The sequence below is a fragment of the Phyllobates terribilis genome, unplaced genomic scaffold, assembly GCF_046119375.1.
Source record: "Phyllobates terribilis strain yellow unplaced genomic scaffold, ASM4611937v1 Scaffold_2__4_contigs__length_985480577, whole genome shotgun sequence".
Classification (NCBI taxonomy): domain Eukaryota; kingdom Metazoa; phylum Chordata; class Amphibia; order Anura; family Dendrobatidae; genus Phyllobates; species Phyllobates terribilis.
In genome coordinates this window covers 777,178,975-777,323,153 of record NW_027362762.1, presented here as the reverse complement: position 1 = coordinate 777,323,153, position 144,179 = coordinate 777,178,975, and positions in this window count along the sequence as shown.

Here is a 144,179-nt window from a genome sequence, read left to right as displayed (position 1 = left end):
TGAAATCATTAAATGCAATAATTATTAAAGTGTTAATGTGATACACAGGACAGAAATTAAATGTACATACCCCTAAAGTTATGCTTATCTATTCCCAGGCTGAGATCTATAGGGTTCACAGCCCAGTTCCGAGATCCATAGTGTTTTTCGTGACCAACACAAGAAGTGAGTTCTGTAAAGAGATTTCAGTTTTTTTCCTGGGGTGACTCTTAAGTCCCAGGGCACAGACGCGTATTAGTACGTCAGATGTTGTTAAGGGGTTAAAGACTTTCTAGGTAATTCTAAAAAGGCCATTTGCAACCTCTGCAAGGCCAGCATCAGCAGAGGCACCAAAACTACCAGCCTTACCACTACCAGCATGCTCAGGCACATGACAGCAAAGCACCAGACTAGTTGGGCCAAATGCCAGGGTCCAGAAACAGTGCCTACGGGTGACATGACAGCCTGTGCCGCTGTTGTGCGTGCACGCCAATCCTCTGTCCATGGCACAGGCGAAGATGCCTCCCGCCCTTCACCTATCATTGCACACTTGCAACCATCACTGTCACCATCCACGTTCTTGTCCCAGCACAGCGTTCAGTTGTCCCTACCCCTGTCCTATGAACGCAAGTGCAAATACGCAGCTAACGCCCCACAGGCCACAATATTAAACTCACATATTTCTCAAATGCTTACACTTGAAATGTTGCTTTTTAGGCTCGTGGAGACAGAAGCTTTCTGCAACCTGATGCCGGTGGCCGTTCCTTGGTACTTGGTCCTCAGCTGTTTCTCAAAACTTACTCGGATCTGCCAGAGCTGCTTGTCAATGTACAACGCGTATGTGCATATTTTCGGAAGTCACCTACAGCTTCTGCCGCCCTCGCCGTGCTTCAGCAGTGTTTGCAGCTTCCAACTCACCGACTGGTGTGCGATGTCACCACGCGTTGGAACTCAACCTTGCAGATGTTGTGAAGGATTTGTGAGCAGCAGAGGGCAGTTGTTCAGTACTAGCTTCAACACACCCGTTGTTATTCAGGTCAGCCTCCGCACATATGAGCTCATGAGTGGGCATGGATGTTAGACATCTGTGCCGTCCTCCAAAACTTTGAGGTCTCCACCAAGATGGTGAGCGGCGATGATGCCATAATTAGCATCACCATTCCACTTCTCTTTTTACTGAAATGCTCGCTGCTCACAATTAAAGAGGAGGCATTGCTGGTGGATCACGATGAGATGGAGCAAGGAATCATACAGGGAGATGCCACACTGCCCTGCCTCATCTCATCCCAACACGGATTGGGTGATAATGAGGAACAGGAAGACGAGGAGGTGGACAAACAGGAACTGGCTTCCTGCGCTACAGATGTTATTACCCACACAACTGTCATACCGTCTGTTCAGCGTGGATGGCCTGAGGAGAAGGAGAATGAAGAGGATGAGGTGGAGAGCATGGACAGTCATCCTCTAGGGAAGACTTGGCTGTTGGCAGTCTGGCACACATGGCTGACTTTATGTTCCTTTGCCTTTCCCGTGACCCTCGCAATGTACACATTTTGGTCGACAGTAATTACTGGTTTGCCACACCTCTAGACCAAGGTTACAGGGAGAACTTTCTATCTCTCCTTCGGTGGTGGAGATGTCTAGTAAAATGTTTCAGTACCAGAAGGCACTTGTTGAGGAATTGTTAAGAAAATTTCCATCTGAAAATGCTGGTTGCAGAGGTCACAGTTCCTTAGACAAACAAGGCGTACAGGTGAGGGAGACACAAATACAATGCAGCAGAGGCAGGGGAACACTGTTAAAGGTGTAGGGCAGTTTCCTCAGACCCTCCCAGCGCCCAGGCCCTGATGTGCGGTGTACTCTGACAAGGAGGGAAAAGTTTTGGAAGATGCTGAAGAAGTATTTTGCCAACCGTATCAACATTCTCCATGATTCCTCTGTGCCTTATAACTATTGGGTATCCAAGCTGGACACATGGCATGAACTGGCTTTCTACGCCTTAGAGGTCCTGGCCTGCCCTGCAGCTAGTGTTTTGTCAGAGCAGGTTTTTGGTGCCACTGGGGGCATTATAATTGATAGGCGCATCCGCCTGTCAACTGAAAATGCTGCCAGGGTGACTCATCAAAATGAACAAGGACTGGATTGGGCCAGACTTCTCAACACCACCGGATGATAGCAGCGGAACATAAAGTCAAATCCAGTGGTTTTTTTGGGGGGGTCTATTTCCATGAACCTCTTCACACCCAGACATGGGTATACACTTCTTGATTTTGTCTATTTTCTGTTGTCCTCCTCCTTCTCCTCATCCTCCACCACCATATCACCAGGGTGACCGTGGTGCAACACCCACATAATATTCTTTAAAAGTGTTTATGATGCCCATAGGAAATTTTTTTAGAGGTCTACCTCTAACATTCTGTAAGTTATACAGTATGTTCATGTATATCCCCCAGGAAAAAATGTTTTTCAGCCCATGCACTTAGTGCATGGGCATTACCAGTATAGGAGACCCACTTTTTTTGTGAGGTCCTCCTCTATATCTTTTGAAAGGGGTATTGGGGTGCGTCCAAATTTTTGGAAGCCTTTGCAGTCACTGCATACGCAATAACAGTATAGGAGATCCACTCCTTAATAATGGGAACAACAAAGCATAGCCGGCTGATGGTCCTCTAACAATAGTGAGGGCCAACTGCTTGCCCTTTAACAATAGTAAGGGCCACCTGATGGCCCTGTAAAAATAGGCTTTATGACTTTCAAAGTCTCTCCTTCATAAATGAAACAGGATGTGTCTGATCATGTCTCACACACCACATGGGCAGACATGGTAGTAAAATGTTAAAATGACATTTACCGGTGAATGTATTTTTCACTGTTGAAAGCAATGCAAAAGTGCAAAAACGCTACGTGTGAACATAGCCCAAGGTGTGGAGGAGTATTTTTTTTGTGTGTGTTAAGAATGTCCCTTAACGTTTTTTCCAGGAAAATCCATTTTGGCTTCGTTTTTGTATGTTTTATTGTGAGTCCGTAAAAGTGGCTTAATACTCTGACAATATTGTTCCCAGCAGTGACCTGGGAGTCAGAGAAGCTTCCAGGGGTGTTCCCCATGCTGTTTCTCGGGCGCGTTGATGTACCTGGTCCCTTTAATGCTAAACAAGTGTAAGTAACACTATTCTCACCTCCTTAGTTGTGCTAAGAGACAAAGCAGCTTAACTGAGGTTTACACTGAATTATCTATAATAAAGGAAAATAACATCTTTGGCTAGGTTCATATCACATTTTCTTTACACATCAGTGGCTACATCGGGGCTTCCAACTGAAGCACTGAAAAACAGGATTCAGGTGGAATCAGAGATGGAGCCATTGATTTTAATGAGCAGATGAATTCACTTTTTTATGGCCTCCATTTCAGCAGTGTCTGCCTTCCTTAAGATGGGTAGTAAAGCACAGTTGACTACATTTCTGTGCCTGCTTCAGGAAGGAAAACATTGTCAAATAGTATGTTTTTCCCGTGTTTGCGTGGGTTTCCTCCCGGTCCTCCGGTTTCTTCCCACACTCCAAAGACATACTGATAGGGAATTTACATTGTGAGCCCCGATGGGGACAGTGCCAATATTGTCTGTGAAGTGCTGTGGAATTAATGGCGCTATATAATTGAGTAAAATAAATAAATAAATAAACTAGAGACCAAAGTGCAAAGTAACTTTGTCAGCCTCATTAAAGTTATTGGCTTTGTTGAGGACTCTGCCCGAATCCCTTTTCAGGCCTTCAGATGGAAGTCCCAGTGGAGCCACTCATGCGAGGCAAAACGCAATGTGAAAAAACATAAGCTCAGGGGCAGGCAATTAATTTTCCCAAGGGGCCACATGAGAGATCATGACTGTAGTGAAGGGCTAAACTTATTTTTTTGTTAATTTTTATTTAATATGATGTCCCACCTAGCTCCCCACATATTATGATTTCCTTCTACCCCAAAAATGATGTCTCCCACACAGTATGATGCTTTCACTCAGTTGCTTAAACAGTATTATGTATACCATATAGTATGATGTCACCATAGTTTCCCAAAAGTACTGACCATTTAAAAAAATAAAACTAGTCACCTATCCCCATGACTTCGCTGCTCTGGTCTGCACTGTGTACTGTGGCTCTGCACAGCAGTCACTACATCATGTATGCAGCGTTCTCAGATGTACGGTATGGTTTTCTGTTTCATCATTGTATTCACAAGTATCTGCATCCTGAGAGTGCAAATACCATTGAAACTGAGTTACTGGGTGGAAGATGTGGCATCGTGGTGCAGGCTGAATACACAGGGACAGCTACAGGGCTGCATGTGGCCCAAGAGCCACAATTCACCCAGATCTATCTTAGCGACTTTTCTTTTTTAACTTGGTTATTATTATCTGTCTTGCTTGTATGCTAGGCCAGGTAAGTATCCGCTTGCTGTTAAATTTGGCAAACTTCTACAAATTACTGTCAGATGCTTAAAAAGAAATACATCAACAGTCTCTTGCATTTATTATTTTTATCTAGTTTAATAGAACACGGAAACTATAAAATAACTGACCCAGAGTATGCAGTGATATGTATCTTAATTTACTAACAAATGTACAAACATGAAAAAATATATATTTCTGTTTTTGAATTCATTAGCTGCATTCTAAAAATGTTTATACTATATGTACTGTGTATGTATGTACATACAGTATATGGCAGAAATAAGTACAAGCCCTCCAAGGGCTACTGGCTTTGTGTCCTAACAAAATATAATAATGAAAAATGAAGCAACACTTTTTTTCTGCTAAAAAGGTAGAATCTTTATTCACAAGAAAATATATAAAAAATTGAAAGTTTATTAACGCATCCAAAAAATAATGAAGTGCATAGAAATTGTAACACGAAGATGGAAAAACGTGGAATTATGGAAATCACAGGACTGCTAGACATGTTAAAGATATGTAAATGATGTAAAAATGGAAACTCTTGATCTAGACAGTATTGAGTCTAATCTCCACGATTTTCTGAGGAATGTTCTGCCACACTGATTGTACTTGGGTATGCAACGATCATTATCCGCTGCTGGCAGTTCCCTTTGCAATTGCCAACCTATGACATCCCAGATGTGCTCAATGGGAGACAAATCTGAAGATGCTGCAGGCCATGATAGCACATTTAGGTCATACAGTCTGCTCACAGTAGCACAAATAAGATGCCGCCTGGCATCATGTTGAAAAAACGACTCCTAAGACCATTTGGAAAAATAGCTGCACCACCGGTTCTACCTCCAAACATCAAGTTGTATTTTAGATTGTGAGCCCTCACAGGCAGAGTCCTCTCTTCTCCTGTACCAGTCAGTGACTTCTATTGTCTAAGATTATTGTACTTGTTTTTATTATGTATACCCCTTTCCACATGTAAAGCGCCATGGAATAAATGGCATTATAATAATGAATAGTAATAATAATTGTAACTAAATTAAAGACTATAGGGGTTCATCTACTGTACATTATGCACCATAATCTTAGGAGTAGGGCCAGTGTGATGTGTATATTACTGTTTAAAAGGGATATTTCTTTACATTTGTGTATAGTATGTAGTATAATAATAAGAGTAATGTATGTAAATAATTGAGATGTAGACCTTGTACTGTACATACTGAGTAATAATTATTGGTGTTGGTAATGCAGTAAAGTATACTTGTTAATTCACCTAGGTCATAATAAAAGCATTGTCTTGCTGCCCTCATCTCCCACAAGTTAAAGAATTAGTCTCAACATATTGTGTGTCTTCAGGAGCGCACTGTTTTCAAGCAACATGACTTCCTTGTTACTGGGGCTCAGGCACTTTAGTAACCTTTCTGATTACGCGACAACATCCTGCTGCTGTTCTAGTCATCTTCCTCTCTGAAGAGACAATTTTCAAAGGAGCATTGTGTCTTAAAAGTCTCCTCACCTTGGCATGTCAGGCTTGACATGTCACTCTCCGCAAGGAGAAATGTTACCCTTTGGATCCCTGTTCTAAAGTTTACACTGTTATCTGTACATTTACATAATGAAATAACAATGATTTAGAAGAAACACACAAATCAGCAGTGATTAACTGCACAAGAAGCCAATGGTGCATCCGCAGGCTTGTGATTTTTAAGGACTCACAGCAGCTTTGGGTTAGTAGCTGACAGCGAGGGGGAGGTAAGCAGCTGTCAAACTGCCCTGTAGAAAAAAGTGGCCTAGAGAGAATTAACTGGGATCTCAGGGGTGAAATATCAGATCCCAACTTTGAATTTAGCTACTGAAGAGGTTCAGCCATCTTAGGTCACATTGCAAAGGAAGAATGGGGCTTTTAGGTCAAATCAGATCTGAGATTTGAAATCATTAAATGCAATAATTATTAAAGTGTTAATGTGATACACAGGACAGAAATTAAATGTACATACCCCTAAAGTTATGCTTATCTATTCCCAGGCTGAGATCTATAGGGTTCACAGCCCAGTTCCGAGATCCATAGTGTTTTTCGTGACCAACACAAGAACTGAGTTCTGTAAAGAGATTTCAGTTTTTTTCCTGGGGTGTCACTTTTAATTTATTACATAAATTAAAGAGTGCTCGGATATTTTCTACTCCATAAGTAAATGGAGAGAACCACACTGGCATTGCCACCTATCCATTCACTGAAGTGCAAGAAATGGTCTCGTTCTCGTGGTGGGTGCAGCTCCAACTCGGGGTCCTTGCATCTATCAGACATCTACAACATAGCTTGTGCATATTCCACAGTTGTCTGTGATGGAAATGCTTCTTTAATGTAGTTGTGATATGCTTTATTCGTACTCAATTTTGTCTAATAATCTAGAATATAATTTAGTATATTATTAAATTATATGTAAAGTTATGGGTTTATGAAATATTTACTGCACTAAAGAAAAGAGTGATGTGGCTCATTCCATCCCTATAAGCTGTGAAATTACGGAAGTGCAAACTTCATCAAAATTACAATGGTAATTGTTTATAGCAGCCAAGATAAATGTGATGAAGCAGCGATTTATACAAGCTTCATGCTGTTACAAGTTACTGAGAAGCTATCAAAGCATTTACAGATGAGTTTATAATGAGTGATGATAATGATATGCTGACTACATTAATTGTGGCATAATATACTAACAGACATTTATAATTTGGGTCCATCTGAAAGCTTTTCACCATTATTATAGTGTTCTCAATCTTAATGGTTGGAGATGTGTAGGTTTTCTTATGCTCAAAAGTTGCTTGAAAATTGTTATTCATGACAATATATTTCCTGTAAGAGCTAAAATCCATTTTATTTTACTGTGTTTAACTATCTGGAAATTTCCTAGAAATGTAATTGCACCATTTGCATCAATGTTATGGGTTTAACTGCATAGCAAAGGCTGTTCTAACATAAAGAAATTTCCTATATTTGCAGATGGTTCCACTCTGCATAGGGTTATTCAGTTTAAAATGGGATTTTGTGATCCAAAATGTTGGAAAAAAAATTGAAAATATGAAAGTATGTTAAATATTAAATGGAGTCTGCCACCACAAAAATGCCAATTAAACATTTATATAAGGGATGCAGCCTCTACAAAAATCAATTTACAGTGGAAAGAGGTGTTCTAAGGGGTAATATTTCTTGGAGAGTGACATGTCAAGCCTGGCATGTCAGAGTGAGTAGACTTAAAAGCCTTGGATGCTCCTCTGGGAAATTAAATATATCAAGTTGTTTCTTCAAATAGGAAGAGGACTTGAACTCTTGTGCCTCCTATTGGAATCAACAATGCTAAAAGTCAATATAGATCCTTTAACGAGGCAAACCAGAATCTCAATTTGCAGACACTGTGTTTCTGGGATTGCCCCTCTTCAGTGTAAAGTATGAGATCTGATTTGGCTAGGTGAGAGGCTCTGGACTGAGGTCTAAGGGGTAATGTTTCTTCTTGTGGCAGTGACATGTCAGGCCTGGCATGTCATAATAATTAGACTTAAAAGCCATGCATCTCCTCTGGGAAATTAAATATGCAAATTGTGAGGAAGAGGACTTGAAGGGATGGTCTGAATTACAAATTAATTTTCATCTTAAATCCCTATCTATTTAGTGCCATAATCTAATCTATTTTCTAATACATTTTAGTTAAAAATTCCCTATCCTTCCCTCACCACACTATCTTTTTCTTCCTCTTTCTTTTTGATGACATTTTGTTTGGGAATCCCACTGCATGCTGGGATACTCTAATAATGTGTCATTTGGGGGAAGAGGCTGCAGTCACTGACCCACAGCCCCTGCCACATCCCTGAAACAAAGAGTCAACAGTGACCTTTATCTGTCCAATATCAATTTGCTTGCTTTTGTTAACAATTTAGCATGCATTCAGAAGTTTATTGTGGGTCTGACATTGCAATGCAAATACCCAATGCTTACCCTAACATTCTGTTATCAAGCTACAGGGTAACTGTGGGTCATACTCTATATTTGTGTTTTTTGCTTGTAGTTGGCTTATTAGTGACTGACTACACGTGATAAAATGACTCAGTTCACAAAGTATTTTTTTTTACTCAAAAAGGCTGTTTAATAAATGGAAAATATGCCAGGAGAGGAAAAAGAAAAACCCAATTCTTGTTGTTATACCAGCTGCTTTACAGTATGGAGGGTGGTATAATGTCTTTGGAAACATTTTGCAGCAGACAGACTTTTTTTTCCAAAGTAACTTGGCGACTTTGGATAATTTTAATGGAAATTGATGATGTGCTGGATGAATAGAGAAATGACAATGGACTGCTTGTAAACCAGGCTACTCAAGGCCAAGAGGAAATACATTAAGGAAGAACCAGGTCTCTGAAAAAATGTACAGTATACTGTGATCCTCAGTAAAGTAGTATACCACTTCATATACCACTGAGACCCATGATTGGCGGAACTGCTCACATGGGAACACGAGGACATCATTGCTGCAGCAAAGAAAATAAGAACCAGCAGAAAACATAGAAGCAGTGGTGCTGGAGCATCGCCACTGGAGCAGAGAGGGTGTATTGCTTAAAAAATATATCATTTTCTTAATATATGGCATATTCCTCCTTTAGCCAACTTTTTCCAACCAAAGAGTAACTCTTAGAAATCCAAATAAAATATTAAAGCATCACTAGAATTTAATGTATTTTTATCTTAGGGCAAAGTATGAAGTTCCCGCAAGAGCCCCACTGCCCAACATGCCCAAAGAGTGCACGGCATGTTGGACAGTTACTGAGAAACTATAAACTGTTCAAAACCTATCCTACACAGTGCCTATTCAGCTGTATGGTGTCCATGCTTTTTCCTTTACATATCCAATTAGTTATAATAGGAGCCAAGCAAGAGAGATCTCCTGCATCATACAGGACCAACTGCATGCTGTCTTCATCTCCAACCATTACTGTAATCTTTGGGAAAAAGATTCAGAGAACATGAAATTTTAGTGATCTTGTAAGCTGAACATCCACATAAACTCCAGTAGCATTGTGCAAACTATAAAAATGTGGATTACCAAGGTCTATTTTTGCATTAGGTTTTGACAATGCATTTATTTTGAATTTGCCATATACATATCTCGGTTTTCTGTTATAGTTTAATCCTTGAAATTACTGGTGATGTCAGCAAGCCAATACAGTTTAAAAAAAATACGAAATGTCATTTAAAATAATAAAATGTAAAATCAATTAAAAACAAAACCATTCAAACCTATCTTTGTACAGCTGTAATATTAGAGAACACCCGGACCCTAAAATTGTTTTGGGCTGTGAGCTTTCGAAATACATTGATTTTAATTGCATAATTACAAAATTTCCTATGAGAGTTGTTTAGAGAGATTAGAACAGAAGAAAAGTGAACAAATGCTAGAACACTGGAAATGAACTATAGGTAAAAAATTATCTAAAAACAGTGTAATAAAACATTGCAAATGTGAGCAAACCTTTCAGTGGTTCAATTCACAAAGAAAGATTTGGATTATAATTACTTTTCTATTATGTTTGCACTCTTAATAATTTAGTACCCTTTTAGTACATTGTTAATTGGGACTAATGAAAGGGATAAATAGATGAAGAGGGGTCATAACTAGTGTTGAGCGATACCTTCCGATATCAGGAAATATCGTATCGGATTGGATCGGGCCGATACCCAAAAAGTATCGGATATCGCCGATTCCGATACCGGAAACCAATGCAAGTCAATGGGACACAAATATCGGAATGAAAATAAACCCTTTCTTTCCTTGTAGGTTAATTCTACATGAAGTAAAACAACTAAGAATAATGTAGAATGACATGAAAAGCCGGCAATTCATCAGCGGCATTCACCGGTACCCGACAATTTACAACAGAAAGAATAGAGCTTCACACATAGATTAGGTAGATAGAACCATGTCAGTTACATATATATGAAGTACAGTGACAGTGTTGCTTACTGTACTTGTCATTTAGTGTAAAGGATTTATTTAAAAAAATATTAGTGTTTTCGTGCACCGTCTCTTTAAGAAAGCCGGCCGGCAATTCAGCTTCTGTACCCGACAATTCAGAATAGAAAGAATAGAGAATCACACATAGATTAGATAGATAGAAACATGTCAGTCACATATATATGAAGTACAGTGACAGTGTTGATTACTGTACTTGTCATTTAGTGTTAAAATAAAGGATTTATTTAAAAAAAAATTGGCGTGGGGTTCCCCTTATTTTAGGCTCTAGCGGATGTTAAGCAGACAGCTGGGGCAGATGTTTGAAGCCTGGGAAGGGGGTAATACCCACGGAGCTTCCCAGGCAACTAATATCAGCCCCCAGCTGAATACCTAGCCTTTACTAGCTATTAAAATGGGGGAACCCCCCAAAAAGAATAACGTGGGGTCCCCCCTAATTTAATAGCTAGCAAAGGCTAGGCAGACAGCTGGGGGCTGATTTTAATAGCCCAGGAAGGGTGCCATGAATATTGGCCCCCTCCCAGGCTAGAAACACCAGCCGTCAGCCGCCCCAGAAATGGCGCATCCATAGGATGCGCCAATTCTGGCACTTAGCCTCGCTCTTCCCACTGCCCTGTAGCGGTGGCAGTGAGGTAATAGGGCTGGGGTTGATGTCAGCTTATAATGCCAGCTGACATCAAGCCCAGGTTAGTAATGGAGAGGCGTCTATAAGACACCCCCATTACTAACCTCATAGTCAAAGTTAAAGAAAAACACAAACACCCAGAATAAAGTCCTTTAATTGAAATAAACACACAATTCTTTATTGTTCTAAATTAAACCATACTTACCATCACGCCCATTCCAGCTGAAGCCAACGATCTCCTGCAATAAAAGAAAAATAATAAAGCAACATCATCCTTACCTTTCGATGGTTCCCAGGACAGCTCCAGCTCTGCTACATCGAGAAGACAGGTTGGACCGCAGCAGAACGCTGCCATCCAGCCTGTCATCCCGCAGACACTGAGAAGCGAGCTGAGTTCATTGGACATGACCTCACCTCATGTATGTCACTGACAGCGTGGGAGAAGTCTCACGCTGAAGCGCTGAGTGCAGGAGAATTTTCCCACGCTGTCAGTGACGTGCATTAGGTGAGCTTCAATGAACGCGCCATTTTCCGGGGCGGCTGCGGACTGCAATTTTCAGCGGGGGGGGGGCCCAGAAAGCTTGGGCCTCCCTGCGCTGCGGATTCCAGCCCCCAGCTGCCTAGTTGTACCTGGCTGGACACAAAAATAGGGCGAAGCCCCAAGTATTTTTTTTTTTAATTATTTCATGAAATTCATGGAATAATTAAGAAAAAAAGGGCTTCCCTATATTGTTGTTTCCGGCTAGGTACAAATAGGCAGCTGGTGGTTGGGGGCAGCCCGTTCCTGCCTGCTGTACCTGACTGGACACAAACATAGGGCGAAGCCCCACATAATTTTTTTTTAATTATTTCATGAATTTCCTGAAATAATTTAAAAAAAATTGACGTGGGGCTTTGCACTATATTTGTGTCCAGCCAGGTACAGCAGGCAGGAACGGGCTGCCCCCAACCACCAGCTGCCTATTTGTACCTGGTTGGACACAACAATATAGGGAAGCCCTTTTTTTCTTAATTATTCCATGAATTTCATGAAATAATTAAAAAAAAAAAAACGTGGAGCTTCTCCCTATTTTTGTGTCCAGCCAGGTACAACTAGGCAGCTGGGGGCTGGAATCCGCAGCGCAGGGAGGCCCAAGCTTTCTGCCCCCCCCCCCGCTGAAAATTGCAGTCCGCAGCCACCCCGGAAAATGGCGCGTTCATAGAAGCTGGATGCTGTACCTGGCTGGCATACAAAAATATGGCGAAGCCCACGTCAAAAGTTTTGGGAAAAATTAATTAAAAAATAAATAATAATTTAGGGACTGCATCTTTATTAACTCCTCAAATGTCATTTAGTGTTAAAATAAAGGATTTATTTAAAAAAAAAATGGCGTGTGATCCCCCATAATTTTAGTCTCTAGCGGAGGTTAAGCAGACGGCTGGGGCAGATGTTTGAAGCCTGGGAAGGGGTAAAACCCACGGAGCTTCCCAGGCTACTAATATCAGCCCCCAGCTGAATACCTAGCCTTTACTAGCTATTAAAATGGGGGACCCCCCCAAAAAAATGACGTGGGGTCTCCCCTATTTTAATAGCTAGCAAAGGCTAGGCAGACAGCTGGGGGCTGATATTAATAGCCCAGGAAGGGTGCCATGAATAATGGCCCCCTCCCAGGCTAGAAACACCAGCCGTCAGCCGCCCCAGAAATGGCGCATCCATAGGATGCGCCAATTCTGGCACTTAGCCTCGCTCTTCCACGCTGCCCTGGTGCGGTGGCAGGGGGTAATAGTGGTGGGGTTCATGTCAGCGCCAGCTGCCATGAAGCCCAGGTTAGTAATGATGGGCGTCTATAAGACACCCCCATTACTAACCTACAAAGTGTTAAAAAGAAAAAACACACTACACCCAGAAAAAAATAATTTATTTGAAATAAAACACACCATTTTATTTAATTCTTAGTTTACTAAAAATAATAGTTACCTGTTCACGTTCCTGCGCTGATCTCCCATGCACAGCTGTCACATCTGGAGATGGTGACAGCTGTCATTGCTGCTGTAAGCTCACGCTGCCGGGAACACGTCCGCTCCCGGCAGCGGGAGCCACTGACTGAGGTCACCGGAGTGTATTCAGGCAGCGCAGCTCCGGAGACCTCCTTTACCGCACTGCTGTACCGTGGGAATTTCTCACGATACAGCAGGGCCGTAAAGGAGCTAACCGGAGCAGCGCTGCCTGAACTCCGGCGAACCCGCTTATGCAATGATGGGGCTGCTTTACGGCCCCGTCATTCTAGCGGCGGCAGCGGTTCAGAGCGGTCACATTCTATGTGGCTGCTCTGAACTGGAGATCTTCGTGGGACACTCGTGGACTACTACGGAGGGGTAAGGATAAGGTTGTGGTTTATTATTTTAGATTTTATTACAGGAGATCGATGGCTTCGGGGAATTAGGTGTCTAGGTGAGTATAGGTGTAGTTTTTTATTTATTACTTTATTTTAGGTGGCGATCGGCGGGGACAGGTAATGTATGAACTAATTTCTTTTAGGTAACCACTGGCCACCAATGACATGTATCTAACATTTATTGGGGACACAGTAGGGCAATTTAAATAGCAGGATCAGGCTGATGGGAACTACTGCTCCCATCGAGCTGATCCTGCTGGCACGAGTGGACGGGGGACAGACATAGGCCGATGGGAGTAGTAGTGTCACATCGGCCTATGTCTGCCTGCACGCACAGACACCGCGCACACCCGCACAAACATCGCACACACACCCCGCACACACACCCCGCACACACACCGCACATACACCCCGCACACACACCCCGCACACACACCCCGCACGCACACCCCGCACGCACACCCCGCACGCACACACACCCCGCACACACACCCGCACAAACATCGCACACACACACCCCGCACGCACACACACCCGCACACACCCTTCACACACACCCCGCACACACACCCCGCACACACACTAATCATGACGGGTCTGGGAGGTGAGGCTGACCTGTGCGGCCGTGGGAAAGTTCATGTGAGTTCATGCAATGCAGTCAAGCATGAACTCACATGAACCCTCTGAGGGCACCGCGGCGACTTCAAATGAACAACTGATCGGCATCAGCTGATACCTCAGCTGTTCATTTGAAATAACCGGCGGGAAAGCGCAGCACAGAACGGGAAAGCCGGCGGTGAAGTCTTTTCACTGCCGGCTTCCCCGCCCGGGTCCTTCGCTCCCCGCTCCTTTGTGCTGCACTCCCCGCCCGGTCCTAACTTACGATCGGGATTGGAGGTGGCGAGGGGAGCGGAGGATCGGGGTGGGAGGCTGCGGGGAAGCAGTATGGGGCTGTGTGATTGTTTAAAAGCCGGCGGCTTTTTACCGCGCGCCGGCTTTTAAACAATCAGGAGAATTCTCCCCCGCTGGGATGGCATTCTGATGACAGGCTGGATCGCGCTGCCATCCAACTTGTCATCCTTCACAGACACTGCAGAGCGCAGGCATTATGGGAACTTCCGATTCCGGTATTCGATATTGTAAAAGTATCGGAATTAAGTATCGGAATTCCGATACCGCGAATATCGGCCGATACCCGATATTACAGTATCGGAATGCTCAACACTAGTCATAACTAGTGATGAGTGAGCACTAAAATGCTCGGGTACTTGTTGCTCGGGTCGAGCAAATTGGAATACTCTGGTGCTCGACCCGAGCAACGAGCCCAATGTAAGTCTATGGGAAACTCAAACATTTTTCAGGCGGCTCCCTCCGGCGGTTTGCAGGGGGCCTAAAAATTGCCCAAATCGATGGGAACAGTGCTCAAATGACATGGGAACAGCATGGAGAACACCCCTGGAAGCATCTCTGACTCCCAGATCACTGCTGTCAGCAATATGGTCAGAGTATTATGCAACTTTTACGGACTCACAATAAAACATACAAAAATGAAACCAAAATGGATTTTCCTGGAAATATGTTAAGGAACATCCTTTCCAGGGTAATGACTTATATATAAGGCAAAATAAACAACCAAAAACAAAAATACTCCTCCACAACTTGGGCAATTGTCTCGCCCCAGGGGGATATGGGGGTTACTCAGTACCCGGGCCTTTACCTTCTGTGGGATGTCACGGCAGTCGACTCCTGGGCCCGTCCTCTGGGTCACTCTTTTAAAAGGGGGTTTTAGTGTTGACAGTTTGTCTCGTGACGCCACCTGTGGTTCCCGGTAATAAGTACCGGCGCTGCTGCAGACCTCCGGGGGTGATGGGATGGCAGCTGGGATGTTTCTGCTCCCCACAGGCGGAGCGGGCCCCCAGGGCAGTGTAGGTGCAGATGGTGATGCTAGGCGTTGTAGTGCAGGCGCGGTGGGGTGATGGAAATAACCGACAGAGACAGTGGAGTGCAGTCATCCGAGTTTACTCACAGTTCTTTTTTAGGTTCCTCGGGTACACTGTCCAGGTGTCAGACTCCTGCGTCACGCTGCGTTTGCCAGGAAGGGGTTCAGCACTCCTTCAGGTATATTAGAAGCACTTAACGGGGCCCCCTGTCTTTATGTTCCTTCCGTGGCCGACTTCCCGCGCTGGGCCTTCTCCCTCCTGCCCTGCGCTTCCCCACACAAGTCCCGATAGGGTGCTCTGAAGTCCCTCTGGGCAACCTGGAGTTCCCGGACCTACTTGCTGCCCTCCTCGGCGACTAGGGTGAGGCTGTGGCAACTGCACCATGGAAGTGCAGAAGCCTTCAGTTTTTCCAGCCGAGACCTGGAGTAACACGGCTGGTCCAGGGACCGGTCCCCTTCTTGCGGCCTGATTCCTCTGACGCCTGGCAGATTCGGGCGTACGGGTGCCATCCTGCACTCACCGTACCCCCTTTGATCCCTTCTGTTATCGGAGCCTTCCTCCCTGACTCCCCTCGCACTCCTGGGCCTCCATCTTACTAGGCCCTTTCTGGAGCAGAGCTCCTGAAGAGACTCTGCTCCCCTCCTCTCTACTCACTTCACTGCACAGTACTGCACTGCCACCCTAAGATGGCTTCCCTTTATATATACCTCCTATAAAAGTGCTCTCCTGTTCTGCATCCTCCACCCACACCCACTACTGGTTCCCCTTCTCTTTGGTTCCCCCCACTCCAGCCAGTGACAGGGCTCAGCAGAACACAGTGCATCTTGCCCTTCCTGCTGGCCTGGAGTAGTGTAGTGTTGGATGCAGGTGTTGGGGTCCCGGGCTGTACTCCATCCTTACCTGAATGAAGGAGATGCCACACCTCTGATTGAGGTGCAGTACCTCTGTGGCGACTGAACCCTAAGGGGCGCCACATTCCCCCCCGGCAAAACATAGCACGTCCGCGGGCTGCAACAGAGTAAAACACGGTATATTACTGACATGCAAAAATTTTAGAATGCATTCGCATCTAAGATCATAGACAAACTTTTTCTTCCCTTTATGGGAGTCACTTTTCTTGAACATTACTGGTTACATTTTTCAGAAACATTATAAAACTTTTTAAATAACATTTTCCTTTACACTTATAAAGCATTTTCTTAAAGTTACGATGAGTCCCAATACCGGGTTTCCATTTCACTGGTAAAGGCGCAACTTGAGCAGCATGAGGGACCCGTCTGAAAACCCTCACTGGAAAACCCTGGGCGTGGCTACAGGGCATAAGTGATCCAGGTGTTGGACCACGTCTTTGGCCACACCAAACGGGTTTTTGTTCAGTGGTCTTTCTAGTATAAAACCAATAGAGGACACTTTAATAAGTGCAACTATATACAATGGAAAGTTTTTGGCTGCTCACTGTCCTCAGCCTGCAGTCCTTATACCCTTACGGGTAACTTAATGCACACATAATTATTTTTAGTTCACACAAAAACAAATTTTCTTTACTGCACCCTTACGAGTAACTATGGTATTAGGTTCAGTTCCACTTTAGTGATAGTGTCCCCACCGGGGGTAGGCCTGGTTCTTGCCGACTGACCCGGCTGGGTCATCAGCCTCAGGCTGCAGGGGCATGTCCTCCTCCTCCTCGACCACTCTATGCACTTGGAGGGCATACCACCCGCGTTCCCCGTGGTGCCTGGTGTAGGTGATACGATCACCAGGGTACAAGTTCGGTCGGGATGGCCCTGTTCCAGGTGGGGCTCGACATCCCGCCGATTTACAAAAATGTCCTTGTCGAACTGGGGGTCGCGGATAAAGCCCCATCCGGCCTCCAGATAAAATTTAACAATCTGTCCCTCCGCACGAGGACTAGGCCGGATGGACTCTGTCTGGCGAACTTGGGCTTCGGCGGCCTTGTTTCTAGCCTCCATTTGTTCTCAGCGCACGTGCCGAGTGCTCGGTTCCCTTGCCAGCTGCAGGAGCTCCTGTCTGCAGAATTCCTCCCTCTGCAGAGCCTGGGCTTGGGTCTCCTGCTGAAGCTTCACCTCCCAATATCCCGGAGCAGCCCCGATGGGTAATGTGTGTGGGTAGCGCAATAGTCCTCCAGCCCAATGAGACTACTGCCCACCCAGAATCCTCACAGGGTGACTACGCTTTCTGGAATACTTCTCCCAACCTCAAGAGGCAGTCCAGACGTGCTAGACGTAGAGGCAAGCCGTCACGCCAGGGTCTGTCCTCCCTGAGACCTTCTGACCCCAACCTTGAAGTCCCTACTGAAGCTTCATCTCCCTGTATCCCGGAGAAGCCCCAACGGGTAATGTGCGTGGGTAGTGCACCAGTTCTCCTGCCCGAAGAGACTTTTGCCCATCCAGACTCCACACAGGAGAACTTCCTGCACCCGGCATCAGATGCTTCACCCACTTTAACCGGTGTGCATGTCCAAGGATGCTCCAAAGCTGTGGTTACCTCTGAGTCTGTGCACCTCTACTACCTGGCGGAGGACCCCCTGTTGCCTCCTGAATCCTCCGGGATATCACTTGATGACAAATGGAGAGAGACTTCTCTACACTCGGTACTCGATACTTTGTCCGCTTCGTCCTGTGAGCCTGACAATGGGTACCCCAAAGTGGTAGTTACCCCCAAGTCTCTACACCCCTCCGACCAGGCGGAGGACCTCCAGTTGTCTCCAGAACCCTTCGGGGTGCTACCTGGTAGCGAAAGGACAGAGACTCTCCTATACTCTGTACCTGATACCTCGCTCGCTTCGTCCAGTGAGTCCAACCTAGTGTACTCCGAAGCAGAGGTTACTCCCGAGTCTCTACACCCCTCCGACCAGGCGGAGGACCTCCAGTCGTCTCCAGAACCCTACGGGGTGCTACCTGGTAGCGAAAGGACAGAGACTCTCCTATACTCTGTACCTGATACCTCGCTCGCTTCGTCCAGTGAGTCCAACCTAGTGTACTCCGAAGCAGAGGTCACTCCCGAGTCTCTACACCCCTCCGACCAGGCAGGTGACCTCCAGTTGTCTCCAGAACCCTTCGGGGTGCCACCTGGTGGTGAATGGACAGAGACTTTCCTATATCCTGGATCTGATACCTCGCTTGCTTCGTCCAGTGAGTCCGACCTAGTGTACTCTGAAGCAGATGTTTTCCCCGAGCCTCTGCACTCTTCTGACCCGGCAGAGGACCTCCAGTTGTTTCCTGACTCCTCCGGGGTACCGCCAGATAACAAAGAGACAGTGACTTTTTCTCACCCTGTACCTGATAACCCGTCTATTTATTCCTGTGAATTTGACAAGATGTACCTCGAAGCAGAGGTTATCCCCGAGTCTCTACACCCCTCCGTCCAGGCGGAGGACCTCCAGTTGTCTCCTGAACCCTTCGGGGTGCTACCTGATAACGAATGGACAGGTACTCTTCTATATTCGGTACCTGATACCTCGCCCGCTTCATCCAGCGAGTCCGACCTAGTGTACTCCGAAGCAGAGGTTACCCCCGAGTCTCTGCACTACTCCGACCCGGCGGAGGACCCCCAGTTGTTTTCTGAATCCTCCTGGGTACCACCAGATAACAAGGTAACAGGGACTTTTCTACATCTTGTACCTGATACCTCGCCCATTTCATCCTGTGAGTTTGACAAGATGTACCCCGAAGCAGAGGTTACCCCCGAGTCTCTGCACTCCTTCAACCCGGCGGAGGACTTCCAGTTGTCTCCTGAACCCTCTGGGGTGCTACCTGATAATAAGTGGAGAGAGACTTCCTTGTGTGCTGTTCCTGGTACTCCACCTGTTTCGTCTGTTGCTGAGGATGGCTGGATAGGAGGTAGCATCCTAGCTACCCAGATGAGACCAGTTTCTCCAGTGGACAGTGGAAGTGATCTCCTTGAAGTAAAGGATTGGCCCTCGAGTTCCCTGCGGAACATTCTGGCAGGCCTGAAGAAGAGGGGGCGTAAGGGGGGGGTACTGTAACATACCTGGCGGCGTCCTTGCATAGTGGTCCATCTTCCACTGTGCAAGAGCGCGTACTTGATCTCCAGTCCAGGGTGTCTCTCTGGCTTCCCTCCATGCTGTCTGTTTGTGTCTGTTTCTGCTGCTTAAGGGCGGCGCCCGATCACTTCCTGCTTTTTGTACCTGCTGCAGGCACACCCCTTGTGCGTCCTCAGCCTATTGCTGTCTATCACCTGGTATTTAAATCAGCTGCCCCAATTAACTGATGCCTGAGCATCTTGCCCTGTCAGTTGGCTTTTGTCTCTGACATGCCAGGTCCTGTCTATGTTACCTGTCTTGCAGTATCTGTTCCCATGTCTGTACTGTGTCCTATCTGTGTACCTTAACCTGTAGTCTGTACTCGTTCCTTGCCTGTTCGTTCCGCCCTCCTGGAGGCTGTATTTCCAGGCCAGTCTGAACACGCTCCTTGCCTGTTCGTCCTGCCTCTCTGGGGGCCGTATTCCCAGACCCGCTCCTGTATCCCGCTGCAGTGTCGGTCTCCTCCGTACACTCAGTTCCAGTCTGAACTCTCTCCTATCTTTTACCTGTTTTTTCTCTATGTCCGTTCCATTCCTTTTTCTGCAGAGTCTGAACTCGTACCTAACTCCTGCTCGTTGTCACTGTACTTCCGTTTGTGAGTTTGTGGTCCACTCGCTACTTCTCTGCAAGTACCCTGTGGGTATCTGGTTCTGCCTTTCCCTTCTAGTCTGTTCCGTGTGAACAGAGCCCTGTTCCTCGCGTCTGCGGTTTTCGCTTTGCTCTGCTCTGTCCGCCGCGTCTGCGGTTTTCGCTTTGCTCAGCTCTGTCCGCCGCGTCTGCGGTTTTCGCTTTGCTCAGCTCTGTCCGCCGCGTCTGCGGTTTTCGCTTTGCTCAGCTCTGTCCGCCGCGTCTGCGGTTTTCGCTTTGCTCTGCTCTGTCCGCCGCGTCTGCGGTTTCCGCTTTGCTCTGCTCTGTCTGCCCCGTCTGCGGTTTTCGCTTTGCTCTGCTCTGTCCGCCCCGTCTGCGGTTTTCGCTTTGCTCTGCTCTGTCCGCCCCGTCTGCGGTTTTCGCTTTGCTCTGCTCTGTCCGCCCCGTCTGCGGTTTTCACTTTGCTCAGCTCTGTCCGCCGCGTCTGCGGTTTTCGCTTTGCTCAGCTCTGTCCGCCGCGTCTGCGGTTTTCGCTTTGCTCAGCTCTATCCGCCGCGTCTGCGGTTTTCGCTTTGCTCAGCTCTGTCCGCCGCGTCTGCGGTTTTCGCTTTGCTGAGCTCTGTCCGCCGCGTCTGCGGTTTTCGCTTTGCTCTGCTCTGTCTGCCCCGTCTGCGGTTTTCGCTTTGCTCTGCTCTGTCTGCCCCGTCTGCGGTTTTCGCTTTGCTCTGCTCTGTCCGCCGCGTCTGCGGTTTTCGCTTTGCTCTGCTCTGTCTGCCGCGTCTGCGGTTTTCGCTTTGCTCTGCTCTGTCCGCCGCGTCTGCGGTTTTCGCTTTGCTCAGCTCTGTCCGCCGCGTCTGCGGTTTTCGCTTTGCTCAGCTCTGTCCGCCGCGTCTGCGGTTTTCGCTTTGCTCAGCTCTGTCCATCGCGTCTGCGGTTTTCGCTTTGCTCAGCTCTGTCTACCGCGTCTGCGGTTTTCGCTTTGCTCTGCTCTGTGCGCCGCGTCTGCGGTTTTCGCTTTGCTCAGCTCTGTCCGCCGCGTCTGCGGTTTTCGCTTTGCTCAGCTCTGTCCATCGCGTCTGCGGTTTTCGCTTTGCTCTGCTCTGTCTGCCGCGTCTGCGGTTTTCGCTTTGCTCTGCTCTGTCTGCCGCGTCTGCGGTTTTCGCTTTGCTCTGCTCTGTCCGCCGCGTCTGCGGTTTTCGCTTTGCTCAGCTCTGTCCGCCGCGTCTGCGGTTTTCGCTTTGCTCAGCTCTGTCCGCCGCGTCTGCGGTTTTCGCTTTGCTCAGCTCTGTCCATCGCGTCTGCGGTTTTCGCTTTGCTCAGCTCTGTCTACCGCGTCTGCGGTTTTCGCTTTGCTCTGCTCTGTCCGCCGCGTCTGCGGTTTTCGCTTTGCTCAGCTCTGTCCGCCGCGTCTGCGGTTTTCGCTTTGCTCAGCTCTGTCCGCCGCGTCTGCGGTTTTCGCTTTGCTCAGCTCTGTCCGTCGCGTCTGCGGTTTTCGCTTTGCTCAGCTCTGTCTACCGCGTTTGCGGTTTCGAATTTGTCTCCCAGTCTGTACTGGACCCTACCCAGCCTGTGCTCTAGTCTGCCTGTTCCTGTATTCCCCGGTGTGGGTCAACAGCCGTGTCCGGAGTCTGACCTGGAGTAGACCCTGGTTCCTCTGCTCGGTTCCTCCCTGGTGCACTGGCGTCGTATGCCGTCGTGCGACCTTGGTCGGATCGGGCAGATACTTAGTTACGCCCCTCCAGGCACTCTCCGGTTCATGGCACAGTGGAATCACTACATAAACACGCACACGCCAGTCAGTCCGGGCGTGTGCATAACAGGCACACAGGTGGCGTACTTTGACAAGCAGATCTGACAGATCCGGGTAGGTTTTGAGAAACTGCTGAACCACGAGGCTAAGCACATGGGTCAGGCATGGTACGGGTTTGAGCTTGCCTTGCCTCAGAACCGCCACCAGGTTCCAGCCATTGTCACACACGACAATGCCTGGCTGTAGGTTCAGTCGTGTCAGCCACAGATCTGCCTCCTCTTTCAGAGCTGTCCACAACTCTTCAGCGTTGTGAGGTTTGTCACCTAAGCATATTAGATTCAGCACAGCCTGTTGCTGCTTGGCCGAGGCAGTGCTGCAGTGCTTCTGACTGATGTGGTCATTTTGGAGATGGAGGGGCAACCCTGATTGACCCAGGCCACGCAATCTTCCATGTCGGGAGGACGTGTTCTGTCCCAAGGTCCGACTGGGTTCTGGCTTCTTTTATATTAACCCAGTGTGCTGTCACCGAGATGTACTGTCCCTGCCCACAAGCACTTGTCCACATGTCTGTGGTTAGGTGGACTTTCCCAGTAACTTCATTGTTGAGGGAATGTCTAATGTTGTGGGACACGTGCTTGTGTAATGCGGGGACGGCACACCGGGAGAAATAGTGGCAGCTGGGGACCGAGTACCGAGGGATGGCTGCCGCCATTGGGTTGCGGAAAGCTTCCATCTCCACGAGCCTAAAAGGTAACATTTCGAGCGCAAACATTTGCGAAATGTGTGAATTTAGTAGTGAGGCCAGTGGATTTTGGCTGCACATTTGCACTTGCGTTCCAACGACTGGGGTAGGGACAACTGAATGCTGCGCTGGGACAAGTAAGTGAACGTGCTTGCTGATGGTGCTAGTTGAGAGTGTGCAACGACAGGTGCAGGGTGGGAGTCATCTTGGCATGTACCATGGACAGGGGTTTGGCGTGCACGCACAACAACGAAACAAGCAGTGGTGTCACCCACAGACACTGTTGCTGGACCCTGAGGTTCGGCCCACTTAGTCAGATGCTTTGCTGCCATGTGCCTGATCATGCTGCTGGTGGTCAGGCTGCTAGTTTTGCTACCCCTGCTGATGCTGGCCTGGCAGGTAGTGCAAATGGCCTTTTTGGGGTTAGCTGCAGAGTCTTTAAAAAATAACCAGACTCGGGAAGACCTAACAGTTGTACTGGCAACTTGCCTTGTGTTGGCGCTACGAGGAACGCTTTCCTGCCTTGTGTCTGTGGCCACCACACTGCTTCTTTCTGCCTGTTGTGGTGCTATACCTCCCTCACCCTGTGTGCTGCTGTCCTCGCTCTGTATGTCCTCCTTCCAGGTTGGGTCAGTTACTATATCATCCACCACCTCACTTTCCACTTCAGCACCCTGGTACTCCTTCTGACTTCTGTCAATTGTGTCTCATCATCATTATCATCATCCACCTCTTGCAACAGTAATTGCACTTTCCCACCGTCGCCTTTGTTTGACCGTGGCTGCTCCAATATTTGGGCATCGCTACACAGGTTCTACTCTTTACTCGCTTGAAGCTGGCCGGGCGAGAGGCCTGAATCTACAAATGAAAATATGAACAGCTCTTTTGAGTGTCCAAGTGTGGGATCAGTTGTCTCCGGGCACTCGGCATGGTGGGAGGAAGGAGGATCAGGGTGAGGAATATGCTGTCCAGACCCACGGCTGCTCACACTTGATCGTGTGTAAGACAGTGTGGTGGTTGTGTTGGCTAAGTGACGGGAAAAATTTTCTGCTATCCAATCAATAACCTTTTGACACTGCTCTGTGCTCAATAGTGGTGTTCTGCGGTCCACTAGTAAATGGGACGGGAATGTCGAGCGACAAGATATTGTTTTTTTTTGTGGCAACAATTTCAGCTTGCCCACGGCCAAGTCTTCAGCCTCGGCCTTTGCATGCACCATCACCATCACGTCCACTTCCCCATCCCTTGCCACGCACCTTGCCCATTTTTAATGGAGGACAATGTTTTCCATGTTCACGAGAAATGGCTGATTTTGGAATGCAGTTATATCTGATATGTTTGACAGAGAACCACAATTTTAAATAGCAGGCCTGTAATTTGCTAACACTATCCTTCACAGACAACTAGTGTGAATAGCTTACCGACACACTGCAACGGAATGAAAATGGAAGAAATGTCTGATTTTGGAACACTCTGTTTGTGTTATGTCTGACAGAGATCCACGGTTTTAAATAGCACGCCTGTATTTGCTAACTCTATCCTTCACAGACACCTAGTGTGAATAGCTTGACCGACACACTACAACAGAAAGGAAAAGGAAGCCAATATTTTCCATGTTCAGTTTAAATTTCTGGATTTTCATCGCTGAAATATGGAACAGATCTGGCTTTCTTCTGCAGTGAGAACAAGCAAATGGAGCAGAAAAATGGTGTACTCTGGATTTCTTTTTAAGCAAATAAACCAGGATTAGAATCAAATTTTTTTTCCCTGGCCCCTAATATCTGGAGCTATGTCTACAAATATCTGTATGAACAGCAGCAGCAGGGACGTTCAATGGACCCTCTTGCACTATATGCACTGCAGTCTGCCACAAACACTGCCTGCCTGCCTAATTCCTGCTATCACCACTGAATATATGCAGCTGGATTAGTCCTCAGAAGGACTGTTAGTTCAGATGGAGATATACAGTTATATGAAAAAGTTTGGGCACCCCTATTAATCTTAAGCTTATTGTTTTATAAAAATTGGTGTTTTTGCAACAGCTATTTCAGTTTGATATATGTAATAACTGTTGGATACAGTAATGTTTCTGCCTTGAAATGAGGTTTATTGTACTAACAGAAAATGTGCAATCTGCATTCAAACAAAATTTGACAGGTGCATAAGTATGGGCACCTCACCAGAAAAGTGACAATAATATTTAGTAGATCCTCCTTTTGCAAAAATAACAGCCTCTAGTCGCTTCCTGTAGCTTTTAATGAGTTCCTGGATCCTGGATGAAGGTATTTTTGACCATTCCTCTTTACAAAACAATTCCAGTTCAGTTAAGTTTGATGGTCGCCGAGCGTGGAGAGCCCTCTTCAAATGATCCCACCGATGTTGAATGATATTCAGGTCTGGGGACAGGGATGGCCATTCCAGAACATTGTAATTGTTCCTCTGCATGAATGCCTGAGTAGATTTGGAGCGGTGTTTTGGATCATTGTTTTGCTGAAAGATCCATCCCCTGCGTAACTTCAACTTTATCACTGATTCTTGAACATTATTGTCAAGAATCTGCTGATACTGAGTGGAATCCATGCGTCCCTCAACTTTAACAAGATTCCCGGTGCCGGCATTGGCCACACAGCCCCAAAGCATGATGGAACCTCCACCAAATTTTACTGTGGGTAGCAAGTGTTTTTCTTGGAATGCTGTGTTTTTTTACCGCCATGCAGAACGCCTTTTTGTATGACCAAACAACTCAATCTTGGTTTCATCAGTCCACAGGACCTTCTTCCAAAAAGAAATTGGCTTCTCCAAATGTGCTTTTGCATACCTCAGCCGACTCTGTTTGTGGCGTGCTTGCAGAAACGGCTTCTTTCGCATCACTCTCCCATACAACTTCTCCTTGTGCAAAGTGTATTGTATAGTTGACCGATGCACAGTGACACCATCTGCAGCAAATTGATGCTGCAGCTCTCTGGAGGTGGTCTGAGGATTGTCCTTGACTGATTTCACCATTCTTCTTCTCTGCCTTTCTGATGTTTTTCTTGGCCTGCCACTTCTGGCCTTAACAAGAACTGTCCCTGTGTTCTTCCATTTCCTTACTATGTTCCTCACAGTGGAAACTGAGAGGTTAAATCTCTGAGACAGCTTTTTGCATCCTTCCCCTGAACAACTATGTTGAATAATCTTTGTTTTCAGATCATTTGACAGTTGTTTTGAGGAGCCCATGATGCCACTCTTCAGAGGAGATTCAAACAGGAGAACAACTTGGAAGTGGCCACTTTAAGTAGCTTTTCTCATGATTGCATACACCCGGCTATGAAGTTCAAAGCTCAGTGAGGTTACAAAACCAAAAAAAGTGCTTTAGTAAGTCAGTAAAAAGTAGGTAGGGGTATTTAAAACAAGAAAATGATAAGGGTGCCCATACTTATGCACCTGTCAAATTTTGTTTGAATGCAGATTGCACATATTCTGTTAGTACAATAAACCTCATTTCAAGGCAGAAATATTACTGTATCCAATAGTTATTACATATATCAAACTGAAATAACTGTTGCAAAAACACCAATTTTTATAAAACAATAAGCTTAAGATTAATAGGGGTGCCCAAACTTTTTCATATAACTGTATATATATATTGTGGAATACCTATACTAACTATGAAGAAGCACATCTCTGCCTGACACAGCAGAAGCTCTCCCTACTCTACCTGGTTCCGTAGTAGACTGTGACAAGCATGGCGGCGCCCGCTCTTATATACACCTGATGATGCTGTGCGGCTAGCCAATCACTGTAATGCCCACAACCAACATGGCTACGGCATTACATTGCATGGCAGGCAATCCCTGCATGTTCATTGGCTCTCTAAAGAGTGGCAAATATGAAGGGAGGGGGCCCAAGTTCCCGCCCAAGCAACCCTGAAATACTCGCCGAATGCAGAGTTTGTTGAGCTCAGTGATGCTCGGGGGAGTACCGAGCAGTGGCGAGCAAGTTCGCTCATCACAATTGAGAACCAAATCAAAGTTCTGATGAGGTGATGTCATAAAACAGGAAAGGTAGCATAGCTGGCAAAATATGTTCTGGTGGAAGATCTTTTTTTTCCCCATGGTTAGCTTGGGTATAGGTAATGTCATAACTGATAATGGTGTAAGAGGTTCAACAGTGCCAGAAATTTTTGGTGGTGGCAAGTTCTATGTGCAGGCATCTCTGATATGAAAATTATTTTCCTTCCACATTTCTAGAGGACCAATCTATTGCAGCATGCAATCTCTTCAGTTGGAAAATAAATCATGCACATGTTGGCAGACATCGACTACTAACTACATATTTCTTTCAGCACATGAAACAGCATCACATGTGGAAAGTAAACTAAACAGACCAGAAAAATAAGCAATACTCAGGCTATCTCCACACAATGCATTTTTGATGCGTTTTCGCAGCTGTTTTTCCGCCACGGAAATGCTGCAAAAATGCTTGTCAATAGGTCTGCCACCTATAGCAATGCTAATCCTGATGTGCTGTGCACATGATGTGGAAATTTCCGCTCAGGATTAGCATTGCGGAAAAAACACAGCATGACCATTTTGCCTGCGTTTCTCGAGCATTTCCTGCCAATTGACTTTAATTGAAATGCAGCAAATCTGCACTTATAATATTTATACCTGCGGATTTTCTGCGTTTGAATTAAAGCCAATGAGCGGGAAACGCTCCAGAAACGCGGTGCGGGTGGTACCCGGGTCGGGAGAGGAGGACTACAGCTTCTCTCATCCGACCGCCACTCCCGCTGATAACAGTGAGAGCGGCACTGCTGAGGGGGGCAGTAGTTCTCCTCAGCAGAGTCGGGAACTACCGTCAGTGAAAAAAGAAAAAAAAAGCAAGAAAATAAAAAAAAAATCCTTTTACTCACCTGTCCGGTGCCCCCCCCGATGTCCTCCTGGTCCCTGGCGATGTCTCCCCGGTGGCCGGCAGTATGCTGCAAGGAGCGCACTCGCTCCCCGCAGTATACTGTGCTTCCAGGACCTGCAGTCACGTGAGCAATCAGCTGATCACTCATGTGACCTCACCCTGGGAACATTCTGAAGAACGTTCCCAGGGTGATGTTAGTGAGAGCTCACCAGGGCTGATAAGCTTATCTTCAGCTGATGAACCCCAGTGACCTCCTGCACAGCAATGTATACTGACAGGGGTGATTTTACACCCCTGTCAGTATACAGTGCTGTCTTCTATAGCAGTGACATCAGTGATTGCTGTGGTCACTGCTGTAGAAGTGACCCAGATCGTCGTGGGACACTCGTTGGCGGTGATCGTGGACTGTGTCATTGATGGCGGACAGGTGAGGGAAATGGTTGTTTGTTATATTACTTTTTTTTCAGGAGATCAAGGGATTCGGGGACTGAGAGGGTAATAAAAAAAATTGTAGGACTGTGTGTTTTTTATTTCATTAAAATACTTTATTCTGACCGGGTTTTTTATTGAAAAAGCGGCGACCATTTTACTATGCAGATAGTTATGGGGGCGTCTTAGAGACGCCCTCCATTACTAACTTGGGCTTCACGTCAGCTGCCAATACAGATCTGACGTGAACACCAACCCCATTACCCCACTCACCACCGCTACAGGAAGAGCGAGTCTAAGTCTTTTGGATGCGCTATTTCTGGGACTGCTGAGGGGTGATATTAATAGCCGCGGAGGGGGCTAGTATTCAGGACCCCTTCCCTGGCTATTAATATCAGCCCGCAGCTGTCTGTTCAGTCTTTGCTGGTTAGATTTTATAGGGGGACCCCACGTCAATTTTTTTCTGGCGTCCCCCAGTAATCTAGCCAGTAAAGGCTAAACAAACAGCTGTGGGCTGATATTACTAGCCAGGGAACATTGTTGGCTAATGGCCCTTCCCCGACTACTAATAACAGCCCTCAGCGGTCGACTATCCCTCTGCTGGTTATAAAATTGACACGGGAGCCCACGCCATTTTTTTTTTAATTTTAGGCTCTGCGCCCACAATCCTGACTTAGCAGCTTTGGACGCATATTTTTTGCTGCATCCAAAATGCTGCATTCTATTGAACGCAGGTAAATCCACATGTGTTCATGGAACCATGTGTATTTACTGCATTCAATACTTTCTAGTGGTCAAATTTCTGTTGCACAGAGAAGCAACTCCACAAGAGAATTTGACATGCTGCGGTCCTGAAAGACGCGCCACATGTCAGTGTCCACCGGTGATCCGCCGCCACTGATGCACGCATAGTGGATATGGGATTTCTAGAGATCCCATCCACTATGTGTAACATCTGGACCCTGGGTTTTACGCTGTATAAGCACGCAGCATTAAATCTGCAGCGGCTCCTGACCGTGGCCACGTAACCAAACTCACACGCAGCATGTAAATTTCTGTAGCGGACAGGCCAGTCTCCGCTGCAGATTTTGGCCGATTGACGTGTCATTATATGCGGTAGAGTCACATTTACCGACAACAAAAGTGCGGCATTAGAACACCGCGTTTTGGACACAACAAAAATATGCTGCATCCAAAGCGCTGCTTGTTGCTGTTCGTGGGGACGTAGTGGCTAACGAACCAGCTGTGAGTTGTTAATAATAGCCAGGGACCATGTTTGCAAATGGAACCTTCCTAGGCTAAAAATAGCTGCTCACAGCAACCACATAAATTACATGAATAGAAATGCTAATGAAGTGTATGGGATCAGCTGACATCTAGCTCTTTTGTTTTGTTATGACAAGGTGTCAATCAGTCCTTTTCATGATCAAACCAAATTAATTAAAGTAAAGTAAAGAGTTCAATAAACACACAGACAAGAGCAAATTCTTTATTTGAAACACAACCGACACATTCTTTAATCATTTAAATTAACCAATATACTCATCCCAGTTCTGACGGTAATCCCAGGGTTTAAGTAATGTCCCACCAAGTAACTTTATTTTGCTCCAAAAAGCATTAATTGATGTACAAAAATGCTTAAAAATGCATCAAAAAATCGCGTCAAAAATGTGTGGAATTTCTGCAGCGTTTTTCCTGCCAAGGAGATGCAGAAATTCTCAGGAAATCTCTTGTTCAAATCTTGATCGTGCACACATAACCTTAAGCTGTCTTCCTTCTCTTCGTGATTATCTACAAGCAGTGACACTTCCTGGTCATTGTCATCATCCTCATCTTCATCCTTATCTATTGCTTTCCGTCCACTTCATGCCTACTTCTGTCATGTCGTCAGTTAGCCTTTTGGGTGTCCAAGAGATATGCATTCGGTCATCCATTTGTATGGAAACTGTACTCCCTCGTGTTCAAGTTTACCACAATTGATGGGGAACTAACTGAATTGTATTTCATAAAATCACATGCTTTCAACCTCAATGAAAGATACCTAGCCACCATTATTTGTTAAATAAAGCCATCTTATCCTTACACTTTCAAATGGCAGAGACTGTGGTCCACGTTTTGGAGTTGATCTTGTTCTGCACTCCAACATTGACAGCATCCATTACAGCCAGTGACTTTTTATTATTATTATTATTATTATTATTATTTATTATTATATCGTCATTTATTCCATGGCGCTTTACATGTGAAAGGTGTATACATAGCAAAAACAGTTTACAATAATTTGAACAGTACAAATCAGAGTCTGGTACAGGAGGAGAGAAGACCCTGTCCACGAGGGCTCACAATCTACAAGGGATGGGTCAGGATACAGCAGGTGAGTGTAGAGCTAGCCGTGCAGCGATATGCTGGAGCAAGGGTTACTGCAGGTTGTAGGCTTGACGGAAGAGGTGGGTCTTCAGGTTCCTTTTGAAGGTTTCCATGGTAGGCGAGAGTCTGATATGTTCAGGTACAGAGTTCCAGAATAGGGGGGGATGCACGGGAGAAATCTTGTATGCGATTGTGGGAAGAGGAGATAAGAGGGGAGAAGAGAAGGAGATCTTATGAGGATCAGAGGTTGCGTACAGGTGAATACCGGGAAACTAGGTCACAGATGTACATAGGACAGAGGTTGTGAATGGCTTTGTATGCCATGGTTAAGGTTTTGAACTGGAGTCACTGAGCAATGGGGAGCCAGTGAAGGAATTGACAGAGAGGAGAGGCCAGGGAATAGCAGGGGGACAGGTGGATTAGTCGGGCAGCAGAGTTTAGGATAGATTGGAGTGGGTGAAAGTGTTGGAAGGGAGGCCACAGAGCAGGAGGTTGCAGTAGTCGAGGCGGGAGATGATGAGGGCGTGCACTAGTGTTTTTGTAGATTCATGCTTGAGGAACTTGTGGATTCAGGAGATATTTTTGTGTTGGAGTTGGCAGGAAGTGGAAAGGGCTTGGATATGTGGTTTGAAGGAGAGATCAGAGTCCAAGGTTACCCCAAGGCAGTGAGCTTGAGGGACTGGGGAGAGTGGGCAGCTATTGACTATGAAGGATGGGTCAGTTGGGGGGGTTGAGTGAGTTGGTGGAAAAATGATGAATTCAGTTTTATCCATGTTAAGTTTTAGAAATCTGTGAAAGAAGATGGATGAAATAGCGGACAGACATTGTGAGATTCTGTTAAGTAGGGAGGTGATATCAGGTCCAGAGAGGTAGATCTGTGTGTCATCAGCATAGAGATGATACTGAAAGCCGTGAGACTATGAGCTATTCAAGGCCAAAGGTGTAGATGGAGAAGAGTAGGGACCCTAGGACTGAAGCTTGGGGGACACCGACAGATAGGGGGTGAGATGAGTAGGTGATGTGTGAGTGGGAGACAGTGAATGTCCGGTCTATTAGGTATAAAGAGATCCAAGATAGGGCCAAGTCTGAGATGCCGAGAGATGAGAGAGTCTATAGTAAGAGGGAATGGTCCACTTTGTCAAAGGCGGATTACAGTTCGAGGAGGAGGACAGAGTAGTGTCGCTTGGATATGGCAGTTAATAGGTCGTTGGTGACTTTAGTCAGGGCAGTTTCAGTGGAGTGATGCGGTCGAAAGCCAGATTGCAAGTGGTCAAAGAGGGAGCAGGAGGAGAGGTGGGGGAACAATTCAGAATGGACATGCTGTTCCAGTAGTTTTGAGGCATAGGGGAGAAGTGATATGGGGCTATAGCTAGTCAGAGAAGTTGGGTCAAGGGAGGGCTTTTTGGGGATGGGTGTGATCGAGGCATGTTTGAAGCATGAGGGGAAGACACCGGTTGTTAGTGACAGGTTGAAGAGGTGGGCTAGGGTTTGGATGAAGACTGTGGTGAGGTTAGGGATGAGGTGGGATGGTATTGGGTCAAGTTCACAGGTGGTGAGGTGTGATTTGGAGAGTAAAGAGGAAACTTGATCTATAATGGTGGAGAAGCTGGTTTTGGAGGAGGATGGTTGAGTAGATATGAGGAGGTGCTATGAGGACTTCAGGCAAAAGCTTTGTCTGATGGTGTCAATCTTCTGCTTGAAGAATAAGGCAAAGTCTTCGGCTGAGATGAGAGGAGAGGGAGGAGGCGCTGGGGGACGAAGGACAGAATTGAAAGTTTTGAATAGCTGTTTAGGGTTGAGACAGGGAGGATATTATAGATAAGAAGTAGGTTTGTTTTGCTGCAGTAAGTGTGGATTGCGATGAAGTGCTCGTTGGAGTGGGACCTTTTCAATTTCTGTTCAGCAACCCTGGAGGCCCTTCGCAGTTCTTTAGTCAGGTTGGTGCGCCAGGGTTGACTGTTGATTTTGCGAGCTTTGGTATTTGTGAGGGGGTGACTGAATTGAGAGCTGCAGCTGCTGTGGTGTTATATAAAGCGGCAGCAGCATCTTTATCGTGTAAGCAATTTATGCCTGTGAGAGGAAGAAGGTATTCAGAGAGTGAGTATAGGTCAAGGTGTTTGAGATTTCTGCAAGGATGTGCAAGTTTGTGGAGTGGGGATTGAGCACCTGGAGGGGAGAGGGAAGAGAATGTAAGTATGTTGTGATCAGACAGGGGGAGAGGAGAGTTAGAGAGGTTAGATAGGGAACAGAAGTGGGTGAAGATGAGGTCCAGTGTGTGACCATCTTTGAGAGTGGGGGCAGAAAACCATTGAGCAAGGCTGAAGGAGGAAGTGAGGAATAGAAGCTTAGAGACAGATGAGTGGGAAGTGTCAATGGGGATGTTGAAGTCACCCATGATGATAATGGGGATGTCAGTGGAAAGGAAGTGAAGCATCCAGGTGGTGAAGTGGTTGAAGAAAATGGTGGCTGCCCCAGGAAGGCGGTAAATGATGTCCAGTTGAAGGTTGCAGGGGGAATAGATGCGCTCAGAATGTACCTCAAAAGAGGGGAAAGCAACAGAGGCTGGTAGTGGGATATGGTTGAAGGAGCAGTCATCGGACAGGAGAAAACCTACTCCTCCACCATGCTTGCCATTGGAGCAGGGGGTGTGAGAAAGATGGAATCCACCATACGAGAGTGCAGCTGGAGAGGCAGTGTCAGAGGGGGTGAGCCAAGTTTCCGTGATGACGAGGAATGAAAGTTTGTTAGTAATGAAAAGATCATGGAAGTAGGAAAGTTTGTTTCAGATGGAGCGAGCATTCCATAAAGCTCCTGTTCGTGGGATTGGGGAAGCAGGGGCTGGGCGGATGGGTATAAGATTTGAAAGGTTACAAGAGTTTGTGGCAGATCGTGGATAGGAGACAGAAGTGACTGTGGGGATGTGTTGAGGATGGCCAGGATTTGGAGAGATATCACCAGCAGTCAGAAGGAGCAGGAAAAGTGTTAGCAGGTGGGAGCAGGAGAGGGCATGAGGTGGCTGTCTGTGTTTGGAGACACAGTATTGAATGCTGAGGAATAGTTCTGAGGAAGAGGTGAGATGAATGGGGAGGATGGAAGGAGAGATAAAGAGTTCATTACTAGGTGCAGGGATTAGGGGGTTAGTAGAAAGAGGAGGATTATAGGGAGGATTATAGGGGAAAGTGTGACTTTACATGTATTGTTGAGTCAATGTTTTGCATGACAGTGATGCATGCCACAATTGGGCTCATTGTTTATTAATGATATCTTAACATGTTATTCATTTCCTCCACATTGTGCTTAATGGGAGTAACCCCATCTCTACCAGACATAGGGCATAATGTGTGAAATATCACACTGAATGACTCCTGGTCAATTTAAATCGTGCAACTTAATAATTGATAATCCAATAACACACGAAAAGGACAATGGCCACAGATCATGAAACAAAATATAAAATATGTATACTTTACTTAATACCAAGAGTTTAAAACCATGTGTCACACAGTTCAAAATGGTGTAAAAAATAGCAGAAGGGAACATGACACTTAATAAAAATTGCAGAGAGCAATATGTTTATCAATGGAGAATAGACACTGCAACAATGAGAATATATGCAATACAATCAATACAAGGAGTGCCTAAAAACATACAGATAACGATATAAACTGACTGTTAAATAGATATAGCTGGCCCCAAGTATTAATCTAACACACAATTTCAAAAAGGATAAACAATAAAAGCAAATCAGACCCTGAAAGAAATCAACCAATAATAACATATTGAATTTTCATTGTGGTAATAAAGGAAGATGTATACCTATAACTTTTCTCCTGCCGAGATGACATCCAGTCCGAAATGTGTTTCTACAATCCGCCTTCATCTGGCGTAGATTTCAAAAACACTTGCAGGGGTAGTTGTCATATCAAGGCATCATGTAACGTAGTTGAAATTTGACCAACCGGCTGTTTTTCGCTAGTAACATTGTGATACTAACTTTTTCAGCCTTCTGTTAACCCTGTTCCAACTTTATTTTAAATGTGTTGCTGCCATCAATTTCTAAATTAATCAATTTTTTAAATGAAATGAAAAATGTCTAACTTTCAACTTCTGATTAGTGATAAGCGAATTTGTTCGAAGTTCGAACTTACAACTTAAATTCGTCACGAATATGGCACATTTGGATTCGTGATCAGAAATGCGAGCAAAAATTCTTACATTTGGGAAAAATCGGCAAAGTTCAGCGAATAAATGCGGGAACGTGATTGCGGGGCAACTACAGCTTTTTTTTAACAGTTTTTCTAGCATAGTGCTTGTGTATGATGAGCGGGGGGCTATGGTAGATAAGTGGGGGGGCTGGTGATAGCTCAGAACAGGTCAGATCAGCAGCGCGCTTGTATTTTTATTTTTTTCTTCCTGCAAGCGGTAACTTTAAGCCAGGAAAGCGTGGCTAGTCAATCAAAGTGCAGTTGGCTTCTGAAATCACATGTCTTCTCTACATAAAAAGTGGCCATGTTCCCTCAGCGCCATTTCATGCATGTCACTGCTGGAGACAGATGCTGCTCAGTGTGCGCCCGTGTACTGAGAGATATTAGCTAGATAGATGGGCGCTTGTTTGGAAGTCAGATAGAGTAGATAAGTCGTGTGCTGTGTACCTGTTCAATTTATCTTGCAGCACTTTTTTTTTCTTGTGCAATTACTGAGATTCTGACAGAAAGAGCAGGGCCCATGCCATAGAACAGTGTTTTGCACCGGTTGTATTGTGCTCCATGCAGGAGTATACCTTCAATCTATTTTTGCACTTGCTAATGTGATAAAGCAAGCAAACCCTTGTAAGCCACTTTTTGATTTTGTGGGGTTGAAATTCAGCTATCTGCAGAGCTTGTCAGTGCAGAGCTTCTGAGTGCAGAGCACAAAACCCTTTTTTTTTTCATTTGCTAAAGTGATTGTGCAAGCTGTGTTAACCCAGTTTGTCATTTTTTTGGTGTGTGAACTTCAGCTGCATGCACAGTAAAACAAATATATGCTTTCTGTTGGCAGAGTCCACTAAAGTTTTTTTTGTGTCGCAAACATGATACACTCTGCTATACATCAGCTACTACGTTAGTGGTGGTGATCTTCAGCTGTTTTCAGAGTAAAAAAATAGATTTCTGTTGCTAGCCACAGTCCACCAAAGATTTTTTTGTATGGCAAACGTGATACACTCTGCTAAAAGCCACCTACTATCTTAGTGGCAGTGAAACTCAGCTGTATGCAGATCTCATGCTGAGTAAAAAAATCTATTTTTTACCGTGACTAACATGATACAGCAGGCTAGATCTGAGTTTGAAATAACTTGGAGCATATATTCTATGTTATACAGGCCTCATCCACAATCAAAAATACTTTCTTCGATTCCTAACGTTATACAGCAGGAGATATCTGATTTTGAATTAGTTTGGAGAATATCTCGTATGTTATACAGGCCTCATCCACAATACAAAAATACTTTCTTCTGTTACTAATGTGATACAGTAGGGGAGATCTCAGAGTGCCAAGGGAGAGTGGTTCACTGCGATCGAGGGGGGTTGGCGATACCAGAAAAAATGTTAGTGAAGGTGTTAGTGAATGCAAGGAACAAATGGAAGAGAAAGAGCTGATGGTCGAGCAACAGTCAGAAAATGAAGAGAATAATCATCCCCTCTCTGTTCATGTTTGGCGGGAGGGGACAGAGGAAAAAAGCATCAGAATTACCCAGCCACCAACACAGCATGGGCTTGAACCTCATGAAAGAGCCCAACATATGAGTGTGTTCTTGCTGCACTATCTGCAACATGATCCCCATATAGTTATGATTTGAAATCATGCTGATTACTGGCTTGCCACTCTGTTAGATCCACGTTATAAGAGTAAATTTTGCCAGTTGTTTCCCGCCCTGGAAAGGGACCCACGAATGCTAGAGTATCGAAACACGCTTTTACACAACCTTAAGATAGGTTTTCCCCAAGACAGCAGTGAGGCACACAGAGTTCATTGCAGCTCTACACTTCTAACCTTCCAATTTGTCCATGCCAATATATTAGCTGCAGCTGTAGAGTAAGTGGCAGAAGCAATTTCTGTGAGTCCTTTCACACATTTTTAGACCAGCTCATGCACCTGCACAACAGAGTACAAGTCTGACAGATGGTGAATGACTGGAGACTATGGTGCACACCTGATTGAGTCTCCATATGCTGAGTTGGCTGTAGTGGAAGTGGTTTTGGTTCCTAATTGTACAATTTCTACTGAAGAGAAATTGATGCCACTATGCTAGTGTCTGCCACTAATTTTTGTAAATGTGGAGAATCCTGATTGGGTCTCCATCTATTGTATTGGCTGTAGTGTAAGAGTTTTCTCTATCCATTAAACTACTTCTACTCTGGTGAAATTGATACCACTTTAGTGGTGTTAGACTCTAATTTAGGGAAATGTAAACACTTCTGATTGAGTCTCCATCTACTGGGTTGGCTGTACTGGAAGAGGTTTTGGTCCTAATTACACTATTTCTACTGTAGTGAAATTGATGCCATTTTGCTGGTGTCTGCCACTAATTTTTGTAAATGTGGAGAATCCTGATTGGGTCTCCATCTATTGGGTTTGGCTGTAGTGGAAGAGGTTTCTGTGTCCATTAAACTACTTCTACTCTGGTGAAATTGATGCCACTTTGCTGTTGTCTGCCACTAATTTTTGGAAGTGTTGAGAATCGTGATTGGGTCTCCATCGATTGGGTTTTGCTGTAGAAGTGTTATCGGTCACCATTATACTAGTTCTACTCTAGTGAAATTAATTCTTTGGTGCAGATATTTTTGTCACAGGGGTACACAAGATATAATCAAAATTGGTTTTCTTAGTACCGTAGAATATAATGCAGGCTATATTTCATCTTTTAATTTTTCGGTGCAGATATTGTTCTTCATACAGGGTTACACATTAGTAATGAGAGAGCACTAAATGTGCTCAACTTAATGGTTCATTGGTTTCTAAAAACCTATTCAGATCTGTCAGACCTGCTTGTGAAAGTACAACGTGTGTGTGCCCATTTCAGAAAGTCAGATACAGCTTCCGCCACCCTGGCAGTGCTTCAGCAGCGTTTGCAGCTTGCAGCTCACCGACTGTTGTGCGAGGTTGCGTACAGGTGAGTACCGGGAAACTAGGTCACAGATGTACATAGGACAGAGGTTGTGAATGGCTTTGTATGCCATGGTTAGGGTTTTGAACTGGAGTCACTGAGCAATGGGGAGCCAGTGAAGGAATTGACAGAGAGGAGAGGCCAGGGAATAGCAGGGGGACAGGTGGATTAGTCGGGCAGCAGAGTTTAGGATAGATTGGAGTGGGTGAAAGTGTTGGAAGGGAGGCCACAGAGCAGGAGGTATAAGTAGTCGAGGCGGGAGATGATGAGGGCGTGCACTAGTGTTTTTGTAGATTCATGCTTGAGGAACTTGTGGATTCAGGAGATATTTTTGTGTTGGAGTTGGCAGGAAGTGGAAAGGGCTTGGATATGTGGTTTGAAGGAGAGATCAGAGTCCAAGGTTACCCCAACAGTGAGCTTGAGGGACTGGGGAGAGTGGGCAGCTATTGACTATGAAGGATGGGTCAGATGTGGGGGTTGAGTGAGTTGGTGGAAAAATGATGAATTCAGTTTTATCCATGTTAAGTTTTAGAAATCTGTGAAAGAAGATGGATGAAATAGCGGACAGACATTGTGAGATTCTGCTAAGTAGGGAGGTGATATCAGGTCCTGAGAGGTAGATCTTTGTGTCATCAGCATAGAGATGATACTGAAAGCCGTGAAACTATGAGCTATTCAAGGCCAAAGGTGTAGATGGAGAAGAGTAGGGACCCTAGGACTGAAGCTTGGGGGACACCGACAGATAGGGGGTGAGATGAGTAGGTGATGTGTGAGTGGGAGACAATGAATGTCCGGTCTGTTAGGTATAAAGAGATCCAAGATAGGGCCAAGTCTGAGATGCCGAGAGATGAGAGAGTCTATAGTAAGAGGGAATGGTATACTTTGTCAAAGGCGGATTACAGGTCGAGGAGGAGGACCGAGTAGTGTCGCTTGGATATGGCAGTTAATAGGTCGTTGGTGACTTTAGTCAGTGCAGTTTCAGTGGAGTGATGCGGTCGAAAGCCAGATTACAAGTGGTCAAAGAGGGAGCAGGAGGAGAGGTGGGGGAACAATTCAGAATGGACATGCTGTTCCAGTAGTTTTGAGGCATAGGGGAGAAGTGATATGGGGCTATAGCTAGTCAGAGAAGTTGGGTCAAGGGAGGGCTTTTTGGGGATGGGTGTGATCGAGGCATGTTTGAAGCATGAGGGGAAGACACCGGTTGTTAGTGACAGGTTGAAGAGGTGGGCTAGGGTTTGGATGAAGACTGTGGTGAGGTTAGGGATGAGGTGGGAAGGTATTGGGTCAAGTTCACAGGTGGTGAGGTGTGATTTGGAGAGTAAAGAGGAAACTTGATCTATAATGGTGGAGAAGCTGGTTTTGGAGGAGGATGGTTGAGTAGATATGAGGAGGTGCTATGGGGACTTCAGGCAAAAGCTTTGTCTGATAGTGTCAATCTTCTGCTTGAAGAATAAGGCAAAGTCTTCGGCTGAGATGAGAGGAGAGGGAGGAGGCGCTGGGGGACGAAGGACAGAATTGAAAGTTTTGAATAGCTGTTTAGGGTTGAGACAGGGAGGATATTATAGATAAGAAGTAGGTTTGTTTTGCTGCAGTAAGTGTGGATTGCGATGAAGTGCTCGTTGGAGTGGGACCTTTTCCATTTCTGTTCAGCAACCCTGGAGGCCCTTCGCAGTTCTTTAGTCAGGTTGGTGCACCAGGGTTGACTGTTGATTTTGCGAGCTTTGGTATTTGTGAGAGGGTGACTGAATTGAGAGCTGCAGCTGCTGTGGTGTTATATAAAGCGGCAGCAGCATCTTTATCGTGTAAGCAATTTATGCCTGTGAGAGGAAGAAGGTATTCAGAGAGTGAGTGTAGGGCCCATACCATAGAACAGTGTTTTGCACCGGTTGTATTGTGCTCCATGCAGGAGTATACCTTCAATCTATTTTTGCGCTTGCTAATGTGATAAAGCAAGCAAACCCTTGTAAGCCACTTTTTGATTTTGTGGGGTTGAAATTCAGCTATCTGCAGAGCTTGTCAGTGCAGAGCTTCTGAGTGCAGAGCACAAAACCCTTTTTTTTTTCATTTGCTAAAGTGATTGTGCAAGCTGTGTTAACCCAGTTTGTCATTTTTTTGGTGGGTGAACTTCAGCTGCATGCACAGTAAAACAAATATATGTTTTCTGTTGGCAGAGTCCACTAAAGTTTTTTTTGTGTCGCAAACATGATGCACTCTGCTATACATCAGCTACTACGTTAGTGGTGGTGAACTTCAGCTGGTTTCAGAGTAAAAAAATAGATTTTTTCTGTTGCTAGCTACAGTCCACCAAAGATTTTTTTTGTGTGGCAAACGTGATACACTCTGCTAAAAGCCACCTACTATCTTAGTGGCAGTGAAACTCAGCTGTATGCAGATCTCATGCTGAGTAAAAAAATCAATTTTTTACCGTGACTAACATGATACAGCAGGCTAGATCTGAGTTTGAAATAACTTGGAGCATATATTCTATGTTATACAGGCCTCATCCACAGTCAAAAATACTTTCTTCGATTCCTAACGTTATACAGCAGGAGATATCTGATTTTGAATTAGTTTGGAGAATATCTCATATGTTATACAGGCCTCATCCACAATACAAAAATACTTTCTTCTGTTACTAATGTGATACAGTAGGGGAGATCTCAGAGTGCCAAGGGAGAGTGGTTCACTGCGATTGAGGGGGGTTGGCGATACCAGAAAAAATGTTAGTGAAGTTGTTAGTGAATGCAAGGAACAAATGGAAGAGGAAGAGGTGATGGTCGAGCAACAGTCAGAAAATGAAGAGGATAATCATCCCCTCTCTGTTCATGTTTGGCGGGTGGGGACAGAGGAAAAAAGCATCAGAATTACCCAGCCACCAACACAGCATGGGCTTGAACCTCATGAAAGAGCCCAACATATGAGTGTGTTCTTGCTGCACTATCTGCAACATGATCCCCATATAGTTATGATTTGAAATCATGCTGATTACTGGCTTGCCACTCTGTTAGATCCACGTTATAAGAGTAAATTTTGCCAGTTGTTTCCCGCCCTGGAAAGGGACCCACGAATGCTGGAGTATCGAAACACGATTTTACACAACCTTAAGATAGGTTTTCCCCAAGCCAGCAGTGAGGCACACAGAGTTCATTGCAGCTCTACACTTCTAACCTTCCAATTTGTCCATGCCAATATATTAGCTACAGCTGTAGAGTAAGTGGCAGAAGCAATTTCTGTGAGTTCTTTCACACATTTTTAGACCAGCTCATGCACCTGCACAACAGAGTACAAGTCTGACAGATGGTGAATGACTGGAGACTATGGTGCACACCTGATTGAGTCTCCATATGCTGAGTTGGCTGTAGTGGAAGTGGTTTTGGTTCCTAATTGTACAATTTCTACTGAAGAGAAATTGATGCCACTATGCTAGTGTCTGCCACTAATTTTTGTAAATGTGGAGAATCCTGATTGGGTCTCCATCTATTGTATTGGCTGTAGTGTAAGAGTTTTCTGTATCCATTAAACTACTTCTACTCTGGTGAAATTGATACCACTTTGGTGGTGTTAGACTCTAATTTAGGGAAATGTAAACACTTCTGATTGAGTCTCCATCTACTGGATTGGCTGTACTGGAAGAGGTTTTGGTCCTAATTACACTATTTCTACTGTAGTGAAATTGATGCCATTTTGCTGGTGTCTGCCACTAATCTTTGTAAATGTGGAGAATCCTGATTGGGTCTCCATCTATTGGGTTTGGCTGTAGTGGAAGAGGTTTCTGTGTCCATTAAACTACTTCTACTCTGGTGAAATTGATGCCACTTTGCTGTTGTCTGCCACTAATTTTTGGAAGTGTTGAGAATCGTGATTGGGTCTCCATCGATTGGGTTTTGCTGTAGAAGTGTTATCGGTCACCATTATACTAGTTCTACTCTAGTGAAATTAATTCTTTGGTGCAGATATTTTTGTCACAGGGGTACACAAGATATAATCAAAATTGGATTTCTTAATACCGTAGTATATAATGCAGGCTATATTTCATCTTTTAATTTTTCGGTGCAGATATTGTTCTTCATACAGGGTTACACATTATTAATGAGAAAGCACTAAATGTGCTCAACTTAATGGTTCAGTGGTTTCTAAAAACCTACTCAGATCTGTCAGACCTGCTTGTGAAAGTACAACGTGTGTGTGCCCATTTCAGAAAGTCAGATACAGCTTCCGCCACCCTGGCAGTGCTTCAGCAGCGTTTGCAGCTTGCAGCTCACCGACTGTTGTGCGATATCACCACATGTTGGTAATCAACGTTGCAGATGTTGGGAAGGATTTGTGAGAAGCATAGGGCAGTTGTTGAGTATCAGCTTCAACATACCCACCGGCATTCAGGTCAGCCTCCGCACATAAGACCTGATGAGTGGGCACGGATGTCTGACATCTGTGCCGTGCTCCAAAACTTTGAGGACTCCATCAAGATGATGAGTAGCGATAACACCATAATTAGCGTCTACTGAAATGCTCGGTGCTCACAGTTAAAGAGGAGGCATTTCAGGAACTATGAAGCCCAGCCTCTTCTCATCTCAATGCAGATTGGGTGATAATGAGGAGGAGAAGGAGGAGGAGAACATGGACAGTCGTCCTCTTAGGGAGGACAGGGAACACTTGGCTGTCTTGGAAGACTTGATACCCCTCTCTCAGTCTGTGAGAAAGCTGTATGAGTTTCGCTTAATGATGACCTTCAGTGGCCTAAACAGTGGCTTTGCTTATGCAAGTTATTTCTCAAAACGCATTGCAGATCAGGCCATTGCCCATCTCTGTAGTTATGAAATTCGAGGCGTAAAGAAAGATCTTTGTGACTAAGCACCACCGAGAAGTGTGAGCTGATGTTGGACGGGCTGCCATTGCTTATGCAACACGCTGCATTAGAGGACTTTCTGGGAGAAATGACAGCAGGAGTAGATATGGTTTCCCTCTATGCCAGTCCTTTCACCAAGCTAAAGAATATGGCTGTGGTGAAATACAAATCACACCGAGAAGCAGTGTCAGACTGAAGAACATTTGGCCCACCAGAGGATTTGATTCTGAGGGACCGCCTTTCTCCCCCACTAAAGAGCCCCATAACAGCTGCAAGGTTTGCGCTATGAACTCTCCTGAAGGAGAAGCCAGGGCCCACTGGAGGATTCTCCGGTTCTCTGGTGGGCCTGTCCAACCCTGCCGAGAATCAGTCCTTGCTAAGAAGGTCTGTGGGAAGGTTCCCGGAAACTTTATGGCTGCTTGTTTACTGTGGACTGGCTCCAGTGAGATGTACCGTCCCTGGCCACATTCACTTGTCCACATGTTTGTGGTTAGGCAGTCTTTCCCACTAAGTGCACTGGGGAGGACATGGGTAATTGTAGCGTCGGCGTCCCTGCCTCCTGCTAGGCAGGGACGCTGTTCCCCTCACCTCTCCGCTCTGAGCCCGGCGTCTTCCTCCCGCTCTGCTGGCAGCGCGCGCTGCTTCCCGGCCACGGTGCTCAGGGCGCGCGCGCGCGCTCCCCCTCTCTTAAAGGGGCAGCGCGCGCTGTCCTAAGGAGTCCCCGGCCAATGGCCGGAGGACTTCACCATATATAAGGCACCTCCTCCAAAATGGAGGTGCCCGAGCAATGTTGTTGCAAAGCCTTCACTCTGCTTCAGCCCTCAGGTCCCGTTACCAGTTACCTGCCAGTCACCTGTCAGATTCCTGCTTGATTCCTGCCTGATATCCGTTTACCTGCTTGCAAGCCTGCGGTCCGACAGTCTGCCTTCCGACACCTGTCAGTCTGTCTATGGACCAGCCTGCCCGCTCACCTGGAAGCGCTCACCTGCTACCTGCCTGCTAGCCTACCTGGAGGCTCCGCCGTCACTTGCCGGGACCACCTGCCTGTCCAGAGACTCTTGCCTGCTCACCTGGGAGCACTCACCTGCTACCTGCCTGCTAGCCTACCTGGAGGCTCTGCCGTCACTTACCGTGACCACCTGCCTGTCCAAAGACTCTCGCCCGCTCACCTGGGAGTGCTCACCAGCCACCTGCCTGCTGTCCTTCAACCCAGAGACTGTCCCTGTCACTTGCCGTGAGTACCCGTCCTTCTACCCAGAGACTGTCCCTGTCACTTGCCGTGACTACCTGCCCTTCTACCCAGAGACTGTCCCTGTCACTTGCCGCGACTACCTGCCCTTCTACCCAGAGACTGTCCCTGTCACTTGCCGTGACTACCTGCCCGTCTTCCCTGGGAGCCACCTGCTTCCTTACAAGGACCGCCCCCTTGTATAGTTGCTCAGAGGTTCCGCCTCCCGGACCCATTACAGTAATGTTCTGGGACCCGTGTTTGTGGAAGGCGGGGACGACATCGGGGAGAAATAGTGGTGGCTGGGGACAGAGTATGGAGACCTAGCCGCCGCCATGAGGTTATGAAAAGCTTCCACCTCCACAAGCCTAAAAGGCAACATTTCAAGTGGAAGCTGCTGTCTAGAAATGGGGCAGTTTTGTATCAAGGCCTGTGGGTGGGTGTTTGGCTGGCAGCATACTTGCGCTTCCATTCCAAGTAACAGAAATCTAAGGAGATGGATGGCCTCATCATCATCACAACCTGCAGGGTTTGCACTATGAACTCTCCTGATGGAGAAGCCAGGGCCTGCTGGAGGATTCTCCAGTTCTCTTGTGGGCCCGTCCAACCCTGTCGAGAAGCAGCCCTGGCTAAGAAAAGTCTGTGGGAAGGTTCCCAGATACTTTATGGCTGCTTTTTTACTGTGGACTGGCTCCAGTGAGATGTACCGTCCCTGGCCACATTCACTTGTCCACGTGTTTGTGGTTAGGTGGTCCTTCCCACTAAGTGCACTGGGGAGGGCACAGGTAATGTTCTGGGACCAGTGCTTGTTGAAGGCAGGGATTACACTGGGAGAAATAGTATTGGCTGGGGACCAAGTATGGAGACCCGGCCGCCGCCATGAGGTTGTGAAAAGTTTCCACCTCCACAAGCCTAAAAGGTAACATTTCAAGTGCAAGCAGCTGTCCAGAAATGTGGCAGTTTAGTAGTGAGGGCTGTGGGTGGTTGGGTGGCTGGCTGCCTACTTGCTCTTGCATTCCAGGTAACAGTAAACTAAGGAGATGGATAGCCTCATCATCATCAAACCTGCAAGGTTTGCACTGTTAACTCTCCTGATGGAGAAGCTAGGGCCCACCAGAGGATTCTCCGGTTCTCTGGTGGGCCAGTCCTACCCTGCCGCGAAGCAGCCCTGGCTAAGAAAAGTCTGTGTGAAGGTTCCCAGACACTCTATGGCTGCTTTTTTACTGTGGACTGGCTACAGCAATCCATAAGATTGCAATCTGTAAGATCCCTTCACTGGCTCCCAATTGCCCAGCGTATCCAGTTCAAACTACTAACAATGACGTACAAAGCCATCCATAACCTTTCTTCTCCGCACATCTCTGAACTAATCTCCTGATATATTCCCTTACTTAATCTCCGGTCCTCCCAAGACCCCTTCTCTCCACACTTATTTGTTCCTCACCCAATTGCCTCCAATACTTCTACCAAATATCCCCCATCCTTTGGAATTCTATGGCTCAACACGTCCGATTAGCCACCACATTTGGATCTTTCAGACACAACCTGAAAACCAATCTTTTCAAGACAGCCTACAGCGTGCCATTTCCTCGCTGCCACCTCAACACCACCGGAGGTATTGCAACTCCACAACCTACTATCTCATTCCCCACCATCCTGTAGAATGTAAGGCCATCAGTGCAGGGTCTATAAGACTTAAGATGCAATATGGCACCTTCGCAAAGCCCTGTTGTAGCGCCGGCGTCCCTGCCCTCTGCTAGGCAGGGACGCTGTTCCCCTCACCTCTCTGCTCCGTGCCCGGCGTCCTCCTCCCGCTCTGCTGGCAGCGCGCGCTCCTTCCCGGCCACTGTGCTTAGGGCGCGCGCGCTCTCCCTCCCTCTTAAAGGGGCCGCGCGCGCCGTCCTAAGGAGTCCCCGGCCAATGGCCGGAGGACTTCACCATATATAAGGCACCTCCTCCAAAATGGAGGTGCCCGAGCAATGGTGTTGCACTGTTCACTACTCTGCTTCAGCCCTCAGGTCCCGTTGCCAGTTACCTGCCAGATACCTGCCAGATTCCTGCCAGCTTGCTGTCTTATTCCTGCCTGATATTCTGCTACCTGCCTGCTAGCCTGAGGTCCGACGGTCTGCCTTCCTACTCCTGTCAGTCTGTCTAAGGACCAGCTTGCCCGCTCACCTGGGAGCGCACATCAACTACCTGCCTGCTTGCCTGAGGTCCGACGGTCTGCCTTCCAACTCTTGTCAGTCTGTCTATGGACCAGCTTGCCCGCTCACCTGGGAGCGCACATCTGCTACCTGCCTGCTAGCCTACCTGGAGGCTCTGCCGTCATGTGCTGTGACCACCTGGCTGTCCTGTGACTCCTACCCGCTCACCTGGGAGCGCTCATCTGCTGCCTGTCTGCTAGCCTACCTGGAGGCTCTGCCGTCACGTGCTGTGACCACCCGCCTGTCCAGTGACTTCTGTCCGCTCACCTGGGAGCGCTCATCTGCCGCCTGTCTGTTGGTCTTCCTGGAGGCTCCGCCGTCACATGCTGTGACCACCCGTTTATCCAGAGACTCTCGCCTGTTCACCTGGGAGTTCACGTCTACCATCAGCCGCCACAGGTCGTACCAACCCTTTACCCAGAGACTGCCCCGGTCACTTGCCGTGACCATCTGCCCGTTCACCCAGAGACTGCCCCGGTCACTTGCCGTGACCATCTGCCCGTTCACCCAGAGACTGCCCCGGTCACTTGCCGTGACCATCTGCCCGTTCATCCAGAGACTGCCCCGGTCACTAGCCGTGACCTCCTGCCCGTTCTTCTAGAGACTGTCCCGGTCAACTGCTGTGACTGCCTGCCTGGTCGCCACCCGCTCCCTTACAAGGACCGCCCCCTTATATAGTAGCTCAGAGGTTCCGCCTCCCAGACCCGTTACACCTGTTATGTTCTCCGTCTGATATCTAACAATGAAAAAAGAGTCATGCTGGAGAAACTTACACCTACTGCTACTCAGTGTCTTCAGCTCCTTTGTGAGCAACTAATGTTTGCTCAGCCAATCTACCAAATAAAATTCCTGAGGTATGGAAATTGTGGATGGCTTTGCTTCTGGTACTGGGTGCTAATACCAAACCGTGCCATGCCATTCACTGGATATTCCTGGCTGGTTGGAGACAAGCTCATTCCCACAGAAAAGTACCAGTAAGCTAAGGATATGGTGACCTCTATTATCATGAAGGAGTTTGCTCTTTGTGTAGTAGTATGGCTTTTAGACTAAAGATCCTGCTCATTTTTATAGGTTTAAATGAGCACGCAGAGACCCTGGTTTCTGCAGCAGCGCTTCAAGGCAAGGAGAGTGGCGGAGAAATTGCTGTACCATCAGGTTGAGGATGCGAGACATGCAAGGCATGTGTCTGAGGTTGTCCAAGAGTAGGGAAGCTACCGGGTTAGCACTGTTATCGCATGCGGCCTTCCCTTGCTCCAGGTTCAGTGGAGACAGCCGTTGCTCAAACTCGGCCTGGAGAGCTGTCCACAACTCTTCAGCTGTATGACTGCGATCTTCAAGGCATATTAATTTTAACACTGCCTGATTGCGGTGATCCTTGGCTGCGTAGTACGAAAGTGGGGAGGATTCTCTCTGCACTGTTCGAATGTGTGTCTCATTAAGGCAGAGGTTGAGGGTGCAGGTGGATGCCCTAGAGGAGGTGGAGGATGCAGAAGCACTGGAGGAAGTGTTAGATACAGAAGTTTGTCCCGCAAGCCTTGGGGATTCCAACACTTGCTGTCTAGTGACATTTTGGTGTCTAGTGGTTTAGTTCTCCATCCCCTGTTGTTTAATGGTTTAGTTCTCAAACACTAGCTGTTTAGTAGTTTAGTTTTCCAACCCCTGTTTTCTATTAGTTTAGCTCTCCATGTTCTGGTGTGTATTTGTTTCATTCTCCAACCTTAGCTGTTTAGTAGTTTAGTTCTCCGACCCCTGTTGTCTTATTAGGTTAGTTCTCCATGTTCTGATGTGTATTTGTTTCTTTCTCCAACCTTAGCTGTTTAATAGTTTAGTTTTCCAACCCCTGTTGCATATGAGTTTAGTTCTCCAAGTTCTGGTGTGTATTTATTTCTTTCTCCAACCCATCCATGCCCACCCCCAGGGGTTAACATCTGGTGACGAGGGTTTGGATTCTTTTCGGAACCTACTTCGTCCGGGCCCGGATCAACTGAAAAAAAATTTGGGCATCGCTGCACATGCTTTCCCCCTCTTGAGTCTGTGAGGGTTTGGATCAGACCTTTGATGCCCCGGAATAGAATGTGTGAACAGCTCTGCAGACTTGCCCATTTGTGCTTCCCCGCAGTCAGTTGGCCGGTTGGAGAGTTGTGACGTGGGTGAAAATAAGGGTAATTGGACTGTACTGTGTGTGATGTTAAGGGGGAGGAAGAGGAGCAGAGGTCACTTGATGCAGTGCTTGTCATCTACTGGAGCACATGTACTTCCTGCCCCTCATCTACAAGGCATACCGCTGTTCGACTGCCAAAGAAAGGGAGTGGAGTCCAGTAGCAGAAGTTTTAATAATGCTGCACAATTGCTCACTGCAGCAAAACAAACCTACTTCTCATCTCTCATATCATACGTGTCTCACAACCCTAAACAGCCATTCAGTACTTTCAAGTCCCTCCTCTGTCCACCAGCTTCCCCTCTTTCTCCTCTCCTCTCATCTCAGCTGAAGACTTAGCCTCATTCTTCAAGCAGAAGATTGACAATATAGTGCAATCATTTTGATTAAAGTCCCAATAGCCCCTTCTCAAAATGACTCAACTCTCTTCCTCCAAAAAACAGCTTCTCTGCAATCACGGAAGATCATCTTTACTCTCCAAATCACATCTCACCACCTGTGAACTTGACCCAATACCATCCCACCTCATTCCAAACTGTACCACAGTCTTCATCCTAAGCCTCACACCCATCCTCCAAAAGCCCTCAATTGACACATCCTATGTTTAGCTATCGCCCCATCTCACCTCTCTCCTATGCGTCCAAGCTACTGGATCAGCACGTCTATTTTGAACTGTCCTCCCATCTCTCCTCCTGCTTACTCTTTTACCACTTACAATCTGGCTTCCGACCTCACCTTTCCACTGAAACTGCCCTGACTAAAGTCACCGATGACCTACTAACTGTCAAATCCAAGCAAAACTAATCTGTCCTCCTCCTCCTAGACCTGTCATCTGTCTTCGACAAAGTAGACCATATCCTCTTACTACAGACTCTCATCTCTTGGCATCACAGACTTAGCCTTGTCTTGAATCTTTTCATACCTAACCAACAGGACATTCAGTGTCTCACACTCACACATAACCTCTTCATCTCACCCCCTATGTGTCAGTGTCCCCCAAGGTTCAGTTTTAGGACCCATGCTCTTCTCCATGTACACCTTCGGCCTGGGACAGCTCATAGTATAACGGTTTTCAGTATCACCTCTATGCTGTTGACACACAGATCTACCTCTCTGGACCTGATATCACCTCCTTACTAACCAGAATCCCACAATATGTGTCCTGTATTTCATCTTTCTTCTCTGTCTTCTCTGCTAGATTTGTAAAAATTAACATGGATAAAACAGAATGCATCATCTTTCCACCATCTCATTCATCACCCTCCAACTGACCTATCCATCAAAGTGAATGGCTGTCCACTCTCCCCAGTCCCACAAGCTTGACTCTGATCTGTCCTTCAAATGTCAGATCCAAGCCCTTTCCACTTGCTGCTGACAGCAACTCCAAAGTATCTCGGGGATCCGCACATTCCTCAACCATGGATCTAGAAAAACACCAGCGCACACCCTCATCATTTCCCACCTAGACTACTACAAGATCCTTCTCTGTGGCCTCCCTTCTACCACTCTCGCACCTCTCCAATCTATCCTAAACTGTGCTGGCTGATTAATCCACCACACTAATCCCTGGCTTCTCCCCTCTGTCAATCCCTGCACTGGCTTCCAGTTGCCCTGAGACTCCAGTTGAAAAGCCTAACTTTGGCATGCCAAGCCATCGAAAACCTCTCTCCTTAATAGATGTGTGACCTAGTCTCCCTGTACTAGTTACCTGCATGCAACCTCCCATCCTTCCAAGATCTCCTTCTCTACTTCCCTCTTATCTCTTCTTGTCACAATGGCATATAAGATTTGTCCCGTGCATCTCCCCTACTCTGTAATGCTGTACTCCAACACATCAGACTGTAGCCTACCATGGAAATCTTGAAAAAGAAGCTGAAGATCCACTTCTTGTGACAAGCGTACAATCTGCGGTAACCCCCGCTCCAGCATACTGCTACATTACTAGCTGTACCCTGACCTATTGTATCCTCACCCATCCTTTGTAGATTGTTTGTGCACCCTCGTAGCCAGGGTCCTCTCTCCTCTTGTACCAGTCGGTCACCCCTTTTCACATGTAACGCGCCATGGAATAAATATCACTGTAATAGTAATAATAATTATAGTACTTGTAGTATGGGTCAATTGATGGCACTTTTCTGGTGTCTATCCCTAATTTGATGTGTTTTGGCAGCTTTTGGGTCCGTTTGAATGTGATGTATATACTTATTTTTTGTCCCCCTATTGAATCCTATGGTGTTCAGAAATGTTTGTCGAATGTTCGACGAATAAAATCGGCGAATGTCTAAATATTAGGTGAACATTTCCGAACCGAACATTGAAATGTTCGCTCATCTCTACTTCTGATATGTGTTCTATGTTCTGTTGTGGATTAAATATTATTATAAGAGGTTATAATAATAATAATAGTTTTTATTTTTATAATAATAATAATAGTTTTTATTTTTATAGCGCCAACATATTCCGCAGCACTTTACAAATTTTAGTGGGGACATATACAGACAATACAGAATAAGCATATCTCATATCGAAAGGAGTGAGGGCCCTGCTCGCAAGCTTACAGTCTATGAGGAAATGGGGGAGACACAAAAGGTAGAATGTACATATATTGAGTAACGCAGCCTTGATATACTAAATAGGATAAATACTAATACATGGACTGGTCGCCAGCCAGTATGTGTACAGTCCTGACAGAGGCTATTAAGTGCATGGTTGGTATGAACCTGAAGTTGAAGAAGATTTTAATATGGGGGAAAACTGGGACGGGCAGAGTGTGTTTAGGCGATACGCCAGTCTAAAGAAATGTGTTTTTAGGGTTCGCTTGAAACTGTGGATATTGGGAATTTATCGAACTGTCCTGGGTAGTGCATTCCAAAGAATTGGCGCAGCACGCGAGAAATCTTGGAGACGGGAGAGGGAAGTTCGGATTATGGAGGATTTTAGTTTTAAGTCATTTGCTGAATGAAGGGCACGTGTAGGGTGGTAGACTGAGACAAGAGAGGAGATGTAGGGGGGTACTGAAGCATGGAGCGCTTTGTGGGTAAGCGTGATAAGTTTAAATTGAACTCTATATTGGATGGGCAACCAATGCAATGACACGCACAGGGAAGAGGTATTAGTGTAGCGGTTGGCGAGGAATATGATCCTGGCTGCTGCGTTAAGGACGGATTGGAGAAGGGAGAGTTTAGTAAGAGGGAGACCGATTAGTAGAGCATTGCAATAGTCAAGACGAGAATGAATAAGAGCTACAGTAAGAGTTTTTGCCGAGTCAAAGGTGAGAAAAGTCCTGATTTTTTAGATGTTTTTGAGGTGTAGATGACATGAACGAGCGAGTGATTTGATGTGAGGAGTGAAAGAAAGATCTGAACCAAAAATGACCCCAAGACAGCGGGCTTGTTGCTGGAGAGAAATGGTGGAGCCACAAACAGAAATGGCAATATCAGGCACAGGTAGGTTAGTGGAGGGAGGAAAGACTAGTAGTTCAGTTTTTGACAGATTCAGTTTTAGACAGAGGGAGGATATAATGTTAGACACAGCAGAAAGACAATCACTGGTCTTTTGTAGTAATGCAGGGGTGATGTCCGGAGCAGAGGTGTATAATTGGGTGTCATCAGCATAGAGATGGTACTGAAAACCGAATCTGCTGATTGTTTGTCCAATAGGAGCTGTGGTGCAGCGGCATTGCTATAATGATCTAGTATGTCTGTTTATGCTATTTTCTTCCCCCTCAGGTGACTGGTCACATGACTGTGACATAGCTCAGGTCCTGTGCGCACAGAATGTCTGTCTGATCACATGACTGTGACATCAGCAAGGTCCTGTCTGTGTGTGTGTGTGTGCTACAGGATATATAAACCCTGGGTGATTTGTGACAGGTGTGTTCCTGTGTTGGAAGTTCCTGGGTGCTGGGAGTTCCTGTGTGAGGTGTTCCCATGTGGACACCGGGTGAGAGGCATGAGGCTGTTCCCTGTGTGTGGAGTGAACACCGCTCGTGTGAGGCCTGGTGAGGCCTGGTGGACTCCTGGAGGGTGAAGCCTGGATCACTGAGAGTGTGAACATGATGCCAGTAAGCCTTGGAGTGCCAGAGGCTGGAATGTAAACGTCCTGGAGGACAGAGCCTGGATCTGTGTGTGAGAGATGCCAGTGGTCTTGGACGGGATAAGGTCAGGAGACCACGTGTGGTAAGCCTTAAAGTCACAGTGGTGGAAAACCTAATGGACTGAGACAGCTAAACCCGGCAAAGGTAATACACTACGTTATATGGACATTGCTATGGACATTGGTATATGATTACCTTTCTGAAGGCTGTACCTGGAGCAAGTGGGCCTGTGTGCCACTTGGATCACGAATACTGTATATATGTGTGTCGGCGTGCCACTAAGTTGAACCCGGTCATATGCAGTTTATGAAGTAATAAACTGCAGCATTGTGAAATACCGGAAAGACATTTCACGTGTGCATTGATTGTCGCAGCGAAGCGAGTATCCCCCTGGATGATGACAAGCGCTGCCTTACAGAGCAGTGTATAAGGAGAAAAGAAGGGGGCCTAGGACTGATCCTTGAGGAACCCCGACAGTAAGGGGAAGTAGGGAGGAGGAGGAGCCGGCAAAAGACACAGAGAAGAAGCAGTCAGAGAGATAGGAGGAGAACCAGGAGAGAACAGTGTCCTTGAGGCCAATAGTGCGGAGCATAGTGAGGAGGAGCTGGTGATCCACAGTGTCGAATGCTGCGGAGAGATCCAGGAGAATCAGCAGAGAGTAGTGACCATTAGATTTAGCTGTTAATAAATCATTAGAGACTTTAGTGAGGGCAGTTTCAGTAGAATGTAAAGAGCGGAAACCAGATTGTAAAGGGTCAAGAAGAGAGTTGTCTGAGAGACAGCGGATGAGACGGGAGTGGACCAGGCGTTCCCTTTATCTCTAAACTCCTGGAAGATTGGAAATAGGTCTGTAGTTGGCCGTGCAGTTCTGGTCAAGGGATGGTTTTTTAAGTAATGGTTGTATGCTGGCGTGTTTAAAAGAAGAGGGAAAGATACCAGATGAGAGGGAAAGGTTGAACATTTTTGTTAGGTGAGTGGTGACAGCTGGAGCAAGGGACTGAAGGAGATGTGAGGGAATAGGGTCACTGGTGCAGGTGGTAGGGTGAGAAGATGCAAGGAGCCTGATCACTTCATCTTCCGTGACTGGTTCGAAGTCAGAAAGTGAGCAGGATACAATGTGGCGGGGGAGAGCATGCATAACATTTGGGGACTGGGAGAAAATTTCCTGTCGGATATGGTCAATTTTTTCTTTGAAATAATTGGCCAGATCGTCAGCGCTGAGGTCGGTGGTCGGGGCCTGTGTTGTTTGATTGAGGAGAAAATGAAACGTGTCAAAGAGTCGTTTAGGATTATTGGAAAGTGAGATGATGAGGTTGTTAAAGTAGGTTTGTTTGGAGAGGTGAAGGGCAGAGTTATATGTTTTCAGCATAAATTTATAATGGAGGAAATCTTCGGGCAGATTTGATTTTCTCCACAGCCGTTCAGCGCACCTGGAGTACCTCTGGAGAAGACGTGTTTGAGGCGTGTGCCAGGGTTGTCGCCGTCTATGCTGAATTTTTCTTTGTGTAGGAGGTGCGCATAGCATTATTTCGTTATAATGCTTCAATGCAGAGTCGGGACATGAGAGGGAGGAGATTGGGGCCAATGATGATTGCAACCTTTTTATGAATTTCTGGGTGTTAATGGCGCGTACATTTCTATAAGTGTGGATGGTGGGAGTGTCTTGAGTAGAGTCGCAGTTCTTGACAGAGAATGAAAGAAGATTATGGTCAGAGAGTGGAAGGGTGAGTTAGTAAAGTCATGTACTGAGCAAAGCCAGGAGAAGATCAGGTCCAATGTGTTTCCGTTCTCATGTGTAGGAGAATTAGCAAGCTGTGAAAGGCCGAAGGAGGAGGTTAGTGATAAAAGATGCGTGGCAGATGGGAAGAGAGGATCGCCAATTGGGATGTTAAAATCTCCCATGATTATCGTGGGGATGTCGCAGGATAGAAAATTTGGAAGCCAGGCAGCAAAGTGATCCAGGAATTGACAGGGGGGACCTGGAGGGCGATAGACAACCGCCACTCGCAGGGCGAAGGGCTGGTAGAGTCTGACTGTGTGGGCCTCAAAAGACGGGAAGATAAGGGAGGGTACAGGGGGGATAACCTGAAAAGTACATTTTGTTGAAAGAAGCAGACCAACACCTCTCCCTTATCTGTTGTCAGGTCGCGGGGTATGAGAGAAATGTAGGCCACCATAGGAGAGAGCTGCCGCGGTGGTGGTGTCCGACTGCTGGATCCAGGTTTCAGTGAGAGCCAGAAGGTTGAGGGAATTAGAGAGGAAAAATTCATGGATGTAAGAGAGTTTATTACAAGCTGAGCGCGCATTCCAAAGGTCACAGTTGAATGAGACAGAAGATATGCAGGGAATATTAATGAGATTAGCAGGGTTTCTGAATGTAACAGGGAAAGAGTTAGTGTTATTATTACTGGAGGGTCCTGGGTTTGGAGAAATATCACCTGCGACTAATAGAAGGAAGATACAGAGAGTGAGCAGATGGTTGAGTGATTTGTGAGAGCGTTTCCTGTGTTGTATGGTGGGAATGAATGGATCTGCATGGTATAAAGTTGTGAAGAGAGCATGACAACTGTACATAGGAGAAGAGAGGAGAGAGGGGTTAATATGGATGAAGCGTGCAGAATTTGTGGGAGAACGGTGAATGTGGATGATTGTAGCAGCCAGAATATAAATTGCACAGATACAAATGGTGAATACTGTTTGCCAAAAAGATGGTCTGGCAGCAAGTTTGTTTAATTGTCTTGCATGTCTTACCTGTCTTCTGCCCTGTCCAACTGCCATCTACTAACTGCCGCGGCACTTTGATAAATTATGGCACTTCGATAAAGTATGCATAAATGCTATATGCATAAATGCCCCCGCATAAAAGGTTACCAAATTAATGCATTATTATTGTCTTTAGATTTTACACAGCAACCCAATTTATGCAGTTGTATATTTAGATGTTATAGTTAGGAGAACTGCAGCATAAACTCTGTTCCATTCCATACATTTCACTGTAATCTTGGGAAAAAAAACATCACATCTCAATTAACGCTTAGGGAAATCTTGATTAGTGAGTATTTTTTTATTCTACTTTTATGTTTAATTTTTCAAATTCTAAAGCTTATTTTCAAATTTCAAATTGAAAAAAAGCTCTAATTCCAATGTTACTCCCACTGTATATTCATTCTTTTTGTTTTGTAAGTTCACTTACGTATACCCTTAATTTATTTTCTTAAGCCAGTGACAAAATTATTCTTCTATTTTGTTCCTATTTTGTTGCTAATGGAATCAGTTAGTTCTGGTATTAAATGTTCTTTTAAGCTATAGCAATTAACTAAATATCAAGTTCCTAAAGAAAAGTTTTAATGTGTTAAAAAATATATATAATATTTCACATATCACATAAAACATCAGCTTTAAATGTACTGTATTTGTTGCTCAGGTGAATTTAAAAATCACACTTTTAAAGTTTCACATTTTACTTCATGTTATATGTCTTCATAGGATGCACTAAAAAGCACGTTTATTTTAGAAATTGTATTCACAGAGACGTGTCTTGAAATGGAACTATGGCACAAATCATAAGGTTGCACCCTTTCTCTTGAGACTGTGTCTGGTCGTTGAAACAAAGCAAAGAATATTGGGCATGTACTTTTTGTAGCACTAAATATTTCCAGTTTGCACATGCTTCCACTTTTAGTATAACATTTTATTTGTAATTTGGGATTGATTAAAAAGAGAAACTATCATTATAAATGCTTGTAAATTAAAAAATAAAATTATATAAGCTTGTCATAAATTTTGAGAGAGTTAAAGCAATTTTGTCCAACAAGGCTAATGTGTAGAATACAATTCAAAAGCTATAAAAGAATAAATGTTAAAGTCTATACTTCCAATGTGATCTTGATGTCATTTTTTTCTTAAAAGTGTACAATAATTTTCTATGACATATTTAAAGACAATTTATTGAGTTTTGTTCCTATTAGAGATTAGAAATGTATTAGGATGTCTGGAAAATTCCAGTATAGTCTTTGATTCTGCCATTTTTCTATAGATAGAATAATCAGTTGAAAATAGAAAAAGAAAAATATATACCGTACATTTAGGATTTTTTTTATATAATTATATACATGTGAAATATAAATGACTGTATTTAGTTGAGTCAAAAAAGTCAGTTGCCTGTTCTGGTTTGGAGAGGAAAAATCACTGCCAAGTACAGCACATGCCAACATTTAGATGAAAAAAAAACAGATGATTATACTATGTCATGATACAGGAAAAAATATATCATTGTACCCTGTTAACCAGTAGATTGAAACGTGTGGGAATGCAAAGTTATGATGACCTTTGACACATTCAGAGCAGGAATGAATGTATTGTATGGATTTACGGGGAAAATATATATTTTTGTACCATGTTAGCCAGTAGATAGAAAAAAATATTAAGATTTGAGAGTCCTCAGTGGTTGATACCTTTTAATGGCTAACTGAAAAGATGGTAACAAGTTGTAAGCTTTCGAGGCTACTCAGGCCTCTTCATCAGGCTAGTATAACAAAATCTGAAGAGTCATATATTTATACACAATAGGACACAGAAATAATGCAATAGATGAGACAGGTAACGTAAAGCAGATCTATTACTGTGGGAGAAAGATAAACAGTTCTGGCTGTAAATCCTGGATTGGTTCATAGATAAGGACTGTTATGATGACCCCAAAACTCTGAGGACCACATCCCTTAGTTGATGTAGAATGACATAAATCCATGCGACACATTCATTCCTGCTCTGAAGGTGTCAAAGGTCACCATCAGTTTATATTCCAAAACTTTTCTGTCTCTCTGAGATTTGAAATTACCTTTTAATAGCAATCATTTCATGTCTGTGATGTGATCAGGGAAACAAAAATGCTTGGCCACAGGTAGATCTATTTTTTGTTCTTTTATTGTGGTGCGATGATTATTCATCCTTGTCCTAAGTTTTTTCCCTGTCTCCCCTACATACAGACCCCCTGATGGACATTTGGCGCATATAATTAAGCACACTACATTAGATGTGATACAGCTGAAAGTACCTGGGATCTAGTAGTCCTGATGTGAGTTGGGTATCTTTATCTTGTCTGTGGTCTTTATAGATAGACAGGTTTTACATTTTTTCTGGTTGCAGGGAAAGGTACCTGTAGCTGGTGGAGATGACAATGATGCTTCTTAAATTCCAAAATTTTAGTTGCCAGCTCCTGCACAAAAGAACGATGAAGACACTGCCTATAGAAGGGCGGATAAGATAGAGATAATAGCGCGAGTGCAGGGCGAAGGTGCATGATCCTGGCGCTACAACTGCAAGTCACATGGCACTGTGACATACATGGGGGGGTGGTATGATAAGGAAGACAGGAAGCAGAGATTTCTTCGAGGCTCAGAATGTCCCGTAGCCTGGAAGAAATCATTAACATAAAAAATTAAAACTCTATTTCTCAACAACTAGACCACAGCTATGAGGCATACAGGTAGTACCCTATTTTAACCATTTTATTAACTGTATGCCCATAGTAATAGCTTAAAACCATTCCAGGGGGTGAAAGATTCCATTTAAGCAATGCCCTTTTATATCTAGCTGTTTGATGGACATATGCTTAATGAATAATTAGATTTACTTGACATGTAGTTGAATTCTTGTTAATTAGAATTTTGTAGTCTAAACTTTAGTTTTACTCTTAAGATTTGCTTTGGGGTGTACTGATTTTTGCAACATGGTGTTGAGTTACTTTTTTGCGTGTGCAAAATAGCAACTCTTGTTTGCAATCAATTGCCCACATTTGTAGAAGTATTTTGTAGTATGGTGTACCATAGAAAATGTTGATTCCAAAAGGAAACTAAAGGTTTTCTGACAAATCTGTTGGGATGTGCTCATTTATGCTGAGGATTGTATAAGAAGCAGATATATACACAAATTACCCTTTTAAATGAACTTGAGATAAAGGTATCAAAATGTGATTAAATGAACTTTCAGCTTTAATTTAATGACAGTCACTTTTTTACATTGTTTCTCTACTTTCACAGACTAAAAATTAACTGGATAGTTGACTGAAAAGCCACTTAATGGTCTGATGTAATCTGTTCCTCGATTTTTTTATGAACTGTTACAGATATAATGGGTCTGAATTGATATCAGTTGATGAGGTTGCATTTAGTAGCTGTTAGTGTCTCGTAATATGCTGTCTATAGACTGTCAAATCATGAAAAAGGCCATGATTAGGCTGAAAAACACAAAGCACACCTATCAGAATGATAGCAGAAAACTCTAAGAGCAGCCAAATAAAAAAAATGGTACTTTTTTTAAAAAGAAAGAAAGGACTGGAAGACACACAAAGTAGAAGATTGGAGGCTTCTTTCCTTATTTAAGAAATTAATTCTTCACAGCATGTAGCCATATCACAAATACTTTTTAGCAAGGGTGTGTTAATATTCAAAGACTACAATCAGGAGACAAATTCATGAACGTAAATCCAGAGTTTTATATTATAACGCAAGAACGGGAAGGCTAGATTAGACTTTGCTAGAAAACATGTAAAAAAGTCACTCAGGTCTGTAAAAGCTTGGATCAACAGAAAAACCAAGGTTAACTTGCACCAAAATGATGGAAATAGGGCAGTGTAAAGAAGGAAAGGAAGGGCTTATGATCCAAAGCATACTATATACTATATATATATATATATATATATATATATATATATATATATATATAAATACACACATTATATATATCATCAGAAGAGATGATGATGAATCAAAAATGGGGCAAATCTTTAGAAATTTGAATTTGCCGACTCTGTCCAATTTCTCCTCAAAACTTGATTCACTGAGAGTTAATTTGCACTAATTTCAATATTAGAAAGCTTGTAATTGCTCGGAAATTACTTGTGGGGGACAGGAGTGAGAGAATTTTGCTGACCATGATATACACTTTACAGGTGAGAAAGAGAGGACAACATTGACCATGAGAGATTACAATTTAGAGGCGAGGGAGTGAGAAACAAAGGACACCACTGACCATAAGAGCTTTCAATTTATAGGACAGAGAGGGAAAGAGGATCCCACTGACCATAAAAGCTTACATTCTCCAGGAGAGAGAGGACCCCAGTCATCATAAGAGCTTACATTTTACAGATGACAGAGAGAGAGGACCCCATTGGCCCTTAGAGATTACACGCATTAGAGAAAGACTTATCCAGTGACTCTGGAGATGGAAAATGACTCTGCCATACAAACTGTACTCCACTGGGAACTGCTGATCTGTTATGGCCCAGGTATTGACCATCACTGTATAAGGTATGATAATCTTTAAGATGTCAAAGCTGAAGGGCTCAATGGGGAAGCCCACTCAGCAATGCAAAGTGACGTTTGCTTGCTCTCTGATGATTTAGCAGTGTGGGAAATGGTGACAGGCAAGTATTTTTTTTTTTTTGAAAATCCAATCTCAAAATGCTGGAATGTTCAGGAAACCAAATATTTCAGGAAATATTTACACAAACTAGATCCTCCGAAGATTGATCCGCTCATCTCAAGTCATCAGTTATACATACAGTATTAGAAGCATTGTTGTGGCATGGGCATGTATGACTATCAATGGAACTAGACCACTGGTGTTTTGTCTTGACTGTGGATAAAAGTAGATGGATTACCATATTTTTTAGACTATAAGAATCACTTTTTTCCTCAAATTTTGGAGAAAATTTGGGGGTGCGTCTTATAGTCCGAATACTAGCCGTAGTATATACTATACACTGTGGGTGGAGGGGGTGAGCGTCAGCGGGGGATGAGCTGGGCACAGGAGGCAACAGCCGTATGCTGCAGCCCACACTGTGCCCATTACTAAAGAAAATGAATATTCACTGCTCCCCATGCCCATGGGCATGGAGAGCAATGAATATTCATTTTTCCTTAATAGCGCGCACACTGTACCATAGCGCGACTCCTGCTGTGCTCGGCGGTCAGTGTGCACGCTATTAAAGACCATGAATATTCGCTACAACCCACTCCCATGGGTTGTAGTGAATATTCATGGTGTTTAATAGCGAGCACACAGACCGCAGAGCGGCAGCAGGAGCGGCGCTGCGGTACAGTGTGCACGCTATTGAAGAGAGTGAATGGTAACTGCTCCCCATGCACACAGTCCAGACTAGGGGAGCAGTGACTATTCCGGCACAGCACTTCACTGTGTGAGGGCGCATGGCAGGGACGCCATGCGCGCACTGCCATGTGCGGCTCACACAGTGAGAGTATCGGCAGCAGAGCAGTACCCAGCCATTGAGGAGAGAGGAGGTGAGTATAACTGTTTATTTTTGTGTGCGCAGTGTGATGGTGATCAGCAGGGCCATGCATTACCAGGATGGGGATCAGGGAGGTCATGCATTACCAGGATGTGGATCAGTGGGGCCATGCATTACCAGGATGGGGATCAGGGGGGGCATGCATTACCAGGATGGGGATCAGGGAGTGCCATGCATACCAGGATGGGGATCAGGGGGTGCTTTGCATACCAGGATGGGGATCAGGGGGTGCAATGCATATCGGGATGGGGATCAGGGGGTGCAATGCATATCAGGATGGGGATCAGGGGGTGCCATGCATACCAGGATGGGGATCAAGGATGCCTTGCATACCAGGATGGGGATCAGGGGATTTTATGCATACCAGGATGGGGATCAGGGGGTGCCATGCATACCAGGATGGGGATCAGGGGGTGCCATGGATACCAGGATGGGGATCAGGGTTGCCAAGCATACCAGGATGGGGATCAAGGGGGGCCATGCATGCCAGGATGGGATCAGGATTGCCATGCATACCAGGATGGGGATCAGGGGTGACTTGCATGCAAAGATGGGGATCAGGGGGTGCCTTGCATACCAGGATGGGGATCAGGAGGTGCCTTGCATACCAGGATGGGGATAAGGGGGTGCCTTGCATACCAGGATGGGAATCATGGGGTGCCATGCATATCAGGATGGGGATCAGGGGGTGCCATACATTACCAAGATGGGGATCAGGGGGTGCCATGCATACGAGGATGCGGATCAGGGGTGCCAAGCATACCAGGATGGGGATCAAGGGGGGCCTTGCATGCCAGGATGGGGATCAGGGGGTGCCTTACATACCAGGATGGGGATCAGGGAGTGCCATGCATACCAGGATGGGGATCAGGGAGTGCTATGCATACCAGGATGGGGATTAGGGGTGCCATTCATATGGGGATAGGGGCCACGTATAACAGGAAGAAGGGGGACATATATACCAGGATGGGGGATATTAACAGAATTGGGGGACATTACCCCTATAACAGTGCCAGCAGCAGACCCCTCCCACTTAACAGTGCATCATGACCACAATTTTTGCTTAATTTTTTTTCTATTTTCCTCCTCTAAAACCTAGGTGCATCTTATGGACCGGGTGTCTTATAGTCCGAAAAATACGGTAATTATGAAGTTCATAGGGCTATACATTCTGCTTAAATTTAGTCAATTGCTGCAAAATTGATAAGATAGTGCTTCACAGTACAGATGAATAATGACTGTAACATATAAAGATGGCTACAGCCAAATGGCTAACTAAGACCAAAATATTATCTCAAGGCAGCTGTGTTCCAGACTTCTGCCAGTCATTGATACCAAAGTATTAAAAATATCTTTTTAGATTTATATTAATTTGTTAAAGTACTTTTAGGCTGAGTGCACACGATGCGGTTTTAATGCGTTTCCGAGGTGGTTATTCCGTATATATATATGTATGTATACCAATGATAATCCGCATGTGCTGTGCACATGATGAGGAAATTTCCGCTGCGGATTATCATTGCGGCACAAACCGCAGCACAACCAATTCAGGGGCGATTTTGCGGCGAAATCGCGCCCATTGACTGGCATTGAATCGCAGCAAACCTGCATGTATAATATCTATACAAGCGGATTTGCTGCATTTCAATGTAATCAATAGGCGCAAAATCGCGCCGGAATCACGCCGCAGCTGGTACCCGGGTAGGAAGAGGAGGCTGCTACTTCTCTCATCTGACCACTGCTCTGGCTGATAACAGCGAGAGCAACGTGGATGGGAGAAGCAGTAGCCTGCTTCTCCCAGCCCCCGTGCCAGCGGTAGCATAAAAAAGAATAAAAAAGGAAAAATTAAAAATAAACCTTCATACTCACCTCTCCGGCAACCCCCGGTGTCCTCCTGGGTGATGCTGTCCCGTCGGCGCCCCGCTTTGTGTTTCCAGGACCTGCGGTGACATCACTGATCACCTGATGCTCACGTGACCATCAGGTGATTGCTGAAGCCGGTGATCAGCTGATCGGTCTCAAGACGTCAGCTGATGCTTACCGTGGGAACCTTCACCAGAAGGTTCCCACGGTCTCTAGCTCACCTGGGATCATCAACTGATCTTCAACTGATGAACCCCAGTTACTCTCTGCAGCACTGTATACTGACAGGGGGTGATTTTACACCCCTGTCAGTATACAGTGCTGTATTCTACAGCTGTGACATGAGTGATGGCTTAGGTCACAGCTGTAGAAATGATCTGGATCGTTGGGGGACAGTCGTGATCGTGGATTGCGTCGTTGATAGTGTTGAGCCACTCCCGTAGTGTTCGAGTTCGGTTCGGTTCGTCGAACACCCTTGTGTTCGCCGAACTGTTCGTCGAACTGTTCGTCGAACACCTTCGAACACCGTTAAAACCAATGGCAGGCAAACAAAAACACATAGAAACACATAGAAAACACCTTCAAAGGTGTCCAAAAGCTGACAAACTGCTCAGAAGACATAACTAACACATGGAAAAGTGACAAGTACATATAGTCATGCGAAAAGAAAAGAGGTGGAGGAGTAAAAGGAGGGGGAGACACAGATATAGGCATATCATGCCCTTCTAAAATCCAAAAAGTGAGATGCCGACACGGCCAGTCCGTTCATGCCCGTGCCACCTCCGTGTCGCCGGGTTTGTGCCAGAGCCGCGGTGGACCCTGACGGCCAGCCCCCCTCTCCCAATACTGGTGCCTGTCCGCTGGTGGGTCGAGCGAGCCTCCCTGTGGTGGAGGGAGCTCTAAGCTTTTTAATTTAAATTGTCTCTCTAATTTGAATGAATACACTTTAAATCCTTTTACAAGGATCTATTGGAGGGCATGTCTCATGCCAGCAGCCGCGTAATTCCAGCTCCAGTAGCGTCCACTAAAGCTGCTGCAGTTAAAAAGATTTTATAATGATCGAGCTTGGCTGTCGACCGCAAGGCATCCTATCTCCAGTCCCAGCCCCTATGCCTTGGGGTGCCTCCTGATGCTCTTCACTGAATATCCCGTGGTCCCGAAGCATTTCCTTTGAAAAAATTAAGTGTCCAAACTACAGGTGGTGTAGTTTGCTTAACAGCTGGGATAATCCGCTGACTAGCAGACACTGCTACTAGGCACAAAGTATTTCCTGGGCTATATGCAGTTAAAAATTTGTAATTAGATACTCTCGTTGGATGCTGAGAAAGCATTCCATAGAGTCTCCTGGCACGCCATATATTATTCTCTTATAAAGCTTGGGGAAGGGGTCTAGGGGACCCTTTTATAGCCAAAATCATGGCCCTGTATCGCAATACGTCACCTAGGCTGAAGATAAATGGAACTGTAGCACCCTGAGGGCTCGGTTGCTACAGAGGTATTGCACCTCACCCAGAGGTGTGATATCTCACTCTCAGGTAAGGATGGAGTGTGGATCAGTACCCGACACCTGCATGCATTACACCACATTGCCGTGGGGCAGGGCGACCAATATGCCCCTGAGATGGGCACGACAGTCCCTGTCCCTGGCTGGAGTGGGGGGAGGGAACACTGAGGAAGGGGAACCCTGTAGTGCAGGAGCAGGGAGGAAGCAGCTCCTGGGTGCATTGAGAAGGGAGTATAAAAGGTGGGCACCATCTTAGTTCAGTGCAGAGAAGTGTGAGCAGAAGTGACAGGGAGCAGGGGCTCTGCATGAGCTCTGCTTCGGAGGCGGGCCTAGTAACGGAGGCCCAGGCTTGGAAGAGGGAGAAGGAAGGAAGAGGAGCGGAGAAGGCTCTAGGAACGAGGAACGATGGGATCCCAGGGGTGCGGACGGGCGAGTCGCCACCGCACGCCCGAATCCATCTGCGTGGAGGGGTCAGGCCAAAGGGGAGACCGGTCCCCGAAACTAGTGGAATCGGGAAACGACCCTCAGCTAGAAACCGGAGGCTGTGACATTTTATGTGGCGCAGCCCCTCGCTACACCCGCTAGGAAGACACCACATAGGGTCAGGGAAACGGGCGCCAAGTTTACCAAGAGGAGGCCCGAGGCAGCCGGACAGAAGGGTTGGTAAGAAAGGCCAGACAAAGGACACACAAAGGGGGTCCTGTGAAGCGCTCCAAAGTTATCTGGGAGTTGTCTGAGCCCCTCACCTGGTGAGCACAGTACGACGTGGGCAGCCGTTACCTGCAGAAGTGGTCTGGATAATAAGAACTGTGAGTAAAGGCCCTGGACTGCATCACTGACTCCGTGTCGTTACTGTTGCTGCCCTGCCCCATCACCCCCATCCTCCACATACACTGCCCTGAGGCTATACTCCTCCCGTGGGGAGTTATGCTACGCTCTGCTGCACCCACAACACCAGCCTCAGCGGTCTGCCCTGCAGCGGCGATTCACTCTGACCGCAATCCATGGGTGGCGTAGTCGGACATTTAAACATCAAAACCACATAATTAGTTCCGCCACTGGTTTGACCGCCCTGAGCCACAGAACCGGGTCGCCGCCACGGAGACTACAACCACCAGCATCCACCAAAAAGGGTCGGGCTCCGGGTGTCCCAAGGCCCAGGGGGCGCGTCAGAACATTTTCATCACCTTTCTTAATCACCAATGGGACAAGGCAAGGATGTCCTCTGTCCCCTCTCTTATACATCCTAGTGACGGAGCACCTGCTCTCATCAATTCGCCATAACCCCAATGTTAGGTGGATTGAGGTGGGAGGCACCGAGTACAAGTGCTCTCTATTTGCTGATGATGTCCTAGTATATATCACTCAATCACATATATCCATCCCTGCTGTTATGGCTGAAATAGATCACTTTGTTACATGGTCAAATTTTAAAATCAATGCAGCGAAGTCTGAGGCCCTCGATGTCTCCCTCCCCAAATCCATACAGGATTCCATCCAGTCCAACTTTCCCTTTGCCTGGCCCTCACAGGGTATCAAATACTTAGGAATTCCTATTCATAGAGACCTCTCCCATCTATGTTATATTAATTTTGGGCCCTTTATTGAACAACTCCATACAGACCACGGTTGGCAAGTTAGAACTGTAAGATTCACTACGTGAACCACTGGGGTTTTGTGGAAAAGTACATGTACACTGTGTTCCAAATTATTATGCAAAAAGTGTTTAGGAGTGATAAGGGAAGAATTTGTTTGTTTGTCTGTTAAACTCACTGATGGTGATGTGTGTCAGGGCTCTTTATATCACTGTAAGCAATTGCAGACACCTGTGCTAATTAGTTTGGCAGGTGTGTCCAATGAACGGCAAGACTACTTAAGAAGGCTGTCCCACATTATTAAGCAGCCTACATTTTCTACCAAAATGGGAAAGAAAAAGGATGTGTCGGTTGCTGAGAAGAAACAAATTGTGGAGTGTTTAGCTCAAGGCATAACTACAATCAACATTGTGCGATGATCAGGATGAAGTGTCTTGGCAATCAAGAAGTATGTAGCTGATTCACAGTACACACGTGTGCGTGCTGATAAGGGCAAATTGAGGACTCTTTCCTACAGGCAATTACGTCAGGTTAAAAGAGCAGCGGCAAAAAAGGATTGTCATAGCAGCAGACAAGTTTTTGAAGCTGCTGTTGCCTCCAACGTCCCCCGAACAACAAGATGCAGGGTCATTCAGAGATTTGCAGCTGTGCGTACGCCATCCTGTCGACCTCCTCTATCCACTGCACACAAGCAGAAATGGCTCCAGTGGGCCAAACATTACATGAAGGCTGATTTCAAAACTGTTTTGTTCACGGATGAGTGCCGTGCAACGCTCGAAGGTCCAGATGGATGGAGTGGAGGATAGCTGGTTGATGGACACCCCACGCAAACACGGCTACAGTGCCAACAAGGAGGAGGTGGAGTAATGTTTTGGGCTGGAATCATGGGGAGAAAGATTGTCGGCCCCTTTAGTATACCTGAAGGGGTAAAGATGAACTCCATTATGTATGTGGAGTTTCTCAAACAGCACTTCCTGCCATGGTTCAAGAAGAAGAACCGTGTATTCCACAGCAAGATCATTTTCATGCATGATAATGCACCGTCTCATGCTGCACATAACACATCTGCATCTCTGGCTGATATGGGCATAAAAGGGGACAAACTTATGGTGTGACCCCCATGCTCCCCTGACCTCTACCCCATTCACAACCTCTGGAGCATCATCAAAAGGAGTGTCTATGATGGCTTGAGGCAGTTTACATCTAAACAACAGCTCTGGGAGGGTATTCTGTCCTCATGCAAAACAATTGAAGCAGAAACCATCCAAAACTTGACAAATTCAATGGACGAGAGAGTTCAGAAGCTCCTTTCGAACAAGGGGTACTATGTGCAAATGTAACATCACCTAGAATAAAGTTTTGAGTTGAAAACTGTTTGATTTCAGTTTCTAATAACCTGCTAATGCTTATAATTTCAAAAATGACAATTTTTTTGGTCTTTATTAAAATGAAAAGGTTGGTCGAAGAGTGTGGGGGATCTAAGAGTGTGGCAACCCAGTAGTCAGGATTACTTCGAATTCTGACAATCTGAGGGTCATGTTGCAGGTAGTGCAGCAAGAAGGCACTTATGTGTCTTGCGCATCTCGGAGCCCCAAAATTATTTTCCGGGCTAGATGCAGCTAAAAATTATTATTAATTTTAAATCTGGTGGAGCTTAGTATAGATGGCCTAATAGAATCAGTACTGCACACTGCTACAAAGCCCAAATAATTTTCCAGCCAAGATACAGATAAACATGATTAGTAATTTGAAAGCTAAAGTGGTTGGTGAGGTGATTTTAACCAATCATCAAGCTTTTACTCTCCCCAGGATGACACAGGGGTAGAAAAGTCGTTTCGGATCCATGATTTGTTCATCTTTATGAACGTGAGTCTGTCTACATTATCAGTGGAGAGCCGCGTGCGCTTATCTGTCAGCACACCAGCAGCAGCGCTGAACACACGTTCAGGCAGAACGCTGGCTGCGGGGCATGACAAGATCTCCAATGCGTAAGTGGCTAGCTCCGGCCATTTATCCAGATTGGAAGCCCAAAAAGAGCAAGGGTCCAGTGACACAGTCATGGCTTCAATGTTTACTTGGAGATACTCCTGTACCATTGTCTCTAGGCGTTGACTATGTGTCAGACTTCTTGTCTCCTGTGGCCTTGCAAAGGATGGGCTAAAAAAGTGGTGAAATGATTCCGCAAAATTGATGTTACCAGCAGATACTGTGGTTCTGTTACGGTTTGAGTGCTGAACACTTGACGATCCCACGGTTGGCAAGTTGGAACTGTGAGATTCACTACGTGCACCACTGGTGTTTTGTGGAAAAGCACATGTAAGATTCTGCAACAGTCTCTGCTGATACTCCTGCATGCGTGCATCCCTTTCTATGGCAGGAATAATTTCTGCAAATTTACTTTTGTACCAGGGATCTAACAGTGTGGCAACCCAGTAGTCAGGATTATTTCTAATTCTCACAATTCGAGGGTCATGTTGCAGGTAGTGCAGCAAGAAGGCACTCATGTGTGTTGCGCATCCAGGAGCACCAAGTACCTGTTGTGTTGGTGGCGAAGTAACAATCATGCTTCCTTCCTCTGTCCTCTCCCCCCAACCTCGCACAACAGAAATGTGATCAAGGTCTCCCTCATCTGATGAGTCTTCCATCAGTTCGTCCTCCACTTCTTCCTGGGCTCCTGCACCTTCCTCACTAGTTTGGCTGCTACCATGCGCCCTGGTAAAACCATCTCCCCCACCCTCACATGCCTGCCGCCTTGGTGCTGCCGACCGTCTGGACCTTGCAGATGTTAGCCCTTCCGCATACAACTCCTCCTCCTCTACTTCCTCCACCTCCTCTTGTGCCACCACCTGACTCCGAATTCTGTTTAACATGTGCTCCAGCATGTAAATCACCGGAATAGTCATGCTGATAATGGCATCGTCAGCACTAAACATCTTCGTCGCCATTTCAAAACTGTGCAGAAGGGTGCATAGGTCCCTGATCTGAGACCACTCCTCCAGCGTGATTTTCCCCACCTCTGGATCTCGTTGGCCCAGGCTATACGTCAGAACGTATTGCACCAGGGCTTGTCGGTGCTGCCACAGTCGCTGCAACATGTGCAGAGTTGAATTCCACCGGGTAGGCACATCGCATTTTAGCCGGTGAAGTGGCAGGCCCAACGACTTCTGTAGAGATGTAAGTCGCTGAGCTGCGGGATGCGAACGGCGGAAGTGAGCACACAGCGACCGTGCCCTCTGCAGAAGGCCATCTAGTCTGGGATAGTGGGCTAAAAATTGCTGGACAACCAGGTTCAACACGTGAGCCATACAAGGCACGTGTGTGACATTGCCCCGGCGAAGGGCCGCACCCACGTTTGCAGCATTGTCGCACACGGCCTTCCCTGGTTTCAGGTCCAGTGGAGACAACCATTCATGAAATTGTTTCTCCAGAGCTGACCACAACTCCTCAGCTGTGTGACTCATATTTCCCAGACATTTCAAAGTAAAAACCGCCTGATGACGTTGAGCCCTACTGCCAGCATAGTAAGGAGGTGTGCAGGATCCCTTCTGCGCAGTTAGAAAGCTTGTGGCATGACCAGACAGGCTTTGGGTGCAGGTGGAAGACCGAGAGGAGGTTGAGGAGGCAGAAGCAGTGGAGGAACTTTGACATAAAGAGGATTGACGCACAACTCGTGGGGAAGGCAAGACTTGGACAGCAGCCCCTTGTCCTGCTGTCACCATAGTTACCCAGTGCCCAGTCAGCGACATGTAACGCCCCTGTCCATGCCTACTCGTCCAAGTGTCTGTGGTGAAATGCACCCTGTCACACACAGAGTTTCTCAAAGAAGCGGTGATGTTGTGTGCGACATGCTGGTGGAGCGCAGGCACACCTTTCTTTGAGAAGTAGTGCCGACTGGGCATCTGGTACTGGGGCACTGCGACGGACATAAGGTCTCGAAAATCCTCTGTGTCCACCAGGCGGAAAGGCAGCATTTCTGTAGCCAAGAGCTTGCAAATGGTGAAATTCAACCTCTTAGCTTTCTCATGGCTAGGAGGAAATGGTCTTTTACTTGTCCACATCTGAGGGACCGAGGGCTGGCTATTGTGCTTAGACGGGGTTGATAAGGGTGTCCCCGCCAAACTGCCGGTCTGTGAGGAAGATGCAGGTGGACATGTTAGGTTGCCTTGATCCAAAGGTGGTGCTATCGATGTCGGACAGCGCTCAACACCAGCTGGTGTTACCACCTCCAAAGAAAATGATGACCTGCCAATCACGCTGGCTGTTGCGGGTAAAGAGGTGGCAGGTCTGCGCCCCAAAACAGGTGTGACTGCTGTCCCCCCAGTCACAGAGGATGAAGAGGCCGCAGATGCACAAGATATGGCAGACGGTGGTTGGCCCGGCCGGCTAGGCCGCATTGTAGCACACTGAGCTTCCCACTGCAACTTATGCTTCATGTCCATGTGCCGGTTCATGCATGAAGTACTCAAACTATGTATTTTTTGGCCTCTACTTAGCTTTTGCTGACAAATGTTACAGATAACACGAGTTGGGTCATCTTTATCGATCTGAAAAAATGCCCAGGCTATGCAAGGCTTAGCACCCATGCGACCTGAAGAACCACCACGACTTGTGGTGAGAGGCAGAGTTGTGTTTGAGGATGCAGTTATTGACGTGCTTTCAGTACTACGTCTCTGTCCAGGAAGGCGCAACCTGACCTCGTCGTCACTAGCATCTTCCTCCACCTCCTCTGCTGACCTCATCTCTTGGCTGACTGTGGGTTGACAGTAAGTGGGATCTCCAACCTCATCATCATCACCCTGTGCGTTATCACACCCATCGTCCTCAGAGCCAACCTGTTCCTGCCCTGACAAAAAACTAAAGTTGTCGCTCCAATCAGGTATTTGAGTCTCATCATCGTCTTCCTCATTGTCTCCACCAACAGGAGTTACAGTTTGGGAATGAGGGTCTACATTATGGTCAGAACCTTCTGCGTCTGGTCCTGGATCCGACTCATAAAGATTCTGGGCATCAGTGCAGATCATTTGCTCGTCTGGATTCACAGAAGCGCTGGAGTCGACCTCTGATTACCAGGCTATAGTATGAGTAAACAGCTCTGCAGACTCAACCATCTGTTCTACCTCATACTCAGACGGGCAGCTGGAGATTTTTGGAGCTGTGAGGAAGCAAGTGCGATTGGGGTGACACCTTTCAGGGCTGGAGTATTTGTGATGTTGAAGTTGATGTGGAGGAGAGCCCACTTAAAGGAGCACTTGATATCCGTTGAAGCACCTGCTGTTTTTGTGCCTCATCTGGAATTTGTAGCGATTGGCGTGGCCGTAAGGAAGGGATCTTATCACATTGTCCGCTAAAAGAAGTAGACATTTTAGTTTGGCTGGAGATGGTCTTTCTTCTGCAGATGTTACTGTTGCTTTAACACCTACCCCACGGACACAACCTTTTTTCCCCTTCCCAACATGCCTATTCCCCTTTCCACCAGCAGCAGGCCTTTTTCCACTCATTTTGGTGGTTAACCAATTCACAACTCTGGAGTTGTTTGCACAAAAAAACAATGGATGGGAACCGAGCAGAGCTGAGTGGCCAAACTGTGGTATTAGGCCAAAACTATTGGCTGGGTTAGATGCAGAAAAAAATTATATTCAATTTGCAACCTGATGGAGGTCAGTATAGATGGACTAATAGAACAAGTCCCACACACAGCTAGAAGCCCAAATATTTTTTCATAGGTAGATGCAGAAAAAAATTGTATTCAGTTTGCAACCTGATGGAGGTCAGTATAGATGGACTAATAGAACAAGTCCTACACACAGCTAGAAGCCCAAATATTTTTTCAGAGGTAGATGCAGAAAAAAAATATATTCAGTTTGCAACCTGATGGAGGTCAGTATAGATGGAATAATAGAGAAAGTCCCACACACTGCTAGAAGGCCAAATATTTTTTCAGAGCTAGATGCAGATATAAATTATTTTTAATTTGCAACCTGATGGAGGTCAGTATAGATGGACTAATAGAGAAAGTCCCACACACTGCTAGAAGGCCATATAATTTTTCAGAGCTAGATGCAGAAAAAAATTATATTCAGTTTGCAACCTGATGGAGGTCAGTATAGATGGACTACTAGAACAAGTCCCACACACAGCTAGAAGGCCAAATATTTTTTCAGAGCTAGATGCAGACAAAAAATTATTTTGAATTTACAACCTGATGGAGGTCAGTATAGATGGACTAATAGAGAAAGTCCCACACACTGCTAGAAGGCCAAATATTTTTTCAGAGCTAGATGCAGACAAAAAATTATTTTTAATTTGCAACCTGATGGAGGTCAGTATAGATGGACTAATAGAGAAAGTCCCACACACTGCTAGAAGGCCAAATATTTTTTCAGAGCTAGATGCAGATAAAAATTATTTTTAATTTGCAACCTGATGGAGGTCAGTATAGATGGACTAATAGAGAAAGTCCCACACATTGCTAGAAGGCCAAATATTTTTTCAGAGCTAGATGCAGAAAAAAATTATATTCAGTTTGCAACCTGATGGAGGTCAGTATAGATGGACTAATAGAACAAGTCCCACACACAGCTAGAAGCCCAAATATTTTTTCAGAGGTAGATGCAGATAAAAATTATTTTAATTTGCAACCTGATGGAGGTCAGTATAGATGGACTAATAGAATGATGCTATGCCCAAAAGATTTTACTTCACTAGGTGCAGTAAAAAAATTGGTATTCTATACACAGGTGGTATATCTTGCAACACAGATAAGCTACTCCACTCACTAACACACTCTGCAATAGGCCAAAAAGGATTAGCTTTGCTAGATTCAGCCAAATGCTGTGAAAAAAACTTGCACAGCACTGGCACAGACCTGCCTGGCAAAAACTGATAGGAACTGATGTAAACTAGTCCTGAAAAGGACTGCAATTACAATTAGTCTTTACTCCCACAATCTATCTATTTAAGAGCACAGACCTGCCTGATAAAAGTCGTAGGAAATGCTGTAACCTAGTCCTTAAAAGGACTGCAATCACAACTATTCCCTACTCCCAAGCTATCTGTAGATTTGTGCGAAAATTGACTTGAAATTAACAAGGTATAGCGCACACAGTAACAGCGGTGCCGTCTAACACGCAGCTGCAGCAGTGAGAAAATGGTGGCGATGGGGAAAATGGCTTGGTCTTATAGGGCAAGGACATGTGACATACACTGCCAATGACACATGCCCTTGCTTGTGTGAAAAAAAGCACTTCGCTCCGTGTGTGCGCTGCTGATAGGCTGACAGATTGCACCTCCCCACTGTAAATGCGGGAAAGAGAAAAAAAAATGGAGATCTTCATTATTCCTGCAGAGATCCATCCCCTGCCCCTCCCCCCACCCCGCTGTACACTCAAACTGCGTATTAACATTAATTTTCATCATTACTGAGAAAAAATCCAGTTATGATTTTGGTGCACGAACAGTTATCGAACATAACCTCGAACAGCCGAATTCTTCTCAAATCGTTCGTGTTCGCCGAACGGCTCGAACACCGCCCAAAACAGCTCGAATTTGAGATTGGGGAACAGTTCGAGTCGAACAACGCTCATCTCTAGAAATAGGCCCAGGTCTCAGGGGCCAAGAATATTTTTTTTTGCATCTTAATCCTCATAATTTGCTTAAAAAGCAATCCAGAGAACACAGATTTTCTGCGCCATTGGCTTGTTGGCAGAATGCAGCCAGGTCCTTTCCATATTACAGCGCTAAAAATCCAGCTATTTTAAACTGTATTTTCTTCGTCACATGGATCACATATACATTTTCAGAAAATACTGCCATTTCTGGCCTCATTAAAAACATTTTTCAGTGTGTTAGCAAAGTTTTTGACACTGGTTTGCTGTTCAAAACAGTTACCTACAGGCCAGGTATTTAAAACTGTGTTTTCACCGTCACACGGCTCACATATAGGTTGTCAGAAAATACTGCCATTTCTGGCCTCCATTAAAAATTTCTTTCAGTGTGTCAGCAAAGTTTTTGACACTGGTTTGCTGTTCAAAACAGTTACCTAAAGGCCAGGTATTTAAAACTGTGTTTTCTCCATCACACGGATTACGCAAACGTTTTCACAAAATACTGCCATTTCTGGCCTCCATTAAAAAAAAATTTCAGTGTGTTAGTGAAGCAATTGACACCATATTGCTGTTCAAAATAGTAACCTACAGACCAGGTATTTAAAACTCTGTTTTCTTCGTCAAACGGCTCACATATAAGTTCGCTCCAAACTCAGTCATTTGCAGTGAGCGTGGAAGATACTGTCCTCCATTTAAAATGGGCAAGGCATGTGGCAATGGATGGGGAACTGGATGTGATGGTAATGGTGCATGCAGAGGCCGCGGACAAGGCCGTGGGCAAGCCAAAATTGTGCCACAACAAACACATGTTCTCGTCTGACCTTCTTGTCCCAATTTCTATGGGACCACAGCACACCACTATTGAACCCAGAGCAGTGTCAAAAGGTTGTTGGTTGGATAGCGGATAATGCTTCCAGTCACTTAGCCACCACCACCATGTCTTCCACACGGTCAAGTCTCAGTAGCCTTGAGTCTGGAGGGCATATTCCTCACCCTGATCCTCCTTCCTCCCACCATGCCGAGTACCCAGAGACAACTGATCCCACACTTGGACACTCTGAAGAGCTGTTCACTTTTCCATTTATAGATTCGGGCCTCTCGCCCGGTCCACTTGAAGCGGGGCAAGAGGAGATCGCGTGTAGTGATGACCAAATAATTGAGCAGCCACGGTCACACAAGGCGACAGTGGGAAACTTTCACAAGAGGTGGACAATGATGAGACACAATTGCCAGAAAGTCAGGAGGAGACCCAGGGTGTGGAAGTGGAAGATGATGTGGTGGACGATATAGTAACTGACCCAATCTGGCAGGAGGACATGCAGAGAAAGGTCAGCAGCACACAGGGGGAGGGAGGCAGAGCACCCCAACAGGCAGGAAGAAGCAGTGTGGTGGCCGCAGCAGAAGGCAGTCAACAGTTTCCCGTAACACCAACACGAAGGAAGTTGCAAGTACAACTGTTAGGTCTTCCCGAGTCTGGTTGTTTTTTAAAGACTCTGCCGATAACCCAAAAAAGGCCATTTGCATCACCTGCAGGCCAGCATCAGCCTGACCCCCACCAGCATGATCAGGCACATGGCAGCAAAGCACCCGACTTTGTGGGCCGTACCCCAGGGTCCAAGAACAGTGTCTGCCGGTGGCACAATTGCTTCTTCCGCTGTTGTGGATGCAAGCCAATCCCCTGTCCATGGTGCATGTGAAGATGCCTCCTGCCCTGCACCTGTCATTGCACATTCTCAAGTAGCAGCATCAGGAAGCACGTCCATGTCCTTGTCCCAGCGCAGCGTTCAGTTGTCCATACCCCAGCTCTTGGAACGCAAGCGCAAATATGCAGCCAACGCCCCGCAGGCCACACTACTAAATTCACACATTTCACGACTGCTTGCACTCGAAATGTTGCCTTTTAGGTTCGTAGAGATGGAAGTATTCCGCAACCTGATGGCAGCGGCCGTCCCTCAGCACTCGGTCCCCAGCAGCCACTATTTCTCCCGGTGTGCTGTCCCTGCATTATACAAGCACGTGTCCCAAAACATTAGCCTTGCTCTCAACAACGCAGTACCGGTAAAATCCACCTAACCATGGACACGTGGACAAGTGCTTGTGGGCAGGGACGGAACATCTCGCTGACGGAACACTGGGTTAACATAGTGGGAGCCAGGACCCAGTCAGACCTTGGGACAGAATACGTTCTCCCGACGCCAAGGTTTGCGGGCCCTAGGTCAATCAGGGTTGCCCCCACGGTCTACAGCTCCTGCACCTCATCCTCCTCAGCATCCTCCTCCTCTTCAGCCTCAGATTCCGAAATTATCACATCAGTCACAAGCTAGAAGCACTGCATCACTGCCTCGGCCAAGCGGAAACAGGCTTTGCTGAAGCCAATATGCTTAGGTGAAAAAACGCACAGTGCTGAAGAGTTGTGGACAGCTTTGAAAGAGCAGGCAGATTTGTGGCTCACACCGCTGAACCTACAGCCAGGCATGGTGGTGTGTGACAATGGCCGGTACCTGGTGGCAGCTCTGAGGCGAGGCGAGCTCACACATGTACCTTGCCTGGCCCATGTGCTTAACCTCGTGGTTCAGCGGTTTCTCAAATCCTACCCGGAGCTGCTTGTTAAAGTACGCCGCCTGTGTGCCCATTTTAGAAAGTCAAGTACAGCTTCTGCCGCCCTTGTAGTGTTTCAGCAGTGTTTGCAGCTTCTTGCTCACAGACTGGTGTGTGATGTCCCCATGGGTTGAAATCTACACTGGAGATGTTGGGAAGGATTTATGAGCAGAGGAGGACAGTTGTTGAGCACCAGCATCATCAAGGCCGTCACTATTCTGTTTGGACTTCACACATAAGACCTCAGGAGTGGACATGTTTGTCAGACATATGTACCATCCTCCAAAACTTTGAGGACTCCACCAAGATGGTGAGCGGCGATGACGCCTTAATTAGCATCACCATCCCGCTTATCCTTCTTCTGAAACGCTCTCTGCTCACATTCAAAGAGGATGCATTGCAGGCGGAGCACGATGAGATGGAGCAAGGAACCATACAGGGTGATTACACACAGCCAAGCCTCATCTCATCCCAATGTGGATTAGGTGACAATGAGGAAGAGGAGGAGGAGGAAGGACAGGAGATAATGCCACCTATAGTGCATGAAAACCACCTGCACAGCTGTCATACCATCTGTTCAGCGTGGATGGCCAGAGGATAGAGAGGAGGAGGAGAGAATGGTCAGTCATGCTCTTGGTGAGGACACGGAAGTCTTGCCTGTTAGTAGTCTGGCATGAATGGCTGAGTTTATGTTACGCGGCCTTTCCCATGACCCTCGCGTTCTCAAATTTTGGGTGACAATCATTACTGGTTGGTGACACTTCTAGACCCACGCTACAAGGAGAACTTCATATTTTTTATTCCTGAGGCGGACAGGTCTACAAAAATGGGGCTGTACCAGAAGGCTCAAGTTGCGTAACTATTAAAAAAATTCCTATCTGAAAATGCTGGCGGCAGAGGGCATACTTTGTTGGACAACCAATGAGTACAGGCAGAGAGACACAACTTCAATGCAGCAGAGGTAGGGGAACACTATCAAAGTTCTGGGAGAGTTTTCTCAGACCCTCCCATCGGACAGGCCCTGAGGTGCGGGGTACTCTCACAAGGAGTGCAAGGTTTGGGAAGATGCTGAGGGAGTAACTTGCCAACCGTACCAACGTCCTCCGTGATTCCACTGTGCCTTCTAACTATTGGGTATCCAAGCTGAATACGTGAAATGAACTGGCTCTCTATGCCTTGGAGGTCCTGGCCTATATGCCGCCAGGGTTTTATCAGAGCGGGTTTTTAGTGCCGCTGGTGGAATTGTAACTGAGAAGCGCATCCGCCTGTCAACCGAAAATGCTGACAGGCTGACTCTTATAAAAATGAACAAGGGCTGGATTGGACCATACTTCTGAACACCACCGAATGATAGCAGCGTAACAAACTCCAATCCAGTGTCTTTTCTTGAGAGGTGTATTCCCATGCACCTTTTCACACCCACACATGGGTATATGCTTCCTGATTTTGCCTATTTGCTCTTGTCCTCCTCCTTCTCCTCATCCTACACCACCATATCACCAGGGTGACCGTGGTCTGTGATGCAACACCCACCTAATTTTTTTAAAGGGTGTTTATGTTGCCCGTAAAAAAAATTTTTGATAAAGTATGTTCATGTATACCCCCCAGGGGTAAATGTTTGTCAGCCCATACACTTAGTGCATGGGTATTACAGGTAAAGGAGGCCCGCTCCTTTCTAATGGGAACATTTTTTTATGAGGCCCTCCTCCATGTCTTTTCCAAGGGGCATTGCATTGCTTCCAAATTTTTGGCAGCCCTTGCATTTACTGCTTAGGCCAACACTATGGGAGACTCCTTTCTAATGGGAATTTGTTGTTACTGTGGCTCTGCTCTATGTGTCTTTAAATTCTTACTGGGGTTTTTCCTAAAATTGGTCAGCCATTGGACTCACTGCATGCCCTATAACTGTATAGCAGACCCTCTCCTTTCTAATGGGAACATGTCGTACCTTGTTTACTGTGGCCCTGCTCCGTGTGTCTTTAAATTCTTAGTGGGGTTTTTCCCAAAATTTGCCAGCCCTTGCAGTCACAGTATGGGCATTACCACTATAGGAGACCCGCTCCTTTATAATGGGAACATTTTTTTTACTGAGACCCTCCTCTATGTCTCTTCAAAGGGGTATTGGGTTGCGTCCAAATTTTTGGCAGCCCTTGCAGTCACTGGATATGCAATAACAGTATAGGAGACCCACTTGTTAATAATGGGAACAACAAAGCATAGCCGGCTGATGGCTCTCTAACAATAGCTAGGGTAGACTGCTGGCTTTTTAAGAATTGTAAGGGCCGTCTGATGTCCCCATAAAAATAGGTTTTATGACTTTCAGAGTCCCTCCATCATAATAAAACAGGATGTGTCTGATGATGTGTCAGGCTAGATAGGGTTTCCCTCTATGCCGGTCCTTTCACAGAGCTAAATACAACTGTCAGAAAAAAAAGTTGTGGACTGGCTCCGTACCATCCTGGCCACATTCACCTGTCCACGTGTTTGTGGTTAGGTGGTCCTTCCCAGTTAGTGCACTGGAGAGGCCACGAATAATGTTGTGGGACCCGTGCTTGTGAAAGGCGGAGGCGATACCTGGAAATATAGTGGCGGCTGGGGACTGAGTATGGACACCCGGCTGCTGCCGGTATGAGGTTGTGAAAAGCTTCCGCATCCACGAGCTTATTAAACCATATTTCAAGTACAAAAAGCTGCCCAGAAATCTGGCAGTTTAGTGTTGCGGCCTGTGGGTTGATGGGTGGCTGGCTGCATACTTGCACTTGCATTCCAAGTAACAGAAAACTAAGCAGATGGTGGCCTCTATCATCATCATGGCCTCACCTTGGCACTATGAACTCTCCTGAAGGAGAAGCCAGGGCCCGATGGAGGAGTCTTCGGTTCACTGGTGGACCCGTCCAACCCTGCCGAAAAGCAGCCCTGGCTAAGAAAAGTGTGGGGGAAGTTTCCCGGACACTCTATGGCTGCTTTTTAAATGTGGATCTGACCTGCTTATGCATGTTATTTCTCAAACCGCATTACAGATCAAGCCATTGTCCAACTCTGTATTCAAGAAATTAAATGCGCAAAGAATGATGTGTGTGTGTCAAAGCACCACCGACAAGGGCGAGTTGATGTTGGACGGGCTGCCATTGCTTCTGCAACAAGCTGAATTACAGGACTTTCTGTGAGAAATGACATGCAGGGTCATGTGGTCCTTCCCAGTAAGTGTACTGGGGAGGGCACGGGTAATATTGTGGGACCCGTGCTTGCGGAAGGCGGAGGCGATACCGGGAAATATAGTGGCGGCTGGGGACCGAGTATGGACACCCGGCCGCCACCAGCATGAGGCTGTGAAAAGCTTCCGCCTCCACAAGCTTAATAGGCCACATTTCAAGTGCAAGCAGCTGTCAAAAATTTGACAGTATAGTATTGCAGCCTGTGGGTGGGTGGGTGGCTGGCTGGCTGCATTCTTGTGCTTGCATTCCAAGGAATGGGGTAGGGACAACTGAACGCTGCAGTGGGACAAGGACGTGGATGGTGATTGTTACAAGTCTGCAAAGACAGGTGCATGGCGGGAGGAATCTTCGCATGCGCCAAGGATCACTTATGAAGGGCACACTTTTAGGCAGTGACCTGGAAGTCAGAGTTGCTTCCAGAGGTCTTCCCTAGGCATGTGTTTGATGATGTGTCACACACCACATGGCCAGATAAGGTAAAATGTTAAAATTACATTTCCTGGTGAATGCATTTGTCTTGGTTGAAAGCAATGCAAAAGTGCAAAAACGCATCAAAAAAGCAACATGTGAACAAAGCCCAAGGTGTGGAGGAGTATTTTTGGTTTCGGTTATTTATTTTGCCTTCTATACAAGTCATTACCCTGGAAAGGATGTTCCTTAACATTTTTCCCAGGAAAATCCAGTTTAGTTTAGTTTTTGTTTGTTTATTGTGAGTCCGTAAAAGTGGTGTAGTACTCTGACCACATTGCTGACAGCAGTGATCTGGGAGTCAGAGATGCTTCCAGGGGTCTTCCCCATGCTGTTCTCATGTCATTTGAGCACTGTTCCCATCGATTTGGACAATTTTTAGGCCCTCTGCAGACCGCCGGGGGGAGCCGCCTGAAAAATGCTCGAGTTTCCCATAGACTTACATTGGGTTCGTTGCTCGGGTCGAGCACCCGAGTATTCCAATTTATTTGACCCGAGCAATGAGTACCCAAGCATTTTAGTGCTCGCTCATCACTACTGCTCATATGAAAAGAAAAGGAGAAGCGCACCTGTCGTAGATCATACAGAACAATTGCAGGCTCAGCAAAGGTAATTACTCACCTGAGTGAGTTGTGGTTCTCAGGCACAACACTGAGCCAGGTAAAAGTATACTCTGGACGACTGCTGCTCCATCTTCTGGATCCAGCAAGGAATCCAGAATGTTGGATCAAAAATAGAGGATATACAGTTAGGTCCATATATATTTGGAGAGAGACAACATTTTTTGAATTTTGGTTCTAGACATTACCACAATGAATTTTAAACAAAACAATTCAGATGCAGTTGAAGTTCAGACTTTCAGCTTTCATTTGAGGGTATCCACATTAAAATTGCATGAAAGGTTTAGGAGTTTCAGCTCCTTAACATGTGCCACCCTGTTTTAAAGGGACCAAAAGTAATTGGACAGATTAAATAATTGTAAATAAAATGTTCATTTCTAGTACATGGTTGAAAACCCTTTGTTGGCAATGACTGCCTGAAGTATTGAACTCATGGACATCACCAGACGCTGTGTTTCCTCCTTTTTGATTCTGTGCCAGGCCTTCATTGCGCTGGTTTTCAGTTGCTGTTTGTTTGTGGGCCTTTCTATCTGAAGTTTAGTCTTTAACAAGTGAAATCCATGCTCAATTAGGTTGAGATCAGGTGACTGACTTGGCCATTCAAGAATATTCCACTTCTTTGCTTTAATAAACTCCTGGGTTGCTTTGGCTTTATGTTTTGGGTCATTGTCCATCTGTAGTATGAAACGATGACCAATCAGTATGGCTGCATTTGGATGGATCTGAGCACACAGTATGGCTCTGAATACATCAGAATTCATTCGGCTGCTTCTGTCCTGTGTCACATCATCAATAAACACTAGTGACCCAGTGCCACTGGCAGCCATGCATGCCCAAGCCATCACACTGCCTCTGCCGTGTTTTACAGATGATGTGGTATGCTTTGGATCATGAGCCGTACCATGCCTTCGCCATTCTCTTTCCATCATTCTGGTAGAGGTTGATCTTGGTTTCATCTGTCCAAAGAATGTTCTTCCAGAACTGTGCTGGCTTTTTTAGATGTTTTTTAGCAAAGTCCAGTCTAGCCATTTTATTCTTGATGCTTATGAGTGGCTTGCACCGTGCAGTGAACCCTCTGTATTTACTTTCATGCAGTCTTCTCTTTATGCTAGATTTGGATATTGATACGCCTACCTCCTGGAGCGTGTTGATCACTTGGTTGGCTGTTGTGAAGGGGTATCTCTTCACCATGGAGATTATTCTGCAATCATCCACCACTGTTGTCTTCCGTGGGCACCCAGGTTTTTTTTGCATTGATGAGTTCACCAGTGCTTTCTTTCTTTCCCAGGATGTACCAAACTGAAGATTTTGCCACTCCTAATATTGTAGCAAATTCTCGGATGGGTTTTTTCTGTTTTTGCAGCTTCAGGATGGCTTGTTTCACCTGCATGGAGAGCTCCTTTGACCGCATGTTTACTTCACAGCAAAACCTTCCAAATGCAAGCACCACACCTTAAATCAACTCCAGGCCTTTTATCTGCCTAATTGAGAATGACATAACGAAGGGATTGCCTTTTATCTGCTTAATTGAGAATGACATAACGAAGGGATTGCCCACACCAGTCCATGAAATAGCCTTGGAGTCTATTGTCCAATTACTTCTGGTCCCTTTAAAAACAGGGTGGCACATGCTAAGGAGCTGAAACTCCTAAACCCTTCATCCAATTTTAATGTGGATACCCTCAAATGAAAGCTGAAAGTTTGAACTTCAACTGCATCTGAATTGTTTTGCTTAAAATTCATTGTGGTAATGTCTAGAACCAAAATTCGAAAAATGTTGTCTCTGTCCAAATATATATGGACTAGTGTTGAGCGAGCACTAAAATGCTCGGGTGCTCGAAGCTCGGGCCCAGCTCACTGTGATACTCGGGTGCTCGACCCGAGCAACGAGCCCAATGTTAGTCTATGGGAGACCCGAACATTTTTGCGATGGCTCCCCCGGCAGTCTGTAGAAAGCATAAAAAGTGCCCAAAACGATAGTGACAGTGCTCAAATGACATGGGGACAGCATGGGGATCGCCTCTGGAAGCATTTCTGACCCCCAGGTCACTGCTGTCAACAACGTGGTCAGAGGTATTAAGCCACTTTTACAGGCTCACAATAAAACGTTCAAAAACGAAAGTGAAAGTGCTTTCCTGTGAAATATGTTAACCCCTTAACGACCATGGGTCTTTCTGTTTTTGTGTTTTCCTTTTTTGCTCCCCTTCTTCCCTGAGCCAGAACTTTTTTAGTTTTCATTCAATATGGCCATGTGAGGGCTTATTTTTTGCGGGACGAGTTGTACTTTTAAACACCGTCACTGGTTTTACCATATCTTGTGCTGGAAAATGGGAAAAAAATTCCAAGTGCAGTGAAACTGCAAAAAAAATGCAATTCCACAGTTGTTTTTTGGGTCCTTTTTTTACCACGTTCACAGATTGCTAAAACTGACCTGCCATCATTATTTTCCAGATCGTTACGAGTTCATAGACACCAAACATGTATAGGTTCTTTTTTATTTAAGTGGTGAAAAAAAAATCCAAAGCTTGCTAAAAAAAACGAAAAAATTACGTCATTTTCCGAGACACTTAGCTTCTCCATTTTTCGGGATCTGGGGCCAGGTGAGGGCTTATTTTTTGCGTGCCGGGCTGATGTTTTTATTGATACCATTTTGGGGTAGATCCGATGTTTTGATCGCCCGTTATTGCATTTTATTGCAAAGTTGTAGCGACCAAAAAAACTTAATTCTGGCATTTAAAATTTTTTTCTCGTTACGCCGTTTACTGATTGTATTAATTCTTCTTTTATATTGATAGATTGGGTGATTCTGAACGCGGCGATACCAAATATGTGTATGTGTTTTTTTTTTATATATATATATTTTATTTTGAATGGGGCGAAAGGGGGGTGACTTAAACTTTTATATATTTTTTATTTTTTTTATTTTTTTAAAAACTGTTTTTTTACACTTTCTGCTTGCTTCTATAGTCTCCAGAGGAGACTAGAAGCAGCAGTTGTCTGATTGCTTCTACTGCATACAAGCGATGAGCAGATCGCTTGTATGCAGGAGAAATGCTCACTTGCTATGAGCGCTGACCACTAGGTGACGCTCATAGCAATTGAGACATGACAACCACAGGCGTCTGCTGCAGACCCTGAGTTGTCATGCCCACCCATTGGTGACCCGCGATCACGTGACGGGGTCACTGATGGGCGGGGCTTAGGACTCCCGGAAGCGCCAGTTAAATGCCACTGTCAGAGATTTAACATGTTAACAGCCGCGGGTGGATTACGATTCCAATAATCAGCTGACATGTGCTCGCTTCAGTGCGGGCTCACAGCCGGAGCCCCCGCTGAACCGGCCTTCCCGACCTGGTGCGTACTATTACTGACCAGGTCGGAAAGGGGTTAAGGAACATCCTTTCCAGGGTAAAGACTTGTGTATAAGGTAAAATAAATAACCAAAAACAAAAATACTCCTCCACACCTTGGGCTATGTTCACAAGTAGCATTTTTTATGCGTTTTTTCACGTTTGTATTGCTTTCAACCGTGACAAATGCATTCACCGGGAAATGTCATTTTAACATTTTACAACCTTATCTGGCCATGTGCTGTGTGACACATGCATACAGTGCTAAAAAGACACGGGAACAGCATGGGGAAGACCCCTGGAAGCATCTCTGACACCCAGGTCACTGCCTAAAAGTGTGCCCATCAGAAGTGATCCTTGCCGCATCAGAAGATGCAGACTTGCAACTATCCCCGTGCAAGTCCTTGTCCCAGGGCAGTGTTCAATTGTACCTCCCCCATAACTTGCAATACAAGCGCAAGTATGCAGCCTGCCACCCACCCACCCCCAGGCTGCAATACCATACTGCTAGCTTGCTTGCACTTGAAATTGGGCCTTTTAGGCATGTGGAGGTGGAATCTGGCCACCACGTCATGGCTGCGTCGGTAGCCTGGTATTCATACTCAGTCCCCAGCCGCCCGGCGGCCGGAGGTCCACGCTTGGTCCCCAGCCACCAGGGGGCGGTCGGGTGTCCATACTCAGTCCCCAGCTGCCCCGCGGCCGGGTGCCCACACACAGTCCCCAGACGCGTGTGGGTTGCCGGGTGTCCATAAACGGTCCCCAGCCGCCCCTATTTGTCCCGGTGCGCCTTATACACAAGCGCGCATACCAAAACATTACCTGTGCCCTCCCCAGTGCATTTAGTGGGAAGGACAGCCTAACCACAAACACGTGGACAAGTGAATGTGGCCAGGAATGGTCCATCTCACTGACGCCTTCACACTGGGTTAATATTGTGGAAGCCGGGACACAGTTGGACACTGGGATGCAACACGTCCTTCAGACATAGAGGATTGCTGGTCCTGGGTCAATCAGGCTTCAACACAAAGTTCAGAAGGTAGACTGCAGCAGTGGTCGGCCTCCTACACAACGAGTAAATTATTCATGATCATGAGACCATCCACCTCCTTAGCTTTCTGTTCCTTGGAATGCAAGCGCATGTATGTAGTAGCGGCTAGGCCTGAGGTGGTCAGCGTTTTGGCGCATGTTCTACCTCCTTCGAGGATTGCTGGATGTTTTCCTGCTACTATCTCAGTTCTATGACTCCCGTTAAAACAAAGCTTCAGGTGATGAATGATGGATGAGGTGGTGGCAAAGGAGAAAGAGCAGGAGGAACAGGGACTATTCACATCAATATCAGGCCAGCCAACCACACATGTCTTGTAGGATATGGTTCTGTACCAAAAGGAGCGGTTCAGCTACACAGTTATAAGGCATACAGTGAATGCAATGCCTACCAAAAATTTCGAGGCACTCCAATGCCCCTTGGAAGTGACATGGAGGTCAGAGGGCCTTAACTAAACAGTTTTTTCCATTTATAGCAACTGGGTCTCCTGCACACTGTTGGCCTAAGCAGGGAATGGAAGGCTTTCCAAAAATTATTAGGCACTGCAATGCCCCTTGAAACAGACGTGGATTACAGCGTATTAAAAACCTTCTACCCATTATTGGGGAGTGGGTCTCCCTTAGTGTTCGCCTATGCATTGAAAAGCAAAAGCTGACAAAAATTAGGAGGAAATGCAATGCCTGTTGCAAGAGTCGTGGAGGTTAGAGGTAATTAAAAACAACATGTCAATGCCCCTTGGAAGAGCTGTGGAGTTCAGAGTGGTATAACAAGACGGTTTTAATGCCCCTTAGAAGAGACGTGGAGTTCAGAGTGGTTTAACAAGACAGTTTTAATGCCCCTTGGAAGAGATGTGGAGGTCACAGTAGCTTAACAAGATGGTTTTAATGCCCCTTGGAGGAGACGTGGTGTTCAGAGTGGTTTAACAAGACAGTTTTAATGCCCCTTGGAAGAGTGGTGGAGGTTACAGTGGAAAAAAAAGACAATATTAACGTCCCTTGGAAGAGACGTGGAGGTCACAGTAGCTTAACAAGATGATTTTAATGCCCCTTACAAGAGCCATGCAGTACAGCATATTAAAAACATTATTCCCATTATTGGGGAGTGGGTCTCCCATAGTCTTTGCCTATGCCTTCCAAGCAAAAGCTGCCAAAAATTAGGAAGGGGGAATTTGCAATGTCCCTTACAAGAGCCACGCAGTACAGCATATTAAAAACATTATTCCCATTATTGGGGAGTGTGTCTCCCATAGTCTTTGCCTATGCCTTCCAAGCAAAAGCTGCCAATAATTAGGGCAGAGGAACTTGCAATGCTGGCAACATGGACCACGGTCACCCTGGTGGTATAGTGGTCGTGGAGGTTGAGGAAAAGGAGAAGAGCAAAAAACAGCCGAAATGAGGAAGCGTATACCCATGTGTGGGTGTGAAGCGATGCATGGGAATACACCTCCCGAAATAACACAGTGTATTTGACTTTATGTTACTCTGCTGTCATTTGGTGGTGATGAGAAGTCTGGCCAAATCCAGCCCTTGTTCATTTTGATAAGGGTCAGCTTGTCAGCATTGTCAGTTGACAGGCGAGTGCTCTTATCAGTTATAATTCCCCCAGCGGCACTAAAAACAGGCTCCGATAACACGCTAGCGGCAGGGCAGGCCAGGACCTCCAAGGCAAACAGAGTGAGTTCATTCCATGTGTCCAGCTTGGATACCCAATAATTAAACGGCACAGAGGAATCACGGAGGACGCTGGTACTCCCTCACCATCTTTTGAAACTTTCCACTCCTTGTGAGAGTACCCTGCGCCTCAGGGCCTGTAAGCTGGGCAGGTCTCAGAAAACTGTCCTAGAACATTGACAGTGTTCCCTGCCTCTGCTGGATTGGAGTTACGTCTCTCTCGCCTGTATGCCTTAGTTGGGCAGCGAACTGTGACCTCTGCCGCTACCATGTTCAGATGGGAATTTTTGTAATAGTTCTGCAGCAAGGGCCTTCTGGTACTGCCCCATTTTTTGTAGACCTCACCAACTCAGGAATAAGAGAGTGAAAGTTCTCCTTGTAGAGGGGGTCTAAAAGTGTCATCAACCAGTAATGACTGTCACCCAACATTTTGACAATGCGAGGGTCACGGTTAAGGCAGCGTAACATAAAGTCAGCCATGGGTGCCAGACTGGTAACGGGCAAGACTTCCGTGTCCTCACCAAGATGACGACTGATAGTGTTGAGCGATCGCTAAAATGCTCGGGTGCTCGAAGCTCGGGCCGAGCTTACCGTGATACTCGGGTGCTCGACCCGAGCAACGAGCCCAATGTTAGTCTATGAGAGACATGAGCATTTTTGCGGCAGCACCCCCGGCAGTCTGTAGAAAGCATAAAAAGTGCCCAAAACGATAGTGACAGTGCTCAAAAGACATGGGGGCAGCATGGGGATCGCCCCTGGAAGCATTTCTGACCCCCAGGTCACTGCTGTCAACAACGTGGTCAGAGGTATTAAGCCACTTTTGCGGGCTCACAATAAAACGTTCAAAAACGAAACTGAAACGGTTTTCCTGTGAAATATGTTAAGGAATTTCCTTTCCAGGATAAAAACTTGTGTATAAGGTAAAATAAATAACCAAAAACAAAAATACTCCTCCACACCTTGGGCTATGTTCACAAGTAGCATTTTTCATGCGTTTTTGCACTTTTGTATTGCTTTCAACCGTGACAAATGCGTTCACCGGGAAATGTCATTTTAACATTTTACAACCTTATCTGGCCATGTGCTGTGTGACACATGCATACAGTGCTGAAAAGACAAGGGATCAGCATGGGGAAGACCCCTGGAAGCATCTCTGACCCCCAGGTCACTGCCTAAAAGTGTGCCCATCAGAAGTGATCCTTGCTGCATCAGAAGATGCAGACTTGCAACTATCCCCGTGCAAGTCCTTGTTCTAGGGCAGTGTTCAATTGTACCTCCCCCATTCCTTGCAACGCAAGCGAAAATATGCAGCCAACCACCCACCCACCCACAGGCTGCAATACCATACTGCTAGCTTTCACTTGAAATGGGGCCTTTTAGTTTGGAGGAGGCCGAAGCTGGCCACTACCTCATGGCCGCTTCGGCAGCGAGGTATCCATACTCTGTCCCCAGCCGCCCGGCGGCCGGGTGTCCACGCTCAGTCCCCAGCCGCCAGGTGGTGGCCAGGTGTCCATACTCGGTCCCCAGCCGCCCTGATTTCTCCTGTCACCTTCCCCCACACTTTTCTTAGCCTGGCCTGCTTTAGGGCAGCATTAGACAAGCCCACCAGAGAACCAGACTCCTCCGGTGGGCCCTGGCTTCTCCATCAGGGGAGTTGAGAGTGCCTAGGTGAGGAGCATGATGATGATGATAGAAGTTAGCATCTGCTTTGTTTTCTTGGAATGCAAGCGCATGTATGTAGTAGCGGCTAGGCCTGAGGTGGTCCACGTTTTGGCGCATATCCTACCTCCTCCGAGGATTGCTGGATGTTTTCCTGCTACTATCCCAGTTCTATGACTCCCGTTAAAACAGCTTCAGGTGATAAATGATGGATGACGTGGTGGCAAAGGAGAAAGAGCAGTAGGAACAGGGACCATTCACATCAATATCAGGCCAGTCAACCAGATATGTCTTGTAGGATATGTTTCTGTAACAAAAGGAGCGGTTCGGCTGCACAGTTATAGGGCATACAGTGAGTGCAATGCCTACCAAAAATTTCGAGCCACTCCAATGCCCCTTGGAAATGACATGGAGGTCAGAGGGCGTTAACTAAACCTTTTTTTCGATTTATAGCAACTGGGTCTCCCGTGCACTGTTGGCCTAAGCAGTGAACGGAAGGCTTTCCAAAAATTATGAGGAACTGCAATGCCCCTTACAAGAGCCATGTGTGGCACCCCAGGGGTCTGGTCACCACAGTAATAGAGATATTACGTCGGAGAGCAAGTGGGAGGTTTCCTGGTCAGGATCCCTTAAATATGCAACATCCTCCTGCCCAGTCCTGGGAGGGGAGAATTCTGCCCTTATAAACTGGATCTGGGGCGGGGTTTTGTGAGTCAGAGAACAGTCAGAGTCAGAGTGAGAGCAAGGGAAAGTAACAGTAAGGAGCTCTGTAGGAGCTAGGAGCTAAAGACCAGGGGCTGGAAGCTGAGCAGAGCTCGCCCTGGCAGAAGACAATAGGAACCGGACACAGGAGTCCGAAGCTGTGAGGACTTATATATCCAGCAGCAGAAACCAGCCGGCAGGGGATTTCAGGTCCCCTGGCCATAGAAGCCCGGAGGCTCAGTCACAAGCAAGGGACCAGCACCGCCGTCATGGAGCGGAGGCTAACAGAAGGTCACCAGCCTTACGGGTGAGCACTACACGGTACACTCAGGAACGTGGGCTACTTCTACCCGCTTACAGCAAGGTAGCCAGGAAGAGTGCAGACAGACGGGGAGGCCTACAACTCCACCTGGCCAGGGGAACTCCTGCTTGCTCACAGACTGACCAGGCCTCTTATGCTAGCCAGTACTCCCGGGAGATTCTACCTTATAATCATCAGTAAAGACCCTGAACTGCACTGCAAAGACTCTGAGTCATTCCTGCTGCGCTCGTGCACCATCACCCCCATCATCCACACTAACTGCCCTGAGGCTATACTCTTCCCGAGGGGAGTTATCCCATTCTATGCTGCGCACACAACACCAGCCTCAGCGGTCTGCCTCGCAGCGGTGGTACTCCCTGACCGCAATCCACGGGTGGCGCAGTCGGACAATTAACCTCAAAACCTAAGAAAGACTGCCACTGGTCTGACCAGCCTGAGCCACGGGACCGGGTCACCGCCACAGAGACTACAGTCCCCAGAGACCCGGCACCGGGTATCCCACACACGTGTACACACGGCCCAGGGGGCGCGTCACATGTAGTACAGCATATTACAAACATAAGTCCCATTATTGGGGAGTGGGTGTCCCATAGTATTTGCTTATGCCTTGCAAGCAAAAACTGCCAAAATTTAGGAGGGAACAACTTGCAATGCCCCTTACAAGAGCCATGCAGTACAGCATATTACACACATAAGTCCCATTATTGGGGAGTGGGTCTCCCATAGTATTTGCTTATGCTTTCCCAGCAAAAGCTGCCAAAAATTAGGACGGAGGAACTTGCAATGCTGGCACCCTGGTGGTATAGTGGTGGTGGAGGCTGAGGATAAGGAGAAGAAGATTAAACAGCCGAAACGAGGAAGCGTATACCCATGTGTGGGTGTGAAGCGATGCATGGGAATACACCTCCCGAAATAACACAGTGGACTTGACTTTATGTTACTCTGCTGTCATTTGGTGGTGATGAGAAGTCTGGCCCAATCCAGCCCTTGTTCATTTTGATAAGGGTCAGCTTGTCAGCATTGTCAGTTGACAGGCGAGTGCGCTTATCAGTTATAATTCCCCCAGCGGCACTAAAAACACGCTCCGATAACACGCTAGCGGCAGGGCAGGCCAGGACCTCCAAGGCGTACAGAGCGAGTTCATTCCAAGTGTCCAGCTTGGATACCCAATAATTAAAAGGCACAGAGGACGCTGGTACGATCGGCAAGGTACTCCCTCACCATCTTTTGAAACTTTCCACTCCTTGTGAGAGTACCCCGCGCCTCAGGGCCTGTAAGCTGGGCGGGTGTCAGAAAACTGTCGCAGAACGTTGACAGTGTTCCCCTGCCTCTCCTGGATTGGAGTTGCATCTCTCTCGCCTGTACGCCTTGGTTGGGCAACCAACTGTGACCTCTGCCGCTAGCGTGTTCAGATGGGAATTTTTTTAAGAGTTCTGCAGCAAGGGCCTTCTGGTATTGCCCCATTTTTGTAGACCTCTCCACCTCAGGAAGAAGAGAGTGAAAGTTCTCCTTGTAGCGGGGGTCTACAAGTGTCACCAACCAGTAATGACTGTCACCCAACATTTTGACAACGCGAGGGTCACGGTTAAGGCAGCGTAAGATAAAGTCAGCCATGCGTGCCAGACTGGTAACGGGCAAGATTTCCGTGTCCTCACCAAGATGACGACTGACCATGCTCTCCTCCTCCTCCTCTTCCTCCTCCCCCCTGTCCTCAGGTCACCAACGCTGAACCGACGGTATGACACTTGTACAGGTACTACCGTCTACAACGCATGATAGCAGCTCCTGTTCTTCCTCCTCCTCCTCCTCCTCTCCCTCATTGTCCCCCAATGCAGGCAGGGATGAGATGAGGCTGGGCTGTGTGTAATCGCCCGCTGCGGCTTCTTGATCCATCTCATCATACTCTGGCTGCAATGCCTCCTCTTTAATTCTCTGCAGAGAGCGTTGCAAAAGACAAACAAGTGGGATGCTGACACTAATGATGGCGTCATCACCACTCACCATCTTGGTGGCCTCCTCAAAGTTTGACAGGATGGTACATATGTCAGACATCCAGATCCACTCCTGAGGTCTTATGTGTGGAGTCTGACCTGAATATCGATGGCCTTGTTGCAGCTGGTACTCCACAACTGCTTTCTTCTGCTCACAAATCCTTTCCAACATGTGAAGGGTAGAGGTCCAACGTGTGGGGACATCACACACCAGTCGGTGTGCCGGAAGCAGCAAACGCTGCAACACAGCAAGGGCGGCGGAAGCTGTAGCCGACTTGCGAAAATGAGCTGACAGGCGGCGTACTTTCACGAGCAGATCTGGCAACTTGGGGTACGATTTAAGAAACCGCTGAACCACGAGGTTAAGCACATGATCCAGGCATGGTACGTGTGTGATTTTGCCTCGCCTCAGAGCCGCCACCAGGTTACGGCCATTGTCACACACGACCATGCCGGGATGTAGGTTCAGCGGTCTCAGCCACAGATCTGCCTGCTCTTTCACAGCTGTCCACAACTCACAAGCAGGGTGAAGTTTATCACCTAAGCTTATGAGTTTCAGCACAGCCTGTTGCCGCTTGGCGGAGGCAGTACTGCAATTCTTCCAGCTTGTAACTGATGTGGTGATATCTGAGATGGAGGCTGAACATGAGGAGGAGGAGGAGGATGCGCAGGAGCTGTACACTGTGGGGGCAACTCTGACTGACATAGGGCTCACAATCCTCGGTGTGGGGAGGATGTGTTCCGTCCCAAGGTCCGACTGGGTCCCAGCTTCCACTATGTTTACCCAGTGTGCCGTCAGAGAGATGTACCATCCCTGGCCACAAGCACTTGTCCACGTGTCCGTTGTCAGGTGGACTCTCCCAGTAACTGCGTTGTTGAGGGCACGGCAGATGCTTTAGGACACGTGCTTGTGTAGTGCGGGGATGGCACACCGGGCAAAATAGTGTCGGCTGGGGACCGAGCACCGAGGGACGGCCACCGCCATAAGATTGTGGAAGGATTCCGTCTCCACCAGCCTAAAAGGCAGCATTTCCAATTCAAGCAGTCGTGAAATGTGTGAATTTAGGACTGTGGCCTGTGGGGCGTTAGCTGCGAATTTCCGCTTTCGTTCAAAGGTCTGGGATATGGACAATTGAACGCTGCGGTGGGATGTGGACGTGGACGTTGATGCTGTTTCTTGAGAAACTGCCATAACAAGTGAAGACTGAGAGGAGGGGGCATCTTTACATGCAGTATGGACAGGGGATTGCCTTGCACACACAACAGGGGGTTCTATTGCATGCACAACAGTGGAAGAAGCAGTGGTGACACCCGCTGACACTGGTCGTGGACCCTGGGTTTCGCCCCACAAAGTCGGGTGCTTTGCTGCCATGTGCCTGATCATGCTGGTGGTGGTCAGGCTGGTAGTTTTGTCACCCCTGCTGATGCTGGCATGGCATGTGGAACATATGGCCTTTTTGGGGTTATCAGCAGAGTCTTTAAAAAAATTCCAGACTCTGGAAGACCTACCGCTTGTACTGGCAACGTCCCTCGTGTTGGTGTTACGGGGAACGGTTGCCTGCCTTCTGTCTGCGGCCACCACACTGCTTCTTCCTGCCTGTTGGGGTACTCTGCCTCCCTCCCCCTGTGTGCTGCTAGCCTCACTCTGCATGTCCTCCTTCCACGTTGGGTCAGTTACTAGATCATCCACCACCTCCTCCTCTTCCACTTGCGCACCACGATCCTCCTCCTCACTTCCTGGCAATTGTGTCTCGTCATCGTCCACCTCTTGTGACAGATTGCCAATGTCGACTTCCTGTGGCCGTGGCTGTTCAAATATTTGGGCATCGCAACATGGGATCTCCTCACCACTTCAAGCGTATCAGGCGAGGGTCCCAAATATGGAAATGGACCAGTGAACAGCTCTTCAGAGTGTCCAACTGTGGGATCACTTGCTGTCTGACGACACTCGGCATGGTGGGAGGAAGGAGCATCAGGGTGAGGAGGAGTATGCGGTTGAGACTCACGGCTACTAAGAGTTGACCGTGTGGAAGACAGACCGGAGGTGGTGGTGCCCAGGTAACTGGAAGTTTTGTCTGCTATCCAATTAATAACCTGTTCACACTGATCAGTTCTCAATACTGGTGTTGTTCAGTGCTTCCCTAGTAATTCGGTCAAGATGTGGGAGCGAGAAGATATGGCTGTTGGTTGTGGCACATTTTCACCTTGGCCACGGCCCCGTCCTCTGCACGAACCATCACCAGAACGTCCACTTCCACGTCCCTTGCCACGCGCCTTGCCCATTGTAAATGAAGTAAAATAGCTTACACTTGCACTATCAATGGAAAAAGGGTAATAAAGAGTAGATTAGAACCGTGGAAGAGGAAAACCACAGTTATTGTTTACTGGGGTATACCACACTTTTTTAAATAGAGATATTTGCGGCTGAACAGTGAGCGACACACTCAAACTGCTTTTTTTTTAGATACCAAAGGCCCAAAACTGGATAGTACAGCGATTTGACCCGTGGAACTGCGAAACCACACTGGGATGTCGGGCCTACACAATATTATTTTCAACAGATATATTTTTGTGTCACAACAGTTAGGAGACACTACTGTTTTTCTTTACGGAAAAAACTACCAAAACCTGAATAATAGAGATTTTTTACCGTGGGATGGCAAAACCACAGTTATTGTTTACTGGGGTATACCACACTTTTTTAAATAGAGATATTTGCGGCTGAACAGTGAGCGACACACGCAAACTGCTTTTTTTTTAGATACCAAAGGCCCAAAACTGGATAGTACAGCGATTTGACCCGTGGAACTGCGAAACCACACTGGGATGTCGGGCCTACACAAGACTATTTTCAACAGATATATTTTTGTGTCACAACAGTCAGAAGACACTACTGTTTTTCTTTACGGAAAAAACTAGTAAAAAACCTGAATAATAGAGATTTTTTACCGTGGGATGGCAAAACCACAGTTATTGTTTACTGGGGTATACCACACTTTTTTAAATAGAGATATTTGCGGCTGAACAGTGAGCGACACACTCAAACTGTTTTTTTTAGATACAAATGGCCCAAAAGTGGATAATACAGAGGTTTGAACCGTGAAACTGCAAAGCCACACTTGTATTTCTCGTGCCTACACCAGACTATTTTCAACAGATATATTTGTGTCTGAACAATCAGGAGACACTATTTATTTTTTACGGCAAAAAATGCCAAAAGCAGGATAATAGAGATGTTTTACCGTGGAACAGCAAAACCACAGTTATAATTTAGTGGTGTATACCAGACTTTTTTGAATATATATATATTTGCGGCTGAACAGTGAGCGACACACTCAAACTGTTTTTTTTAGATACAAATGGCCCAAAAGTGGATAATACAGAGGTTTGAACCGTGGAACTCCAAAACCACACTTGTATTTCTCGGGCCTACACCAGACTATTTTCAACAGATATATTTGTGTCTGAACAATCAGGAGACACTATTTATTTTTTACGGCAAAAAATGCCAAAAGCAGGATAATAGAGATTTTTTACTGTGGAACAGCAAAACCACAGTTATAATTTACTGGTGTATACCAGGCTTTTTAAAATATATATATATTTGCGGCTGAACAGTGAGCGACACACTCAAACTGTATTTTTTAGATACAAATGGCCCAAAAGTGGATAATACAGAGGTTTGTACCGTGGAACTGCAAAACCACACTTGTATTTCTCGGGCCTACACCAGACTATTTTGAAAAGATATATCTGTGTCTGAAAAATCAGGGAGACACTATTATTTTTTTTTTTTACAGCAAAAAATGCAAAAAGCAGGATAATAGAGATTTTTTACCGTGGAACAGCAAAAGCACACTTCTGTCTCTCTGGCCTACACCAGACTATTTTCAACAGATATATTTGTGTCTGAAAAATCAGGGAGACACTATTATTATTTTTATACAGCAAAAAATGCCAAAAACAGGATATTAGAGATGTTTTATAGTGGAACAGCAAAACCACAGTAATAATTTACTGGTGTATACCAGACTTTTTTAAATATATATTTTTGCGGCTGAACAGTGAGCGACACACTCAAACTGTTTTTTTTAGATACAAATGGCCCATAGAACTGCAAAACCACACTTCTATTTCTCTGGCCTACAACCAGACTATTTTCAACAGATATATTTGTGTCTGAAGAATCAGAGGCACACTTTTTTTTTTTTTGGGGGGGGGGGGGGGACACCAAAAGGTTAATAAGATGGGTATTTGTACATTGTGAAAGAGGAAAAAAAAAAGAAGATTTAGATAAAAAAAGGATTTTTCCTGGCCCCCGGGACTTGGAGCTAAGTCCAGCAATTTCAGCAACAGGAGCAGCACACAGGACTGTAATGCAGCGTTTGCTGGTATAACCACTGTGTCTCCTATACAGCCTGCCTGCCTGCCTTATATACCTGGGATGGATATTAGTCCTGAGAAGGACTGTTTGTTTGTTCTGGCAGCATTTACAGACCGTACACTAACTATTTTGCAGGATATATCTCTCCCTAAATCAGCAGCGCTGTCCCTACACTGTCTGATCCGGAGCGACTGTGTCCAAGATGGCGGCGCCCGGTTTTAAATACTCGAGGTGATGCTGTGCGGCCAGTCAATCACTGTAATGCCCACAAACAACATGGCTGCGGCATTACAGTGACTGGCTGGCAATCCCTGCATGTTCATTGGCTCTGTAAAGAGCGCCAAACATGCAGGGCAGAGACCCGAGCTCCCGCCCGAGTAACCCGGAAATGCTCGATGCTCGCCGAACATCCCGAGTAGCGTGATGCTCGGGCGAGTACCGAGCAGTGTCGAGCATGTTCGCTCAACACTAATATGGACCTAACTGTTGGTAGTTGAAAATAGCATTGCTGGAAATTCAAACGCAATATTATCTGTTCAAAAGTTTATTGGCTTGCTATGCATTTCGGAGCTGTTCTAGCCCCCTCTTCAGGCAAAATGCACAAACACAATGCTTGTAGATCGTTATATACTGTACATCTAACAGATCAGGTGTTCACATTTAATTACTTGACAGCTTTGCTCTGCCTTAGAAGAACAGCAAATTCTATACAAGGTCACTATTATATTATCATACAACAAATAAAACATGAGTGTAATTGTAAATATTATTACATTTACAGAATAATGATCAAAATGGCATACAAAATTATATTTATGCCCCTAAAAAAGGTAATAAAAAGAAACAGGTCCTGATGCATATTTCCCGTGATCTCTTGTTGCTATTATATTATTGCCCCTAAAAGAAGGAAAGAAAAAACAAGAAACACATCCTGATATATATGTCCAGTAATCCCTTGTCCCAGTATTATCTATACATTCAATTAAATTTTCTGGTTTGAGTGTACAAAGTTTGTAGATCCAATAGGACTCCCTATTGAAAAGCCTTGGCAGTCTGTTAGGTGTGTTTTCTCATGTGTTCTAGTACAGTTAATTTCAGATTGTTAGGGTCCTTATTGTGTTCCATTAGAAAATGTCTTGAAAGCCAATCTCATGTGAATTAATTTCTGATGTTGTGTCTATGTCCATTCATCTTATTGTGTATGACCTGGGTAGTGCGACTTACATATTGCAATTTACATTCTCATTCCAACAGATAAATTGCAAAGCTCGTGTTGCAATGAACAAAATCTTTAATTGGAAATGATTCTCCCGTGCACCTAGTGGAAAAAACCTTCACACCATGCCTTATCATTCTATAGCAAAGGCAATTCTTTCTGTTACACCTATAGGAGCCTATTTTTTCATAGGGTAAGGGTAAAATCTTTGGACAGGAACTTTTAGAATTATTGGATCTTACTCAGCTAGGGGCAACATGATTTTTAGATTCCTGTTCCTGTGACAAATAATATTCAGTTGGGTCGGAATGCTTCCCGATAATATAGGATCATTGGTAAGAAGTACCCAGTATTTTGAAAAAAAAAACTCTACTATCATCTTATGAGACTGATTGTCAGTTGTTACAAGATTGTATTTTATTTTTCTATCAAGCTCCATCTCATTACCTTCCTGTTATTTTTTTATATTTGTGGATTTCAGTAGACAATCATTTTGCTGTAAAGTACTGTACACTTAAAGGCATCATGGATTATTTCCTTGGGATAATGTTTTTTCGTGAATTTCTTTTCAAGAATACAGGCTTCCTTCAGAAAGTCCGCATTAGTGGTACAATTTTTCGTATTCTTCTATACTGACCATATGGGATGTTACTGATCCATTTGGGATAATGGCCACTATTAAATTCAAAATAGCTATTAACATCAACCATCAACGCTTTTAAAGAACGTTGAGGTGTGAATGGTATCTTGTTCATCTTTATATATGTTCAGATCTAAAAACTCAATATTTGTGGAGGGAAAATTCTGAGAACATTTTAGACCCCATGGATTCGTGTTGAGGTCACGCACAAACATTTCTGCTTCCTCCGAGGTACCCATCCAAATAATGAACAGGTCATCTATATACCTTTTGTGATAGTGGATGTGGCCCATCGGAAGGGGGAGGTGAGCGATGTAAATGGACTCAAAATGACCCATAAAAATATTGGTGTAGCAGGGTGCAAATCACATACCCATCGCACAGTCCCTCAGCTGCCGTAAAGGCCACACTCTCAAAAGAGAACATATTGTGCTCCAACACAAACTTGATGCTTTCCACCAGAAAAGAAAACTGAATGTCAGACAATTATGTATCTTGGAAGAGAAAATACTGAACTGCCTTTATACCCAACTCATGTTGAATGTTGGAGTATAAAGCTGAAACATCTAATGTCATGAAGGAGAATTAGTTGGGTAACTTCAATCTCTTTAGTTTGCTAATGAGGTTGGTGTAATCTCTTAAATAAAAGGATAATTGTAATACATAAGGCTGCAAAAAAGATCAACATAATGGGATAAATTAGCAGTATTAGCATTGGATGTTACAACCAGTGGTTTGAACAATTGAGGATTCCAACAGTATCCATGAGACAATGAAAGACAATGAGTTAATGACTCCAAAACTCTCCATATTGACCTAATACAAATGACATTGAAACCTGTCGAGGGATTATTGGAGACTATTCATTAGATCTTGAACTGTCCGACCCATCAATAAGAATGAGCATCTTGGAGAACAATGCAACAATATCCACAAACCACCTTCTCACTGCTCTCACTGTTAAACCGAAAGGGAATTATGCCAAGATCACATCTTAATTTCTCCGATAAGCACCCCAAGCCCCAATCGTCCTCAAAAAAGAAAAGGCCGTACAGGGGATGCAGGGGAGGAATTAGAAATAGTTCCTCCTCAAGAAAAAAGTCCAATTGCAAAACTACACAAAAGGAAATAGAATTAAGGATTTTCAGTCAATCAGACCACGTTCTCAGGCAGGAGGAGGTCCAATTACTCAATAGGCGACTCTCCTTTAGCCCAATGGCAAGGGCAATCTTCTTTGATCTATTTCTAGACCTAAATTCCTTTGTCAGAAAATTGACCCTTTATCGTCATCTTCAAAGAAAGGACAAACTACCAAAAAGTTTAGTCCCACCCTGTATTACACCTATGGAGCCTGAGTTCAATATTCCGGCTCAACATGTAGATGGTCATCCAAGATCCCAATTTTATCTGCATCACCATAATGGGAGCCGTATTGAAACATTCCATCACCTGGTACAAAAAAAGCTGACGTCCATGCCCATGAAAATATATAGAGACAAACTTACCAAAGGTGAACGGAGTGCATGGACCTTTTAAAAATTAATTCCAACATAGTCATCCAGGCAGCGGATAAGGGTGGAAGAGTTGTCATACTAAATAGAGATGATTATCTAAAATAGGGCCTTAGGATCTTAAATGATGAGGGATACTACATCAAATTTAGGGATGACCCCTCAACCAAGTACAATGCTTAATATCTACAACTTATAGGGAGAGACAATTACAACAATCTTCAAAACAAAAAAGAAAAAGATTTCTTATATATCAAAAAATTTCAGTTACCCTTTTCTTATTTTTTACCAAAAATATATAATTGTCCTATCAATCCCCATGGCTTCTTATAATTTCAGGGATCCATTCACTCACTGCTAATTTGTCCCATTATGTTGATCTTTTTTTGCAGCCTTATGTATTACCATCACCCTCTTATTTAAGAGATTCCCCCCACCTCATTAACAAACTAAAGGGATTGATTCTACCCAACCAGTTCTCCTTCATGACATTAAACTTCTCGACTTTAACATTAGACGTCTCAACTTTATATTCCAGCATTCAACATGAGTTTGGTATAAAGGCAGTACAGTATTTTCTTTGCCAAGATACATAATTACATTTTCTTCCCTTGATAAAGCGGACAGCCTTACCGCGAAACACGTGTCGGTCGCATTTCTACCTCATCTTCGTCCTCTCATCCCTGGTAAGCAATTCGGCAAATATCTTCACATGCATCAGGAGGTCTCTATGCTCATACAGCCCAGCGTCTCTTCTCTGATTTTCACCTGTTCAGCTTGTGACTCGATCACTTTTTGCTATGTGCTTTTCTGTTAAAACTTGGGCCACTGTGCTCTTATGTATTGACTTCTAATGCTTGCCTATAAGTTACTCATGCATTTGTGAGATAATTTTGTCCATCTGGGCACATTGCAATAATGGGAGAGTACAAATACATTTTTCTGATATGGTGTTCTTATTTTTGTATTGCTTAGAGTCTGTACGTGTATATAACTCTCCTCTGCTAACAGCCCAGATACAGGGCCTTATATAGCTATACACATTCCGTCTTGCTTCCACCTTGTATACTGTCTTTGCAAACGTTTCTTAATAATAGAACTGGTATAAATGTACAAATTCATTTTATTAAGTTAATCTGTCTTTTTCTCCTACTTATCCCCATACTCATTTTGACAGTTAATGGTTAAAAAAAGAGGGCGACTCGCTGCCCAGGCTTGGTCAGTGATCTACCCCTTTATGTGTAATACTTTTTTTGACTATGCATAGTTGTCCAAGATTAGTGTTGAGCCACCCCCGTAGTGTTCGAGTTCGGTTCGGTTCGTCGAACACCCGTGTGTTCGCCGAACTGTTCGTCGAACTGTTCGTCGAACACCTTCGAACACCGTTAAAAACAATGGCAGGCAAACAAAAACACATAGAAACACATAGAAAACACCTTCAAAGGTGTCCAAAAGCTGACAAACTGCTCAGAAGACACAACTAACACATGGAAAAGTGACAAGTATATATAGTCATGCGAAAAGAAAAGAGGTGGAGGAGTAAAAGGAGGGGGAGACACAGATATAGGCATGTCATGCCCTTCTAAAATCCAAAAAGTGAGAAGCCGAGACGGCCAGTCCGCTCCTGCCCGTGCCACCTCCGTGTCGCCGGGTTTGTGCCAGAGCCGCGGTGAACCCTGACGGCCAGCCCCCCTCTCCCAATACAGGTGCCTGTCCGCTGGTGGGTCGAGAGAGCCCCCCTGTGGTGGAGGCAGCTCTAAGCTTTTTAATTTAAATTGTCCCTCTAATTTGAATGAATACACTTTAAATCCATTTACAAGGATCTATTGGAGGGCAAGTCTCATGCCAGCAGCCGCGTAATTCCAGCTCCAGTAGCGTCCACTAAAGCTGCTGCAGTTAAAAAGCTTTTATAAGGATCGAGCTCGGCTGTCCACCGCAAGGCATCCTAGTGCCAGTCCCAGCCCCTATGCCTTGGGGTGCCTCCTGATGCTCTTCACTAAGTATCCCGTGGTCCCGAAGCATTTCCTTTGAAAAAATTAAGTGTCCAAACTACAGGTGGTGTAGCTTGCTTAACAGCCGGGATAATCCGCTGACTAGCAGACACTGCTACTAGGCACAAAGTATTTCCTGGGCTAGATGCAGTTAAAAATTTGTAAGTAGATACTCTCGTTGGATGCTGAGAAAGCATTCCATAGAGTCTCCTGGCACGCCATATATGATTCTCTTAAAAAGCTTGGGGTAGGGGTCTAGGGGACCCTTTTATAGCCAAAATCACGGCCCTGTATCACAATACGTCACCTAGGCTGAAGATAAATGGAACTGTAGCACCGAGGGCTCGGTTGCTACAGACGTATTGCACCTCACCCAGAGGTGTGATATCTCACTCTCAGATAAGGATGGAGTGTGGATCAGGACTCGACACCTGCATGCATTACACCACATTGCCGTGGGGCAGGGCGACCAATATGCCCCTGAGATGGGCACGACAGTCCCTGTCCCTGGCTGGAGTGGGGGGAGGGAACACTGAGGAAGGGGAACCCTGCAGTGCAGGAGCAGGGAGGAAGCAGTTCCTGGGTGCATTGAGAAGGGAGTATAAAAGGTGGGCACCATCTTAGTTCAGTGCAGAGAAGTCTGAGCAGAAGTGGCAGGGAGCAGGGGCTCTGCATGAGCTCTGCTCCGGAGGCGGGCCTAGTAACAGAGGCCCAGGCCTGCAAGAGGGAGAAGGAAGGAAGAGGAGCGGAGAAGGCTCCAGGAACGAGGAATGAAGGGATCCCAGGGGTGCGGACGGGCGAGTCGCCACCGCACGCCCGAATCCACCTGCGTGGAGGGGTCAGGCCAAAGGGGGAGACCGGTCCCCGAACTAGTGGAGGCAGGAAACGACCCTCAGCTAGAAACTGGAGGCTCTGACATTTTATGTGGCGCAGCCCCTTGCTCCACCCGCTAGGAAGGCACCACATAGGGTCAGGGAAACTGGCGCCAAGTTTACCAAGAGGAGGCCCGAGGCAGCCGGACAGAAGTGTTGGTAAGAAAGGCCATACAAAGGACACACAAAGGGGGTCCTGTGAAGCGCTCCAAAGTTATCTGGGAGTTGTCTGAGCCCCTCACCTGGTGAGCACAGTACGACGTGGGCAGCCGTTACCTGCAGACGTGGTCTGGATAATAAGAACTGTGAGTAAAGGCCCTGAACTGCATCACTGACTCCGTGTCGTTACTGCTGCTGCCCTGCACCATCACCCCCATCCTCCGCATACACTGCCCTGAGGCTATACTCCTCCCGTGGGGAGTTATGCTACGCTCTGCTGCACCCACAACACCAGCCTTAGCGGTCTGCCCTGTAGCGGCGGTTCACTCTGACCGCAATCCACGGGTGGCGTAGTCGGACATTTAAACATCAAAACCACATAAATAGTTCCGCCACTGGTTTGACCGCCCTGAGCCACGGAACCGGATAGCCGCCACGAAGACTACAACCACCAGCATCCACCAAAAAGGGTCCGGCTCCGGGTGTCCCAAGGCCCAGGGGGTGCGTCAGAACATTTTCATCACCTTTCACAATCACCAATGGGACAAGGCAGGGATGTCCTCTGTCCCCTCTCTTATACATCCTAGTGACGGAGCACCTGCTCTCATCAATTCGCCATAACCCCAATATTAGGTGGATTGAGGTGGGAGGCACCGAGTACAAGTGCTCTCTATTTGCTGATGATGTCCTAGTATATATCACTCAATCACATATATCCATCCCTGCTGTTATGGCTGAAATAGATCACTTTGTTACATGGTAAAATTTTAAAATCAATGCAGCGAAGTCTGAGGCCCTCGATGTCTCCCTCCCTAAATCCATAAAGGATTCCATCCAGTCCAACTTTCCCTTTGCCTGGCCCTCACAGGGTATCAAATACTTAGGAATTCCTATTCATAGAGACCTCTCCCATCTATGTTATCTTAATTTTGGGCCCTTTATTGAACAATTCCATACAGACCACGGTTGGCAAGTTAGAACTGTAAGATTCACTACGTGAACCACTGGTGTTTTGTGGAAAAGCACATGTACACCGCGTTCCAAATTATTATGCAAAAAGTGTTTAGGAGTGATAAGGGAAGAATTTGTTTGTTTGTCAGTTAAACTCATTGATGGTGATGTGTGTCAGGGCTCTTTATATCACTGTAAGCAATTGCAGACACCTGTGCTAATTAGTTTGGCAGGTGTGTCCAATAAAGGCAAGACTACTTAAGAAGGCTCTCTCACATTATTAAGCAGCCTACATTTTCTGCCAAAATGGGAAAGAAAAAGGATGTGTCGGCTGCTGAGAAGCAACAAATTGTGGAGTGTTTAGGTCAAGGCATGACTACAATCAACATTGTGCGATGATCAGGATGAAGTGTCTTGGCAATCAAGAAGTATGTAGCTGATTCACAGTACACACGTGTGCGTGCTGATAAGGGCAAATTGAGGACTCTTTCCTACAGGCAATTACGTCAGGTTGAAAGAGCAGCGGCAAAAAAGCCTTGTCATAGCAGCAGACAAGTTTTTGAAGCTGCTTGTGCCTCCAACGTCCCCCGAACAACAAGATGCAGGGTCCTTCAGAGGTTTGCAGCTGTGCATACGCCATCCTGTCGACCTCCTCTATCCACTTCACACAAGCAGAAACGGCTCCAGTGGGCCAAACATTACATGAAGACTGATTTCAAAACTGCTTTGCTCACGGATGAGTGCCGTGCAGCGCTCGATGGTCCAGATGAATGGAGTGGAGGATGGCTGGTTGATGGACACCCCACGCAAACACGGCTACAGCGCCAACAAGGAGGAGGTGGAGTAATGTTTTGTGCTGGAATCATGGGGAGAGAGATTGTCGGCCCCTTTAGGATCCCTGAAGGCGCTAAAGATGAACTCCATAATGTATGTGGATTTTCTCAAACAGCACTTCCTGCCATGGTTCAAGAAGAAGAACCGTGTATTTCACAGCAAGATCATTTTTCTGCATGATAATGCACCATCTCATGCTGCACATAAAACATCTGCATCTCTGGCTGATATGGGCATAAAAGGGGACAAACTTATGGTGTGACCCCCATGCTCCCCTGACCTCTACCCCATTCAGAACCTTTGGAGCATCATTAAAAGGAGTGTCTATGATGGCGGGAGGCAGTTCACATCTAAGCAACAGCTCTGGGAGGGTATTCTGTCCTCATGCAAAACAATTGAAGCAGAAACCATCCAAAACCTGACAAATTCAATGGACGAGAGAGTTCAGAAGCTCCTTTCGAACAAGGGGTCCTATGTGAAAATGTAACATCACCTAGAATAAAGTTTTGAGTTGAAAACTGTTTGATTTCAGTTTCTAACAACCTGCTAATGCTTATAATTTCAAAAATGACCATTTTTTTGGTCTTTATTAAAATGAAAAGGTTGATCGAAAAGTTTGGGGGATCTAAGAGTGTGGCAACCCAGTAGTCATGATTACTTCGAATTCTGACAATATGAGGGTCATGCTGCAGGTAGTGCAGCAAGAAGGCACTTATGTGTCTTGCGCATCTCGGAGCCCCAAAATTATTTTCCGGGCTAGATGCAGCTAAAAATTATTTTTAATTTTAAATCTGGTGAAGCTTATTATAGATGGCCTAATAGGATCAGTGCTGCACACTGCTACAAAGCCCAAATTATTTTCCAGTCAAGATACAGATAAACATGATTAGTAATTTGAAAGCTTAAAATGGTTGGTAGGGTGATTTTAACCAATCATCAAGCTTTTACTCTCCCCAGGATGACACAGGGGTAGAAAAGTCGTTTCGGATCCATGATTTGTTCATCTTTATGAACGTGAGTCTGTCTACATTATCAGTGGAGAGCCGCGTGCGCTTATCTGTCAGCACACCACCAGCAGCGCTGAACACACGTTCAGACAGAACGCTGGCTGCGGGGCATGACAAGATCTCCAAGGCGTAAGTGGCTAGCTCCGGCCATTTATCCAGATTGGAAGCCCAAAAAGAGCAAGGGTCCAGTGACACAGTCGTGGCTTCAATGTTTACTTGGAGATACTCCTGTACCATCGTCTCTAGGCGTTGACTATGTGTCAGACTTCTTGTCTCCTGTGGCCTTGCAAAGGATGGGCTAAAAAAGTGGTGAAATGATTCCGCAAAATTGATGTTACCAGCAGATACTGTGGTTCTGTTACGGTTTGAGTGCTGAACACTTGACGGTCCCAAGGTTGGCAAGTTGGAACTGTGAGATTCGCTACGTGCACCACTTTTATTTTGTGGAAAAGCACATGTAAGATTCTGCAACAGTCTCTGCTGATACTCCTGCATGCGTGCATCCCTTTCTATGGCAGGAATAATTTCTGCAAATTTACTTTTGTACCGGGGATCTAACAGTGTGGCAACCCAGTAGTCAGGATTATTTCTAATTCTCACAATTCGAGGGTCATGTTGCAGGTAGTGCAGCAAGAAGGCACTCATGTGTGTTGCGCATCCAGGAGCACCAAGTCCCTGTTGTGTTGGTGGCGAGGTAACAATCATGCTTCCTTCCTCTGTCCTCTCCCCCCAACCTCGCACAACAGAAATGTGATCAAGGTCTCCCTCATCTGATGAGTCTTCCATCAGTTCGTCCTCCACTTCTTCCTGGGCTCCTGCACCTTCCTCACTAGTTTGGCTGCTACCATGCGCCCTGGTTAAACCATCTCCCCCACCCTCACATGCCTGCCGCCTTGGTGCTGCCGACCGTCTGGACCTTGCAGATGTTAGCCCTTCCGCATACAACTCCTCCTCCTCTACTTCCTCCACCTCCTCTTGTGCCACCACCTGACTCCGAATTCTGTTTAACATGTGCTCCAGCATGTAAATCACCGGAATAGTCATGCTGATAATGGCATCGTCAGCACTAAACATCTTCGTCGCCATTTCAAAACTGTGCAGAAGGGTGCATAGGTCCCTGATCTGAGACCACTCCTCCAGCGTGATTTGCCCCACCTCTGAATCTCGTTGGCCCAGGCTATACGTCAGAACGTATTGCACCAGGGCTTGTCGGTGCTGCCACAGTCGCTGCAACATGTGCAGAGTTGAATTCCACCGGGTAGGCACATCGCATTTTAGCCGGTGAAGTGGCAGGCCCAACGACTTCTGTAGAGATGTAAGTCGCTGAGCTGCGGGATGCGAACGGCGGAAGTGAGCACACAGCGACCGTGCCCTCTGCAGAAGGCCATCTAGTCTGGGATAGTGGGCTAAAAATTGCTGGACAACCAGGTTCAACACGTGAGCCATACAAGGCACGTGTGTGACATTGCCCCGGCGAAGGGCCGCACCCAGGTTTGCAGCATTGTCGCACACGGCCTTCCCTGGTTTCAGGTCCAGTGGAGACAACCATTCATGAAATTGGTTCTCCAGAGCTGACCACAACTCCTCAGCTGTGTGACTCACATTTCCCAGACATTTCAATGTAAAAACCGCCTGATGACGTTGAGCCCTACTGCCAGCATAGTAAGGAGGTGTGCAGGATCCCTTCTGCGCAGTTAGAAATCTTGTGGCATGACCAGACAGGCTTTGGGTGCAGGTGGAAGACCGAGAGGAGGTTGAGGAGGCAGAAGCAGTGGAGGAAAAATGACATAAAGAGGATTGACGCACAACTCGTGGGGACGGCAAGACTTGGACAGCAGCCCCTTGTCCTGCTGTCACCATAGTTACCCAGTGCCCAGTCAGCGACATGTAACGCCCCTGTCCATGCCTACTCGTCCAAGTGTCTGTGGTGAAATGCACCCTGTCACACACAGAGTTTCTCAAAGAAGCGGTGATGTTGTGTGCGACATGCTGGTGGAGCGCAGGCACACCTTTCTTTGAGAAGTAGTGCCGACTGGGCATCTGGTACTGGGGCACTGCGACGGACATAAGGTCTCGAAAATCCTCTGTGTCCACCAGGCGGAAAGGCAGCATTTCTGTAGCCAAGAGCTTGCAGATGGTGAAATTCAACCTCTTAGCTTTCTCATGGCTAGGAGGAAATGGTCTTTTACTTGTCCACATCTGAGGGACCGAGGGCTGGCTATTGTGCTTAGACGGGGTTGATAAGGGTGTCCCCGGCAAACTGCCGGTCTGTGAGGAAGATGCAGGCGGACATGTTAGGTTGCCTTGATCCAAAGGTGGTGCTATCGATGTCGGACAGCGCTCAAGACCAGCTGGTGTTACCACCTCCAAAGAAAATGATGACCTGCCAATCACGCTGGCTGTTGCGGGTAAAGAGGTGGCAGGTCTGCGCCCCAAAACAGGTGTGACTGCTGTCCCCCCAGTCACAGAGGATGAAGAGGCCGCGGATGCACAAGATATGGCAGACGGTGGTTGGCCCGGCCGGCTAGACCGCATTGTAGCACACTGAGCTTCCCACTGCAACTTATGCTTCATGTCCATGTGCCGGTTCATGCATGAAGTACTCAAACTATGTATTTTTTGGCCTCTACTTAGCTTTTGCTGACAAATGTTACAGATAACACGAGTTGGGTCATCTTTATCGATCTGAAAAAATGCCCAGGCTATGCAAGGCTTAGCACCCATGCGACCTGAAGAGCCACCACGACTTGTGGTGAGAGGCAGAGTTGTGTTTGAGGATGCAGTTGTTGACGTGCTTCCAGTACTACGTCTCTGTCCAGGAAGGCGCAACCTGACCTCGTCGTCACTAGCATCTTCCTCCACCTCCTCTGCTGACCTCATCTCTTGGCTGACTGTGGGTTGGCAGTAAGTGGGATCTCCGACCTCATCATCATCACCCTGTGCGTTATCACACCCGTCGTCCTCAGAGCCAACCTGTTCCTGCCCTGACAAAAAACTAAAGTTGTCGCTCCAATCAGGTATTTGAGTCTTATCATCGTCTTCCTCATTGTCTCCACCAACAGGAGTTACAGTTTGGGAATGAGGGTCTACATTATGGTCAGAACCTTCTGCGTCTGGTCCTGGATCCGACTCATAAAGATTCTGGGCATCAGTGCAGATCATTTCCTCGTCTGGATTCACAGAAGCGCTGGAGTCGACCTCTGATTCCCAGGCTATAGTATGAGTAAACAGCTCTGCAGACTCAACCATCTGTTCTACCTCATACTCAGACGGGCAGCTGGAGATTTGGGAGCTGTGAGGAAGCAAGTGCGATTTGGGTGACACCTTTGAGGACTGGAGTATTTGTGATGTTGAAGTTGATGTGGAGGAGAGCCCACTTAAAGGAGCACTTGATATCCATTGAAGCACCTGCTGTTTTTGTGCCTCATCTGGAATTTGTAGCGATTGGCGTGGCCGTAAGAAAGGGATCTTAACACATTGTCCGCTAAAAGAAGTAGACATTTTAGTTTGGCTGGAAGATGGTCTTTCTTCTGCACCTACCCCACGGACACAACCTTTTTTCCCCTTCCCAACATGCCTATTCCCCTTTCCACCAGCAGCAGGCCTTTTTCCACTCATTTTGGTGGTTAACTAATTCACAACTCTGGAGTTGTTTGCACAAAAAAACAATGGATGGTAACCGAGCAGAGCTGAGTGGCCAAACTGTGGTATTAGACCAAAACTATTGGCTGGGTTAGATGCAGAAAAAAATTATTTTTAATTTGCAACCTGATGGAGGTCAGTATAGATGGACTAATAGACCAAGTCCCACACACCGCTAGAAGCCCAAATATTTTTTCAGAGCTAGATGCAGAAATTTTTTTTATTCAATTTGCAACCTGATGGAGGTCAGTATAGATGGACTAATAGACCAAGTCCCACACACTGCTAGAAGCCCAAATATTTTTTCAGAGCCAGATGCAGAAAAAAATTATTTTTAATTTGCAACCTGATGGAGGTCAGTATAGATGGACTAATAGACCAAGTCCCACACACTGCTAGAAGCCCAAATATTTTTTCAGAGCTAGATGCAGAAAAAAATTATTTTTAATTTGCAACCTGATGGAGGTCAGTATAGATGGACTAATAGACCAAGTCCCACACACCGCTAGAAGCCCAAATATTTTTTCAGAGCTAGATGCAGAAAATTTTTTTATTCAATTTGCAACCTGATGGAGGTCAGTATAGATGGACTAATAGACCAAGTCCCACACACTGCTAGAAGCCCAAATATTTTTTCAGAGCTAGATGCAGAAAAAAATTATTTTTAATTTGCAACCTGATGGAGGTCAGTATAGATGGACTAATAGACCAAGTCCCACACACTGCTAGAAGCCCAAATATTTTTTCAGAGCTAGATGCAGAAAAAAAATATTTTTAATTTGCAACCTGATGGAGGTCAGTATAGATGGACTAATAGACCAAGTCCCACACACCGCTAGAAGCCCAAATATTTTTTCAGAGCTAGATGCAGAAAAAAATTATATTCAATTTGCAACCTGCTGGACGTCAGTATAGAAGGACTAATAGAACAAGTCCCACACACTGCTAGAAGCCCAAATATTTTTTCAGAGCTAAATGAAGAAAAAAATTATTTTTAATTTGCAACCTGATGGAGGTCAGTATAGATGGACTAATAGACCAAGTCCCACACACTGCTAGAAGCCCAAATATTTTTTCAGAGCTAGATACAGAAAAAAATTATTTTTAATTTGCAACCTGATGGAGGTCAGTATAGATGGACTAATCGACCAAGTCCCACACACCGCTAGAAGCCCAAATATTTTTTCAGAGCTAGATGCAGAAATTTTTTTTATTCAATTTGCAACCTGATGGAGGTCAGTATAGATGGACTAATAGACCAAGTCCCACACACTGCTAGAAGCCCAAATATTTTTTCAGAGCTAGATGCAGAAAAAAATTATTTTTAATTTGCAGCCTGATGGAGGTCAGTATAGATGGACTAATAGACCAAGTCCCACACACTGCTAGAAGCCCAAATATTTTTTCAGAGCTAGATGCAGAAAAAAATTATTTTTAATTTGCAACCTGATGGAGGTCAGTATAGATGGACTAATAGACCAAGTCCCACACACTGCTAGAAGCCCAAATATTTTTTCAGAGCTAGATGCAGAAAAAAATTATTTTTAATTTGCAACCTGATGGAGGTCAGTATAGATGGACTAATAGAACAAGTCCCACACGCTGCTAGAAGCCCAAATATTTTTTCAGAGATAAATGAAGAAAAAAATTATTTTTAATTTGCAACCTGATGGAGGTCAGTATAGATGGACTAATAGACCAAGTCCCACACACTGCTAGAAGCCCAAATATTTTTTCAGAGCTAGATGCAGAAAAAAATTATTTTTAATTTGCAACCTGATGGAGGTCAGTATAGATGGACTAATAGACCAAGTCCCACACACTGCTAGAAGCCCAAATATTTTTTCAGAGCTAGATGCAGAAAAAAATTATTTTTAATTTGCAACCTGATGGAGGTCAGTATAGATGGACTAATAGAACAAGTCCCACACGCTGCTAGAAGCCCAAATATTTTTTCAGAGATAAATGAAGAAAAAAATTATTTTTAATTTGCAACCTGATGGAGGTCAGTATAGATGGACTAATAGACCAAGTCCCACACACTGCTAGAAGCCCAAATATTTTTTCAGAGCTAGATGCAGAAAAAAATTATTTTTAATTTGCAACCTGATGGAGGTCAGTATAGATGGACTAATAGACCAAGTCCCACACACCGCTAGAAGCCCAAATATTTTTTCAGAGCTAGATGCAGAAAAAAATTATATTCAGTTTGCAACCTGATGGAGGTCAGTATAGATGGACTAATAGAATGATGCTATGCCCAAAAGATTTTACTTCACTAGGTGCAGTAAAAAAATTGGTATTCTATACACAGGTGGTATATCTTGCAACACAGATAGGCTACTCCACTGACTAACACACTCTGCAATAGGCCAAAAAGGATTAGCTTTGCTAGATTCAGCCAAATGCTGTGAAAAAAACTTGCACAGCACTGGCACAGACCTGCCTGGCAAAAACTGATAGGAACTGATGTAACCTAGTCCTGAAAAGGACTCCAATTACAATTAGTCTTTACTCCCACAATCTATCTATTTAAGAGCACAGACCTGCCTGATAAAAGTCGTAGGAAATGCTGTAACCTAGTCCTTAAAAGGACTGCAATCACAACTATTCCCTACTCCCAAGCTATCTGTATATTTGTGCGAAAATTGGCTTGAAATTAACAAGGTATAGCGCACACAGCAACAGCGGTGCCGTCTAACACGCAGCTGCAGCAGTGAGAAAATGGTGGCGACGGGGAAAATGGCTTGGTCTTATAGGGCAAGGACATGTGACATACACTGCCAATCACACATGCCCTTGCTTGTGTGAAAAAAAGCACTTCGCTCCGTGTGTGCGCTGCTGATAGGCTGACAGATTGCACCTCCCCACTGCAAATGCGGGAAAGAGAAAAAAAAATGGAGATCTTCATTATTCCTGCAGAGATCCATCCCCTGCCCCTCCCCCCGCCCCGCTGTACACTCAAACTGCGTATTAACATTAATTTTCATCATTACTGAGAAAAAATCCAGTTATGATTTTGGTGCACGAACAGTTATCGAACATAACCTCGAACAGCCGAATTTTTCTCAAATTGTTCGTGTTCGCCGACCGGCTCGAACACCGCCCAAAACAGCTCGAATTTGAGATTGGCGAACAGTTCGAGTAGAACAACGCTCATCTCTATCCAAGATACATAATTGTCTGACATTCAGTCCTCCTTTCTGGTGGAAAGCATCAAGTTTGTGTTGGAGCACAATGTGTTCTCCTTTGAGGGAGTGGCCTACCGGCAGCTGAGGGGCTGTGCGATGGGTATGTGATTTGCACCCAACTACACCAATCTTTTTACTGGTCGCTTCAAGTCCATTTACACCACTCAACCCCCCCCCCCCCTGCTGGTGGGCCACATCTGCTATTACAAAAGGTATATAAATGACCTGTTCATTATTTGGACGAGAACCTTGGAGGATGCAGAAATGTTTGTGCATGACCTCAACACGAATCCATGGGGCCTAAAATTTTCTCATAATTTTTCTTCCACAAATATTAAGTTTTAAGATCTGAATGTATATAAGATGAAAAAGATGCCACTCAAACCTAAACGTTCTTTAAGAGATTCGATGTTAACAGCTATCTTGAATTTAATAGTGGCCATTATCCCAAATGGATCGCTAACATCCCATATGGTCAGTATAGAAGAATACGAAAAAATTGTACCACTGATGCGACTTTCTGAATGAAGTTGTAGCGTCGGCGTTCCTGCCTCTTGCTAGGCAGGGACGCTGTTCCCCTCACCTCTCCGCTCCGTGCCCGGCGTCTTCCTCCCACTCTGCTGGCAGCGCGCGCTCCTTCCCGGCCACTGTGCTTAGGGCGCGCGCGCGCTCCCCCTCTCTTAAAGGGGCCGCGCGCGCCGTCCTGAGGAGTCCCCGGCCAATGGCCGGAGGACTTCACCATATATAAGGCACCTCCTCCAAAATGGAGGTGCCCGAGCAATGTTGTTGCATAGCCTATCACTCTGCTTCAGCCCTCAGGTCCCGTTACCAGATACCTGCCAGTTACCTGCCAGTTACCAGCCAGATTCCTGCTTGATACCTGCCTGATACTTGTCTATCTGCTTACATTCCTGTGGTCCAACAGTCTGCCTACCAGCCCTGCCAGTCTGTCTATGGATCTGTTTGCCCGCTCACCTGGGAGCGCTCGCCTGCTACCAGCCTGCTAGCCTACCTGGAGGCTCTGCCATCACGTGCTGTGACCACCTGCCTGTCCAGAGACTCTTGCCCGCTCACCTGGGAGCGTCCGCCTGCTACCTGCCTGCTAGCCTACCAGGAGGCTCTGCCGTCACCTGCTGTGACCATCTGCCTGTCCAGAGACTCTTGCCCGCTCACCTGGGAGCGTCCACCTGCTACCTGCCTGCTAGCCTATCTGGAGGCTTAGCCGTCTCTTGCTGTGACCACCTGCCTGTCCAGAGACTCTTGCCCGCTCACCTGGGAGCGTCCACCTGCTACCCGCCTGCTAGCCTATCTGGAGGCTTAGCCGTCACTTGCCGTGACCACCCGCCTGTCAAGAGACTGTCCCCGTCACTTGCCGTGACCTCCTGACCTTCTACCCAGAGACTGTCCCCGTCACTTGCCGTGACCTCCTGCCCTTCTACCCAGAGACTGTCCCCGTCACTTGCCGTGACTACCTGCCCGCTTACCCTGGGAGCCACCCGCTTCCTTACAAGGACTGCCCCTTTGTATCGTTGCCCAGAGGTTCCACCTCCCAGACCCGTTACAGAAGTCCATCTTCTTGAAAAGAGATTCAAGGAAAAACATTATCCCAAGGAAATAAGCCATGATGCCTTTAAGCGTATAGTAACTTACTACACCTGAAGAAGGCTGCAAACAGCCAAAACGCATTGTATATGTAGTTTTTATTTGTTTTATATTAGTGTGAATAAAATTTTTTACTAAAAAGCAACCTGAAGTTCCTGCACCTTGATCTCATTCGGTGGCAAAGACTGCGCCACCACCTGGTTCTCATTTTTGGCATCCTCATTGTGGGATACTCCCATCTCAGGGTTCAATCCCACCTTACCAGGTCGGCCGCAGTCTTTTGCAAATTCATCCATACTTCAAGCGGGAGTTGTGCCTCTGTTTGCACAACCGCATCAGGGGAGCAATTTCCTATAGATACTCACCCTTTTAATTGATTAAATCTTACTACGCTTAGAAATCACCACATTTTTTTCTCCTTTAGGAAATCTATTATTATCCCAAGGAAATAAATTCATGATGCCTTCAAGCATACAGTAATTTTACAGGTAAATGATTGTCTACTGAAATCCACAAATATAAAAAAAACAATGGACGTAATGAGATGGAACTCAATAGAAAAATAAAATACAGTCTTGGAACAACTTACAATCAGTCAGTCTCATAAAATAAAAGATTTTTTTTCTCATTATTGGGTACTTCTTACCAATAATCCTATATTATCGGGGAACATTCTGACCCAACTGAATATTATTTTTCACAGGAACAGGAATCTAAAAAATCGTGTTGCACCCTAGCTGAATAAGATCCAACAATTCTAAATGTTCCTGTTCAAAGATTTTATCTATACCCTCTGAAAAAATAGGCTCCTATTGGTGTAACAGAAAGAATTGTCTTTGCTGTAGAATGATAAGACATGGCTTGAAGTTTTTTTCCTCTAGATCCACGGGAGAATCATTTCCAATCAAAGATTTTGTTCATTGTAACAAAAACTTTGCAATTAATCAATTGGAATGCGAATGGAAATTGCAATATATAAGTCGCACTACCCAGGCCATACACAATAGGATGAATGGACATAGACACAACATCAGAAATGAATTCACATGCCATTGTCTTTCAAGACATATTCTAATGGGACAAACTAAGGACCCTAACAATCTGAAAATAGCTGTACTAGAACACATATCAGAAACACACCTAACAGACTGCCATGGCTTATCAATAGGGAGTCCTATTGGATCTACAAACTTTGTACATTCAGTCCACATGGTTTAAATGAATGTATAGATAACACTGAATAGTAACAAGGGATTACTGGAAATAAGCATCAGGATGTGTTTCTTGTTTTCCCTTTCCTTCTTTTAGGGACAATAACATAATAGCAAAAAGAGATCACTGGAAATATGCATCAGGATCTGTTTCTTGTTATTTTCTTTTTTAGGAGCATAAATATAATTTTATATGCCATTTTGAACATTATTGTGTAAATGTAATTATATCTACTATTATACTCATATTTTGTTTGTTATATAATAATATAATAGTATCTTTGTATAGAATTTTTTGTTCTTCTAAGGGTATGTGCTTACTGTCCGGAGCCAGCTGCGGCCCTGACGCTGTGGAATAGCCGCGCGTCTTCTGCTCATTATGCAAATAAGTGGCGCCATTTTTTTTTTAACCTATGGACTTTCCTCATAGAGGTTAGGTCTATGGGGAAAGCCCGCATGCATACCTGCATGAGAAATTGACATACTGCTGTTTGGAAAGACGCGCCACATGTCCGTGTCCGCAGGTGATCAGCAGGTGCACAGAGATGCATAGTGGACATGGTATTTCTACAAATCACATCCACTATGCTGTAACATCTGGCCGTTGTATGTTTGACGCTGCATAACACGCCGCGTCAAACCCGCAGTGGCTCAGGATAGTGTGCACATACCCTAAGGCAGAGCAAAGCAGTCAAGTACTTAAATGTGAACACTTGATCTGTTAGAAGTATATAATGATCCGTAAGCATTGTGTTTGCGCATTTTGCCTGAAGAGAAGACTACAACAGCTCCGAAATGCGAAGCAAGCCAATAAACTTTTAAACAGATAATATTGTGTTTGAATCTCTGGCAGCGCTATTTTCAATTACCTATATCCCCTATTTTTGATGACTGCTCATATGTAATTTGCATAATAGTGATCATGTGCCAACCGATCTCTCTTCCACTTTGGATTTGACATATGTGACTACCTGCAAAATTACAAAAATATCCTGGACAGCCCCTCAGTTGTTTTTTAATATCTTTCAATACAGCTGAAAGTCCATATGAAAGTTTATACAGTACATCTGTTTTCTATACCCATATTTCTATACTCAAATTCAACCCCCAAAAATGACACATTCACTACAATATAATGCGATAAATCACTTATTTCAGCCATTCACTCCACTTTCCACAATCACAATTACTTTGCAATGCCTTGTTGTTTGGAGAAAGAAATATGTTAGCAAGTTGGTGGAGGACCCAAATAAGTAATTTACCTGTATCATTTCAAAATGGCCTAATACTTTATTTGTCAATATGTGCTTTTAGTATACTGTATATTACTGCGCTAAGGTTTTAGGCAGGTGTTTTGCCCATAATGCCCATATTGCCTGCACATCACATTACATCATATAATAGTTTATCGAGCTGACTAGCAGAGTACCTGGGTTATCGGAGAACAGGAGTCTCAGTGGAGCGTAGTCGGGCACAGGACTAGCAGAGTTTCATGCATGGCAGAGTTGAATTTAATTTCCAGAATCCCCAGGTATCTTACTAAAAATAAGAGAGTGCTAGATGTATTGTCCAAGCAATTAAAAGATTTCAGTTATTGTGATTCTTAGCAAATTAATTCAACATGAATCTAAATTTTGAAGCAAATTCACCAAAACCAAAGAATTTGAATTTAAAATCATCTCTACTGTAGTATTAATAGTTTAATTTTATCAATCAGCAAAATACAAAGTGAATGAACAAACGAGAAAATGGAATCTAATCAATATTTGATGTGACCACTCTTAGCATCAATCATTCTAAGTACACTTGCAGACCTTATTTGAATTCACTCAGCAGGGAGGTTGTTCCAAACATCTTGGAAAACTAACCACAGATCTTGTATGGAAATAGGAAAAATGGTAGCACGTGCATTGAACTGATGTGTCAATATTTTAATGTTAAATATTTGGCAAGAACAGAAAGTAGTATGTTTGCTGAACACCTGGGGAGCTGTATAATAATGAGTGGTGGTCGTTTCTTGCAAGTTTGGGGCTACATTTCTGCTAATGGTGTTGGAAGTTTGGTCATAATTAATGGTGTTTTCAAAACTGAGTAATACAGACAGATACTTATCCATCATGTAAAACCATCAGGGAGACATCTGATTGGCTCCTGATTTGTTGTACATCAGGACAAAAACCACAAATATATAACCCATTTCATTAAGAGCTATCTTCTGTGTAAAGAAGAACAAGGAGTCCTGGAAGTGATGATATGGTCCCACAGAGGCCTGATCACAACATTTTCAAATCTGTCTGGGATTATATGCAGAGACAGAAGGATTTGCACAGGCTTATGTCCACAGAAAATCTGTGGTTAGTTCTCCAATATGTTTGGAACAACCTTCCTGTTGAGTTCCTTCAAAAACTGTGTGCAATTGTGTCTAGAAGAATTGATGTTTTGATGTAGTTTTAAAGGCAAATGGATGTCACACCAAATATTGATTTGATTTAGATTTCTCTTTTGTTTATTCATTTTACATTTTGCTAATTGATAATATAAACTATTAACATTTCTATTTTTGAAAACATTCTTACTAGAGATGAGCGTTGTTCTACTCGAACTGTTCGCCAATCTCAAATTCGAGCTGTTTTGGGCGGTGTTCGAGCCGGTCGGCGAACACGAACAATTTGAGAAAAATTCGGCTGTTCGAGGTTATGTTCGATAACTGTTCGTGCACCAAAATCATAACTGGATTTTTTCTCAGTAATGATGAAAATTAATGTTAATACGCAGTTTGAGTGTACAGCGGGGCGGAGGGAGGGGCAGGGGATGGATCTCTGCAGGAACAATGAAGATCTCCATTTTTTTTTCTCTTTCCCGCATTTGCAGTGGGGAGGTGCAATCTGTCAGCCTATCAGCAGCGCACACACGGAGCGAAGTGCTTTTTTTCACACAAGCAAGGGCATGTGTGATTGGCAGTGTATGTCACATGTCCTTGCCCTATAAGACCAAGCCATTTTCCCCGTCGCCACCATTTTCTCACTGCTGCAGCTGCGTGTTAGACGGCACCGCAGTTGCTGTGTGCGCTATACCTTGTTAATTTCAAGCCAATTTTCGCACAAATATACAGACAGCTTGGGAGTAGGGAATAGTTGTGATTGCAGTCCTTTTAAGGACTAGGTTACAGCATTTCCTACGACTTTTATCAGGCAGGTCTGTGCTCTTAAATAGATAGATTGTGGGAGTAAAGACTAATTGTAATTGGAGTCCTTTTCAGGACTAGGTTACATCAGTTCCTATCAGTTTTTGCCAGGCAGGTCTGTGCCAGTGCTGTGCAAGTTTTTTTCACAGCATTTGGCTGAATCTAGCAAAGCTAATCCTTTTTGGCCTATTGCAGAGTGTGTTAGTCAGTGGAGTAGCCTATCTGTGTTGCAAGATATACCACCTGTGTATAGAATACCAATTTTTTTACTGCACCTAGTGAAGTAAAATCTTTTGGGCATAGCATCATTCTATTAGTCCATCTATACTGACCTCCATCAGGTTGCAAACTGAATATAATTTTTTTCTGCATCTAGCTCTGAAAAAATATTTGGGCTTCTAGCGGTGTGTGGGACTTGGTCTATTAGTCCATCTATACTGACCTCCATCAGGTTGCAAATTAAAAATAATTTTTTTCTTCATTTATCTCTGAAAAAATATTTGGGCTTCTAGCAGCGTGTGGGACTTGTTCTATTAGTCCATCTATACTGACCTCCATCAGGTTGCAAATTAAAAATAATTTTTTTCTGCATCTAGCTCTGAAAAAATATTTGGGCTTCTAGCAGTGTGTGGGACTTGGTCTATTAGTCCATCTATACTGACCTCCATCAGGTTGCAAATTAAAAATAATTTTTTTCTGCATCTAGCTCTGAAAAAATATTTGGGCTTCTAGCAGTGTGTGGGACTTGGTCTATTAGTCCATCTATACTGACCTCCATCAGGTTGCAAATTAAAAATAATTTTTTTCTTCATTTATCTCTGAAAAAATATTTGGGCTTCTAGCAGCGTGTGGGACTTGTTCTATTAGTCCATCTATACTGACCTCCATCAGGTTGCAAATTAAAAATAATTTTTTTCTGCATCTAGCTCTGAAAAAATATTTGGGCTTCTAGCAGTGTGTGGGACTTGGTCTATTAGTCCATCTATACTGACCTCCATCAGGTTGCAAATTAAAAATAATTTTTTTCTGCATCTAGCTCTGAAAAAATATTTGGGCTTCTAGCAGTGTGTGGGACTTGGTCTATTAGTCCATCTATACTGACCTCCATCAGGTTGCAAATTGAATAAAAAAAATTTCTGCATCTAGCTCTGAAAAAATATTTGGGCTTCTAGCAGTGTGTGGGACTTGGTCTATTAGTCCATCTATACTGACCTCCATCAGGTTGCAAATTGAATAAAAAAATTTTCTGCATCTAGCTCTGAAAAAATATTTGGGCTTCTAGCGGTGTGTGGGACTTGGTCTATTAGTCCATCTATACTGACCTCCATCAGGTTGCAAATTAAAAATAATTTTTTTCTGCATCTAGCTCTGAAAAAATATTTGGGCTTCTAGCAGTGTGTGGGACTTGGTCTATTAGTCCATCTATACTGACCTCCATCAGGTTGCAAATTAAAAATAATTTTTTTCTGCATCTGGCTCTGAAAAAATATTTGGGCTTCTAGCAGTGTGTGGGACTTGGTCTATTAGTCCATCTATACTGACCTCCATCAGGTTGCAAATTAAAAATAATTTTTTTCTTCATCTATCTCTGAAAAAATATTTGGGCTTCTTGCAGCGTGTGGGACTTGTTCTATTAGTCCATCTATACTGACCTCCATCAGGTTGCAAATTAAAAATAATTTTTTTCTGCATCTAGCTCTGAAAAAATATTTGGGCTTCTAGCAGTGTGTGGGACTTGGTCTATTAGTCCATCTATACTGACCTCCATCAGGTTGCAAATTAAAAATAATTTTTTTCTGCATCTAGCTCTGAAAAAATATTTGGGCTTCTAGCGGTGTGTGGGACTTGGTCTATTAGTCCATCTATACTGACCTCCATCAGGTTGCAAATTAAAAATAATTTTTTTCTGCATCTAGCTCTGAAAAAATATTTGGGCTTCTAGCAGTGTGTGGGACTTGGTCTATTAGTCCATCTATACTGACCTCCATCAGGTTGCAAATTAAAAATAATTTTTTTCTGCATCTAGCTCTGAAAAAATATTTGGGCTTCTAGCAGCGTGTGGGACTTGTTCTATTAGTCCATCTATACTGACCTCCATCAGGTTGCAAATTAAAAATAATTTTTTTCTGCATCTAGCCCAGCCAATAGTTTTGGCCTAATAGCACAGTTTGGCCACTCAGCTCTGCTCGGTTACCATCCATTGTTTTTTTGTGCAAACAACTCCAGAGTTGTGAATTAGTTAACCACCAAAATGAGTGGAAAAAGGCCTGCTGCTGGTGGAAAGGGGAATAGGCGTGTTGGGAATGGGAAAAAAGGTTGTGTCCGTGGGGTAGGTGCAGAAGAAAGACCATCTTCCAGCCAAACTAAAATGTCTACTTCTTTTAGCGGACAATGTGATAAGATCCCTTTCTTAGCCAATCGCTACAAATTCCAGATGAGGCACAAAAACAGCAGGTGCTTCAATGGATATCAAGTGCTCCTTTAAGTGGGCTCTCCTCCACATCAACTTCAACATCACAAATACTCCAGTCCTCAAAGGTGTCACCCAAATCGCACTTGCTTCCTCGCAGCTCCCAAATCTCCAGCTGCCCGTCTGAGTATGAGGTAGAACAGATGGTTGAGTCTGCAGAGCTGTTTACTCATACTAAAGCCTGGGAATCAGAGGTCGACTCCAGCGCTTCTGTGAATCCAGACGAGGAAATGATCTGCACTGATGCCCAGAATCTTTATGAGTCGGATCCAGGACCAGACGCAGAAGGTTCTGACCATAATGTAGACCCTCATTCCCAAACTGTAACTCCTGTTGGTGGAGACAATGAGGAAGACGATGATAAGACTCAAATACCTGATTGGAGCGACAACTTTAGTTTTTTGTCAGGGCAGGAACAGGTTGGCTCTGAGGACGACGGGTGTGATAACGCACAGGGTGATGATGATGAGGTCGGAGATCAAACTTACTGTCAACCCACAGTCAGCCAAGAGATGAGGTCAGCAGAGGAGGTGGAGGAAGATGCTAGTGACGACGAGGTCAGGTTGCGCCTTCCTGGACAGAGACGTAGTACTGGAAGCACGTCAACAACTGCATCCTCAAACACAACTCTGCCTCTCACCACAAGTCGTGGTGGCTCTTCAGGTCGCATGGGTGCTAAGCCTTGAATAGCCTGGGCATTTTTTCAGATCGATAAAGATGACCCAACTCGTGTTATCTGTAACATTTGTCAGCAAAAGCTAAGTAGAGGCCAAAAAATACATAGTTTGAGTACTTCATGCATGAACCGGCACATGGACATGAAGCATAAGTTGCAGTGGGAAGCTCAGTGTGCTACAATGCGGCCTAGCCGGCCGGGCCAATCACCGTCTGCCATATCTTGTGCATCCGCGGCCTCTTCATCCTCTGTGACTGGGGGGACAGCAGTCACACCTGTTTTGGGGCGCAGACCTGCCACCTCTTTACCCGCAACAGCCAGCGTGATTGGCAGGTCATCATTTTCTTTGGAGGTGGTAACACCAGCTGGTGTTGAGCGCTGTCCGACATCGATAGCACCACCTTTGGATCAAGGCAACCTAACATGTCCGCCTGCATCTTCCTCACAGACCGGCAGTTTGCCGGGGACACCCTTATCAACCCCGTCTAAGCACAATAGCCAGCCCTCGGTCCCTCAGATGTGGACAAGTAAAAGACCATTTCCTCCTAGCCATGAGAAAGCTAAGATGTTGAATTTCACCATCTGCAAGCTCTTGGCTACAGAAATGCTGCCTTTCCGCCTGGTGGACACAGAGGATTTTCGAGACCTTATGTCCGTCGCAGTGCCCCAGTACCAGATGCCCAGTCGGCACTACTTCTCAAAGAAAGGTGTGCCTGCGCTCCACCAGCATGTCGCACACAACATCACCGCTTCTTTGAGAAACTCTGTGTGTGACAGGGTGCATTTCACCACAGACACTTGGACGAGTAGGCATGGACAGGGGCGTTACATGTCGCTGACTGGGCACTGGGTAACTATGGTGACAGCAGGACAAGGGGCTGCTGTCCAAGTCTTGCCGTCCCCACGAGTTGTGCGTCAATCCTCTTTATGTCAAAGTTCCTCCACTGCTTCTGCCTCCTCAACCTCCTCTCAGTCTTCCACCTGCACCCAAAGCCTGTCTGGTCATGCCACAAGCTTTCTAACTGCGCAGAAGGGATCCTGCACACCTCCTTACTATGCTGGCAGTAGGGCTCAACGTCATCAGGCGGTTTTTACATTGAAATGTCTGGGAAATGTGAGTCACACAGCTGAGGAGTTGTGGTCAGCTCTGGAGAACCAATTTCATGAATGGTTGTCTCCACTGGACCTGAAACCAGGGAAGGCCGTGTGCGACAATGCTGCAAACCTGGGTGCGGCCCTTCGCCGGGGCAATGTCACACACGTGCCTTGTATGGCTCACGTGTTGAACCTGGTTGTCCAGCAATTTTTAGCCCACTATCCCAGACTAGATGGCCTTCTGCAGAGGGCACGGTCGCTGTGTGCTCACTTCCGCCGTTCGCATCCCGCAGCTCAGCGACTTACATCTCTACAGAAGTCGTTGGGCCTGCCACTTCACCGGCTAAAATGCGATGTGCCTACCCGGTGGAATTCAACTCTGCACATGTTGCAGCGACTGTGGCAGCACCGACAAGCCCTGGTGCAATACGTTCTGATGTATAGCCTGGGCCAACGAGATTCAGAGGTGGGGCAAATCACGCTGGAGGAGTGGTCTCAGATCAGGAACCTATGCACCCTTCTGCACAGTTTTGAAATGGCGACGAAGATGTTTAGTGCTGACGATGCCATTATCAGCATGACTATTCCGGTGATTTACATGCTGGAGCACATGTTAAACAGAATTCGGAGACAGGTGGTGGCACAAGAGGAGGTGGAGGAAGTAGAGGAGGAGGAGTTGTATGCGGAAGGGCTAACATCTGCAAGGTCCAGACGGTCGGCAGCACCAAGGCGGCAGGCATGTGAGGGTGGGGGAGATGGTTTTACCAGGGCGCATGGTAGCAGCCAAACTAGTGAGGAAGGTGCAGGAGCCCAGGAAGAAGTGGAGGACGAACTGATGGAAGACTCATCAGATGAGGGAGACCTTGATCACATTTCTGTTGTGCGAGGTTGGGGGGAGAGGACAGAGGAAGGAAGCATGATTGTTACCTCGCCACCAACACAACAGGGACTTGGTGCTCCTGGATGCGCAACACACATGAGTGCCTTCTTGCTGCACTACCTGCAACATGACCCTCGAATTGTGAGAATTAGAAATAATCCTGACTACTGGGTTGCCACACTGTTAGATCCCCGGTACAAAAGTAAATTTGCAGAAATTATTCCTGCCATAGAAAGGGATGCACGCATGCAGGAGTATCAGCAGAGACTGTTGCAGAATCTTACATGTGCTTTTCCACAAAATACCAGTGGTGCACGTAGTGAATCTCACAGTTCCAACTTGCCAACCGTGGGACCGTCAAGTGTTCAGCACTCAAACCGTAACAGAACCACAGTATCTGCTGGTAACATCAATTTTGCGGAATCATTTCACCACTTTTTTAGCCCATCCTTTGCAAGGCCACAGGAGACAAGAAGTCTGACACATAGTCAACGCCTAGAGACGATGGTACAGGAGTATCTCCAAGTAAACATTGAAGCCACGACTGTGTCACTGGACCCTTGCTCTTTTTGGGCTTCCAATCTGGATAAATGGCCGGAGCTAGCCACTTACGCCTTGGAGATCTTGTCATGCCCCGCAGCCAGCGTTCTGTCTGAACGTGTGTTCAGCGCTGCTGGTGGTGTGCTGACAGATAAGCGCACGCGGCTCTCCACTGATAATGTAGACAGACTCACGTTCATAAAGATGAACAAATCATGGATCCGAAACGACTTTTCTACCCCTGTGTCATCCTGGGGAGAGTAAAAGCTTGATGATTGGTTAAAATCACCCTACCAACCATTTTAAGCTTTCAAATTACTAATCATGTTTATCTGTATCTTGACTGGAAAATAATTTGGGCTTTGTAGCAGTGTGCAGCACTGATCCTATTAGGCCATCTATAATAAGCTTCACCAGATTTAAAATTAAAAATAATTTTTAGCTGCATCTAGCCCGGAAAATAATTTTGGGGCTCCGAGATGCGCAAGACACATAAGTGCCTTCTTGCTGCACTACCTGCAGCATGACCCTCATATTGTCAGAATTCGAAGTAATCATGACTACTGGGTTGCCACACTCTTAGATCCCCCAAACTTTTCGATCAACCTTTTCATTTTAATAAAGACCAAAAAAATGGTCATTTTTGAAATTATAAGCATTAGCAGGTTGTTAGAAACTGAAATCAAACAGTTTTCAACTCAAAACTTTATTCTAGGTGATGTTACATTTTCACATAGGACCCCTTGTTCGAAAGGAGCTTCTGAACTCTCTCGTCCATTGAATTTGTCAGGTTTTGGATGGTTTCTGCTTCAATTGTTTTGCATGAGGACAGAATACCCTCCCAGAGCTGTTGCTTAGATGTGAACTGCCTCCCGCCATCATAGACACTCCTTTTAATGATGTTCCAAAGGTTCTGAATGGGGTAGAGGTCAGGGGAGCATGGGGGTCACACCATAAGTTTGTCCCCTTTTATGCCCATATCAGCCAGAGATGCAGATGTTTTATGTGCAGCATGAGATGGTGCATTATCATGCAGAAAAATGATCTTGCTGTGAAATACACGGTTCTTCTTCTTGAACCATGGCAAGAAGTGCTGTTTGAGAAAATCCACATACATTATGGAGTTCATCTTTAGCGCCTTCAGGGATCCTAAAGGGGCCGACAATCTCTCTCCCCATGATTCCAGCCCAAAACATTACTCCACCTCCTCCTTGTTGGCGCTGTAGCCGTGTTTGCGTGGGGTGTCCATCAACCAGCCATCCTCCATTCCATTCATCTGGACCATCGAGCGCTGCACGGCACTCATCCGTGAACAAAACAGTTTTGAAATCAGTCTTCATGTAATGTTTGGCCCACTGGAGCCGTTTCTGCTTGTGTGAAGTGGATAGGAGGTCGACAGGATGGCATATGCACAGCTGCAAACCTCTGAAGGACCCTGCATCTTGTTGTTCGGGCGACGTTGGAGGCACAAGCAGCTTCAAAAACTTGTCTGCTGCTATGACAAGGCTTTTTTGCCGCTGCTGTTTCAACCTGACGTAATTGCCTGTAGGAAAGAGTCCTCAATTTGCCCTTATCAGCACGCACACGTGTGTACTGTGAATCAGCTACATACTTCTTGATTGCCAAGACACTTCATCCTGATCATCGCACAATGTTGATTGTAGTCATGCCTTGACCTAAACACTCCACAATTTGTTGCTTCTCAGCAGCCGACACATCCTTTTTCTTTCCCATTTTGGCAGAAAATGTAGGCTGCTTAATAATGTGAGAGAGCCTTCTTAAGTAGTCTTGCCTTTCATTGGACACACCTGCCAAACTAATTAGCACAGGTGTCTGCAATTGCTTACAGTGATATAAAGAGCCCTGACACACATCACCATCAATGAGTTTAACTGACAAACAATCAAATTCTTCCCTTATCACTCTTAAACACTTTTTGCATAATAATTTGGAACGCGGTGTACATGTGCTTTTCCACAAAACACCAGTGGTTCACGTAGTGAATCTTACAGTTCTAACTTGCCAACCGTGGTCTGTATGGAATTGTTCAATAAAGGGCCCAAAATTAAGATAACATAGATGGGAGAGGTCTCTATGAATAGGAATTCCTAAGTATTTGATACCCTGTGAGGGCCAGGCAGAGGGAAAGTTGGACTGGATGGAATCCTATATGGATTTAGGGAGGGAGACATCGAGGGCCTCAGACTTCGCTGCATTGATTTTAAAATTTTACCATGTAACAAAGTGATCTATTTCAGCCATAACAGCAGGGATGGATATATGTGATTGAGTGATATATACTAGGACATCATCAGCAAATAGAGAGCACTTGTACTCGGTGCCTCCGTCACTAGGATGTATAAGAGAGGGGACAGAGGACATCCCTGCCTTGTCCCATTGGTGATTGTGAAAGGTGATGAAAATGTTCTGACGCACCCCCTGGGCCTTGGGACACCCGGAGCCGGACACTTTTTGGTGGATGCTGGTGGTTGTAGTCTTCGTGGCGGCAATCCGGTTCCGTGGCTCAGGGCGGTCAAACCAGTGGCGGAACTATTTATGTGGTTTTGATGTTTAAATGTCCGACTACGCCACCCGTGGATTGCGGTCAGAGTGAACCGCCGCAACAGGGCAGACCGCTAAGGCTGGTGTTGTGGGTGCAGCAGAGCGTAGCATAACTCCCCACGGGAGGAGTATAGCCTCAGGGCAGTGTATGCGGAGGATAGGGGTGATGGTGCAGGGCAGCAGCAGTAACGACACGGAGTCAGTGATGCAGTTCAGGGCCTTTACTCACAGTTATTATTATCCAGACCACGTCTGCAGGTAACGGCTGCCCACGTCGTACTGTGCTCACCAGGTGAGGGGCTCAGACAACTCCCAGATAACTTTGGAGCGCTTCACAGGACCCCCTTTGTGTGTCCTTTGTCTGGCCTTTCTTACCAACACTTCTGTCCGGCTGCCTCGGGCCTCCTCTTGGTAAACTTGGCGCCAGTTTCCCTGACCCTATGTGGTGCCTTCCTAGCGGGTGGAGCAAGGGGCTGCGCCACAAAAAATGTCAGAGCCTCCGGTTTCTAGCTGAGGGTCGTTTCCTGCCTCCACTAGTTCGGGGACCGGTCTCCCCATTTGGCCTGACCCCTCCACGCAGGTGGATTCGGGCGTGCGGTGGCGACTCGCCCGTCCGCACCCCTGGGATCCCTTCATTCCTCGTTCCTGGAGCCTTCTCCGCTCCTCTTCCTTCCTTCTCCCTCTTGCAGGCCTGGGCCTCTGTTACTAGGCCCGCCTCCGGAGCAGAGCTCATGCAGAGCATCTGCTCCCTGCCACTTCTGCTCAGACTTCTCTGCACTGAACTAAGATGGTGCCCACCTTTTATACTCCCTTCTCAATGCACCCAGGAACTGCTTCCTCCCTGCTCCTGCACTGCAGGGTTCCCCTTGCTCAGTGTTCCCTCCCCCCACTCCAGCCAGGGACAGGGACTGTCTTGCCCATCTCAGGGGCATATTGGTCGCCCTGCCCCACGGCAATGTGGTGTAATGCATGCAGGTGTCGGGTCCTGATCCACACTCCATCCTTATCTGAGAGTGAGATATCACACCTCTGGGTGAGGTGCAATACGTCTGTAGCAACCGAGCCCTCGGTGCTACAGTTCCATTTATCTTCAGCCTAGGTGACGTATTGTGATACAGGGCCGTTTTTTTGGCTATAAAAGGGTCCCCTAGACCCCTACCCAAGCTTTTTAAGAGAATCATATATGGCGTGCCAGGAGACTCTATGGAATGCTTTCTCAGCATCCAACGAGAGTATCTACTTACAAATTTTTAACTGCATCTAGCCCAGGAAATACTTTGTGCCTAGTAGCAGTGTCTGCTAGTCAGCGGATTATCCCGGCTGTTAAGCAAGCTACACCACCTGTAGTTTGGACACTTAATTTTTTCAAAGGAAATGCTTCGGGACCACGGGATACTTAGTGAAGAGCATCAGGAGGCACCCCAAGGCATAGGGGCTGGGACTGGCACTAGGATGCCTTGCGGTGGACAGCCGAGCTCGATCCTTATAAAAGCTTTTTAACTGCAGCAGCTTTAGTGGACGCTACTGGAGCTGGAATTACGCGGCTGCTGGCATGAGACTTGCCCTCCAATAGATCCTTGTAAATGGATTTAAAGTGTATTCATTCAAATTAGAGGGACAATTTAAATTAAAAAGCTTAGAGCTGCCTCCACCACAGGGGGGCTCTCTCGACCCACCAGCGGACAGGCACCAGTATTGGGAGAGGGGGGCTGGCCGTCAGGGTTCACCGCGGCTCTGGCACAAACCCGGCGACACGGAGGTGGCACGGGCAGGAGCGGACTGGCCGTCTCGGCTTCTCACTTTTTGGATTTTAGAAGGGCATGACATGCCTATATCTGTGTCTCCCCCTCCTTTTACTCCTCCACCTCTTTTCTTTTCGCATGACTATATGTACTTGTCACTTTTCCATGTGTTAGTTCTGTCTTCTGAGCAGTTTGTCAGCTTTTGGACACCTTTGAAGGTGTTTTCTATGTGTTTCTATGTGTTTTTGTTTGCCTGCCATTGGTTTTAACGGTGTTCGAAGGTGTTCGACGAACAGTTCGACGAACAGTTCGGCGAACACACGGGTGTTCGACGAACCGAACCGAACTCGAACACTACGGGGGTGGCTCAACACTAATTCTTACTTTGCAGCATTTTTTCCAAAGCTGCCTAAAACTTTTGCATGGTACTGTATGCAGTACATTTTTAATCATTTCAAGTTGGTTCTTGCTCTTTATGTATGTTGTCTTTATAATTATCCATATCGATGTGTGTCTTCCACTTGATTAGGATTCTTGAGGTCAGAATATTGGCAATGAATTTTAACAGTATTACATTTTTATTAATCCCCTAAACTTTGTTTCCAAATAAAGATATGTTAATTAAAATAAAATTCCAGAAGTCAAATGGTTGTGATTTTTCTCTTGATTTTGTCAGAAATGGCAGAGCTGCGGGTACCGAAGACATGCATCACTACTAGATCACATTCTAATGACTGAAAGTGAAATTTCCTTTCAGTGATTCAGTTTAGAATGTAATGAAAAGAAACAAGTGCTGTACACAGTGTTTAGTCTATGAAAAAGGCTGTCAGGTAACTGCTGGATATACAAACATGTTTAATGACAGAAGGGGGATTTCTTGAGTTCATTTGGAAGTTCCATTCTCTGTGAAAATATTCCATGAGTGGATGATATTGTATATTTTAAGAAGGTCTAAAATTGGAAGTTTCTTTAACAATATATAGTATTACAGCCAATATCTTACATGTGTGTAAAACTGATTTAGTTAATGCAAGATAAATATGTATTAAAATAAGACATTCCACTTAAAGAAAATCTGTTACTAAGATCAATCCCCCAACTGCCTATATGGCCATGCAGTTCTTTGAAATGTAAATCCATCAACACCTTTGTATTTCATATCTGTTGCTGCATTCCCAAGTAATTCACGTTTTCATTCATGTACAAATATGGTGTTAAGTACTTTGGCCAGAGCACTTAAGAAGCTCTGCTTCTCAATGTTGTTTTCTCACCCAGCACCACCCTCTTTAGCTTCACTGCCTGTGTGACATCAGGTGCTAGGCAAGGAAACCAAACAGTAAATAGCAATCAAGCTAAAGAGGCTGGTGCTGGGCAAAGAAACAACCTGAAGAGACAGTAGCTTCTTAAATCATTTGGAACTCCCAATGCACTTAAAGTCTCAATGGCATGTGAAGAAAAATGCTAATCATACGGGAATGCAGCAACAAATACAAGTTATAAAGATGTACTTTTCAAAGATTTGCATACCCATTTTTGCTGTTTGGATGGAGTTAATCTTACTGACAGCTTCTGTTTAACCAGTTTTGTAAAATACATCTACAATGGAGATTGTAAAGCAATACATGGCTTTCCTACCCTTTCATTTGTTATGGTATGGTATCTCTATGTAACAACATGCTTTGCTTCGGAAGTAATACTTCTGCACTTCATCTATTCAGAACACATACAAATTACACTAATTAGTAATCTCATCTTAATGGAAGACTGTCAGTCCAAATTGATAGCATAAAATAAGCACAAAAGAGATGCAGCCCGATTAAAAAAATATACTTTATTCTTCTAATTATTGTCTATTTTCTGCTAAAATTTTGAGTTTAATCAAATATTATAATTAGGGTGTTAAGGGCATCTTTGGTGTGAACAAAAGTCTGAGAGTACCTTTGGTGTGGACAAGAGGCTCAGTGCACTATTCAACCATTGGTTTTGCAAGCTCCTGTCTACCCCACTGGTGACAGCACTGACTTACCTGAGCTTTCTTTGTAGACAGTGCTCACTCTAAGGAAGCTAGTACTGTCAATCACCAGTGAGGGAGGCTGAAGCCAACAAAATACTGGAGCCTCTTGCCATGCCAAGCGTACTCTGGGATCCATAATTAGCAAATTTGATGAAACTTAGGAGGCAGTGATTAAAATATTAAAAGTCTGATTTTTAAAGAGTCTATATTCCCTACAAAGCGATGTGCTTAGTTTATAATGTCAATTTGTGCTGACAAAGTCCATTTAGTCCATTGTTTCTGTTGCACTAAATGGATATATTTTCAAGAATTTCCAGCAGGTTACTTATGAACCCTGAACTAAGTGCCAAGTGCTCACAAGCAATTTCCTTTACTTGACAACACTTTTCCTTTGTCGGTAATCCAGATTCAATCTTTTTATGTACAAACCCTACAGAGCTGTTTCTTGTTAATCCGTGAAAGAAAATCATGAGGTATCGTCCAACTCTGAAAATGTCTCCATGTGCTGAAAGGTTCATGCATTAGAAGGTTTTATCAATATAGCCCCACTGGACAACATCATATTTTAGCAACCATTACCTATGTGTGGTGCAGTTGAATATTAGGAAATGTGACTTTAAATTTATTCAAACTCATTAATATTAAATCTAATTTCTTTTCATCTTTACTACAATAATATATGAAAAATGAAACCATGCTTAAAAAAATATATTTTTAAGTCTTAGTTCTGCCTGTTGACTGAGCATTATCATTATGCAAGTCTTTCATACAAGTCATGATTTTCTTTGTGGTGACCTCACTCAATGAACCTAGAGACACTTCCTGTTATTAGAAAACTGACAGATGTCATTATGAGCTCATACACTGAGACACGACTTTTTGCATGGTAAGGACAGCTGTGTTCATTTATATTTTGGGACTCCCGTTAAGTCTATTTCACTTTTCCTTTTTCAACAAAGATTAAGAATCAGCTATGTGCCCTTATGTGCCCAAGAAGACTATTTGTGAGATATAGGTTTCATATTTTCTTAAATATCATGCTTCATTCTTCTATAAGACCCTAATATTATGAGAAATAGTTTAATATTACAGCTTTTTTCCCTGTAACTTTTCCCCACAGTATACATTGGGCATGGTGGAGGAGTTGGAAGGCTGGTGGGTTGTGTGCTCTAATGGCTGGATGATGTAGAAAGCGGTAGTAAGAATCTAGAACATAGTCTAAAGAAGCAGACTGGTAAAAATAAGAAGCTTTGTAATATATTTTATCAGAGAAATCAGTTTTTTTATTTTCCTGGACTCATTTATTTTCAAATTTCTCAATTCATGGATAAAATCTGTCTTCATTGAATGCAGACTTTCCCATTGCTAAGATAGGAGATAGCAGCTGGCACTCATAAAATTCTATGGAACTAGCAGTGGAATGTCGGTGTCTGCCTCCAGCTCCTACCTCTACAGGTAATTAAAAAAGTGCCATCTCATATCTCAATAATGTGAACATGTATTTTCACTAAATACAGATTTTACAGATTTGACCCATGAATCGAGAATTAATGATCAATAAAGGAGAAAGAAGCAGATTGCTCTGATCATTAAAAAATTGCCTGTCTTCATATGTACTATTGTTTTATGAAAGAAAGATTAAGATGACGGAATCAATTTCATTAAATGTGGACTTAAAGAGGTTGTCCACTACTTTAATTCGATTAGCGGAGAAGTTATTCTCAGAATTTAATGTATCTTAATATTCTCTGGGGTCTCTACAGTATAATAAACATGTTAACAAATAAAAAGATTCTTATTCTCATCTTAGTGCTGACTTCTCTGGCACCTCTGCTTCTCACCACCATCCATCTGGTCCTCACCACATCTTTTCCGTGTGGGTGGTCATTGGCATCATGACATCACAGCATATGCCTATCTCGCGCTTGCACAGATCCTACATGAGTGCTGTGACATTGGTAAGTCCCACAACAATCCATGAGACACGGAAATTACAAAGCGAGTGGCGGGGGATCTGAAAAACGGTGAGGTCTCAATGGGTGGCAGTGAGTAGAGGAAGTGCCGGAGACATCAGCGTTGAGGTAAGTATAACATTTTTTAATTTTTTTTACCTTTGGATGGCCCACAATAGGTAGCCACCATTCTGCTGAATTCACACAGAAGTGAATTACAAAAAAATCCACTCTTTGGCGAATGCTGACTTTTGTAAAATTCAATTCCACTCTAATTTATTTGATCATCTCTAGTGATGAGCGAGCATACTTGCAAGTACTCGATACTCGCCCAAGCTTCTCAGTACTCGAGATGCTCGGAGCTCGCCGAGTACTTGCGAGATGCTCAGGCGGATGCTCGGGTCCCCTCCCTGCATGTTTGGCGCTCTTTAGAGCGCCAATCAACATGCAGGGATTGCCTGCCACTCATTGTAATGCAGCAGCCATGGTGGTTGTGGCATTAAAGTGATTGGCTGGCCGCACAGCCTCATCAGGTCTATATCAGACCTGGTGCCGCTGTGCTTGTCACAGTCACTCCAGAATCAGGCAGAGTAGGGAGAGGTGCAGCTGAGCTAGGGAGAGATTTGCTTGTGTATTAGGTAGTGTAGGGAGAAAACACGTACATTACACATATCCATCTCAACAAACAGTCCTTCTGAGGACTAATCGATCTGTAGAGATATCAGGCAGGCAGTGTATATAGGCAGGCAGGCAGTGTATATAGCAGACTGCAGTACATATAGCACAAGAGGCTCCATTCTAGTTCTGCCTTCTGCTGCTGTTAGATATTTCTAGACAAAGGCCCAGGTCTCAGGAATAATTTTTTTTGTATCTTAATCCTCATTATTTGCTTCAAAAGCAATCCAGAGAATACCGTTTTCCTGCGCCATTTGCTTGTTGGCACTGCAGAATACAGCCAGGTCATTCCATATTACAGCGCTAAAAATCCAGCTATTTTAAACTGTGTTTTCTCCATCACACGGATCAAATATACGTTCTCAGAAAATACTGTCATTTCTGACCTCCATTAAAAATTTGTTTCAGTGTGTCAGTGAAGCAATTGACACCAGATTGCTGTTCAAAATAGTTACCTACAGGCCAGGTATTTAAAACTGTGTTTTCTCCGTCACACGGATCACATATAAGTTCGCTCCAAATACAGTAATTTGTAGTGAGCGTGGAAGATATTGTCCTCCATTTACAATGGGCAAGGCACATGGCAAGGGACAGGAAACTGGACGTGATGGTGATGGTGCATGCAGAGGCCGAGGCCAAGGCCGTGGGCAAGCTGAAATGGTGCCACAACAAGCACCCACATCTTCTCGCCAGACCTTCCTGTCCCAATTCCTAGGGGACCGCAGCACACCACTATTGAACCCAGAGCAGTGTCAAAAGGTTGTTGGTTGGATAGCGGATAATGCTTCCAGTCACTTAACCACCACCACCCTGTCTTCCACATGGTCAAGTCTCAGTAGCCGTGAGTCTGGACCGCATATTCCTCACCCTGATCCTCCTTCCTCCCACCATGCCGAGTGCCCGGAGACAAATGATCCCACACTTGGACACTCTGAAAAGCTGTTCACTTTTCCATTTATAGATTCGGGCCTCTCGCCTGGTCCACTTGAAGGGAGGCAAGAGGAGATTGCATGTAGTGATGCCCAAATATTTGAGCAGCCACGGTCACATGAAGGCGACGGTGGGAAAGTGTCACAAAAGGTGGACGATGATGAGACACAATTGCCTGAAAGTCAGGAGGAGGACCAGGGTGCGGAAGTGGAAGAGGAGGTGGTGGATGATATAGTAACTGACCCAACCTGGCAGGAGGACATGCAGAGCAAGGAGAGCAGCACACAGGGGGAGGGAGGCAAAGCACCCCAAAAGGCAGGAAGAAGCAGTGTGGTGGCCGCAGATAAAAGGCAGTCAAATGTTCCCCGCAAGACCAACATGAAGGAAGTTGCCAGTACAACTGTTAGGTCTTCCCGAGTCTGGTTGTTTTTTAAAGACTCTGCCGATAAATCCAAAAAGGCCATTTGCACCACCTGCCAGGCCAGCATAAGCAGGGGTGGCAAAACGACCAGCTTGACCACTACCAGCATGAACAGGCACATGGCAGCAAAGCACCCGACTTTGTGAGCTGAACCACAGGGTCCATTAACAGTGTCTGCGGGTTGCACCATTGCTTCTTACGCTGTTGTTCATGCAAGCCAATCCTCTGTCCATGGTGCATGTGAAGATGGCTACTGCCCTGCACCTGTCGTTGCACACTCTCAAGTAGCAGCATCAGGAAGCACGTCCACGTCCTTGTCCCAGCGCAGCGTTCAGTTGTCCACACCCCAGTCCTTGGAACGCAAGCCCAAATACGCAGCCAACGCCCCACAGGCCACACTGCTAAATTCTCACATTTCACGACTGCTTGCGCTCGAAATGTTGCCTTTTAGGCTCATGGAGACGGAAGAATTCCACAGCCTGATGGCGGTGGCCGTCCTTCGGTACTCAGTCCCCAGCTGCCACTAATTCTCACGGTGTGCCATCCCCGCATTACACAAGCACGTGTCCCAAAACATTAGCCGTGCCCTCAACAACGCAGTTACAGGGAAAGTCTACCTAACCACGGACACGTGGTCACGTGCTTGTGGGCAGGGATGGTACATCTTGCTGATGGCACACTAGGTTAACATAGTGGAAGCCGGGACCCAGTCGGACCTTGCGACGGAATACGTCCTCCCGATGGCAAGGATCGCGGGCCCTAGGTCAATCAGGGTTGCCCCCATGGTCTACAGCTCCTGCACCTCATCCCCCTCCTCCTCTTCAGCCTCCATCTCTGAAATGACCACATCAGTCGCAAGCTGGATGCACTGCAGCACTGCCTTGGCCAAGCGGCAACAGGCTGTACTGAAGCGAATATGCTTAGGTGACAAACTACACAATGCTGAAGAGTTGTGGATAGCTCTGAAAGAGCAGGCAGATCTGTGGCTCACACCGCTGTACCTACAACCAAGCATGGTCGTGTGTGACTATGGCCGGAACCTGGAGCTGCCGTGTGTGCTTATCAAAGTACGCCGCCTGTGTGCCCATTTTAGAAAGTCACCTACTGTTTCCGCCGCCCTTGCCTTGTTTTAGCAGCGTTTGCAGCTTCCGGCTCACAGATTGGTGTGTAATGTCCCCACTCATTGGAACTCTACACTGCAGATGTTGGGAAGGATTTGTCAGCAGAAGAGGGCAGTTGTTGAGTACCAACATCAACAAGGCCATCGGTATTCAATTCAGACTCCACTCATAAGACCTAAGGAGTGGACATGGATGTCAGACATATGTACCATCCTCCCAAACTTTGAGGACTCCACCAAGATGGTGAGCGGCGATGACACCATAATTAGCATCACCATACCACTTCTCTGTCTTTTGAAATGCTCTCTGCTCACGATCAAATAGGATGCATTGTAGGCGGAGCATGATGAGATGGAGCTAGGAACAATACAGGGTAATTACACACAGCCAAGCCTCATCTCATCACAATGTGGATTGGGTGACAATGAGGAGGAGGAGGAAGAACAGGAGCTAGTTTCATGCGCTATAGACGATACTGCCTGCACAGCTGTCATACCGTCTGTTCAGCATGGATGGCCAGAGGACAGAGAGGAGGAGGAGGAGAGCATGTTCACTCATCCTCTTGGTGAGGACACGGAAGTCTTGCCTGTTAGCAGTCTGGCACGCAAGGCTGAGTTTATGTTACGCTGCCTTTCCCATGACCCTCGCGTTCTCAAAATTTTGGGTGACAGTCATTACTGGTTGGTGACACTTCTAGACCCACGCTACAAGGAGAACTTTATATCTTTTTCCTGAGGTGGACAGGTCTACAAAAATGGGGCAGTACCAGAAGGCCCTTGTTGCGGAACTATTAAAAAAATTCCCATCTGAAAACGCTGGCGGTAGAGGGCACAGTTCATTGGACAAACAAGGACTACAGGCGAGAGAGACACAACTCCAATCCAGCAGAGGCAGGGGAACACTGTCAAAGTTCAGGGAGAATTTTCTCAGCCACTCCCATCGTACAAGCCCTGAGGTGCGGGGTACTCTGTACTCCTTATGAAAGTTTGGGAAGATGCTGAGGGATTACCTTGCCGACCGTACCAACATCCTCCGTGATTACTCTGTGCCTAATAATTATTGGGTATCCAAGCTGGCTACGTGGAAAGAACTGGCCCTCTACGCCTCAGAGGTCCTGGCCTGCCCTGCCGCCAGCGTTTTATCAGAGCGGGTTTTTAGTGCCGCTGGTGGTATTATAACTGATAAGCGCATGCGCCTGTCAACTGAAAATGCTGACAGGCGGACTCTTATGAAAATGAACAAGGGCTGGATTGGGCCAGACTTCTGGACACCACCGAATGATAGCAGCGTAACAAACTCAAATCCGATGTCTTTTTTTGAGAGGTGTATTCCCATGCACCTTTTCACACCCATGCATGGGTATACGCTTCCTGATTTTGGCTATTTGCTCCTGTCCTCCTCCTCCTAAACTTCATCCTCGACCACCATATCACCAGGGTGACCGTGGTCCATGATGCAACACCCACATCATTTTTTTAAAAGGTGTTTATGATGTCCGTATAAAAATGTTTCTATACAGTATGTTCATGTATACCCCCCAGGGTTAAATGTTTTTCAGCCCATAGACATAGTGAATGGGCATTACAAGTATAGGAGACCCGCTTCTGTCTAATGGGCCCTCTAAGTCTCTTCCAAGGGGCATTGGAGTGCCTCCCAATTTTTGGCAGTCCTTGCATTCACTGCATAGGTCAACACTATGGGAGACCCTCTCCTTTCTAATGGGAATTTGTCGTTACTGTGGCCCTGCTATATGTGTCATTAAATTCTTAGTGGGGTTTTTCCTAAATTTGGTCAGCCTTTGGAATCACTGCATACCCTATAACTGTATAGCAGACTCTCTCCTTTCTAATGGGAACATGTCATACTCGTTACTGTGGCCCTGCTCTATGTGTCTTTAAATTCTTAGTAGGGTTTTTCCCAAATTTTGGCAGCCCTTGCAGTCACAGCATGGGCATTACCACTATAGGACACCCTCTCCTTTATAATGGGAAATTTTTTTTAACACCCTCCTCTATGTCTCTTCAAAGGGGTATTGGGTTGCGTCTGCATTTTTGGCAGCCCTTGCAGTCACTGCATGCGCAATAACAGTATAGGAGACCCACTTGTTAATAATGGGAACAACAAAGCATAGCCGGCTGATAGCTCTATAACAATTTCAAGGGCCGACTGCTGGCCTTTTAGGAATAGTAAGGGCTGCCTTATGGCCCTATAAAAATAGGCTTTGTGACTCTCAGAGTCCCTCCATCATAAATGAAACAGGATGTGTCTGATGATGTGTCACACACCACATTGTCAGATAAGGTAGTAAAATGTTAAAATGACATTTCCCGGTGAATGCATTTGTCTTAAAGAATAACGTAAAAAAAACAAACAGTAGGATCTTTCTAGAGTATAAAAAACGGAGTCGCCAATGTAACCTCAATGTAATCACATTGTTCAGCTCCTGCACCTCCTCCTCCATCTCTGAAGTAACCACATCAGTTACAAGCTGAAAGCGCTGCAGCACTGCCTTGGCCAAGCTGCAACAGGCTGTGCTCAAGATAATATGCTTAAAGCTTAGGTGACAAACTACCCAGCGCTGCAGAGTTGTTGAAAGCTGTAACACAGCAGCCTGATCTGTGGCTCTTACCGCTGAACATACAGCCAGGCATGGTTGTGTGTGACAATGTGCGGAACCTGGTGACTGAGAAATGACAGCCGGAGTAGATACGGTTTCCCTCTATGCCAGTCCTTTCACCGAGCTAAAAAATATGGCTGTGGTGAAATATGTTACGGATCCGGGTGGTGGAACCTCTGCGCTGCGGTGCAAGGAGGGACCAGAGGGGCGTAACTAGGTATCAACTAGGATTGACCAAGGTCGCACGGTGGCTCAATCGACTCCGTGAACCAGGGAAGGACCGAGCAGAGGGACCAGGTGCTACTCTGGGCCTGTCCTTGTATGAGAGCAGATGACTCCCACGGGTAACTGGCAGGAGCCTCTTGGTAGGCACGGCAGGTAACTGGTAGGAGCCTCCAGGTAGGCTGACAGATAGGCACGTCAGGTAACTGGTACATTCTCTGTCTATGGTAGGCAGGCAAGCCATGCTCATAGACAGACTGGAGGGTTTGGATCGTAGGCAGACGGTTGGGCTGGAGAGTACACTTGGCTGGCGGACAGGCCTGTTAGTCAGGCTGGCGGGCTGGACTGGTGGTCAGGATGGCGGATTGGACTGGTAGTCAGGCTGGCGCACAGGACTGGTAGTCAGGCTGGAGGACTGGACTGGTAGTCAGGCTGGAGGACTGGACTGGTAGTCAGGCTGGAGGACTGGACTGGTAGTCAGGCTGGCGGACTGCACTGGTAGTCAGGCTGGCGGACAGCACTGGTAGTCTGGCTGGCGGACTGCACTGGTAGTCTGGCTGGCGGACTGCACTGGTAGTCAGGCTGGCGGACAGGACTGGTAGTCAGGCTGGCGGACAGGACTCGTTGTCAGGCTGGCGGACAGGACTGGTAGTCAGGCTGGTGTACTGGACTGGTACTCAGTAGTGTTGAGCAAGCATGCTCGACACTGCTCGGTACTCGCCCAAGCATCTCACTACTAGGGATGTTCGGCAAGCACCGAGCATTTCTGGGTTACTCAGGCGGGAGCTCGGGTCTCCGCCCTGCATGTTTTGCACTCTTTACAGAGCCAATGAACATGCAGGGATTGCCAGCCTGTCACTGTAATGCCGCAGCCATGTTGGTTGTGGGCATTACAGTGATTGGCTGGCCGCACAGCGTCACCTCGAGTATTTAAAACCAGACGCCACCATCTTGGACACCGTCGCTCTGGATCAAACAGTGTAGGGTCAGTGCTGCTGAGTTAGGGAGAGATATATAGTGCAAAATAGGTAGTGTAGGGTCTCTAAAGCCTGCCAAATCAAACAGTCCTTCTCAGGACTAATATCCATCCCAGATATCAGGCAGGCAGTCTATATAAGAGACGCAGTGGTTATACCAACAAACACTGCGTTACAGTCCTGTGTGCTGCTGCTGCTAAAATTGCTAGACTTAGCCCCAGGAAAAATCCTTTTTTTTCATCTAAATACATTTTTTTTTCCTCAGTCAGACTGTACAAATACCCGTCTTATTAACCTTTTGGTATCCCCCCCCCCCCCAAAAAAAAATTGAGTGTGTCTGTGAGTGTTCAGACACAAATATATCTGCATCTGGTGTAGGCCAGATAACTAGAACTGTGGTTTTCCTCTTCCATGGTTCAAATCTCCTTTTTATTACCCTTTTGCCATTGATAGTGCGAGTGTAAGCTATTTTACTTCATTTACAATGGGCAAGGCGCGTGGCAAGGGACGTGGAACTGGACATTCTGTTGATGGTGCGTGCAGAGGACGGGGCCGTGGCCAAGGTGAAAATATGCCACAACCAACAGCCACATCTTCTAGCTCCTAGTTCTTGACCGAATTACTAGGGAAGCACACAACAGCAACACTATTGCGAACTGATCAGTGTGAACAGGTTATTAATTGGATAGCAGATAATACTTCCAGTCACCTGGGCACCACCACCTCCGGTCTGTCTTCCACACTGTCAAGTGTTAGTAGCCATGAGTCTCGACTGCATACTCCTCCTCACCCTGATGCTCCTTCCTCCCACCATGCCGAGTGTCGTCAGACAGTAACTGATCCCACAGTTGGACACTCTGAAGAGCTGTTCACTGGTCCATTTCCAGATTTGGGCCCCTCGCCTGCTCCGCTTGAAGTGGTGGAAGAGGAGATCCCATGTAGCGATGGCCAAATATTTGAACAGCCACGGCCACAGGAAGGCGACACTGCAATTTGTCACAAGAGGTGGACGATGAAGAGACACAATTGCCACAAAGTGAGGAGGAGGACCGTGGTGCGCAAGTGGAAGAGGAGGAGGTGGTGGATGATCTAGTAACTGACCCAATGTGGCAAGAGGACATGCAGAGCGAGGCGAGCAGCACACAGGGGGAGGGAGGCAGAGTACCCCAACAGGCAGGAAGCAGCTGTGTGGGGGCCGCAGACAGAAGGCGGGCAACAGTTCCCCGTAACACCAACACGAGGGACGTTGCCAGTACAACCGGTAGGTCTTCCAGAGTCTGGAATATTTTTAAAGACTCTGCGGATAACCCCAAAAAGGCCATTTGTACCACCTGCCAGGCCAGCATCAGCAGGGGTGACAAAACTACCAGCCTGACCACCACCAGCATAATCAGGCACATGGCAGCAAAGCACCCGACTTTGTGGGGCGAAACCCAGGGTCCACGACCAGTGTCAGCGGGTGTCACCACTGCTTCTTCCGCTGTTGTGCGTGTAAGAGAACCCCCTGTTGTGCGTGCAAGGCAATCCCCTGTCCATACTACATGCAAAGATGCCCCCTCCTCTCAGTCTTCACTTGTTATGGTAGTTTCTCAAGAAACAGCATCAACGTCCACGTCCCACCGCAGTGTTCAATGGTCCTTATCCCAGATCTATGAATGAAAGCTCAAATTCGCAGCCAACGCCCCACAGGCCACAGTCCTAAATTGGCACATTTCACAACTGCTTGCGTTGGAAATGCTGGCTTTTAGGCTGGTGGAGACAGAATCCTTCCGCAACCTTATGGCGGTGGCCGTCCCTCGGTACTCAGTCCCCAGCCGACACTATTTTGCCTGGTGTGCCATCCTCGCGCTGCACAAGCACGTGTCCCAAAACATCTGCGCAGTTACTGGGAGAGCCCACCTGACAACGGACACGTGGACAAGTGCTTGTGGCCAGGGACAGTACATCTCCCTGACGGCACACAGGGTAAACATAGTGGAAGCCGGGACCCAGTCGGACCTTGGGACGGAACACATCCTCCCCACACTGAGGATTGCGGGCCCTATGTCAGTCAGAGTTGCCCCCACAGTGTACAGCTCCTGCTCATCATCCTCCTTCTCCTCCTCATGTTCAGCCTCCATCTCAGATATCACCACATCAGTTACAAGCTGGAAGCACTGCAGTACTGCCTCAGCCAAACGGCAACAGGCTGTGCTGAAACTCATAAGCTTCGGTGATAAACCTCACACTGCTTGTAAGTTGTGGACAGCTGTGTAAGAGTAGGCAGATCTGTGGCTGAGACCGCTGAACCTACATCCAGGCATGGTCATGTGTGACAATGGCCATAACCTGGTGGCGGCTCTGAGATCACACACGTACCATGCCTGGCTCATGTGCTTAACCTAGTGGTTCAGCGGTTTCTTAAATCGTACCCCGAGTTTCCAGATCTGCTCGTCAAAGTACGCTGCCTGTCAGCTCATTTTTGGAAGTCAGCTACAGCTTCAGCCGCCCTTGCAGTGTTGCTGCAGCGTTTGCAGCTTCCGGCACACCGACTGATGTGTGATGTCCCCATAGGTTGGAACTCTACCCTCCACATGTTGCAAAGGATTTATGAGCAGAAGAGAGCAGTTGTGGAGTACCAGCTGCAACAAGGCCATCAATATTCAGGTCAGACTCCACACATAAGACCTCAGGAGTGGACCTGGATGTCTGACATCTGTACCATCCTGACAAACTTTGAGGAGTCCACCAAGATGGTGAGTGGCGATGACGCCATCGTTAGCATCAGCATCCCACTTGTCTGTCTTTTGAAACGCACTCTGCAGAGAATTAAATAGGAGGCATTGCAGCCAGAGTATGATGAGATGGATCTAGAAGCCGCAGCGGGCGATTACACACAGCCCAGCCTCATCTCATCCCATTGTGCATTGGGGTACAATGAGGGAGAGGAGGAGGAGGTGGAGGAGGAAGAACAGGAGCTGGTATCATGCGCTGTAGACGGTAGTACCTGTAAAACTGTCATACCATCGGTTCAGCGTGGGTGGCCTGAGGACAGGGGGGAGGAGGAGGAGAAGGCGGAGGAGGAGAGCATGCTCAGTCATCATCTTGTTGAGGACACGGAAGTCTTGCCCGTTACCAGTCTGGCACTCATGACTGACTTTATGTGACGCTGCCTTAATCATGACCCTCGCATTGTCAAAATATTGACAGTCATTACTGGTTGGTGACACTTTTAGACCCTCTGCTACAAGGAGAACTTTCACTCTCTTATTCCTGAGATGGACAGGTCTACAAAAATGGGGCAGTACCAGAAGGCTCCTGTTGCGGAACTATTAAAAAAATTCCCATCTGAAAACACTGGCGGTAGAGGGCACAGTTCGTTGCCCAACCAAGGCGTACAGGCTAGAGAGACGCAACTCCAATCCAGCAGAGGCAGGGGAACACTGTCAACGTTCTGGGACAGTTTTCTGAGACCCGCCCAGCTTACAGGCCCTGAGGCGCAGGGTACTCTCACAAGGAGTGGAAAGTTTCAAAAGATGGTAAGGGAGTACCTTGCCGACCGTACCAGCGTCCTCCGTGATTCCTCTGTGCCTTTTAAGTATTGGGTATCCAAGCTGGACACTTGGAATGAATTCCCTCCGTACGCCTTGGAGGTGCCGGCCTGCCCTGCACTAGTGTGTTATCAGAGCGTGTTTTTAGTGACGCTGGGGGAATTATAACTGATAAGTAGAGATGAGCGGTGTTCGACTAGAACTGTTCGCCAATCTCAAATTCGAGCTGTTTTGGGCGGTGTTCGAGTTGTTTGACGAACCCGAACGATTTGCAAAAAATTCGGCTGTTCGAGGTTATGTTAGATAACTGTTCGTGCACCAAAAGCGTGTCCTGCATGTCTGGCGCTATTTAGAGCACCAATCATGCAGGGATTGTGGCATTAGAGTGATTGCCCAAATCGATGGGAACTGTGCTCACAGTGAAACATGAAAAGCCGGCAATTCAGCAGCGGCATACACCGGTACCCGACAATTTAGAACCGAAAGAATAGAGCTTCACACATAGATTAGATAGATAGAAACATGTCAGTCACATATATAAGAAGTACAGTGACAGTGTTGATTACTGTAGTTGCCATTTAGTGTAAAGGATTTATTAAAAAAAATATTAGTGTTTTCATGCACCGTCTCTTTAAAAAAGCCGGCCGGCAATTCAGCAGCGGTACCCGACAATTTAGAATGGAAGGAATAGAGCATCACACATAGATTAGATAGATAGAAACATGTCAGTCACATATATAAGAAGTACAGTGATAGTGTTGATTACTGTACTTGTCATTTAGTGTTAAAATAAAGGATTTATTTAAAAAAAAATTAGCGTGGGGTTCCCCTTAATTTTAGGCTCTAGCGGAGGTTAAGCAGACGGCTGGGGCAGATGTTTGAAGCCTGGGAAGGGGGTAATACCTACGGAGCTTCCCAGGCTACTAATATCAGCCCCCAGCTGAATGCCTAGCCTTTACTAGCAATTAAAATGGGGGACCCCCCAAAAAATTGACGTGGGGTCCCCCCTATTTTAATAGCTAGCAAAGGCTAGGCAGACAGCTGGGGGCTGATATTAATAGCCCAGGAAGGGTGCCATGAATATTGGCCCCCTCCCAGGCTAGAAACACCAGCCGTCAGCCGCCCCAGAAATGGCACATCCATAGGATGCGCCAATTCTGGCACTTAGCCTCGCTCTTCCCACTGCCCTGTAGCGGTGGCAATGGGGTAATAGGGCTGGGGTTGATGTCAACTTATAATGCCAGCTGACATCAAGCCCAGGTTAGTAATTGAGAGGCGTCTATAAGACACCCCCATTACTAACCCCATAGTCAAAGTTAAAAAAAAACACAAACACCCAGAATAAAGTCCTTTAATTGAAATAAAGACACAATTCTTTATTGTTCTAAATTAAACCATACTTACCGTCACGCCCATTCCAGCTGAAGCCAACGATCCCCTGCAATAAAAGAAAAATAATAAAGCAACATCATCCTTACCTTTCCATAGTTCCCACGACAGCTTCAGCTCTGCTACATCGAGATGACAGGCTGGACCGCAGCAGAACGCTGCCATCCAGCCTGTCATCCCGCGGACACTGAGAAGCGCAGGCATGCTTGCGCTCCTCAGCGTCTCTCTGTGACGGCATCCAGATGAGCCGAGCTCATGTCCAATGAACTCGGCTCACTTCATGCACGTCACTGACAGCGTGGGAAAATTCTCACGCTGAAGCGCTGAGTGCAGGAGAATTCTCCCACGCTGTCAGTGACGTGCATAAGGTGAGCTCATGTCCAATGAACTCAGCTCACCTCATGCACGTCACTGACAGCGTGGGGAAATTCTCCTGCACTCAGCGCTTCAGCGTGAGAATTCTCCCACGCTGAAGCGCTGAGTGCAGGAGAATTTTCCCACGCTGTCAGTGACGTGCATGAGGTGAGCCGAGTTCATTGGACATTAACTCGGCTCATCTGGATGCCCTCACAGAGAGACACTGTGGAGCGCAAGCATGCCTGCGCTTCTCAGTGTCTGCGGGATGACAGGCTGGATGGCAGCGTTCTGCAGGTCCAGCCTGTCATCTCGATGTAGCAGAGCTGGAGCCGTCCTGGGAACCATGGAAAGGTAAGTATGATGTTGCTTTATTATTTTTCTTTTATTTCAGGAGATCGTTGGCTTCAGCTGGAATGGGCGTGACGGTAAGTATGGTTTAATTTAGAACAATAAAGAATTGTGTGTTTATTTCAATTAAAGGACTTTTTTCTGGGTGTTGTGTTTTTTTTAAATACTTTACTAGAAATTCATGGTGGTCATGTCTAATATTGGCGTGACCCCATGAATTTCGGGCTTAGGGCCAGCTGATAATGCCAAGCTGGCCCTAACCCCTTTATTACCCAGTGAGCCAACGCATCAGGGCCCTGGATGAGTTGGGTACAGCGCCAGTAGATGGCGCTTCTATGAACGCGCCATTTTCCGGGGTGGCTGCGGACTGCAATTTGCAGCGGGGGTGGCCCAGAAAGCTTGGGCCTCCCTGCGATGCGGATTCCAGCCCCCAGCTGCCTAGTTGTACCTGGCTGGACTCAAAAACAGGGCGAAGCCCCAAGTCAATTTTCTTTAAATTATTTCATGAAATAATTAAGAAAAAAAGGGCTTCCCTATATTGTTGTGTGCGGCCAGGTACAAATAGGCAGCTGGTGGTTGGGGGCAGCCCGTTCCTGCCTGCTGCACCTGACTGGACACAAATATAGTGCGAAGCCCCACGTCAATTTTTTTTAAATTATTTCATGAATTTCCTGAAATAATTTAAAAAAATTGAAGTGGGGATTCGCACTATATTTGTGTCCAGCCAGGTACAGCAGGCAGGAACGGGCTGCCCCCAACCACCAGCTGCCTATTTGTACCTGGCCGGACACAACAATATAGGGAAGGCCTTTTTTTCTTAATTATTTCATGAATTTCATGAAATAATAAAAAAAAATTGAAGTGGGGCTTCG